The sequence below is a fragment of the Manis pentadactyla genome, chromosome 8, assembly GCF_030020395.1.
Source record: "Manis pentadactyla isolate mManPen7 chromosome 8, mManPen7.hap1, whole genome shotgun sequence".
Taxonomy (NCBI): Eukaryota; Metazoa; Chordata; class Mammalia; order Pholidota; family Manidae; genus Manis; species Manis pentadactyla.
In genome coordinates this window covers 124,922,429-125,057,298 of record NC_080026.1, presented here as the reverse complement: position 1 = coordinate 125,057,298, position 134,870 = coordinate 124,922,429, and the positions used below count along the sequence as shown (strand labels likewise).

General features: G+C 38.8%; 2 protein-coding genes across 4 annotated transcripts; one reads left to right on the top strand and one right to left on the bottom strand.

Annotated features, from left to right (window-relative positions):
* Positions 1 to 13,253: 13,253 nt before the first annotated feature.
* Positions 13,254 to 72,946, bottom strand: TDRD1 (tudor domain containing 1). 2 transcript variants are annotated; one of them, XM_057506358.1, is made up of 27 exons: positions 72,875 to 72,946; positions 70,486 to 70,695; positions 62,738 to 63,068; positions 57,852 to 57,910; positions 41,955 to 42,102; positions 40,426 to 40,531; positions 39,645 to 39,708; positions 38,759 to 38,863; positions 38,360 to 38,542; positions 37,165 to 37,308; positions 36,451 to 36,622; positions 35,289 to 35,375; positions 33,665 to 33,832; positions 33,435 to 33,542; positions 32,349 to 32,519; positions 32,014 to 32,253; positions 31,490 to 31,627; positions 28,960 to 29,070; positions 28,075 to 28,245; positions 26,238 to 26,513; positions 25,579 to 25,698; positions 21,671 to 21,787; positions 18,513 to 18,680; positions 17,427 to 17,654; positions 16,754 to 16,800; positions 16,580 to 16,672; positions 13,254 to 14,392 (listed from the first exon to the last, which is right to left on the bottom strand). In XM_057506358.1, the coding sequence occupies exons 3-26, from the start codon at positions 63,033 to 63,035 to the stop codon at positions 16,586 to 16,588; spliced, it is 3,516 nt and encodes a 1,171-aa protein (XP_057362341.1). In that variant the 5' UTR covers positions 63,036 to 63,068; positions 70,486 to 70,695; positions 72,875 to 72,946; the 3' UTR covers positions 13,254 to 14,392; positions 16,580 to 16,585. The 2 variants fall into 2 exon arrangements, with proteins under 2 accessions (XP_057362341.1, XP_057362342.1); XM_057506359.1 differs by lacking the exon at positions 35,289 to 35,375.
* A 615-nt stretch (positions 72,947 to 73,561) lies between these two features.
* Positions 73,562 to 132,769, top strand: CCDC186 (coiled-coil domain containing 186). 2 transcript variants are annotated; one of them, XR_008999028.1, is made up of 17 exons: positions 73,562 to 74,007; positions 94,813 to 95,508; positions 99,618 to 99,744; positions 103,356 to 103,484; positions 108,146 to 108,358; positions 109,320 to 109,439; positions 115,147 to 115,251; positions 115,678 to 115,776; positions 115,944 to 116,030; positions 116,877 to 117,019; positions 119,774 to 120,029; positions 120,645 to 120,834; positions 122,003 to 122,083; positions 123,154 to 123,364; positions 124,392 to 124,611; positions 125,301 to 125,515; positions 132,226 to 132,769. XR_008999028.1 is itself a non-coding variant. In XM_036898626.2 (16 exons), the coding sequence occupies exons 2-16, from the start codon at positions 94,847 to 94,849 to the stop codon at positions 125,382 to 125,384; spliced, it is 2,727 nt and encodes a 908-aa protein (XP_036754521.2). In that variant the 5' UTR covers positions 73,562 to 74,007; positions 94,813 to 94,846; the 3' UTR covers positions 125,385 to 129,030. The 2 variants fall into 2 exon arrangements, 1 of the variants encoding a protein (XP_036754521.2); XM_036898626.2 differs by lacking the exon at positions 132,226 to 132,769 and having other exon boundaries at positions 125,301 to 129,030.
* The last annotated feature ends 2,101 nt before the right edge of the window (positions 132,770 to 134,870 follow it).

Sequence of the window (134,870 nt, the reverse complement as noted above, 5' to 3'; positions counted from 1 at the left end):
GCAGGACACTGCAAGACATTCTGATTCCTTTCTTTTCTCCCATATTTTCAGGAAGCTAGAACTTAGGAATGACAAGGTGGTAAGTAAAATGAAAGTTGATTTGCTTCATTATTCGTTCATGAGTCTATTTCTCAAGCACTGACTATGTGCCAAACGCAGTGGTAGGCGCCGTGATTACATAGTCATCAATGAAGAATATGCAGAATCTCTTGCTCATGGAGCTTACATCTGGTGCAGAAGATGGATACTAATTTTTAAAAATTCACACACAAGTAAACTTACATCTGTGTTAAGTGCTATGCAGCAGAGGTACCCAGGGCTACAGAAGATTTTAGTAGGGGGAATCTGACCTGATCTGGGGATCCTGGGGGAATTGTGCTGGGTGCTGAAGGATGAATAGGAGTTAACCAACTGGCAGTGTTGGGGCAAGGGATGATTCAGGCAGAGGGGCCACCATAACTGAGAACTCCTAGAGTGGGAGGACACAAGAGTGCTGGACAGGAATGGAAGGAGGTGGGCTGCACTTCAAAGGGTGGAGGGAGGGGGCACAGAGGGGACTGAAGGTGGCATGAAGTCAGATCAAGCAAGGCCTCTTAAGAGCAATGGGACACCACTTAAAAGTTTTAGGCAGGGGCTAGGGGTAGAGAGGAGCCCAGACATGATCAGATTTAAATTTTGAAAGGACTGCTATGTGCAGAATAGTCTGGAGTGGGACCAGGTGTTCCCAGGGAGACCATTCAGGAAGCTACTGCAATGGTCCAAGCACAAGATGATGGTGCTTAGATGAGGCAGCTGGCCATGGGTGGAAAGATGAAGATGCATTTGAGGGACCTTTAGAACTTAAAATCAACAGGATGTGAAGCAAACCAAACCTCTTAACATCTTACACCCTACCAAGAAAACTTACCTCCAAAAACAGGAAAATGCAGATGGCTTCCAACAACAGGGAAGAGGGCATGTTGATATAATTATAAGGCCAGGACAAGAAAGCAAGCATCAGCAATTAGCTCTGGGCGCTCCCTAATCACACTCCCAAACAGGATGACTTCTCAGCCTTTTCCAGGGCACGGATAAGACCTGCTGTAATAGCTACAGTAGCCAGGAAGAGACTCCAATTCCCAAAAGGCCATGGGAGACTTTACTCCAATGGCTTTGACTTTAAAGGACAGTAAAACATCTTTCCCACCCATCCTGCAACCCCCCAGCTCCTTCACAAACTGGGGGAAGGTGTGCCTGTCCAGAGGTAAGAGTCCTGGTCCTAGCTCAGCCAGGGCCCTGACTAGCCATGTGAACTTGGGTAAAATCTCTCCCTCTCAACGTCTGCATTTCTTATGAGGAGTCATGCTCAGACAGATTGAAGATCTGATTTCCAATATCCTCATGTTCTGAAACCTTCCAGTAAGATCACCAAGCCTGCACTTTCTAAATTAAACAGTAATGTGCCTGAGGAAGAAACTAAAGTTTGGCTTTAAGTTTTTACTGCCTAATAACGTTTGTGTATGGGTAAAATTCTGTTCCATGGGGTCTAATTTTTTATCAATTTATGAGGGCTATAGAGTGGAAGGCAGCGGCTTTTAATAAGAAACTATAGACTAACCTTGATCCTTTAAGGGCACACACATGAGGTATACTTCGCATTTTAGCTGTAAGGCCCAGAAAATGCATAATTATCTTTTCAATCACAAAGAATGAAATTTAGACTTTTATCCCAGTATAACTTATCAGGGAAAACCCTAAAAATATCTTAATAATGGGTTCTAGAAATTCCCATTTTTTGCCCTTTGGGATCCAGTACATTCAAGATCTCACCCTACAGTTTCTCTGCATTAAACTTACCCATTAAAAAAAAAGACCTGGAAAAGCAAGGCTACATGTGGGTCTTAATAAGTTTCCTTCCACTGAACAAATAATGCTGATACTCATTCAGGAGATAATTCTAAAAACCCAATATAGAGAAGGAGAAACACTGCACCCCTGGGCAGCGAGGGCAGTGGTCCATCACCGCATGCGGTGCACCAGGATGGGCATGCAGTGGGGAAACGCACGCCAGCCGGGTCCAGGCAATCAGAAAGTCCCTTGAACATCTTCCCTAAGTGCCACTCCCCTGCGTCTAAAAACATGGACAACAGGGCGGGAGCACCAAGTTTTCATTTATATACGTCTTCAGACCCACATCTTCCCTGGGGGGATGTCAGTTTATGTAGCAGCTCACCAAGGTCCCCTTAACTTGGACTACGATGAATTCTCTCAGTTGCCAGATGCACTATGCCACCTCTGCCAGGGTATTAAAAACACACCTCCCAGCTGCAGGAATAAAACAGAACTTGGCTCTGACTTCACAGGATTCGCTGAGCAACAGCTCCCTTGAAAGTCAAAGCTACCTAAGGAATGTAGATTTTTCTGCAGAAAAGTTTAAAATGACCCAACTCATGTTTACTTAAGAGCTATTGGCAGACCTTCCTTGGGATCACAGGAAATAGGAATAAACAGCGTGGGAGTTCTTTCCATAGGACAGAGCTTACTCCTTGGGCTTGAATTCTCCCTTCAGGGAGCAGGAACTGGGAACACCAGGGCCCAATAGGGGGGTGAAATTAAAGAGGAAACTCAGTGAAGGAGCCATGCAAACCTCAGAGATGATGGAAGAGGTCCCTGAGGCTCAGAAGGGAGGGGCCCAGACACTCACACAGCTCAGATCCCCGGCTCAGGGACCTTGCACCACCACTCAGCACTCTGTCCACACTGAGGCGGCGCACCCGACTGTGATGACCTGAGAGGCAGGAGCCACACCTGCCCCGTGGCGGCACAGAGCCTGCACCCTGACCCACAAGCCCCACTTCTCATCAATACCCTGGGACCCCGAGAGGGGCCTGGTTCCTCACCTACAAAATGAGGAAGCCGGACCAGATGCTTTTGGTTTTTAAACCCCCCTTTGATCCTCCCTCTATCGTGGACCCATGAGGGTCAGACCTTGCTCCACCGTATACTCAGCTTGTTGGACTTCAGAACGGTTGTGAAGCAAAGTCAGATGTCCCAACCAGCAGAGTCTTTGTGCTTCAAATGATTAAGAGGCTCATGTTGCCACCTAATCTAAGTGAAGACTGAAGGTTTAATACTGCAAGAGGAAGTCAAGAGCTTCCCAGACACATCAAAGGGAGAAAGGTGGACAGAAAGGATAGCTAGCTTCCAGCCTGGCACTTGCCAGCAAGAGACTTCCCTTTCCCCCAAGGGTGCATTTTCTCTCCTCTTATCCACTTACAGATATGGGTCACATCCCCAGCTGCTGCCCAGGAGCCAGGCAGGAGACAGGCGTGGGGATGAGGGGCAGCACAGATGTAAAGGTCTCCTGGTGCTGCCTAGTCCATAGGTTCAGGATAATCTCTGGGGTCACACCTTTTAACCAAGACTCTGACATTCAGGCCAGTTTTTTTTTTTTTTTTTAAATAAAACCAGGATTCTAGCAGCCTCCCAGGCTTCCACAAGGTGGACGTACAGAAGGATCCTGCCACATAGTAAGGCACCGAGTGAACGCTGTGCCCTCTGTCCGCTCTGAGGCAAACCTACGCAACCTCATCTTGCTCATTATGCGCCTCTGCTTGCCCAGGGGAATGTTTTCCGGAGTCTACTATGCTCCTGCTCACTAAAACAAAATTTATGTTGGCAATCTGCAAACTGATGCAAGAAGCCACACGCCTCCTCATAAATGTTTGGATTAGATGGTGCTGGCTCTGGGCCTTGATAGCACTCCCTCCTGTCCCCCAGCACAGCCCCTCCTGTCACACAGCCCACTCGGGAAAGAGGTCGCTGCTACATTTGTCTTGCCTGGCAGGTGGCAAATGCCTCAGGGACTCCAGATTCCACGTCTGTGTTGGAGCCCCAGCAACGTGCCCTGGCTGGGTACACAGTAGGTGAGGCACACACCGCTGGGTAAACTAAGCACCACAACGCCTACTAGAGATGGGCTAGAGAGACGCTTCCCGAGGAACCTCTGTGCTCTCTGCACTCACTGCCTTTTTTATCCCAAGATAAATGAATGCGGTGTTGAGACTGGGGGCAGGGGGGTGGGTATTAATGGCACACTTTACTATCTATTCCCACCCAGTCATCTCAAATAGTTTATTCCCTCCACACACATCGCAAAACTTTTCTGTGACACTGATTCAACATTCTAAATACAACCCTATATCTAAAAGCATTTTAAGGATGGTGTGACTTCCACAGGCAAACTACTTATCTAGTGAGCATACACTGTGTGCCTGGCACCGGGGCCCATACTTAGCCTTCTCTCTCCAAACCCTCACAGCCAGCTAGTGAGAGTGTCACCCCTATTTTACAGATGAGCAAAGAGAGGCATATGGAAGCTGTTCTGCCCCCCCATCCCCGGTTACACAGACAACAAGTAGATCGGACCCCACTGTGGCCTCCCGGTGATCTGTTCAACTGTCACCTTCCTGATTCTGGGGGATCAGAATATAGGAAAAGAAACATAATAACAAATCTGCCGCCCCTGAATCTCGCCCTTTGGTCATCTTCCACAAGCTAATACCTGCCAGAAACTCCCACCCTGGAGCACATAATGTGAGGTTTCCAGAGCTCCCCGCATTCCTGTACAAAGTAGACAGGAGTGGTCTGCAAGCCAGGGGAAGCCCATTCGCTCCCAGATGTACCTTGTTGGGCCTTTTCCATTACAAAATGCCTCCTCACCACACTTGCTCCTTTCTGGTCTACTACTCACGCTACACCCACACATTATTCCTAGTTTCTGGGGCTCTCACATGTGGACTTGGATGCCTTTTACCTCCTCAATGTTCTCATCTGATTGTTGTGTTCAAACCCTGGTTCCACACAGCACTGGCAACATTTGGGACAGCAGGTGAGTGGCGTTGGCTGCCCAGCACCACAAGGCACTGCACTCTGCACCAGCCAGGGATTACCTTTCCCATGGTAGGGAAGAAACGGAGGCTGAAACAAGGCTACTTTTGAAAAAGAAGGGCCAGACTTGTGACAGCTGATAGCAACGCCCACCCTCTCCTCTTTGATCGGAAATGAAATGAGCACAGGGTGTAAAGGGAAACCACCTCCACCTCCTTACATAATACAGTTCCAATCCCAAGTATTAGATTAGCCCTTGGCAGCCCCCGCTCAATCAGCAGGATGGAAATCTGAGCCCTTGACAAGAATAGTCAACACTTGAACAGAAGATTTTGAAATCAGGTAAAAACGTCCAGCCAAGAAGCCACTGGTGTCTTTCATTCTAACAGTCATCTTCCTGTCTGTCTGGCAAAATACTAGGTTCAGGTCTTAGAGAGTTGAGGGATGTGGACGACATCCCTTGATGCTGGTCAGGGAAAAGTCATACTTCCCCTTAAAAGAACTGCAAAGTTTCAGAACCCAACAGTCTGACAACCAGAAGTCAGCACAGAGGGATGAACAATGTACTGTTTGGATTCCCTGGAGCGCTGGGGGAAAGAGGGTCAGATGAGCATAAAGCACAGGGCCTCCCACGCTTGGCACAGCTGCTTAAGAGAACACGTTTAGCTAGAGAAGATTTCGGTTTGATATTTTTGATTAAGTAATAAAGTGTTCGTTTTGATATTTGAAAATCCTTGAAGTTGTACAGGGCCCAGGTTCACTGCTGTGGGACTCTGGGAAGCATTGAGGTTTGGGAGAATACACACAGGACCGGAAGCCCAGAGATGGAATTCCAGACTAGTTCTGCTTCTAACTAGCTGGGTGGCTTTGCAGGAAACAATTTTCCCATCTCAGTTCACTTGTCTGTCAACTGGGATCCTATCAGTTTCACAAAATCATGCAGTGTTGTAAAGATCCAGTGACACAGTATGTGAACATCCCTTTTAATGGTAAAACACCTTCTAAATGTATGATGTTAAAAGATTACCATTGCATTTAATATATTAATTTCATAGCACTCATAACCCCATAGGGTAGACATGATCATTTCCACTTTTACATAAGAGGAAATGGTCTTGAAGAAGTTGGGGCCCAAGGTCAAAGAGCTAATGGTGTCAAGCCCAGGTCCTCTGGTGCAGGAAGCTCGGCTGCAACAAGAAGTGTGCAGCACACAGATGGAGTGGAAAGAGAACCAAATTGGACATGAGGAAACCTGGGCAGGAGCTTCTCAGGAAATGCGGTCTGTACCTCAGTCTTTCAGTTTCCTTCTCTCAAAAATGGGGGTGACATCACCCATCCTATCTACCTGGAAAAGCTGGCTGCCAGGATCACATGAGGCCACAGTGCAAAAGCGCCCTGGGAGAGGGCAAAGTTTCCCAAACAGAGAGCAGGGAAGTCCAGTTCAAGAGAAGGGACTCAGGATAAGGAAAGGAAGTGAGGGATGATGATAGCAAACAAATCTAGGAAGGCCCAGCAGGTAATTCTGTGGGTAAAAGAGGTAAAGGAAGCAGTCAGGAGCTGTTTGACGATTAAAAGTGTAAAGGAAGGGACTGCAAATGTATTCAGCTGTCCTAGGGAGTTGACTTGGGGTGATGCTGAAGCAGAGGCACTGCATAGGACAGACCCCCCTGAGCAGTGTCCTCAAGAGACCTCCAATAGCCTTATATTGATGGGAGGGATCTGTTGTTTTTTTTAATATGCTAGTGGGATAAAATACAAAATCAGCAATTCTGTTACAGTTCTCCTGATTAAAACATTCTTTTCCCACTGATCTGCAAAGTACAAAAGTTTGAGGACCACTGTTCTAAAACACCTCATAACATTGTGGACCCTTCCACTGATATAATTGTATGAAGTTTCATTTATTCAATAACAACTATTAAGCCCTGTCTCCAGCACTCTTCCAGGTGTTGGAGGTGCGATGAAATCCTCTGAGAGGTGAGCACACTGTAACAAAAGGCTTGTATGTTTTCACCAGTTTATCCCCTGTGTCATCACTTGCCAATTAAAGCTCATTAAACACCCGGGAGTCCGGGTTCCTGGCAGGCTCTCCCATATGCCCTGGGGAGCAGTCTTCCACCCTCTCTGGGTCTTAATTTCTTCATCTGTAAACCCAGGGGCATGTGACTGTGATTCATTCCAGGGGAGCTGAGCCTACTTAAGGGAAGGGAAATAGCTACTCCAGGCTCTGGACGGTAGACCAAAAACTGGATTTAAAGAAAAATAGGTCATTGATGGTCTTCGCTTAGACAGGTATAATGAAAGAATGAATCTCTTGCTCCCCTGTGCGACTTGCCTGGGGACATAGTCTAGGAAATTTTTATACCATCAAGAGATGGCTCTGAGCTGGGTTTCTACAAAAGAAGAGTGAGAGCCACATCCCACATGAAAAATGACTCTTGCGGTTTTGTACCCCATCAGCAACAAGAAGAGAAGGGGTGCAGGCTGCTGAAAGTCAGCAATTCACAAGTTAGCGCCCATGGCTTTGTCAAATGCAATGGTATGTATCTCTCCAACTTTTCTGACTTGCTACTTCTCTTTTCTGACTTTTTTCAACAAATGCACATTTCTGAATATAATGTCACAATGGAAGCCAAATAGACCTTGACTTTTTAACGCCTGAATGTATAAAACACTTAGAGATTCTAAGATTTTTATTTCACGAAAGGATCTCAATTTGAAAATTGCACAGATTCTAAATACTGAGTTCCAAGACACCAAACACACTGCATGGTGGCCCCACTGAAAGGCCCCTCCGGGCTGAAAAGCCAGTGACCCCACAAGGGCAACAAGGTGCCCACCATGTTTCTAAATCAGTGTCACCTGGAAAGTTTCAAAGGCGCAATTCTGAGACCCTTCCGTTCAACGTCCCAGCAAGTTGCCAAAGATGGAGCCCTGGGCAAAAGGGCAAGAAGCAGGTGGCCAAAGGTGGGGAGGGGGGGAAGGGCGGGAGGCGGATCCCACTATGTGGGAAACACGATGGAGGACAAATCCACTGGGTTTCCCAAGGCCCAAGGGTAACTCTCTTAGGGCAGCGGACCCCTCTCGGGCTCTGCCGGCAGATTGCATGCGGCTGCCTGGAAGCCACCTTGACACCTGCGCCAGTTCTATAAAAGGGGGAGGTGGGCTTGGGTATGTTCCCAAAGCCTTTATTCAAAAGGCGAATTCCCTTCTGGGGGCCGCCAGGTTAGGAGACTGCGAGTGGACCACGAAAGTCGGGTTTAATACGTTTCCTTCCTCGACCCACAGCCACTGAGCCCCCAGTCCTCTTACCTGTGGTCTGCGCCCTTCAGCTCCACCCTCCTGTGTTGGGGACCCGAGGAAGAAGCCACTCCTGAGCCCTCCGCACCCCTCCCCAGTCCCAGCCGGCTCGCCCGCGCCGAGAGCGTGGACCGGGAGAGACGTGCGCCAGGTGCGCTCCAGCGCGGGACGCCAACTTCCCCAAGAAGCGCACGGGTCTCGGGGCCGCGCTCGGGTGCAGCACAGACAATGCTGAGCAAAGCCCGCAGCCCTGAACAATGGCCCCACGGCCTCCGAACTCCGGAAAGGCGCGGCTGGGGGCGTCAAGCGTCCCCTCTCCTGGGAGCGCGGATAACTCACCAGCACCCCTTTTGAGGCCGCTAGTAGGGCCGGGGCGCGGAGGCAGCTCGGGGCTCTGACTCGGCCGGACGAGCGCGGCGAGGAGCGCAAGCGGGCAGCGGGCGCCAGGCTGCTCTGCGGGCCTGAGGGGCTGGGCGCTGGCCAGGGGGCGCTGCAGGCCCGCGGGAGGTACGCGCGAGGCGGGAGCCCCGCGGCTCACCCGTAGCCCCGCGGGCGGTGGCGGCGCGAGCCGCCCGCTGGGGTCGGAGGCGCTCGCCCACGGAGGTGCACCGGGCCCGCAATGGCTCTCGCGTTTTCAAGGGGTTGGCCGAGGTCGGCAAATAAACGAAGGTGCGTACTTGTGCGCTGGTTTCCGACCTCTGGGCCACGCAGCAGGGGGCGCTGTGCCATCCTCCGCCACCTCCGCGGGATTTATGCCCCGGTCCTTGAGGAAAAGTTTACTTTGGCGTCGTTTCCATTTGTCATGGCAACTGCCATTTGTTTACCTATTGTCCCATTACAGCGATGGGGCAGTAATACTCGGGCCTTGCTCAAGTGTTGACGATATTTGATTTTTTTAAAACTCCACAAAGCGAAATACCACAATGCCTGGTAAAATGCCTTGTGCAGACTAAGCACTCAGTGAACTTTGGCTATTTCGGCATCATCTCCAGTTTTCATACTTCATCAAGAAAGTGTCATTGCCAAACGTGTGCTCAATACAAAAAAAGAAAATGCCAGCAAGCAAGTTGAAAAATCACACCTATTCCACCACCTAGGGATAGTCACTGTTAACATGATAGTGTATGTTCTTCCAGTGTCGTTCTACGTACATAACAATTCATTCTTTTTAGTTCATCCCATACATACTGTAGCATAACCAGCTTTTCCATTTTTCTTGATCATCTTTTTAGCCACTACTTAATGTTCTTATGTACGTAACCTATCTACTAATTATTGAACATTAAATTAACTGTTAATCATGCAACTAGGTATTTGTGCTTTTGCCCCATTACTTCCTTGGAGTAAATTGGAAGAAGGTAAATTTGTAGACTACAGAATATATGCAATTTCAAGCTTTTGATACCCATTATCAAAGTGCCCTGCAGGAAGACTGACTTGGTTTCCTCTGTTCCCTGCCCCTCCCCCATTGTTCTTGTAAATATCAATCTGATAGATTAGTAACAATTTTCTTGTTTGTACACCTTTTCTAAAAAAAATTCTAAAAACATTGCATTTCCATCTGTGGCTCTCAGTTGGTTTCTAACCTTCTCAGCATTGATAGCTTCCAGTGACAATAGCCCCTGGCAAGGGAAACATTGCAGACTTCACTGAAGAGTCAAGAGGACTCATTTTTCACCTCATTTATTCCTCCCAGTAACATTTAGGAGCACCCTCATGTACAAGCAGAACTGCATAATAAGTAATACAGGAGCACCTATGCAGGGGAACTTCAGGTCTAATGTTTGGCTGGGAGGGGTGGTCTCTGCTCTAGATGGGCATTGTTCCATATGTAACGCCAGTCACAAGAGATGATTTTAAATGTTCTAGCAGCCACATTTGAAAGTAAAAAGAAACAGGTGAACATGATTTTTATATTAACCCAGTAGGTCTGAAATATCACCTCAATATGTAATCAATATATTTTTTACACTGTCTTTGAAATTTTACATTTTACATTTACAGCACATCTCAATTCATACTAGCCATGTTTTAAGTGTCCAAAAGCCACATGTAGTGAGTAGCCTGTGCCCCTCTAGACAGAGCAGGGATTTGAGAAGGGCAGACCAAGTCATGGTAAAAGTGGAGATGTCACAGATGACAGCCCTCTCCCTGACCTGTTAATAATTGGTTGTTGACATTTGCACCTTTGCCTCATCAGGTTTACCTTAGAGAAGCTAAATTTCAATTCTGCATGCTCTTGAGAGTTTAATGTCTTTAAGTGGAACTGTGTCACATTTTCTTTCCATGATTTAAGAAGTAAAATATAATTACTGGTGGAGCTACCCATTGCTTCAAGCTCCTACACATCAGAGAAGTATAATCAGTCTGTCCCAGATGCCTATCGAGTCTTTTCCTATATAGTGTGCATGCGGGGAGGCTGGAAAGGCAGGTGGCCCAGGATCTGGAGAGTGTGAGTGGGGGAATAGCAGGATGGTGGCTTTTTATAGAGTGAAGCTGGGCACAGCTGCTTGTATTATCCATGGTAACTCCTCCTTTGTGAAAATTAAAAGATAATGTCACCACGGACTATCGTCCCAAAGGGCTTGTGAGCCCCTTGCTTCCAAGGACTTGCCTTATTCATCTTTGCAGCCCAGTGCCTGGTAACTCTATATATAGTCAGTGCCCTTTTAAAATGTGAATTAACTAATAAATTGCCCAGTACAGCATGTCTCAGTAGTAAACACACAAGGCATGAAGACAACTTTGAGTCCCATGCAGCAAATGGAGACTTCAGCACCCAGTGATATGCACCAGGAGACATCAGCCAGTGTTGTGGAATGAGCATTGTTTTGGAGCTGAGATCTGGGGGCACCATCCAGCTATCCTACTACTGGCTTTGTGACAGAGAAAAGATGCTAAATTTTTGACTGCTGAGTTTCCTGACCTAAAAAGGTCACAAGATCAATGGGTATGATGGACCCCAAACCTAGGGAAGCTCAATTCAAATTCTTCCTAACCAGTCCCCCAAATGATGAAACCAAGGTGAAGGGCACATGAAAAGACCAGAGATGGATGCGTGATAAAGCCACACAAGTTGTGGATTTCCCCAGAACCCCCCGAGCAGCCACTAACCAGAACCCTCTTGTTGAGAAATGAAAGACAGTAATAATGCATATTAAATAGCAAAAAAAAATATTGTCACAGAGGAAATAGGGCCTGATTCTGAAGTGCTTGCTCCAAAGGTAGTAAGTTACATCTTGGCAAAAACTGGAACTAAGGACGAGAGAGAACCTGGTCATGAAGAGAAATAAATACTGGCATCGCAGTGCTGAGGAGCTTTCAGGTTTAGGGCAGGCACCAAAGGTCCAAAGGACAGAAGCACACATCTGCTTAAGACAGTGAGAATTGCAAGGTTTTGCTGGATTTGCTTTTGGGGAATGTGACGCTGTCCAGCTTAATCAAGTTAACACAAAAAGTCTACAAAGACTTGGGTAACGTGGTCATTCTATCAACATCCAGAACTATCAGCACTCTACTTCAAACTGCCAATACTCCCAAACTTCTATCTTTAGTTCTCACCCATGTATGTATGCTCTAACATCGGTATTCGTTGAATGCATTTTGAGAGGAACCTGGGTTTACCCTGGGAGAGGCAGGGCAGGCTTCAGTCTGATCTGTAATGAGCTTCGCTGTTCCTCTCCCTTCCCGGAGGCTCCTATCACAGGGGGTGGGCACCTTGTCAGAAGGTGGTCACCACAAGGCTTTCAAAAACAGCATCTCAAGGTAAAGGGAGAGCACAGAAAATGGCTGAGGCTGGGCAGGTAAAGCCTTAAGGGAAGCCAGCTTCATGCTACCTGCTACCACAGCGATTCAAGAACCTTTCTAGGATGTTAGTAGTGCCCACACCAGAACTCGAACATTCAGGGCAACGGAAAAGTGTTATTAGTGCTCATCTGAGGAGCCCTCTGCGTGTCTCACCCTGGGCAGGTGGGGAGTCTTCTACTGAATCTGATTCTGGGAACAAAATCATTCTGCAGATCTCAACTGCATGTTTGGGACCACTGGCTGCCCTCCAATTCCCTTTATTTGGAAAAACAAAGCCAACGAAAACCACCCTTGAGAATCTTAAGGCAGCACTGGTTGGGTGCACGCCTGGCTACAGAACCACCCACACCAGTCGTGGGCCGGTCACTCCTTGGCTAGCCCCCAAGAGCCCAATCCACGAATCCAGGCAGCTGTGCTGGTGCTGAGCCCACTGGTTACACTGCTTTGGGCTGGCAGCCTCCCAGTAGCGAGCTTCACCATTCCATTCCTCTCCTGGAATTTGGCTGCCTAGGGCTCTGCTGAGGGTCCTCACATGATGGTTTCTGGACCATTCACAGTTTAGCAAAAGAGCTCAAGTTCAGAATATTAAAATCATCCTGATTCACTATCTTGAGCTTTTAACATGAGCCCCAGCAAAAGAATTCTACCAAAAGTAAAAGGCCTCATCAATTACACCTTTACCCACCCTTCAAGGCCAACCCTTGTTCACTGCTTCATCTGTGATAGAAATCTTTCCTGGCAAAATGGACGATTTTCCTATTTACATGGCCTCTGCCAAGGAATAAACTGGTACTGTGGTCTCAGTTCTAATATGAGCTCTTACCTATGAACCAGATGTTTTGAGAACCTGAAGACTGGGATTGGCAGGTGTGATGGACCCCACATGGCCCTACTGAACAAACCTCAATTGTCAGGCACAGAGCTGGAGTTCAATAGGTGTTTTTTGAATAATTGTTACAGCAGGGAACTTCTTAAATCTACTAAGTTAAGACCTGGTGAGTATGGGAATACATCCGATCAATTCAGGAGACATTTAACCCACATCTCTGTATTTGTCTTTTCTGGGAAACAAGACAAATAGTTGAACAACTGAATTAATCTCCATTTAATTAAAACTGCATTCAAATTTCAAGTACCATATAAAACCTTGTAATCTGATAACTTTAAATTTGATTTTTCATTTTCTTTGGCTTGTTTTTCTAAGTTTCCTTAGTAAAATGGCTAATTTTGTGATTCCACAGTTTTCATTTTCACTTTGGTTGGAACTGAACAGTGATGAACAAGCTAAGCATTCAGTGCCATCAGTATGTACAAATAAGAAAAGGAAGTTGGTAACATGCTGGCCGTAAGAACACAAAGGAGATGTGGTTGAGAGGTGAAAGGATTTTATTGGGCAAAGCAGCATATATGTTTATCTATAGAAGCACATAAGTGAACTTTTTATATGAGAAAAAATCTAGCTGACACATTACCAGTAAAAAAACAACAAAAAACACACAACCCACCAAAAAAAACATTGGGCTGGTGTTACCATCATCTTAGTTTGTCACGGTCTGATACTTAAAGTATGGCACAATCCCCCAGCAGAAACTTACAGACTGGCAGGAGAGTCAGCTGGCCCACAATTCTGCACGTGAGTTTAGGAGAATTTAGTGTTACTCCATGTGCTTAAAAAAATAGACACTCATAGAGTTTCAATGTGAATTCTTATAAAACTGTATTTGTGCTTCAGAAAATTTTGGATTTGGAAGGGCATTATGGATGGCAGAGGCAGAAGAAAATAGTGCCTTCCTCAGTCAGGCTGGTTGACTGGCTGAGAGCCCAAGAACAGATTCCATGTCCAAAGGCCAAAGGAAAAGTCCTCTAATGGACAGAATGAAGCTGATGACCTTGGACTGGGCAGGAGAAGCAAAACAGAGCCCAAAACACCACCAAATCAAACAACTTTTATTACGTGGCAGAAGCAGGCAGATGTGACGGAAAGCAGGGCATGCTTTATTCTAAGGTATTCCAAGCACACAGAGAAGTCCAAACCATGAAACTCATGTATTCACCAACTAGATTTGTCCAGCAGTAACAAGAAGCCATATTTTCTTTAGTACCTGTAAGTCATTAAAAAGTGTGCATACATATATCAGCCGAAAATCCCCATGGATCCCCGGATCCCTTCCTGGTAATCCCATGACTTGATATGAATCTTCCAAGCAAACTTATTTATCTGGGAGAAAGAACTTACAGGAAAAAAATAAAACTACCCACCCTAATAGAAGGGTGGTAAGCAAGTGGAAATGGAAGCATAAAAGATCATTAAAGAAGAAATTTCCCAAAAACAGAAATACAAGATGCTGTACTTTGTCTCCTAAGTCTAGCCTTCATGGTTGCCTTTCTTGTAGGTGTTATCTCACAGAGACTGCTTCTGAAAAGAGAAAAATCAACTATTATTATGTCTTATATAAAGATTCAATCACTATGGTTCTTAATTTCTATCTCAAGTGCAAGTAAACCAAATGTTCACTTTTAACTGAAATTACACATTCAAGTCAGATCTATCAGTTAAAAATATTCACCACCACAATGCTATATGTTAATTATAACTGTACTCTTTGAATATAAAACATAGCTCTTAGTATTCTCCTTGAAATATAAAAAATATTTTGTATTAACTTGTGTGCTGAAAGTACTTATCACTTCTGATCAACAGAGTAGTTTTATGTTTTCACCACAGCACTCCTAGTTTTAGCAATTTCACAATTGTTAAACTTCTCCAGAGATGATGACACATTTCAATTTTAAACATGTTTTCTCTATCTCTAGGAAGAATAAAGGAATAACCAACTATATTTTCACTGCAATGACATATGCTTAAGCAACCATGTATGTGATTTTTCTAATAATACAACCCCTTAGTTTTATGCCCTTCAGAATTGGTCTACTCTGAAAAGATACTGTAACATAGAGCACATGGGACGTAAGCAGCAAGGGGCAGCTGTGAACTCAGTTTTGAGCAATAAGACATAGTTCCCAGTGTGCATGATTTTGTGCTGGCATTTTGCCACTCTGAGCCCCAGCTTCCTCATCCTTAAAGTGGAGTCTTTCTTCTCAAGGTTATTGTGAAGATTAAGTATGTGACTAGATGTAAATGTGCATTTTAAATAAGGGACTACCCAAAACAAAAGGTATTATACTGGATTCAAGTGTTGACAAAATACGTTATTTAATCCCACAGTGGGCCAAGAGTCAGTTCAACTACTATGCTTTAAAATCAAGTTTTTAAAAGTAATGTCTTCAATCTGTCTAGAAACAACAGGAAACACAGGTTTCATCTTGTGTTAGCTTTATCCTTACCGTCTATCAGTATCCTTAGGGAAAGAGCGCATCACACAGATAAAGACAAAAATCATACAGGTTGATCAAAAATATGATCAAGCTGACCAAAAATACGATTATGTTAAGCAAAAATATGATGATTTGGCACTAGGCCTAAATTCCACAAGTTCATGTCACTGCATGTTCCTTAATCTATGCAATTATAAAGTTATTGTTAAATTCAAGATTTTAAACTCAAGTACACAAAACAGCAGTCAGTATTAAAACTGAATGTATTGGAAAGGACTAAAAGTTGTAATTGCAACTTTTTAAGTCAGCATTTATTAAAAAGCAAAATTTGTAAAGGAAGTAAATCCCAAAAACCAAAACTGATTTTGCATTAATGATATTTGGCTTAGAACCTAGCTGTACTTTGTCAGAAATAGAAATAAAACAACTGTCCATTACCACAGGGAGGGTTATGTTTGAGCCCAGTAGGCCCCTACCTGAGAGCTACCATACCCACAGACACACACAGAGAAGTCTACCTCGTGAGCTATTTGCCAATGATCTGACAGACTGTGCTTTAGCCAGTAAGAGTATGTAATTAAGTAAATCAAAGATCATTTGCCTTGGGCTGAAATTATACCAACAATGTAAGGACAAATTTCATTGTGATCAGAAATTCTAACTGGTTATTCATCATGAAGTAATTTCTGAGGACTGCCTTAGAACAAAGCATCCTGGACAAAAAAGCAGAGGAATGGTTGACCATGCACCGAGATTATCTTTAACGACTAGAATCCCCAACACAGACAAATCCCCACCACAGTATGTTTTACTTTGAAATGAAATATACTGTCAGTGCAGCCCATTTTCCATTCTTGGCTCTTTAGAACCTCTTCACAGAAACTGCTAAACATTTTTATAGCAATGCCCACAAGTGCAAGTTAATTTCACATCTGATGCAGCGAATCTGAGGCAAAGCTTTAACCTCACAGCCATTTTTACAAGTCCTTCCACATACCAATAACATGAGCATGTTCAGAATTGAACAGCAAGGAAAGGTGGTTGCAACCTGAACACCCCGGGATGAGTCCCACTAGCAGAGTCAGAGGAAGACTACCAAATGAAACAGAAGGAGACTGCAAAAACATCACAACCAGATCATCAGGTCCCAAAATAAAGGGACAGCCTCAGAGCATGTTTCACTCCATGAGTTCTACCCTGACAACATGCACAGAGACTTGCTACTGACGGTGTTAAAGAAAAGGCAAAAACATCAAATTTAACTTACTTAACTCTACAACAATTTTTTCATTTCAATAAATTTATCTTGATTGGTTGGATTGCTTAAGAGGAAGAGAAGAATCTGTTCATGTTTTTCAATCTATGGGTGAGAAAGAAAGAGTATTATTTCACATCTAAAAATGTTGGGAGTATAATTTCACCTGAAGGAAATTTTACCCACTTTTTCCTGTAACTCTGTGCAGCAGCAATTCACCTTGCATGTCTTTCCTAAAAACAAATACAAAAAGCAGTAGATACATTATACTGTAAATAACAACAATAAAACAAAGCCCTTGGAGTCTTGACAGACAGACATTTGGCTCTCAAGCATGGGTTCCAACTGCAAAGGACTTGATTAACTTCTCCACTGGACTTTAACATGCTCTATCGCTGTGTCCTGAGTTTATCAAATCAATGCCCTCATCTCCAAGATTTTAGGTCTTTTGCCTGTCATATATGGGGTACCTCTCTTTGGTTGAGGGCAAGTCTGCCAAATAATCATCATATGAAATATCAGGAAGAGCCAATCTCAAAAATGAGTTCTCACTTCAGTCAAAATCAAAAGTAAATCGGAAGTAACTTTTAATGCTTGGCATTTCTAAAGCTCCTAGCACCAATCTATCAACAATGTTGCCGAGCCTGACCTCTAAGGGAAATCTAGATGGGGGTCCTGCTCCCACCCAGGCGGTTTCTCTGAGGTGGCAACATGAATCAGCACCCTGCCACTGGATTCCTGGAGGAGGAAGAGGGACTGTGCCAGCAGAGACCAAGGAAGATCATGGCACCCAGTTTGGCTACATATCTGTTCTTAAGTATACTTATATCTGATAATAATTAAACTTGAAAAACAATACCTGTATTTAAACCACTCTGGTTTTTAGATGTGACGCTTTTTGCCAGACCACACATCACCAGCTTCTCAGCTACACTGACAGTACCGTTCTCAGAATGTGTCTCAACCGACACTGTATGGACATTCTTGATAATTCCTTTTACACAAAGCATTACATTCCGATTCAACATAAGATTTTTTAGTAGCTCTATTACTAATAGAGAATTGCTTCCATTCAATTCCATTAGTCCTGGGGAAAAAAAGGTGAATATTAGAGTTAATCTTCAATTCCCTTAAAGATACAATTTAGATAAATTATCTAAGAATAGTAAGATAAAGGCTGACTTAGGTTATCTGGGTTTAAGGAGGCTTTGATATAGTACTGCTGTTGCATTAAAAACAAACTTATTCTGTAATTAATTCATTGATTCTATTACATGTAATGAGCACTAATCTAGATCTGAAGGGTACAAAACAGATGTCTGCCATGGACATATATCCTAACGCAAAGAAGCAAACAATAATACAGATAATTTTCCAGCTCTCTCGCTGAATCAAAACCAAAGCTGACCAAGAGGCAGGCAGTCTGTGTGCTCTTATCTGCTGGAACCTCTGGGTAAAGAAATCAGGAAAAAAGAGTAAACCGCTACTTTATCATTTTCATTCACTTTATTCAAATTCCAACTGAAGAGCTTTATATATGCAGCTACATATGCACACAGATTAAGGTAGCCAAAAATGGTGTCATCTGACTGGCTTCAATCTCTGAGGAGCAATGTGCCAGAGAAGAAAAGACCCTCAGGTAAGAGGTCACATGGACCCAGTTCACACCTTGGCCCTGCCACTTACTAGCTTTGCAACCCAGGGCAAAATAGAATCTAAACTTAGGCTCTGAAACTAATCTGTAAAACAAAGATGGACTAACTGAAAATAATTTTTGTGATAATGAAATAAAAGAAAACAGGATATAAAATTTCTTTGTAAACACTGCTAATATTTAGACATTTGGACAGTTACTTGAAATACCCATTTAATTCAGACTCAGAGCTATAAAACAAAGAAAAAATTGCACAGACAGCCCAATTGGAAAAGTGACTTAACTGCCTACCTTCGAGGGAACATTTAATAATTTGGAAAGGAAGCTGCAGATGGCTCGTGGAAATTGGCTGCACTCTGGAAAGAGGCAGATTTTCAATGTTTCCATAATCTGCATAGAGCACTTTCACATGAGCATCTGATATCCCCAGAACAATGGCACGATACCAGAAATCATCACCTGAAAATGTCACAGAATCTCAGGTAAGAAGTCACATTCCACAGCCCCTCCCTCCCTTAAGATGGTTATTCACAGTTAAGTTACATCTCTACCACTTAAAAACTCAAACCAAGATTTCTGGTTAGAGTCCAGATTAAATACTCTATTCCTTCCAGATCCTACTAAAAAGAAGAAATTATAAGATTAAAATGAGAAAGGTATAAAACCACAAAGATAGAGAACAAAAGAGAAGGCAGTAAAATTTTGGAAGCTGGAAAGCAGATGTGTGAATGGAAATGATTTAGCAGAGCTCAACCATAGCTGGCAGCAGGGAAGCAAAGAGCATCTCACTTTGCACCTCAAATCCCCAAATCCCAAGGCTTAATTATTGGTGCTACCCACTCAAACATTAAGAGTAAAGATGGAGCTGAAAATGAGGACTGGGTAAAGGAAGCAGAATTATTTCTCAAGCCATCTGAAAAGACATTAGTTTATAAACATTTAAACACAATACTTATTTTTAAAGTTGCTAAAGAGAATGATCAGTTTTATATTAGTAAGTGTTAATAAAGCTTAGAATGCCCTCCCGCTTTCCAGGCAATTGCACCTACCCAAGGGCAGACAACTAGAGGCTCCTTCTCCAGAGGGTGAAGCAGGCCAGACTATGGACGACTAGGAACACAAAGGCAGAGCAGAGGAGGAAGTTTACCAGAAACACTGTCGGGCAAGCTGCACACTCCAGGCAGGAGACCGCCATCCCAGCCCTCCCACATGAAGGCGCTTCAAGATTCCAGGATGAGGAGTCCCCAGCAAGATGACGGAGCCGGACCACCCTACACTGAGGCCACCAGGGGAACCAGCTCTGTCCACACACAAAGGAACTTTCAGTTAACTTCTTAAGGCCCCACCTAGGTGAACAGCAAAGGAGCACCAGACATTTGAAGAAAGCCTTCAACATGAAAGAGAAGACCAAAACAAATATAACTTAAGGAAGCAGAGAGAAAAAAATGACAACTGCAAGAATGATATTAACATTCTCAGAGAAATGACCTTCCATCCTTGGACCAAGAACAGCACTGAGAACACACTCTTAACAAGAAAGCTCTTGAAAACTAAAAATGTGGTATCTGAAATGAGATACTCAAAACTGAGGAAATCTCTTTAAAAACTGAACAAGAAAGATGAAGGAGAAAAGAGGAAATTTAAAAAGCAGAGAAGACTTCAAGCCCAGCATTACAATACTTGGAGTTCCTAAAAGAACAGAAAATGAAAGAAGGGAATAAAAAAATCCAGGAAAATTTCTTGAAACTGAAGCTTATGAATTTCTGGATTAGTGCCTACCCTAAGGTCCATCTTTACTCTTACGTTTGAATGGGTAGCACCAATTATTAAGCCTTGGGATTTGGGGATTTGATGTGCAAACTGAGGTGCTCCTTTGCTTCCCCACCACCTACCCAAGCACAATGGTGAAAAGAAAACCAACATTAAGTCACATCATAAATTTCAAAACATGAGACAAAGAGATTACTCAAAGTTCACAAGGAAAAAAAAGTATGTACAAAGTTTGGAGAATCCAAACAATATCTATTTCTTGACCAGCAACACCAATGACTAAAAGACAACAGACGTAATGCCTTCAGAATTAAGGGAGAGATGATTTCCAACCTGGAATTCTATGTGGAGGCAAGCCATCAATTTACTACAAGGGTAGAATAAAGACTTTTTTAAACATAGGAGGTAACAAAGAATTTATGTACCTTACATGCACCTCTTTTCAGCTTCTGGAGAATGGGGATATACCCAAATATTTAGAGCATATTCGAAGTGAAGGGATCCAGAAAACTAGTGAGATGAGGGAAAGGAGAAATCTAGACTAGGGTGAGGTGGGAGAAAAATCCAAGAAACAAAGGGAGGTGGAGTGGAAACCCTTCCCAGCATGATGGTGAAGGACAGATTCTAGCATGACAGAGCAGGTCATTCAGACAAGCAGTCTAGACAGAAGCAGGTCAGAAGGCTGAAGATGCCTCCAATATGCTACAGGTTGATAAATACATGAAGTGTTCACTGAGAGGAGCCACACTACTGTAGAGAACTGGAGAGAATTAGTGAAGATATGGAGAACAAACACTACCAACAACAAAAAAGGCTGCAGAAGAGAGATGTGCAGAACAGTATCTTACTGGGGTATGCTGTGAATGGTGTTTATGCAGTCCTAACAAAAGTAACGAGAACATTTATCTAACTAAAAACTATGCCTTATTTCTATTGAGAAGAAAGGGTGGGAAAGTGTAGATTCATTTGTCATATGAAAGAAAAATAAAAATGTAATACATTTTCAAACTGTAAATCTAAATTTAAAAATGAACACTATTTGGGCACAGACCAAGCATTTTAAATTCATTGTTGGCAGGGGGATGATGAAACTGGCCCGCTCACAAACTTTGACACATATGGGCATTTCTTTCTCCAAGATGCCTCTCGAAGCAATAAGCTTTGAGAACTTACAAGGCAAACATACATTCAGTGATTCACAAATCCAAGCCCCCAAATTCATCCTAAAGTATTTATAGTTACCAAAATTTCTGCTCAATATACACTACAAGTGTTATTTATGTTAGCAAAAGAAATCTGTTAATGTGCAATGTTAAACAACAGGATAATGATTAAAGTACACCAATCTGATGAGTCTGAAATGAGATAAAATTCTAAGGCATTTTATTCCTTTTGTAGTATGTTCATAGAGTTCTTTAAATTATTTGCAAATATAAAGTATAATTAGAAGTTATTTAGAACTACTGACATATTTGTAGGTATCTACCTATATTCTTGTCTCAAAATAATTGACTATGGAACAAAAAAGCTGTGACCCCAACTTATTAAACCTGTCACCTTGCTTTTCTTAATTTCTCTAACCAAAAGAATTATGCATCTAAAGTATTAAAATCCACATATCTCATGTGAGAGAGGACAAAATATTTTCCTTTTTAATATTTTACCTAAAAGAATCTTACTTGTGTACTTGGCACAGCATGCGTCTCCAACTCTTGGTCTATACAACGATCGACTTTTCTGAGCATTGCAATATTCTAACAATTCAGATGTTAATATCCACAGTTTTTCCCTATTTGCTAAAATACATAAATAAAAAGCAATCTTTTGTGAAGAAATTGTCAGTGTTACTGTTTAAATGTACACAAAATAATAACAAACCTAATCACTCAAAAGAACCTGTGTTGATTAAAATGTACATTTATGTTTAAAAAATAAAAGCACTACTGGGAACTTTGTGCAGAAGGGATGCAATACTAGGAGAAAACAGGAGGAGTGGGCTTCTCTGGTAGGCTAACTTCTTGATGGGGTAGTTACACTACCGTGTTCCCTCAGGAAAACCCAAGAAAACCTATGAAGGCTGCATTTTTACAGCTGTTCATTGTACTTCTCACAGTATGTTATAGCTAATTACTTTCCACTATATGGATTAAAGAGGGTTCTTTGTAATACTGAAGTTTATTGGTATCACCACAGTTCTTGGTTTGACTACCTGAAATAAAAGTCCATTTATTCAATAATACCCATTCTCCTTAAAGTTTTCCAAAAAATAGAAGAGGAGGGAATACTCCCAAACTCATTCTATGAAGCCAACATCACCCTAATACCAAAACCAGGCAAAGACCCCACCAAAAAAGAAAACTACAGACCAATATCCCTGATGAACGTAGATGCAAAAATACTTAACAAAATATTAGCAAAAACCGAATTCAAAAATACATGAAAAGGATCATACACCATGACCAAGTGGGATTCATCCCAGGGATGCAAGGATGGTACACATTCGAAAATCCATCAACATCATCCACCACAGAAATGAAAAGAAGGACAAAAACCACATGATCATCTCCATAGATGCTGAAAAAGCATTTGACAAAATTCAACATCCATTCATGATAAAAACTCTCAGCAAAATGGGCATAGAGGGCAAGTACCTCAACATAATAAAGGCCATATATGATAAACCCACAGCCAACATCATACTGAACGGTGAGAAGCTGAAAGCTTTTCCTCTGAGATTGGGAACAAGACAAGGATGCCCACTCTCTCCACTGTTATTTAACATAGTACTGGAGGTCCTAGCCATGGCAATTAGACAAAACAAAGAAATACAAGGAATCCAGATTGGTAAAGAAGTTAAACTGTCACTATTTGCAGATGACATGATATTGTACATAAAAATCCCTAAAGACTCCACTGCAAAACTACTAGAACTAATATCGGAATTCAACAAAGTTGCAGGATACAAAATTAACACAGAAATCTGTGGCTTTCCTATACACTAACAATGAACTAATAGAAAGAGAAATCAGGAAAACAACTCCATTCACAATTGCATCAAAAAGAATAAAATACCTAGGAATAAACCTAACCAAGGAAGTGAAAGACCTATACCCTGAAAACTATAAGACACTCTTAAGAGAAATTAAAGAGGACACTAACAAATGGAAACTCATCCCATGCTCCTGGCTAGGAAGAATTAATATCGTCAAAATGGCCATCCTGCCCAAAGCAATATACAGATTTGGCACAATCCCTATCAAATTACCAACAGCATTCTTCAACAAACTGGAACAAACAGTTAAAAAATTCATATGGAAATACCAAAGACTCCGAACAGCCAAAGCAATCCTGAGAAGGAAGAATAAAGTGGGGGGATCTCGCTCCCCAACTTCAAGCTCTACTACAAAGCCACAGTAATCAGGACAATTTGGTACTGGCACAAGAACAGAGCCACAGACCAGTGGAACAGAACAGAGACTCCAAACATTAACCCAAACATATATGGTCAATTAATATATGATATGAGTCATGGACATACAATGGGGAAATGACAGTCTCTTCAACAGATGGTGCTGGCAAAACTGGACAGCTACATGTAAGAGAATGAAACTGGATCACTGTCTAACCCCATATACAAAAGTAAATTCAAAATGGATCAAAGACCTGAATGTAAGTCATGAAACTATAAAACTCTTAGAAAAATACATAGGCAAAAATCTCTTGGACATAAACATGAGTGACTTCTTCATGAACATATCTTCCCGGGCAAGGGAAGCATAAGCAAAAATGAACAAGTGGGACTGTATCAAGCTGAAAAGCTTCTGTACAGCAAAGGACACCATCAATAGAACAAAAAGGTACCCTATAGTATGGGAGAATATATTCATAAATGACAGATCCGATAAAGGGTTGACATCCAAAATATATAAAGAGCTCACACACCTCAACAAACAAAAAGCAAATAATCCAATTAAAAAATGGGCAGAGGAGCTGAACAGACAGTTTTCCAAAGAAGAAATTCAGATGGCCAACAGACACATGAAAAGATGCTCCACATCGCTAGTCATAAGAGAAATGCAAATTAAAACCACAATGAGATATCGCCTCACACCAGTAAGGATCGCCACCATCCAGAAGACAAACAACAACAAATGTTGGCAAGGTTGCAGAGAAAGGGGAACCCTCCTACACTGCTGGTGGGAATGTAAATTAGTTCAACAATTGTGGAAAGCAGTATGGAGGTTCCTCAAAAAGCTCAAAATAAAAACACCATTTCACCCAGGAATTCCACTTCTAGGAATTTACCCTAAGAATGCAACAGCCCAGTTTGAAAAAGACAGATGCACCCCTATGTTTATCACAGCGCTATTTACAATAGCCAAGAAATGGAAGCAACCTAAGTGCCCATCAGTAGATGAAAGGATAAAGAAGAGGTGGTACATATACACAATGGAATATTATTCAGCCATAAGAAGAAAACAAATCCTACCATTTGCAACAACATGGATGGAGCTAGAGGGTATTATGCTCAGTGAAATAAGCCAGGTGGAGAAAGACAAGTACCAAATGATTTCACTCGTAAGTGGAGTATAAGAGCAAAGAAAAACTGAGGAAGAAAAACAGCAGCGGAATCACAGAACCCAAGAATGGACTAATAGTTACCAAAGGGAAAAGGACTGGGGAAGATGGGTGGGAAGGGAGGGATAAGGGTGGGGAAAAAGAAAGGAGGCATTACAATTAGCATGTATAATATGTGGGGGGCACAGGGAGGGCTGTACAACACAGAGAAGATGAGTAGTGATATTCTACAGCATCTTACTATGCTGATGGACAGTGACTGTAACGGGGTTTGTGGGGGGGACTTGGTGAAGGGGGGGAGCCTAGTAAACATAATGTTCTTCATGTAATTGTAGATTAATGATAACAAAAACAAAACAAAACAAAAGTCCATTTATTCAACCTTATAGTACCTGCCAACTATTTTGAATAGCCACCACCCAACTTGTACTGACTCACCTTCTAACACTACAAGGATAAACACAAACACATTGAAGAGATTCCTTAATTGTAACCTTCCATGAAACAAAAAAGGAAAATTCAAGTCAACACTTTCACGCTACTCTTCTTCAGGATTAGGGACAGTGTAAAATATTCCTCTAAGTTTCTAAGATACACTAACACTATGATTATAGACTGATTACAAAGTACTCTTTTCAACATATCTAGAACAGTTTTGGTTCAAATTATCTCAAATGGCCTTAGAAAGTTAGCGTAGCAAATACAATATAGATTGTACACATTTTTAAACAAGAAATTATCTAGCATATAAGGACACTGTTTTCTTATAAAAAGCTGCAGGTTGAATAAGTGCTGAATGCAGGATGCAGGGCATTTGCGCTTCATGTTCACATTAGTGCTTTTGTAACTAAATTTGCTGTGTTATTATCATCACTTCCTTCTTAAGATGCTGGGTGAAACAAAAGTCATCAACCACTCTTCTTCCTCTCACTTCCTAAGTTCAGATGAGCACTTCTCTTATACAGTTAAAAAGACAAGCATAAATATGTTTCAAATTTTGGTTTCTTACCTGGCATCTCATCTGGTAGAGCATAAAACAAGTTTGGATTTATGATTTCTAATATGCTTGCATGGACGGTTTTGTTAACTGGCAATTCTCTCGTCCTCCACTGCTCAGCGAGAGAGATGACTGAAAACACACCCAACACAGGTCTCTCATGAAATAGATCAAATTTAGTATTCTTTCGCACCACTGTATTTACTCACTCAATAATTTATTCAACTGCTGATTATCAACATTCCCAAATTCTCAAAATGAAAATTGGTATTTTCACAAAATAATTTATTCAATTTGAAGGATTTTTGTGGACATTACAAAAAAGTTCAACTTGTAAAGGCGAAGCCTGGCTCCTGTAGTATTTCTGTAGTGTATTTCCATTTCTGTAGATTTAATTCTTAAACTTTACTCAAACTCTAGGAGATACATAGCTATATGATACAAGCTATAGGATGTAATTACTTATCGATAACTATAAGTACATTAAAAGTGAGTACAGTGTTTAATAAAACTATCATGTCTCAATAAATTACTTTGATAACCCAGTGTTTCCATAATGCATATTTCTACAGAAAACAAATGTGTCATTTTGGGCAGAAAAATGCTCATAGCCTTTAAAAGCAAAGAATAACATAAACTTAAATTACAAATAAATGTTTTAAAAATGTTACCTTGATGCCCTGGGGTGTCAATTTGAAGATCATGTTTATTAACAGGTCTGTTATTTACCAAGTCTTTACATGGAGAACTAGCTCTTAAAACCAGATGTTCATCAATCAGAACATCACTAATTATTCTGGGGTAGGAGGTAGAAAGATCAGTGAGCTCAACTCCCACTCCATTTTCAGTGATTTCAACCACTCGGGCTTGGAGTTTTATCCCTGTGACACACATCTGAAATCGTGCTATGGCTTCGTTAGTCCAGTGTTTGTTTCTAGGCTCTATTTCTGGCAAATAAGAACAGCATGAAAAAGAATTATGTGCCACAGTTACATTTTTGCTTCAACAGTATCTAAGACCTGCTCCTTGCCAAGTATATATACCACATTCAGGTCAGCAATTCTGAGTATCTTTTTTCAATATTTCATTACATTAGCTACATCCTCTATGCCTGAGTTACAGACATTGTATTTGCACATATACTACTAGGGTTTTAGGAGGCTCAAGATCTTTTCTGACTTTCCCCGTTAGTGTATTTTCACCTGTCATTTTTCCAAAAGGCAAAAATAGGATTATTTTTTCTTTTAGAAGTCATCCTTGTGTCCTATTACATACACAATGATGAGTCACCAGTTATACTGGCAAAAGGTGTCTATAACTACACACTTTCAGTTTTGTGGGCATTCTTCTAATTACAAGTTCAAAATGTCATTTTAAACTACTTAACCAAAAATTATTTTTATTCAATAATATTTGCTTATATCCTATTTTCCTAACAGTGATTCTCAAACTTGAGTGTGCATCTGAATTACCTAGAGGGCTCATTAAAACAGATTCCAGGGCCCCACCCTAGAGTTACCAATTTAGTAGTAGGTCTTCGGTGGGATGGAGAATCTGCACTTTTAACAAGTTCTCATGTTGACGCTTTCTGGTCTGGGGGTCACATTTTAAGTGCACTGACATAAATCATGGTAACTAAAAGCAATTATCTGAAACATACTTCGTGTAAAATAAATAGAAAACAGGCAAAATAAAAAATGAAAACCATGCATGCTTCCAGACACGGCCACTATTAATATTTTGGTATCCAACCTTCCAGTTTCTACATGCAAATGTAAACATGCACATGTACACTCATATTTCTTTTATAAAGAAACTTTAAAAATAATAGCTATTATGAGGAACACCAGGCACTGTTAAATGCTTTATATTTTTTCTTTTTTCTTTTTAATGACTCTTTGAGAAAGGTACTATTACTTCCCAGGTGAGGAAATGGAAGCACAGAAGAGTTTAAATACAGCTAGTAGGTAGCAGAGTTGGTTCCAAAGTCAACCCTAATTCTATCCCTGCATCTTCTGCAACTTGCTTTCTTCACTTAAATCAATTCTTCATAACACATACATAACTTCATTTTTTAACTACTGTGTAATAACAACGCTTAACTCAAACTTTGAGTTCCTGGTCCTGTTCTAAATATTCACTGAATCCTTGTAACACTATGAAATCGTATTACCAATAGCAATTAAACAGAACATCATTTAACCAGTCCTCTACGATTGGCTATTAAGGTTGTTTGGTTATTATTAACAGCAATGTAATGAATTTCCTTAGAGGTAAACTTTGTGAAATTCCAAGTCTGTTTCTTTGGGATAAATTATTATAAGTAACATTACTAAGGCAAAAGGTAGGAATATTTGAGGCTCTTAAGGTATCCTGCAAAATGTCTTCAAGAGAAGACACAGGTTTTCATACACATGAAATATTAAAGCTACAGATATTAATACTTGGAAGCTTATGTACCCTAAATATTAGAAGACAGTTGAGAAATTTTTTTACTCTGTATCATACCTATTAGCCAGCACTGTATCCCTTGAAATGGAAGTTCTAAAAGTTTTGATGGGATCATTTGGAGTTCATCCACAGTAACTTCTTCAATGTTTCCATAATCCACAAAATGTACTTTAAAATTTCCATTTGGTAAGATTTTCTTGACTAAAGCACGATACCAATTACCATCACCTAGATTTAACACAAAGTTGTAATGGAGAATATTTCCCTTCTGTTAGCATTTGAAACTTTTACCTTGAAAAAGATCCTTTGTTTAAAGTTAGCTAATAAATTTGCTCTCTTCTCCAAATAATGCCTGTTATGTTTCTTATTCAGAAATTCCCAGAATTCTCAAAATCCATTTTTAGAATATCTCTAAAATTTTTAACACAACACACTTTTACATCTGATCTAAATTAAAAACTTCACTCATACTCTATCCAATGAGCAGAATATGAAGGTAAGACTTAATACACTTGAATATATTTGACAGTCTGGAAGATTTATAATACTCTCTTGACAAATGACAAATTGTTTAATTTGTTGTTGTTAAAGTAACAAAAATACATAGAAAAACTTGTAAGGAAATTAAGTTCATCAAATGTATTTTCAAACAGAACAAACAATGAATCTGCAGTGACAGGTTTCCCATCATCGAACTTATTTTTAATATTATCAGAAATTCTGAAAAACGTTTAACAACGTTCAAGTAAGAAAGTATCATTTGGAAGTTCCTTGTTATGGACAGAAAAGAAAACATGACATCTTAAAGCATTCATGTAAAACTGATTTTTGAGAAATATTTACTTAACCATCAGGAAGAAAATATACATGAAAAAGTGAGGGTTGAATGTCAAGAAACAAAATGTTTTAATAAAAATCAAGATTGCACCAACTGTAACTTACCCGCAAAAAATGCACAGCAAGGCTGCCCTATTTCTGCCTTAAAATCATTAGGCAACTTCTGCTGGCAATATTCTGCTAGCAATTTGTTCAAATCATTGAGTTTCTTTAAAGCTGAAAACAATACACAGACAGCACTTAATATTTTTATTTAATGCAAATACAGATTTTCCCTTAAAGTTGGTATACCAAATGCTTTTCCCTTTTTACTACAAACAGTACAATTAAGTTAGTTAATGCCTTCAGTAAACCCCATACCAACAATTTTCTGGGCACAGTGACATGACTATGGCATTACTATCAATATACTAGAACATGAGCTTTGCATGGGGACAAGGAAGCAGTGCACAAGTCTGTACAGAAAGAAAGTTACATACAAGCTGTCCTGGAAGGAGATACGTAATGACAAAATGGGTGGTACAGTGTCAGCTAAGCAAATTCAGAGAAGTGAGTTCAGTGTGCCAGAAGTTTCACAGAGAAATTTGAAGTATGACACACTTGACAGAAAAGGAGAGGTTATTCCAGATGGAAGAAATGGCTCTGAGGAAAAGCACAATATTAAGCAGCAAAAAAACAAAAACAAAAACCCCACTTAGTAGCAGTTTGGTAAAGCAGAAGAATAGGAAGGTGTTACCAAGGAAGAAAACAAAACCAAAGATGTGCTGGGAAGATACAGACCATGGAGAGAGAGCTTTAAAATGTCAAGTAAAAGGGATCTGAACACTATAGAAGTTAAAGAAAAACAAATGTCTTTCAAGTATGTGGCAAAGGTCCATTCACAGAAATGGAAATTAAATTACAACAAGTTATAACTGTTGTCTTCCAGATTAGTTAAGATAAAAAAGAAGACACACTACTGGGAATGATGTGGGAATGGGCGCCCTCATACACTGTTGGCAGGAATTCCTCTGGCCAACCTCCTGATGGCTCTCAAAAGCACAAGCAGACTTATCCTTTTGACTTAATAACTAAGGTTTTAGGGATTTCTCTCAAGGATATACTCTCAGAATAAAATCACAGAATACAAGAATTGTTACCATAATAGAAGCTTGGAAACACTAATCATTTTAATTATCTACAACTAGGTTAATTAAATTAGGATAAATCCACACAGTGGAATGACATGTAACCATGAAAAAGAATGTAGACTCAATAGCAAATGTGGTATCCTGGATTGGACCCTGAAATAAAATAAAGACATTAAGTGGAAATAGAAAAGGACATGTAGTGAAATCCAAGTCTGGAGTTAGTTCATAGTAATGTACCATTACTGGGCTCTTAGTTCTAACAAATGTACCACAAATATGTAAGATTTTAACTACAGAGGAAGCTAAGTGAAGGGTATACAGGAACTGTCTGTACCATCTCTGCAACTTTTCTGCAAATCTGAAATTATTCCAAAATTAGAAGGGTATTTAAAAAAATAGAGAAAACACTAAGTGAGCTGATATCCGAGACACAATGGGAGAAAAAAGCAAAGTGCAAAAACTATTTACACTATTTCACCATTTATGCATACATAAAAAGGAATATATGCATTCATATAGCATGCACAGAGTACTTCTTCAAAAATATTTTGAAAATTGAGAGGAACTGGGAAACTTACTTTCTACTATATACTCTTTTGTAACTTTTGAATTTTGTACCATATGCTTGTACAATCACCTATGAAAATAATGGCATTCATTCATCTAATCTGAAAATACACATACCCTTTAATGTGGCAGCAATTTCATTCCTAAGTGCACAGTCAATGGAAATGCATGCACATATGTACTAGATTTGCATGAGAATTGTATGTTCATACCAACATCATTTTATAATAGCTCAGAACCAGAAACAACCTGAATGTGCAACTGTGGAAAGGACTAATACATTGCAGTACATCAATGCCGCAGAACACACTGCAGCAACAAAAACACTAGCTAGAGCTACTTGTAAAAATGATGGACCAGACCAATCTCACAAACAGTCAAACAGTATGAAAACAGCAACAAGGCACAGAAGAATATGCATACCATACGATTCCATTTATATAAAGTTCAAAGCCAGGACAAAACCATCTATGCTGTTAGAAAGTAGAACGGTATCTGCTTTTTAAAGAAGGTGTGGTGATAGGAGGAGACATAAAGGCAACTTCTGGGTTACAGGTATTAAACTTTACTTCCTGACCTAGGTATATGCTACCCATGTTTTGATTTTTGTGGTAACTTAGGCTGTTCTGTTATTTGTGCCCTTCTCCACATGTGTGTTATGCTTCAGTGGAATCAAGAATTAAATTTAATTTTCAAAAATGAATTTGAGACATTCTGTGAAATCTAAATTCGTTTAAACATAAAGATTGTTGAAAATAGGAATAATGGCTTAAATGGAATAAAAGGCAACCAAGTACAGCCAAATCCTTCTTTGAAGTACAAATACCCACTTGGCCCTTCCTGAAAGACACTACTTTTATCACTCAGTAAACTCATCCAAAGTTATTATCTATGGCAACATATTTGTAAAAAGGAATAAATGAGACAGGCCAGCTTACCATCCTCTCCCAGCACATGGCAGTAGAATTCTCCAGGACTGTACAACGTACAGACCACGACATCTACTGTTTGGTCAACAGCAAGCTTAACCCAGGTCCATGTCAATGGATTTAGTTTTGCTTCTGTAGCTAAGAGGACTGCGAAAATAAATGAACATTTTGCAAAACAAAAGGCCAGAGTGGGGGGGGGGTCACTAAGGAATGTGCTTTTTTGAAGAATTTCCAATGATTCTCCTAGTGACTTTATAGGAAAGTTGATTAGGGTTAAAATTAATCATTACTACCTACTGAACTCCAAATTCACATTTCTGTCTAATCTTCAGCTGCTAGTGACCCAGTATTATCTTTTTTTCCCCAGTTCTCAAATTCACTCATTTATACACACATGTATTTTTTTTTAAGTTTGATTTTAAAAGATTAAAGTAATTCAACATCAAATCTTTTTGAAAGGACAAGAACCCACACATTTCACAAATACCATCTGAACTCCAGCACTGATGTTAGCTGGTAGATATTTTACTTACCACTGGCTTCTTTTACGTCACTGGGTTTTTCCATCACACGCTCTTCACCCACAGCAAAGCCTGCGTCTATGAGAACTTTACTGACGCTGATGTTAGGCGTCACAGATATATCTCTAAGCTCCACCACGGAGCTGTTTTCCAACTTGTCTGCCACTTTCACTGTGATCATCTTGTTCTGTACAATTTTTTTCATCAGAAAATTAGCTTCTGGAGTCCAAATTCCTAATGATGGCTTTACTCCTAACAAAGAATTTTTAAAAGGTCATTAAAATATTTCTTATAACAAGCATTTACAAATTTAGCTCCTAATACCCACCAAGGTAAAAATTTCATACCTGCCAACACACACTTTACAGCTTGCATTGGCAATTCCAACAACTTCGGGGTTATAGGACAAAGTCTTGTCAAGCTAAGGATTTCAAAGTTTCCATAGTCTACATATCCAACCAGCACAGATTTTTCAGAAGCATAAGCCAAAATGGAGGCCCGGTACCACTGATCATCCTCTGAAAAAAGGCAAGAGTCTCAAATGAGTTTCTAATGTAGATATAAACAAAAACTTTTCCTCACAAATTTAGAGATAGTCATTTGTATCTCTACATTTTACTACAGTATAACACGCTTTAATGAAGAATGTATGCTTATTCAATGTTATTACTTTTGCTTACCAGACACTTTCAACTCCTAAAATATCACCTTTAATCACAACTTACCAGGCAACTCGTGTCGTATGCTGTCATTATTTACTTACATGCTTTGTCTCCCTAGTAGACGGTTAACTCCTTAGGACAGAGAACATGTCTTAGTCATGTGAATGAATCCACAAGATCTTGATCAATACACGAACCATTTGCTGAGCATCAAGCAGGGCTAACTTCAGACTTCCTCGCAGTGTAAGTCAACCAGACTCCACCAACCAAGCAATCAGTTACTGGGGGCCTACTTGTACCTCCCCTCCAGGGAGTCCGCTGGCCTCCCTTCAGAAGAGAATACCTGAACCCGGTCACCACCAGGGGAGCCCTGTGCTGCGACACAGGCTGTGCCAAGGTGGCTCTGGGCTTGCAGGCCTTCTCCCTCTTCCAGAGAAAACTGGTGAAGACGTGACCCTAGGAGGCAAACAGCCTGAGGGGGCTATTTGCATGCTGATGTAAACAGACTTATCTGTACCAGTCTCCAAAAACTAAAGGGCTGATAAAACAATGAAAACATCCTTTACCACCATCAGCCAACATCCAGAGGCCCTCCTCCCTTACATATTTTGGTTCAACTTAACTGGACATATTATTTTAAAAACTTGATTGGTGGGTGTACTTTAATACTCAAAACTCCAAATGCAGCCATCCAGTGCAAACTGAAGATTCTGTTTCATTTGTTTTTACTTAATTGTAAGTAAAAAATTCAGTAGTACTTTCATTCCTTACCCAAGAATTGAGCACAACAGATATCACCAACAGCTGGATAAAAATCGGAGCGTGGAGACACTTGACCGCAGTACTCACTAAGGGATGCCTGAAGTTCAGCGAGCTTATCTGTAAATACAGATCACATCTTAAATAAAGAAATACAAATCTATACATTATCTTCTTTTTTGCATGTCAAGTCTCTTGATTTATGATATCAAGATAAAATACTTCAAAAAAAATTTACTTACGTCCACTTTGTAGCTGCTGACAAAAGAAGTCTTCTGGAGTCTGAACGTGGGCAACCACACCACAAAACTCATCCCCTACATTCACGGTTAACACTTTGGGGATGAGGTCATTTCTATCTACAACAATTTGGTTTTCACCTGTTATTTTTCCAGCATCTTGAAGGTCACCTTATCGGGAAACAGAAAAATTAGCCATTTTGGTTTCGTTAACCCAATTTCTCAGTTTTTCGGACCCAATCTGCTCTTTCGACACCTGCAGGCCTTAACCCATGCTGTTCTTTTTTCCTGGGACTCACTCCAACCTGCCACTGGCCTTACTCTTTCCTGCTCAGTGTTGGTGTCGCTTTGAAAAGGCTTCTCTCCAAATATGGGCTGGCGCCCTACCACAGTGTTCCTGTCGCACGCTGCACTTCCCCCTACCACACTGTTTTACAATCTCTTCCGCAGGTGTCTGTACTGCCCACAGAACATTCTCCAAGAAGGCACCACTGTAATCCTTAGAGGGGTCAATACTGCTCAGTGGATTTTTGTTCCTTCCACGGTATTCCTTTGTAACATTTGTTATTACTGACAACTCCCTCCTGGAAGTCATTCCTTCCCATCCCTCCCATCACAGCTTCACTTGGTGTTGTAAGGCCCCAGGTTTATCTCCCTCACCATTTTACTTCACTCCACACTCTCCCTATGACACTTCCAACATTTACAGTTTCAACCATGACTACTATGAGAGCAGTACTGTTTGGTTTTCTTCCCTAGTTGGCAAAGAACTACTGAAAGCTTTTCAGCAAACCTGTCATACCAAGACCTCTGTTTTAGAGGCAGAACTGCAAGAACACAGGCAGGAGAAAAAAGATAAAATTAGAAGGTTGTTACAATAATCCACGAATGATAAGGATTCCTGAATTCGGGGTAAAAAGGTAGATTTTTTTTTTAAAAGAAAGAAAAAGATATATACAAAGGATATTTAGGAAGCATCAATAAAGATCTGGCAACCAATGGGAGGTGAGGGGTAAGCAGACTTAAGGATAAGTCACGTGTGTTACGGGACAGGATGCACCCATCACTGCACCATTGATGAGACAGTCGCCTCTGGGTGAAGTGAGCGACAGATGGTGGAGTATGTCTATACCCGAAGTAAATGGCAAAGGAGCAAAGGAGAAAACATTACAAAAAACCAACACGTAAGACTATGCAACAAGAAAGCAGAATGCTGACAGCAAAATTGTTTGGTCCTCATTAGACTAAATGAAAAACTATATACACATTTAACTTAGTAAAAAATTAAAGAAAGCCCATCTTACCATAACAGAATGTTATAGCCCTATTTATTATTGCTGGAATACCTGAATAAGGAAGAAAAACTAATTAAACTAAGGAAATGTTTGCTAAAAATCCCTCACCCTAAAGAATCATGACATTTAGTACTTGATAATCTCTGAGAATTATCATGCCAAGGATAATATGGAAGCCAGGGAAGGGAAAAACAGGCAAGGAAGTCTGAGACTGAAACAATATGCTGCCAAACAAAACTTACCATCTTTCTTACGTAAGGTTTATAGGATGATTATCATTTCCATTAAATATGACAGAGTCTATACTCTTCAGTATTAATCTGTATTCTCACCTGGATCTGCACTTTGCTTCTTAGAATCTTGTCCCTTGGATTTCAAGCCATATCCCATTTCTATGAGTACATGGTCTAACAGTTTTCCTAAAAGTATTAAGAAAATGTACCTCCACTGAGATGTTATACCAAATATTAAAGGAAAAGCATAAATATGAAACAAATGAGTCTTAACCACATAGAGATTTTAGATATTAATACACTGGCATATTTCTTACCGGTTCAGTTTCTATGTACAAAACAGAGTTTACTAATCCTCAGCTTTAAAAGTCAAGGCAAAATTCCCATTATCACATGAAAGAAAGTTTAATGAAAATATTTCACTTCGAAATTCCAAATAACATGGAAGATTTAGTTACCACCTCACTGAAATTCTTAAGAATGACCACTGTTTCTAAGAAAAATAAATTTAACACACAAAACTACTATTTTCTCAGGCATAAAGTAGGGGTGACACAAGGATTAGCCAGAATAGACATAAACCTCAAGTTTCCTAAAATAGAATCCAAAATCTCAAATCATGACATGAAACATGGCAAAGAAAAAAGATATTAGACTTAATTTCACAACAGGATTAACTGAATTTTCTACCAAGTCACAAATCGATCTCCTCTTAAAGCAGAAGACTAACACCCACCTTGCAAACTGAGAGGCAATTATAAGCAAGCTGTAAGAAGTGTAAGAAGTCACTTTTCAAACACATATAAAGCCAGAAGGGGAAACAGGATTCCTAAATGTTTTCATTGCCACAACTTAAACACTAAGTATTTATTGTCTCACTGCTAACCAATACAGTTCTGTGAAGGCTGTTCAAAGAAAAAACACTGACAAGGATGGAAAACTCATGAGTTTTTCTCAGTGAGTGAATAGAAACCAGGAATAGATACTACAACGGCTACAGTGAAAGGGTAACACTTAGTTCTCTCTGTACTAAACCCAGATCTAGCCTTTTTATCCACCCAATTCTAGGAATTTGTGCCATGTCTCGCTGACAAGCTGTCACTCCCAAGAGCAGGGCCGAAGCCATCCTTTCCACCATGATCTGAATGATTACAGACCGCAGCTTGCTTGGCCTCACTCCACGTTTCTATTTCTTCTCTAATAGGTAGAGACTAAATATCACATGTGCGCCGTTAAAAAGGTAGAAATATTCAGATCTTACCTGAACTTGGCAGCGTAACATCCACAGCAAAGGAAACCACTTCCTCTTCTGAGATGTCAACAATCTTTATAAAGCAGCAATGCTCCATTAACAGTGATTTAATAGTTTTGATACAATCATCACTCCAATTCCCCTCTGCTGGGATAACATTGGCCACAAAGCATTTTATGGCCTGCAAGATTTTATTAAGTTAATAAAAATATTGTTAGTTGAAAATGACTTTTTCCAATTAATTACATGAAGATATTTTAAAGACAATATATTCCATGATGAAAATTCATTAAAAAGCTTCAAATACTAACCAGAAAAACAATTTTACATGTAAGTGCCTGTCTCTCTCAGTACCCTATCCACAGTGCTTTTCCTTTGGGGACTTAAAGCTTGAGAAAAAGTAATAACTATCAGTCAGTTACACATACATTTTGGACGCTTCCAAATAACAAAATAAATGTAGAAATAATAATTTTAAAAAAGCATATTGGTAAGATGTCCCTAAAAATGCTGTTTCTCACCTGATGTAGTACATAACTAAAGAAGGCCTACTCAATGAAGCCAAGAAAGGCAAGAATATTTATTTACATAATAAATGATATACCAATAGGTGGTACTTCATAGTAACCACAGCAGAATAGAACAAGCAAATAGTGTGCCCACAACATTAAAAACAGATCCTTTGGGACACTATTAGGAATTTAGAAAGCAAAAGAGACTCACACAAGGAGGAAACAAGTCAATGTTTTTCTTCAGCTGATGAATCCTGTTTACTGGAATTATTTCTTCATTTCCATAATCAATGTATAAGACTTGTGCCTTCTTCTGTGGCATATCAACGTCTTGAATTTTCACTCTGTTCCAGGTCTGAAAGTGAAACATAATGGTGTTCTGCTTCAGAAGGGCATTCCACATTCTTAGGTTTAAAAACGCTCAGCCAGGGGAGGCTTAGAACCTCACCCCCGTTTTGAGAGAAATCTTCTGCATCCATGGATGTTTTATTGCCCTTGTCTAGCTTGGATTAATACTTAGTCTATAGGCACAGACCTGTTCATCTACATTTGCCCTCTTACAGCACTAAATTATGTTTTCTACCTTTATCTTGCATCTACCTACCACTTCAGCATTTTATTAAAAATAATAATAATAATAAGGGAGAAATGTGGGACTCACATATAAATCAAGTATAAAAATCAAACGAATAATCATATCTGACTTGATTGTTTATAGTTCATGATGCGTGATCAAAACCGAAAGTTTCTGTGATATGACTGCCCTTGCACTGTTCACCATGTAAGAACTTATTCACTATGTAAGACCTTGTTCACCATCTAAGAACTTGTTTGTTATGCTTCAGAAGATTGGAGACTGTTGAGATAGAGGCTTGGGGTTGATTAATGACTATGCATTGAGTCCCCTATACAGAATTTTATTGTTGTTAACAACCATTTGATCAATAAATATGAGAGATGCCCTCTCAAAAAAAAAACGCTCAGCCAACCTACAGAACATGTAAAGGTACGGCACTGCTCCGTTGTGAGGCATGCAGTTCACAGCTCTTTTTCTAAGAATCTAGCCAAGAAACCCCTAGATTTGTCTACTAAGGACAACTGAATACCACAACTATTCCCAGGCTATTCTAGCCAAGTAGACTCTATGACCACTAAGGCCTCATCTACACAAATAAACACGATCAGTCTGTAGCCGACAACTGAGGAGCCCATGAAGGAACTGGAGAGGGCTAGGGCAGGGAGCACATAACCGAGTCTACTAGAACACTGCCTGAGGGAGAGAAACAGGTGTGAGAGCAGAGTCTTGCTTTATGACATCCAAGGCATCATTATAAGCTCCTGTTCCTTTAACATGACCAAAGTAAATTACATAATCATATTAAATAATTCATTTAATTAGGGCTTACCTGGTCCACAGTGTACTTGGCAACACAAACTTCCCCCTTAACAGGAATGTAACCATCTTCATGCACCGTATTTGTATATATTTCCTTTAAGCTGGCAGAGAGCTGGTTCATGTATTCTAAAACTTCTGAAGAATGTAACTGCACATGAAAGTCATTTGGATGTTTGAATTCAGTAACTGTACCCTTTCAAAGATAGAAAAGATACAATACTTCACTGAGAACACAAGCCAATGTGAATTTCTCAAAGCTTTGTAACGAGATACAAAAACTGCTGTAGACAGTTTTTGCCATCTTTACCAATTTCATCAGTTATATTTTGTAGCTATCTTACAAACAAATTAAAAATAGGAAACAAGGTAATTAAAATCAACAGGAGTATGGAAATTAAACAACAAATACCTTTATTTTCATGGTTTTACTGAGCTGTAGACTTCTCAAATCAGAAAACATTATTTTATCAGTCCAAATAGCTACTTCTTTAGTAATTCCAAGTGGGGAGTCACTCTGGTTTGAAAAACACATAACTGAGTTACTTACAAGCATGTTTCAATGATACTGTGGCCACAATCTGCTAAATCTGAGGCCAAACTAGCTTGACTCTTAGGCTTGAATAAGAGAATGGAGAAATAGTGTACACCTTCTTCAAGAGTTACTAAAACCCACTGTCCACACACACTGTCACCACCCAAAAACCAGGACACGATAGTGTTGATAATGTTGACTTTATTTTTTAAAAAGGCAGTGGAGATTGGGGTGTAGTGTTTTAAGTTTTCCCTGGTTAACATTTTTATAGGAATTAGTATTTGAGTAAGTCAGGTTTTTTTGGAAAGTAGATGCTAGGACCAGCTAGAAAAGACTAAAAATTTGTAAATATGAGTTGGATACAACCAATGCATTAGCCCATGTAGTTATCTAAAGGGAAGGTATTAACAGAAAGAATGTTCCTTAGGTAGCAGGGCCCTATCAGAACCCAGTACACAAAGCTAGTCAACATGTACATCCAGGGACTACAAAGAAGGAACTCTCAGTCGTCCAAATGATTTTACATAGAGACACAGCCACCTCAAGTTCTTTTTGGAAAACAGCTGGGCATAAACAATTCTTGGCGACCCCCACTAGTCACCAAATTGATCACTAACTAGGGTGTACAACTTTGTTTTTAAATAAAATGCTGGTGAAATGTACAAATAAGTCAGAAGTACTTCAGTTAGCTTAAGTCTTCTCAATTCAATAACGGGGAGTCAATCAAAAATTACTCTAAAGGAAAAGAATAAGTATATCATACCTCACTTTTCACTTCCATGTTCTTCGTTTCAAAAGGTGATTTATTATCTTCAAGTTTGTGGAAACTGAAATAAAGCAACTGATTATATAATACTTATAGTATATAGCCAAATAATACTAGGGGCTACAATTATGTTAAATTCTTAGTCAACAAAATCCAGAAAGAGCAAAACAGCTTCTTCCAGAGAGAATCACAGTAGTACCAAGGTAAAATCACCCAATGCTGGTTATGCAATATCCACCATGTGCACAGGTGTGCTACTTCCAAAAGCCACCTACGTAGAGAGATGGGCACCATCTCCCAACCTCAGTTTTCTTATCTGTAAAATGTAGGTAATTGTTCTATTACCTAAACAGTTTTGAAGAGCAAATGAGGTTACACAGGTGAAACTATTTACAAACTGGTAAATACAATGCAAGTAACATTTATGAATTTTAAAATCACAATTCAAAACGCACTGTAAGAGCTCTACTTTGTTAAAATTCAGGAAAAGTATGTATGATTAAAAGTAAGGCATTTTTAAGCCCTAATTATTAAAAACAAACTCATTTAAGGTTCTAATTTTTAATATATACTATCTAGTTCATATTCATGAAAACTTCTAAGTTTGTAGAGCTGTTCAATTCAGATCTGTATACTCTGTAATATATACCTCAATATTTAAATAAGTAAAAAGTAACAAATTCTGCAGAGTTATGTCCAGCTTACCTCATTTGATCATTATGAGAGAAAAAAAATGTTTTTATACTCTCTAATGAATTAAAAAATCACATACACTTACTTTTTCTGAACAGGTTTGCACACAATGCTGTGTGCTGACCAGTCTTCTCTCTGGCATGCTCTGGAGCAATAGTATGTCTGCTTGCACTGGGAACACCTCAGTGGTCCTACAGAACACAACCCAGAACAGCATCAATGCCTTATTCCAGGTATTTGTTGCCAAAAGCAAGACATTTTCCAAGACCAGACACATCAAACACCATTCTCTTAGTCACACCAAGATTATTTGAAGAGGATTATGCTGTTTATGATTAGATGTTAAGATAAAACTTCCAAAGTTCCCTCAAAATGCATATAAAGAGGAGTACAAAGCAGAAAATGAGAGGGAGGACTGAAAACGTAACTGACTTCTGTAAAGTAGAGCCCAGAACACAAGAACAATCAAAGGAAATAGTAAATTTGTGATGCTGAGAACAGATTTGTGCACAGACTCTGACACGGCTTACCTTGTGCCTTTAAAAAATACTAAACAAAAATTAAGGGAATCACACCAAGAAAAACCAAATATTTGAAAATAAAGTATTACAAATATCCTACCAGAATCCAGGCAGAAAAAAAAAAGTTATCTAAAAAACACATAAATAAGAACAAAACCAGGCTGGCCCTAAACGCCTACTCTATAAATGTAATAGACCAAAAAAAAAAAAGCAGTAAGCACATGGAAAATGCTCGAGATCACTGGCAATGAGGGAAATACAAACTAAAACGACGGTGAGATGCCACTTCACAACATGAGAAGGGCTGAAACTAAAAAGACCGGCAACACCAAATGTTCACAAAGAAGGGGAAACAACTAGGACTCACTGCCAGTGGGAACGTAAAGCAGGACGACTCAGCAAAAGGGTTTGCTTGTTTCTTATAAAGTTAAACATACCTACCCTTTGATCCAACAATTCTACTCTGACGTATATTAGCCAAGAAAATGGAAACATAAGTTCACACACAGACTTGTGTAAAACTGCGTAGAGAGCTCTAATCTAATAGCCAACAAGTGAAACGTTCAACAACAAAAAAACCCCACATAAACTGTGACATAATCATATGATGAAATATCACTCAGCAAGAAACAAAAAATAATTAATGCACATGCAAGAACATAATCTCAAAAATATTATTCTAAATGAAAAAAACTTTACACACAACAGTCCATACTGTATGATTCCATCAATATGAAACACTGGAAAAATTAACTTATAGAAAAAGCAACAGTGGCTGCTTCTAAGGGAAATACTGACAGAAAAGGGACATAGGGAGTTTTCAGAGAAGATGGAAATACTCTTATTCTTTGACAGGGGTATCAGTTTGTGCATGTTGATGCATTTAAGTTTTACCTCATAATGACAACTATAAAAGTAAAGAACTAGTGAGAGTGACAAAATATGGATGAAGTAGCTCTTCAAGTTGAGACACAGGTATATGGTGGATATACACTATTCTGTTTATTCTTCATATGTTTTCAACTTTGTGTAATAAAAGTATTTTTCATATGTGTAGAATAATCCAACAGACATCTGAAAGCAATATGCTTACCAAAGAGCCCACAGTGATGGCAAGTCGTTGACTGAAGACGAGGTCGTAAGGAGTTGAAGAGCTCTGGATTATTTACGGACAAGAAATTCTCAACCACGTTCCTTTTTTTTTTTTTTGACTCTTCAGGAGGCTCATTACTGCTAGGCTCCTATTCAGAAAAAAGAGTAACTATATTAAAACTTGGTAATAATTTTTTCTTTTTTTAAGTACTAGACTTGGTATTTCTTTTTCTGGGAAGATAAAGTAGATGTGCTTTTCCCTATTGTTCCCTTTAAATACAACTAAAAACCTTGGTCTTATATGTAACACAAACATAAAGCAACTCTGAAAGAAGGCAGAAGCCAGGCTAGGAAACTTGGGGCACAGAGAAGGACATGGCAATGAGTTCCCTGAGTCTTCTTTTTCCCTCACATATCCCAGACAGGATGTTGGAGAAGTTGGCAAACCCAGAAACATCAAAAGGCACAAACAATAAAAGCCCCCAAGAAAAAGCCTGCTGTCTCTAGCAAAAAGATCAGGAAAGGCACAGACCAACAAGACAGAAAATTTTTATCAGTAACAGCTCTATTCCAGGCAAACATCACAAATAAAATTGCGGTCCCACCCACAAAGGTAGAGTGAAGAGCCTAGGCTTCTACCTTCACCAGGCTATAGGAGGTACCTTCACCCTCAGAGGCGCTATCAGTAAGGCCAGCAGAGTAGGGAGCTGGCACTTCATTGCTACAGAGTCTCCCTTTGGATAAATTTTATACCTAGTACAACCAATAAAGAAGACATGCAAAGAATGTACTCAAAACACTACAGGTAAGTCAAAACAGGCTTATAGAAAGTATTCAAGTAACTTACAAGAAGGCAGGAAAAAGAAAACAGAAAACAGAAAATTATCCCTAACTCCCAGTAATTATATTAAATGCAAATAGTCTAAATAAACCAATTCAGAAAACTCCCAGTAATTATATTAAATGCAAATAGTCTAAATAAACCAATTCAGACATACTGACAGAGTAGATATAAAACAATAACCAAGTACATGTGACTATAAGAAACTCCTTTCAGTGTAATAATACACACAGGCCAAAAGTAAGAAGATAGGAAGATAAACATCATGCAACCATTGCAAAAGAAATTCCGAATGGCCACATTAATATCAGATAAAGTGGGTTTCAGAGCAAAGAAAATTACCAGATGCTGAACAGGACATGATATGATGACAACAGGGTCAATCCAACAAGAAGACGTAATACTCCTAAATGTGTATGCATCAAACAACAGAGCTGAAAAATGTGTGAAGAAAAACCAAACTGAAAAGAGACAGAAAATATGTAATTATAGTTAACAGATTTTAATACCCCTTCTCAAAACTTAATTGAACTACACACAGAAAATCAGCCAGAATACGGAACTCAACATCACTATCAACCAACATGCTTACGATATTTATATACTATTCTACTCAACAACAGAAATCACATTCAAGGGCCTTCACACTTTAGAAAAGAGGAAAAGTCTCAAATCAGTAACCTAAGTCCCCATCTCAAGAAGCTAAAAAATAAGAAAACATGCCCAAAGCAAGCAGAAGGAAGGAAACAATAAAGATAAAAGCAGAAGTCAATGAAATTAAAAACCTGAAGGAAAAAAAATATCAATGAAACAAGCACCCAATTCCTTGAAAAGATCAAGAAAATTGACAAACCTCTAGCAAAACTTACAACGAGGACAATAAAGACAAATTACCAAAACCAAGAATGAAATCAAGGATATGTTACTACAGACCCTTAAGACAAAAATGATGATAATGATCAACAGAACAAAAAGGCAACCTACAGAATGGGAGAACATATTCATAAACAATTTATCCAGTAAGGGGTTAACATCTAAAATACATTAAGAACTCATAGGACTCAACATCAAAAAAACACAAATAACCTAATTAAAAATGGGCAGAGGACCTGAACATTTTTCTGAAGAAAACGTACAGATGGCCAACAGTCACAGGAAAAGATGCTCCACACTGCTAATCATCAGAGAAAAATGCAACACAAAACCACAATGAAATATCACCTCACACCAAGCCACAATGGCTACTATCCAAAGACAAGAAATAACAAGTGTTGGCAAGGATGTGGAGAAAAGGGAACATGCATACACTGTTGGTGGGAATGCAAACTGGTGAAGTCATTGTGGGAAGCAGGTATGGAGGTTCCTCAAAAAAATTAAAGATAGAAATACCATACCACCTAGTAATTTCACTTTTGGGAATTCACCCAAAGAAAACAAAATCCCTGACTCTAAAAGATATATGCACCCCTGGCATATGTTTACTGGCATATTATTTACAATAGGTAAAATAAGAAAGCAACCAAGGGTCTATCAATAGATGAATGGATAAAGAAGATGTGGTACATATACACAATGGAATTTTCATCCATAAAAAAGAAAGAAATCCTGCCATTTGTGACAAGATGGATGGAACAGAGGGTATTATACTAAATGATAAGGTGGAGAAAGACAAATATCATATGATTTCACTCACCTGTGGAATCTAAAAACAAAACAGAACAAAACTGCAGTAGACTCATAGCCACTGAGAAGTGACTGGTGGTTACACATGGGACAGGGGACAGGGGACAGGGTGGGTGGGTGTGGAGGGAGGGGGGGATAAAGGGGCACAAAAATTCCCAATCACTATACAAGTTGGTCACAGGGATGGTAGCATAGCATGGAGAATATAGCCAATGATTATGTAATATCTTCCTATGTTGGCAGATAGTAACTATACTAGCTGGGGTGAGAATGTAATAATGAATAGTGTGGGTAACTGCTGCACCACTGTTTTGTATACCTGAAACACATATAAGTCTGTGTATCAGTAATACTTCAATAAAAGAAAAAAAGATAATAATGGAATATTTCAACTCGGGGATCATACCAATGGATCCTCAAATTGATACACTTATAGATATGGACCAATTCCTCAAAAATCACAAATTATCACAGTATGAAATAATTTGAATAACCCTATAAATATTAAGGAAATTGAATCATAGTTTTTAAATTCCCAAAAAAGAAATCCCCAGACCCAGATGATTTTTTTACTGAATACTACCATCAAATGTTTAATACCAGATATAATTCAGCAATATATAAAAATTATTATTCATCATGACCAAACAAGGGTTTATTCCCCTGCGGGGATGCAAGTCTGGTTATTTTTTTAAACAATCAATCAATGTAATACGCCAAATTAACAGGGTAAAGGAAAAAAAACACTATATCAATGAAGAAAAAGCAGTTTAAAAAATTCAACACCTATTCATGATAAAAATTGTAAGAAAAGTAGGAATAGAGAAATTCATGAACTTGATAAATATCATGTACAAAATTCTATAGCTAACATAACTTAATAAATAGTCAAAGACTCAATGCTGTCCCAAGTTTAGAAACAAAGCAAAATGTCCAGTTATTACTCTTGTGCTATAAGTTCTAGCCAGTGCGGTAAGGCCAAGAAAATAAATTTTAAATAATATATTGAAAAAGAAGAAATAAAACTGTCTTTATTTGCAGATGACATAATTGTGTAGAAAATCCCAAAGAATCTACAAAAAAAAAATTTCTAGGGTAAGTGATTTCAGCAAGCTCACAGGCTAATCCAAGATAAACATGCAAAATCAACAAGCGCAGAGCAAACTTTACATACATTTTATATATTAACAGTGAATCTACATACATTAGCAATGAACATGAAGACACATGTAAGTGAAAAATACAGTAACACTTAACAATCACTCAAAAGAATTCTTAGGTGTAAATCTAACAAAACGTGCACAAGACTTGTAACCTGAAAACTACAAGGTGGGAAAAAATAAAAGATCTACAATAAACAGACTGTGTTCATGTACTGGAATATTCAAGAGCTAAAATACCAATGACCCTCAAATTGATTTACAGGATTTCACACAAATCCTATCAAAATCTCAGATTGCAGATATGGGCAAGATTACTCTAAAAATGTGCATTGGAAGGGGAAGAAATTAGACTAGCTAAAACAATTTTGAAAAAGAAAAACTGGGAGGAATCACTCTAAGACTTATTCAAATCTTTTATTCAGGACTATTCACTCTAATCCAACTTCAAAATTTATTATACAGCTCAAGTACTGTGTGGTATTGCTGGAGGCACAGAGCCATAGATTGAAAAAGAACAGAGAATTCAGATTAGACCCACACACATTAGTCCAACTAATTTCTGACGGATGTATAAAAGCAATTCAGTGGAAGAAAGAGCATTTTCAACAAATGGTGAAGCAAATGCACATCTCTAGGCAAAAAAAAAAATGTACTTCAAACTAAGTCCCATAACTTAAAGTTAACTCAAAAAGGACCAAAAATTTAAATGTAAAACTAAAACTTTTTGAGGGAAAAGATCAGATTTTTCTGGATCTAAAGTAGCAAAGAATTCTGAAGAGTTGACACAGAAAGCATATTCCATAAAAGGAAAAACAGACCAGGACTTCATTAAACTTCAAAATTTTGCTTTGTAAACATCCTGTTAAGATAATGAAAAGAGGAGGGAGGGGCGGAAGATGGTGGCATGAGTAGAGCAGCAGAAATCTCCTCCTAAAACCACATATATCTATGAAAATATAACAAAGACAACCCTTCCTAGAATAAAGACCAGAGGACACAGGACAATATCCAGACCACATCCACACCTGAGAGACCCCAGTGCCTCGCGAAGGGGGTAAGATACAAGCCCCGGCCCCGTGGGAGCCGAGCGCCCATCCCCCCAGTTCCCGGCGGGAGAAGAATAGGCAGAGCGGGAGGGAGACGGAGCCCAGGACTGCCGAACACCCAGCCCCAGCCATCCGGGCCAGAGCGCAGACACAGTACATGCCCAGGGGGCCCTGGATGCTAGGGAAACAGGGCAGCAAGAACAGTGAGCGGGCACCAGAGGCCGGGTGCCGGAGGACATAAGAAAAGCGCGCGACCATTTTTTTTTTTTTTTTTGCTGTTTTGTTCTGGCGAGCGCTTTTTGGAAGTCTTAAAGGGATAGGGCCCCCAATACTAGGGAAACAGGGCAGCAAGACCAGTGAGCAGATGCCTGAGGCTGGCGCCGGAGAATAAAGAAAAATGAGCAGCCACTTTTTTTTTTTTAATTAAAAAAAATTTTTTTTTTTAAATTTTTTTTTCTTTTATTTTTGTGGTCATTGTTTTGTTTTGGTGGGTGCTTTTTGGAAGTCTTAAAGGGGCAGGGCGGGTCACTTAATCCAGAGGTAGGGAATCCAGGGATCTCTGGGCACCCTAACCCCTGGGCTGCAGGGAGCAGGGAGGCCCCTTACGGAGATAAATAGCCTCCCAGCAGCTCCTGCTCCAACGCGACTCCACCACTTTGGAGCAGCTGCCCGAGCCAGGCCACGCCCACAGCAGCAGCGGAGATTAACTCCATAGCAGCCCGGCAGGAAGCAGAAACCCTGTCTGCGTGCAGCTGCCCAGCACAAGCCACTAGAGGTCGCTGTTCTCCCAGGAGAGGAGGGCCACAAACCAACAAGAAGGGAAGTCCTTCCAGCCGTCACTCGTCCCAGCTCTGCAAACTATTCCTATCACCATGAAAAGGCAAAGCTACAGGCACACAAACATCACAGAGACAACACCAGAGAAGGAGACACACCTAACCAGTCTTCCTGACAAAGAATTCAAAATAAGAATCATAAACATGCTGACAGAGATGCAGAGAAATACGCAAGAGAAATGGGATGAAGTCCGGAGAGAGATCACAGATGCCAGAAAGGAGATCACAGAAATGAAACAAACTCTGGAAGGGTTTATAAGCAGAATGGATAGGATGCAAGAGGCCATTGATGGAATTGAAACCAGAGAACAGGAACGCATAGAAGCTGACATAGAGAGATAAAAGGATCTCCAGGAATTAAACAATGTTAAGAGAACTGTGTGACCAATCCAAAAGGAACAATATCCGTATTATAGGGATTCCAGAAGAAGAGAGAGGAAAAAAGATGGAAAGTATCTTAGAAGAAATAATTGCTGAAAACTTCCCCAAACTGGGGGAGGAAATAATCAAACAGACCACGGAAATACACAAAACCCCAAACAGAAAGGATCCAAGGAGGACAACACCAAGACACATAATAATTAAAAATGGCAAAGATCAAGGACAAAGAAAGAGTTTTAAAGGAAGCTAGAGAGAAAAAGGTCACCTATAAAGGAAAACCCATCAAGCTAACATCAGACTTCTCGACAGAAACCCTACAGGCCAGAAGAGAATGGCATGATATATTTAATACAATGAAACAGAAGGGCCTTGAACCAAGGATACTGTATCCAGCACGACTATCATTCAAATATGACGGTGGGATTAAACAATTCCCAGACAAACAAAAGCTGAGGGAATTTGCTTCCCACAAACCACCTCAACAGAACATCTTACAGGGACTGCTCTAGATGGGAGCACTCCTAGAAAGACCACAGCACAAAACACCCAACATATGAAGAATCGAGGAGGAGGAATAAGAAGGGAGAGAAGAAAAGAATCTCCAGACAGGGTATATAACAGCTCAATAAGCGAGCTAAGTTAGGCATTAAGATACTAAACAGGCTAACCTTGAACCTTTGGTAACCACGAATTTAAAGCCTGCAATGGCAATAAGTACATATCTTTCAATAGTCACCCTAAATGTTAATGGGCTAAGCGCACCAATCAAAAGACATAGAGTAACAGAATGGATAAAAAAGCGAGATCCATTTATATGCTGCTTACAAGAAACTCACCTCAAACCCAAAGACATGTACAGACTAAAAGTCAAGGGATGGAAAAACATATTTCAAGCAAACAACAGCGAGAAGAAAGCAGGGGTTGCAGTACTAATATCAGACAAAATAAACTTGAAAACAAAGAAAGTAACAGGAGATAAAGAAGGACACTACATAATGATAAAGGGCTCAGTCCAACAAGAGGATATAACCATTCTAAATATATATGCACCCAACACAGGAGCACCAGCATATGTGAAACAAATACTAACAGAACTAAAGGGGGAAATAGACTGCAATGCATTCATTCTAGGAGACTTCAACACACCACTCACCCCAAAGGACAGATCCACTGGGCAGAAAATAAGTAAGGACACGGAAGCACTGAACAACACAGTAGAGCAGATGGACCTAATAGACATCTATAGAACTCTACATCCAAAAGCAGCGGGATATACATTCTTCTCAAGTGCACATGGAACATTCTCCAGAAAAGACCACATACTAGGCCACAAAAAGAGCCTCAGAAAATTCCAAAAGATTGAAATCCTACCAACCAACTTTTCAGACCACAAAGGCATAAAACTAGAAATAAACTGTACAAAGAAAGCAAAGAGGCTCACAAACACATGGAGGCTTAACAACACGCTCCTAAATAATCAATGGATCAATGACCAAATCAAAATGGAGATCCAGCAATATATGGAAACAAATAACAACAACAACACTAAGCCCCAGCTTCTGTGGGACGCAGCAAAAGCAGTCTTAAGAGGAAAGTATATAGCAAGCCAGGCATATTTAAAAAAGGAAGAACAATCCCAAATGAATGGTCTAATGTCACAATTATCGAAATTGGAAAAAGAAGAACAGATGAGGCCTAAGGTCAGCAGAAGGAGGGACATAATAAAGATCAGAGAAGAAATAAATAAAATTGAGAAGAATAAAACAATAGCAAAAATCAATGAAACCAAGAGCTGGTTCTTCGATAAAATAAACAAAATAGATAAGCCTCTAGCCAGACTTATTAAGAAGAAAAGAGAGTCAACACAAATCAACAGTATCAGAAATGAGAAAGGAAAAATCACGATGGACCCCACAGAAATACAAAGAATTATTAGAGAATACTATGAAAACCTATATACTAACAAGCTGGGAAACCTAGGAGAAATGGACAACTTCCTAGAAAAATACAACCTTCCACAACTGACCCAGAAAGAAACAGAAAATCTAGACAGACCAATTACCAGCAACAAAATTGAAGCGGTAATCAAAAAACTACCAAAGAACAAAACCCCTGGGCCAGATGGATTTACCTCAGAATTTGATCAGACATACAGGGAAGACATAATACCCATTTTCCTTAGAGTTTTCCAAAAAATAGAGGAGGAGCGGATACTCCCAAACTCATTCTATGAAGCCAACATCACCCTAATACCAAAACCAGGCAAAGACCCCACCAAAAAAGAAAACTACAGACCAATATCCCTGATGAACGTAGATGCAAAAATACTCAACAAAATATTAGCAAACCGAATTCAAAACTACATCAAAAGGATCATACACCATGACCAAGTGGGATTCATCCCAGAGATGCAAGGATGGTACAATATTCGAAAGTCCATCAACATCATCCACCACATCAACAAAAAGAAAGACAAAAACCACATGATCATCTCCATAGATGCTGAAAAAGCATTTGACAAAGTTCAATATCCATTCATGTTAAAAACTCTCAGCAAAATGGGAATAGAGGGCAAGTACCTCAACATAATAAAGGCCATCTATGATAAACCCACAGCCAACATTATATTGAACAGCGAGAAGCTGAAAGCATTTCCTCTGAGATCGGGAACTAGACAGGGATGCCCACTCTCCCCACTGTTATTTAACATAGTACTGGAGGTCCTAGCCACGGCAATCAGACAAAACAAAGAAATACAAGGAATCCAGATTGGTAAAGAAGAAGTTAAACTGTCACTATTTGCAGATTACATGATACTGTACATAAAAAACCCTAAAGACTCCACCCCAAAACTACTAGAACTGATATCGGAATACAGCAAAGTTGCAGGATACAAAATCAACACACAGAAATCTGTGGCTTTCCTATACACTAACAATGAACCAACAGAAAGAGAAATCAGGAAAACAACTCCATTCACAATTGCATCAAAAAAAATAAAATACCTAGGAATAAACCTAACCAAGGAAGTGAAAGACTTATACTCTGAAAACTACAAGTCACTCAAGAGAAATTAAAGGGGACACTAACAGATGGAAACTCATCCCATGCTCATGGTTAGGAAGAATTAATATCGTCAAAATGGCCATCCTGCCCAAAGCAATATACAGATTTGATGCAATCCCTATGAAACTACCAGCAACATTCTTCAATGAACTGGAACAAATAATTCAAAAATTCATATGGAAACACCAAAGACCCCGAATAGCCAAAGCAATCCTGAGAAAGAAGAATAAAGTAGGGGATATCTCACTCCCCAACTTCAAGCTCTACTATAAAGCCATAGTATAGGGGAGAGCCTAGTAAACAAAGTATTCATCATGTAAGTGTAGATTAATGATTAAAAAAAAAAAAAAAAAAGCAGTTCCTATGTGGTGACCTCTAATGAGTTCTACACAATGATATAAAGGGCATATAAAAGTGTAGGCAAAGGGTCTGTTTGTGTTTATACAGAGGATCAAAGCCTAATTGGGCTACCCCGAAAATGAACTAAGATACGATATGAAAAAGAACTTCCAACATCAGCACTCTCAGGAAGACTCATGACAGAAGATGATCAGCAAAAAAAAAAAAAACTCCAACAAAGATCCACGCACTGTCACAGGTGTAGATGCACTCATCCCACCAGTTCCTGGACTTGCCATGGGAATGAGGAAGGAGATATCTAAGCTGGCCTGTGCATACAGTAAAACAAAAATTGGACTGGATCTATACTGTTGGAACTCAACCAAGAATTAGGAGAAGTGCAAATTGTAGCACTCCAAAATCTTACAACCACAGACTATTTATCGTTAAAAGAACATACGGGATATGAACAGTCCCCAGGAATGGGTTGATCTAGTTTATCTGAATTCTCTCAGACTGTTTAAGTTCAGTCGGACAATATCCACCATATCATAGATAAGTTTTCACAAATGCCTAAGGTGCCTAACTGGTTTTCTTGGTTTCACTGGAGATGGCTGGTAATTACAGGTATGCTTTGGTTAGGTAACTATATTCCTATTATGTTAATGTGTGTGCACAATTTAATTAGTAGTTTAAAACCTATCCATGCTGAAGTTACTCTACAAGAAGATATGTCAAAGAAATAATCAATCTTCCCAGGTTTTCTTCTGCCTGCTACTTCTATAGCTTTTCTTCTTCCTACCTAATCACAACCTTTAAATAGAACTCGTGCCACATGTCGAATTTACCGAGTTTCATAATTCTTCCAAGAGGTAAAGACACCTCAAGACAAATGCTGGGCATAGAAGCCACAGGGCATAAATATGCAAAGAAGTAAAAAGCTAACCTTTTCAAACAATAAGGCTTCTCTCTCACTTACCAACTTCACATTTCCCTGTATGGCCCCGGAAGATGACTGGTTAGCCAGAGACAGGTAAGATTCCTCAAGGGAGGAACAACCTAAGACAGGCACAGTCACAGGGGGCCATCTGGTGAGAAAATGGGGAGCAGCAGAGGTGAGGCTTAGAACCTCCCCCCTCATGTTCTGAGAGAAATCTTCTGCATACATGGATGTTTATTGCCCTCGTCTAGCTCAGATTAACACATAGTCTACAGGCACACACCTGATCATCTACATTTGCTCTCTTACAACACTAAACTCTGTTTTCTACCTTTATCTCGTATCTACCTACCACTTCAGCATTTTATTTAAAAAAATAATAATAATAGAGAAATGTGGTATCCACATATAAATCAAGTTTAAAAATCAAATGAATAGTCATATTTGAACTGACTGTGTATAGTTCATAATGCATGAACAAAACCGAAAGCTTCTGTGATGACTGCCCTTGCACTGTTCACCATGTAACTTATTCACTATGTAAGAATTTGTACTCCATGTAAGAATTTGTTCGTTATGCATCAGAAGATTGGAGACTGACGAAAATTAGGCTTGGGGTGGATTAATGATTGTGCATTGAGTATTGACCCCCCTATACAGAAATTTATTGTGGTTAACACCTATTTGATCAATAAATATGAGAGATGCCCTCACAATATATATATATATATATATATATATATATATATATATATATATATATATATTTAAACACACTTCCAATTGTAAAATAAATAAGTAACCGGGATGTAATGTATAGCATAAGGAATATAGTCAAAATATTGTAACAACGTGGTATGGTGATACCTGGTACCTAGAATTATCATGTATATAAATGTTGAATCACTGTGTTGTACACCTGAAACTAATGTAATGCAATACTGTTGTCAACTACCCTTCAATAAAAAAAATAAATAAATAAATAAAATAATAAAAAAATAAAAAATAAAGCCATAGTAATCAAGACAATTTGGTACTGGCACAAGAGCAGAGCCACAGACCAATGAAACAGACTAGAGAATCCAGACATTAACCCAGACATATATGGTCAATTAATATTTGATAAAGGAGCCATGGACATACAATGGCGAAATGACAGTCTCTTCAACAGATGGTGCTGGCAAAACTGGACAGCTACATGTAGGAGAATGAAACTGGACCATTGTCTAACCCCATATACAAAAGTAAACTCAAAATGGATCAAAGACCTGAATGAAAGTCATGAAACCATTAAACTCTTGGAAGAAAACATAGGCAAAAACCTCTTAGACATAAACATGAGTGACCTCTTCTTGAACATATCTCCCTGGGCAAGGAAAACAACAGCAAAAATGAGTAAGTGGGACTATATTAAGCTGAAAAGCTTCTGAACAGCAAAAGACACCATCAATAGAACTAAAAGGAACCCTACAGTATGGAAGAATATATTTGACAATGACACATCCGATAAAGGCTTGACGTCCAGAATATATAAATAGCTCACATGCCTCAACAAACAAAAAACAAATAACCCAATTAAAATATGGGCAGAGGGAATGAACAGACAGTTCTCCAAAAAAGAAATACAGATGGCCAACAGACACATGAAAAGATGCTCCACATTGCTAATTATCAGAGAAATGCAAATTAAAACTACAATGAGGTATCACCTCACACCAGTAAGGAAAGCTGCCATCCAAAAGACAGAGAACAACAAATGTTGGCGAGGCTGTGGAGAAAGGGGAACCCTCCTACACTGCTGGTGGGAATGTAAGTTAGTTCAACCATTGTGGAAAGCAGTATGGAGGTACATCAAAATACTCAAAACAGACCTACCATTTGACCCAGGAATTGCACTCCTAGGAATTTACCCTAAGAATGCAGCAATCAAGTATGAGAAAGATCAGTGCACCCCTATGTTTATCACAGCACTATTTACAATAGCCAAGAATTGGAAGCAACCTAAATGTCCATCGATAGATGAATGGATAAAGAAGATGTGGTACATATACACAATGGAATACTACTCAGCCATAAGAAAAGGGCAAATCCAACCATTTGCAGCAACATGGATGGAGCTGGAGGGTATTATGCTCAGTGAAACAAGCCAAGCGGAGAAAGAGAAATACCAAATGATTTCACTTATCTGTGGAATATAAGAACAAAGGAAAAACTGAAGGAACAAAACAGCAGCAGAATCACAGAACTCAAGAATGGACTAACAGGTACCAAAGGGAAAGCGACTGGGTAGGATGGGTGGGTAGGGAGGGATAAGAGGGGGGGAGAAGTAGGGGGGTATTAAGATTAGCATGCATGGGGGGGTAGGAGGAAAGGGAGGGCTGTACAACACAGAGAAGGCAAGTAGGGATTCTACAACATTTTGCTATGCTGATGGACAGTGACTGTAAAGGGGTTTATAGGGGGGACCTGGTATAGGGGAGCGCCTAGTAAACATAATATTCGTCATGTAAGTGTAGATTAGTGATACCAAAAAAAAAAAAAAGGGCAGTTCCTGTGTGGTAACCTCCAATGAGTTCTACACAAGAGTATAAAGGGCATATAAAAGTGTAGGGAAAGGATCTGTTTGTGTTTATACAGAGGATCAAAGCCTAATTGGGCTACCCCGAAAATGAACTAAGATACGATATGAAAAAGAACTTCCAACATCAGCACTCTTGGGAAGACTCATGCCAGAAGATGATCATCAAAAAACCCCAACAAAGAAGATCCACGCACTGCTACAGCTGTAGACGCATTCATCCCACCAGCTCCTGGACTTGCCATGGGAATGAGGAAGGAGATATCTAAGCTGGCCTGTGCATACAGTAAAACAACAAATTTGACTGGATCTATACTGTTGGAACTCAATCAAGAATTAGGAGAAGTGCAAATTGTAGCACTCCAAAATCTTACAACTACAGACTATTTATTGTTAAAAGAACATAAGGGATGTGAACATTCCCCAGGAATGGGTTGTTTTAATTTGTCTGATTTCTCTCAGACTGTTCAAGTTCAGTCGGACAATATCCACCATATCATAGATAAGTTTTCACAAATGCCTAAGGTGCCTAACTGGTTTTCTTGGTTTCACTGGAGATGGCTGGTAATTACAGGTATGCTTTGGTTAGGTAACTATACTCGTATTATGTTAATGTGTGTGCACAATTTAAGTAGTAGCTTAAAACCTATACATGCTGAAGTTACTCTACAAGAAGATATGTCAAAGAAATAATCAATCTTCCCATGTTTTCTTCCGCCTGCTACTTCTATAGCTTTTCTTCTTCCTACCTAATCACAACCTTTAAATAGAACTCGTGCCACATGTCGAATTTACCGAGTTTCATAATTCTTCCAAGAGGTAAAGACACCTCAAGACAAATGCTGGGCATAGAAGCCACAGGGCATAAATATGCAAAGAAGTAAAAAGCTAACCTTTTCAAACAATAAGGCTTCCCTCTCACTTACCAACTTTACATTTCCCTGTATGGCCCCGGAAGATGACTGGTTAGCCAGAGACGGGTAAGATTCCTCAAGGGAGGAACAACCTAAGACAGGCACAGTCGCAGGGGGGTCATCAGGTGAGAAATTGGGGATCAACAGAGGTGAGGCTTAGAACCTCACCCCCCCGTTCTGAGAGAAATCTTCTGCATACGTGGATGTTTTATTGCCCTTGTCTAGCTTGGATTAACACATAGTCTACAGGCACATACTTGATCATCTACATTTGCTCTCTTACAACACTAAACTCTGTTTTCTACCTTTATCTCGTATCTACCTACCACTTCAGCATTTTATTAAAAATAATAATAATAAAGAGAGAAATGTGGTATCCACATATAAATCAAGTATAAAAATCAAATGAGTGTTCATATTTGAACTGTTTATAGTTCATAATGCATGAGCAAAACCGAAGGTTTCTGTGATGGCTGCCCTTGTACTGTTCACCATGTAAGACTTATTCACTATGTAAGAATTTGTTCTCCATGTAAGAACTTGTTTGTTATGCCTCAGAAGATTGGAGACTGACGAAAATTAGGCTTGGGGTTGATTAATGATTGTGCATTGAGCATTGACTCCCCTATACAGAATTTTATTGTTGTTAACAACCATTTGATCAATAAATATGAGAGATGCCCTCACAGAAAAAAAAAAAAAAGTATACACTTCCAATGGTAAAATAATAAGTAACCGGGATGTAATGAATATAGTCAAGATATTGTAACAGCTTGGTATGGTGATAGCTGGTACCTAGAATTGTCATGTATATAAATGTTGAATCACTATGTTGTACACCTGAAACTAATATAATGTAATACCATGTGTCAACTACCCTTCAATAAAAAAATAATTATCTACAAAAAAAAAAAAAAAAAAGATAATGAAAAGAACAAGCTACTGTCCGGGAGAAAGTATTTATGAATCATATATTTGACAAAGGACTAGTAAGGACTTGTAAGCTAAAAATTACATTAACTATTTCTTCAAATTGGGAATATATAAAGTTATCAAAACTCAGCAGTAAGAAAACAAACCATCCAATTTTCTAATTTAGAAAATGAAGACATGAAGAAATGTTGCACCAGAAAGGAAATACATATGGCAAATATGCACATGAAAAGCTGCTTTTCATTAGCCATTAAAGGAAGACAAATTACAACTGCACATCTATGATAATGGAGAAAATAAAAATACTAGCACGACCAAATGCTGGTGCAGATGTTGGATGCAGAGGGACTGGATCACTCATATATTCTTGGGGATAACATAAAATGATGCAGCCACTTTGGAAAACACTTTGGCATCTTAGAAAACTAAATAGGCAACTACTGTATGACCCAGAAATTGCACTCCTAGGCATTTATCCTAGAGTGGGTGGGTGCAACTTATGTTCACATAAAACCTTGCACATGAATTTTTATAGCAGTTTTAATTGTAACAGCCAAAAATTGGAGACAATTCAGATATACTTCAACGGGTGAATGGTTAAACAAGCTATGAAATACTAGCAATGGAAAGACTCTACCTATTGATACAACAAACTAGATGAATCTCCATTGGGTGAAAAAAATCCAATCCCAAAAGGTTACATACTATGTGACTCCATTTATGTAACAACCTTGAAATGACAAAACTGAAAATATGTATTAGATTAGTGGTTGCCAGGGTTTAAAGGGGGATGGGGCAGGAGAGAAGTGAAGTGGATATGGCCAGAAAAAGGCATAGAAGGGGTCCTTGGAGTGATGGAAATGTTCTGTATCTTGATTATCAATATTCTGATTATGATATTTTCCTATAGTTCTGCAGCATGTTACCACAGGGAGAAACTGGGTAAGTGCAACACAAGATCTCTGTTATTTCTTACAGTTGTATATCAATCTACAATTACCTAAAAGAAGTTGAATTATTTTTTTTAAAAGGTACTAGGTGAAGGAAATTGACCTTGAATAATACCTGCAGATTGAATAATTCTTTATTAATCCAATACAAATACATGCTTATAATCTTTTACCCAAACAAAAACACAAAATGAAAAAACAAAACAAAACAAACACTCTGTAACTTACACTATTTACTTCTTTGGGTGGTGAATTATTTCCAACATTTAATGGTGACACTGAGTTTCCTGGGGAGGAAAAACATAATGCCTAGTAAACGCCAAGTATTACTTTTCCTCCTGAAAATATACAATACTGTAACAAGGTAAAATTCAAATAAAGCTGTACCGTAACAGACTTAAAAATAAAAAAGCCACACTATAAATAAGCAACATCCTAGTAGTAATAAAAAATAAAGTTTGTCTGGAATTTCCTTCACTTCTCTCACTGTGAACTTTTCTCTAATCACTAAAGTCACACTTTTTAAACTCTGGAATCATTTACATGCTTAATTACTGACGACCCTCAAAGAGCTTTATTTATGTGGCTTATATCTATCAATATTTACTATTGTTAGTAATTAAAATTAAGTATTAGAAATTCTAATACTAGCATAAGAAATTAAAAGAATGTAAAAGTATTTTAAAATAGAACTACATTATCTATGCACATGTTTAAAAAAACTATTTTCAAAAGCAAAAAAATTGTAAAGAGTGGCATGGTTTTATATTTTTGCACATCTGTTTTATGTTTGGCTTAACCAATGATAATTGGACTTGCCTATCTGCTTTTGTATTCAATCTGTTGTGATGTGTTGCTTCGGTTGCAGTATACGAAGAAAATGAGGCCTCACACAGATATGTGGTTGCAAAAACCAGATGGCTTTTGCAGATTATTGTGGCTGTTTTCCTTTAATTATCACACTAAATAAACCCAAACTGGTATTTTAAGGGCTTGTTGTAATGTGAAATTTGAAACCGCATTAAACTTTTCATATTGTTACATTAGAATCCATTGATTTATCTTGCATTTTGAATGGTTTTAGCCACTGCATGGCTGTAACATCATGAATTGGGCATCTGAAAAAGACTGAGAAATTCTGGGTTATGCAGATCTCCCAAACATTGAGACTCTTCACTACACAACATCCAAAAAATAAATTAATCATTTGTTAATATCACCTTGCATCTCACCAGAAAAGTATTTTAAATACTGGGAAGCTGACAAGCTCAGGACATCAGATGTAAGTTTCCTGAAATCCTCATTTCTGCTTGAAAGCTTGAATTTTATCATTAGCAACTGTCTTGCCAATGGGTTTCAGCCAAAGGCAAGTTCGCTATGGATTCAGTGTGACCAAAGGAAATTGACAGCGAAACGTTCTTTGGGGTGAAAGGGTTATACCCAACTTTATTTCCAGGTGGCAGATCAGTCACTAAAATCCCATTCACTCAGACCTAGTCTGTATGCAGCAAGCCGGTCTCTGCCTCTGGGCCCCTCTGTCCGCACAGCTGTCCTCTGGGCCTCTGTCCTCAGTGCTGCCACCTCTCCAGCCTCTGCTCTGCTCTCCTGCAGCCTTTCAGCGCTGCCATGGTGTTGCACCCAGAGCACCAGGCAGAGCTCTTTTTATAGAGTAAACAGCCACGTAGTGCCCACAGGTGTGCAGTGAGCTAGTCAACCACAGCCAGGTGAGAATTCTGGCCACAGGAACTCTCATTTTATCCACTCTCCACCCCTCCAGGATTCTTTCCTCTCAATCTATGTGCCCTTAGTCCTCTGCAATGGTCCCTATGCAAGGAAGCTTGAACATTGTTCTCCAGCCTCTCCAGCAAAAAGTCTTGCAGACACAGGGGCCGGACTCATGGCTCTGTCTCTGACCTCTGCCTCTTTGGTCTTAATGGCTGGAACTGCTGCTCTGGTTTCAGCTGTTGCCATAGCTCCAGTAAGGTCCTGTTTGGCTTCCCATCTAATTTCCTTCCATCTATTCCTGCCCTTATCAAATCAACCCACATCTGGGTCCTCTTATCCCTCACGAGGCCCCTCAAATTCCTCCTGTAACAGGTCTTATTTCTTTCCGGGTTCTCATTGCTTCAGCTACTGTACGTGACACCTTGCATTTTGTAATCGCTGCCTCAAGGCAGGCTGCACTGTCAGGGAAGACAGCTTTCCCATCTCTGATCCCAACAGAACAATTCCATCCACCCCTCAGTCCCACAGCCACCGGCTCAGCCAGAGTATAGGGGCGGACCATAGAGTGCTCCAAGACCTGGGGAGGGGGCTGCTCCAATCCTTGGGGAACTTTCAGCTGCTGGGTCTATTTTCTTTATAACCCCTGGGCGTGCTTTCAGTACAGGAGGGGCCAGTGCCTCCGGCACCATCCCTGCATCCTTCCCCAGCTCCTCCATTTCTGGGGCTGATGGCACCTTTCTCTCCACTCCCCCAAGTGCCTCCTCTGCTACTGTGCCTCACAGCAATGCCAGCTCAGTCTTCAGAAGGTCTCTCACCTTCAGCTCAATGCTTCGCAGCTGATATTCTCGTGCCACCTCCGCCTGTACTTCCTTCAGGAGTGCGTCCTTTTCCTTGATGGCCTCTTCCTCCTTCAGAACACCTGGCAGCGCTGCCGTCTCATCTCCAATGGCACCTTGCTGCCAGCGCTCTCCGGCCGCATCCTCCTGCATCAAGGCCATCTCTGTCCTCAGGGAATCCACAAAGGTTTGCAGCTCGCATTCTGGTGCCGCTCCTCCCGCAGCAATACCACTTCCCTCCTCAGGGCATCCACAGAAGTCTGCAGTTCACGTTCTCGTGCCACCTCCTCCCACATCAAGGCCACTTCCCTCTTCAGGGAATCTACTGAAGTTTGCAGCTCACCTTCTCGCGCCGCCATTTCTTGGGTCTCCTCTGTAGACTTTTTTAATACTGTGAGAAGTGGCCAACCCACAGTCCCCACTGCCTCCCGGGCACCCTACTTCTCAAAGGATCTGCTTACTATATCAAGAGCCACCCCTACTGCCTCAGGTGTCACCTCCACTTGCCTCCAGTCCTGGGGTGGGCCCCAGTCCTCTGAGGGGGATAGCCACCTCAGACCACATACCCATTGGGGGACAATCCACTGTCTCCCTCTTCACAGGAGGAGCCCACTGAAGCACCCCTCCCATAAGAGCAGCGTGTCTTTTTCCTTGGTCAACACTGAACCCTGCCGACTTTCGCCAATTGTCTTGCCAATGGGTTTCGGCCCCAGGCAAGTTCGCTACGGGTTCAGTGTGACCAAAGAAAATTGACAGCAAAACATATCCTTTGGGGTGAAAGGGTTATACCCAACTTTATTTCCAGGTGGCAGGTCGGTCACTAAAACCCCATTCACTTAGAGCTAGTCTGTATGCAGCAAGCCAGTCTCTGCCTCGGGCCCCTCTGTCCGCACAGACGTGCCACAGAGTCATCCTCCAGGCCAACTTTATTTCCAGGTGGCAGGTCGGTCACTAAAACCCCATTCACTTAGAGCTAGTCTGTATGCAGCAAGCCAGTCTCTGCCTCGGGCCCCTCTGTCCGCACAGACGTGCCACAGAGTCATCCTCCAGGCCTCTCTGCACAGCCATCCCACAGAGCCATCCTCCGGGCCTCTCTGCACAGCCGTCCCACAGAGCCACCCTCCGGGCGTCTCTGCACAGCCGTCCCACAGAGCCACCCTCCGGGCCTCTCTGCACAGCCGTCCCACAGAGCCATCCTCCGGGCCTCTTTGCACAGCCGTCCCACAGAGCCATCCTCCAGGCCTCTCTGCAGTCGTCCCACACAGCCGTCCTCTGGGCCTCTGTCCTCAGTGCTGCCACCAATCCAGCCTCTGCTCTGCTCTCCTGCAGCCTTTCAGCCCTGCCACCATGTTGCGCCAGAGTACTGGGCGGAGCTTTTTATAGAGTCAACAGTCCTGTAGTGCCCACAGGTGTGCAGTGAGCTGGTCAACCACAGGCAGGTGAGAATCCTGGCCACAGGAACTCTCATTTTATCCACAGCAACAAAATTCTGTCAGCTCTCTTCCTTGAAATGACATGTTCACCTTGTTCATTTCTGAGAAAATGACTTGCTATATACTGAAGTCAGAATAACCATGGTTTGTAATTCTTTTCAAGCAAAGATGATGTTCCAAGGTAGTTTCCATTCAGCTAACTCAATCACACACGTGGCTTTTTGTACTTGAGTGTGCAGTGCATGTTGGGGTAATTTCCATTTTGTTACAAAATACTAAAAATACCGGTACCCCCAAGCTTATTTATTAATAATTTTTACCACCTCATCAAGGACATTCTTAAATAAAACTGGCATTTCTGGCTTTATTTTCCTGTCATACTACAAGTGCAGAGCAACAAAAATCTCAAGAGGCCAGCAGCCCAGGCTGTTGCCCTGCCAAAGATGAACTGAATAAGGCTTTAGAAGTTTACTCACCTTTGCTTTTGCACCATCGTGTAAAGTCAGCAGAGCGAAAAAGGCAAATAATGCTTTAATATTAGGAAGACAGTTTTGACCTCTTAGGTAATCCCCGAGGCCCAAGGGACAAGCTCTTGAGAACTACATCAACATAATATTAAAAGACCACATCTCACATATATTCTCAGAGGCTTAATTCTATCAGGGCCCAGTCTACTTTAAAAGCAAGTTTTTAGAATTAGGACTAAAGGAATTATTTTTTTTTAATCAAATGAAACAAACAAGTTAATGTCGTAGATGTAGCTTATGAGCTAGCACCTGTATAAAATTTGCATATTTTTATAACATGGCCAGTTTTTAGAACATCCATGAAAACCCAGGGTGTTCTTTTTCTACATTCCTACTATAGTTCTCTGAATGTGAGTGTGGGGGGTGGGGTGGGGGAGAGGCTCAGATGTACATATTCTATCCGCTGGAATTCTTTGTCATTAACCCAGCTAAAGGTCACTACCTGACATCTGGTTTTCCTTCTAAATTAATATTTAAATAGAAATACTGTAAGGTAGAGATTTGGTTGTTAAGAGCCCACCGGTGTGTGGTTATACATACTTGTGATAAGTCAAAGAAACCATTAGGTTCAAGAAGGTGAGTCTCTCACTCACCTGTAGGCAATGTCTTCCTGTCTCTTTTGGCTCCAACCCCTTCTCCACTGATTCCGTTAGGGTTTGAAGAAACTGAATTGTCTTCCTGATTAGCCGGATACTGTTTGGTCTGCTCACAAAGCAAAAAACTGTTCTTTTTATTTCCATTCTCTGGGCTTTTCAACCTGAAATTAGGGTGGTTAGGATGTCCTCCAGGACTTCTTAAAGAATCACGTGGTGGAAGCTTGCTTTTGTTTTTCTCAAAATTAAATGGCTCCGTCATTTTACAGGTAGATGCCTCCAAATTATTTCTTGACATCCTATTAAGTGGCAATTTAACATTCACAGAAGTCTGAGGAAAGAAATGTATTTAAAAGTCAACTTTTAATGACAAAAGTAGAAGCACTGCAGGCCAGGTGATTTCTATTTATATAACAACTCTCATGAATGATTCCAAAGCAGAGGTAACCGTGGTATCAAAGCCCAGCCTACAGTTACAAAAAAACAAGGACCCTCTATCAAAGTACAAACTCCAAGTTTAGCAGCATTCAACAACAGGGGAAAGACTAACTCAAGGGACATCAAAAGAATAATCTGAGTTTGACAGCATTAAAAAGCTTTTCAGACAACAGGAAAAGTTTTAAAAGAAGTATTTCCAACCTAGAGCATAAAACCTAACGGTGAATACAACAGACAATAGTATTTAAACTGCATCATCACCTACCACTCAAATCTCTCAGAATCCCTCTACCCTCTCCTACTTGATGCTCTGCATGTCTTTGAATACACTGAACCCCGTACCCAGAACACCTTCGCTCGGCCATCTGCCTGTTGAACTTTTTTTTCCTAAGTCACCCTTCAAAATTTGCCTCTGCTGACCCCCATTTAAGTCTCTTTTCCCAAGTCCTCTGCTTTGATAATCTCCAGCTGAGTTTCCATAAATTTTAACTTGTATTTACTATATTCAAGGACCTACCTGTGTGCACCTTTCTCTGGAAATAAAGTACACATATTGCTGAAAAGTGCCTCTTGGAAACCTTCATCCAGACATTAGGTTGGCTTGTTGTTTTCCTATTATTCTTATAGAATATCTTGTCCCGCCCAGGGGACGTTATAAAAAAGAAGACAAACAACTCTTCATTTTGAAGTAGTGACTTACAGCTTTGTCTGTAGACTGTAGGCAAAAGTTCTGCCTACTGTCCCTAAACTGCTTGCGCGCGCACGCACACGCACACGCATGCACACACACACACAGCCACAGCCAGCTGAAACTGGTATGTTTTTAATACAAGGGAAGTAGCAGAAAAATCCTCCTAAAGCTTCCATTTCATTTCTTGCTTTAAATTAGACTTACCTTAATCCAACAATATGGAGATGATGATGAAGTAGTAATAAAGAAATACAGGGGCACACTCAAAGGCAGGGACCTCTTAGGGGATCAGGTCCTGGGATAATGCCTAACAGAAGTCCTGCAGATGGGCAGCTCCGGTGGGAGCTCCTCAGCCTCCAGGGAAGGTACACCTCAATGAAAGGATCAGACTGAGAACTACAAGGCTGGATGCAGTAAGAAAACAGTGAAATTTCAACAGGAAACTAACTTCCAGGGGGAACTGGGTGGAGACTTTAATCATGAGTAACTCTAGACTCTGTAAGAAATATAAAGAACGTGCATTAAAATATTAGGGCAACTATCAGAATAATAGAAACATGTTTAACTTTCAAATCAAGAAGACATAAAATCTCAATCCAACAACAAAAACAATAAGCATGGTAAATAGAAAATTCAATTAGATGACAGAACCAAGCCCAAGTAATGTAAGTATCAATGATTTAGTCTCAATTAAAAAAGAAAAAGAGGCAAAAAAAAAAAAAAAAAAGTTCCAGGGACAAAAACATCCAGCTAGATAAGATGTATACACGAAAAGAACACATAAAACAAAATTATAGGATAAGGCTGAAAATAAAAAGAATAAAACATGCTATGTAACCAATATAAAGATGGAATGCTAATACAATTAGCACATAAAACAAAATTCAAGGTAGAAAATATCAGGACAAAGAAAGATATTTTACACTGATAAAAAAAACTCCAAGGAGAGAGAACAGCCAGAACCTTTGAATCACAATAATGTTGGTTTAAGAGAGGTAAAGTAAAAGCTAGAGGAGAAATTCAGGCCATGACAAGGACACATCTGCCTTAGACACTAGTCAGCAGACAGAAAAAAGCAGTAATAAATATTGTAATAACACAATAAACTTAATCTAAAAGGTACCAAAGCATTACATGCAAGAACATTCATTTTTCCAACTTCGAGCATATTACTGACCTATGTTCACTTCAACTAAAAAAAACCTGGTATCATAACAGGCCACATTCACTCACCACAGCACACAGATCCCCACCTCAGATTTTACTGCTCAGATAATTAGCCTGCAAGAGGCACACCACACCAGAAGGGAAGAATTTCGTTTTTGCTTTTTCCTTTTAGTTCAAAAGGAAAAAGGAGTTAAACATCACAAAGAAGTGACAACAAACATAGCTATAGGAACAATTAAAAACTTACAAAGAATAAAGAGGCCAGGAAGTCAGTATTCACAGAGAGATGACAGCTTCAAAACCTTTCAAAAACTGGGATAAATAGTATAAACACCCAGATATTGAAAAAGACACTGCAGTTGTCTGACCAAACACTGCCTTCTACCTCTGATTTGCCTGCTTGAGTTAGAGACACTATTGGCTATAAATCAGAGTTCTTCTGAGTGGAGCTTCTCAGAAAACTGTGTCCCTTCCTGATACCCATCTGACTAGCAGGGTCCTTCTTCCCCTTCTTCCTGCAACGTGGACCTGAAGCCTAAAGATATTATTACTCATGTTGCAATCAAGAAGCAATAAGCAAAGAGAAGAAAGCACACCCTATAGATGGTGACAAAAACGGAAAGAGCCTCGTGTCTCTGGTGGTATCCTAGGGTTGTCACACCAACCTTCCTCTGTCTGTGCACAGGCTGCTGACATCAGACAAACAAATCCATGGACTTTCTGTTATTTGTAGCCCAATCTATACAGACACCAAAAAGCACTGAACATGGTACATAAAGGATGACGATCAGTTGATGAATGTTGAAGGAAAATGTTCAATCTCAATTATAACTAAAAAAAGTCAAAATTAAGTAACAATGTATTATTTTCTGCATAGCATGGGTGCAATTAAAAAGGACACTCATACTGCAGGGAATTTAATATGCTCTTTCAGGGATATAATTTGGAGATAGATATCCTTTAGAAAATGTTCCTAGCCACTTACATGGTAACTACTTCTAGAAATCATCCCATTAAAATAATCCTAAACATCAAAAAATCCTAAACATTTAAAATACCCAAAAAAGGAAAAAATTGTTGTGATGCCTCTACTCTAGACAGAACATTATACCATTTAAAATTGTAGTACGCAAAAACGTTAAGATGTCTGCTAGAACAGCAAATGAAAAATCAGAAAAACACTATAATCAATATAACTGTAAAAAAAGAAAACCTCCATATAAAAAAGCTGAAATACATTAAATTTTAAGTAACAATGTGTGTTCTGGGATAGGCTGGTTGATAAGGGAATCTTTTCCTCTTTTTCATTTTCCAAATTATATTTGATGAACTACTTTTTAGAAAAAAGGCTTTTAAGTATTAAAATATCATTGCATAGTAAACTTTGTTCTAAAGGATCACAGTAATACTTAAATCACAAAACTAGGATATTGTCATCCTCTGAAGATACCAGTGGATATGCAGCATGTAACTTCTGAATAGCCTTTCCTTTGTCCCTGTGTAGTAAGGATGACCGTCAATCCAGTCAGTTCCTTACTACCCTGTATTAATTACCTACAGACAATTATGTCTGCCTTCTAGATTATTCTAAGTTGCTTGAATGCAGGAACCATGTCTTATTTTAAAAATTAACCAAAATCTGATTTCAGAGCATCTACCATTATTTGCACATGGTGAGGCATCCAAAAGATACTCACATGATAAAACTATGTATAATGTACTGCACTGTTTTCATGACAACCTGGATAGGGAAAATGAAACTCACTGTCTGAAATTACACCTGGCAGTCTTAAATGGAGAATTACATCATGCTATGAGGTTTACTGAAATTTAACAGCAAAGCTTTGTGTCTTACCATCACCTCTTCCCGAGTCCAAAAATTATATTTGACTTTAGGAACAACAGAATCAACCTTATTAGACATAATATACAAATTTAAGCAGCAAATAAAAAGGATTTAAGCTTTAAGGAAGTTCCACCTAGGGTGGAGTATTTAGGTTTAGAAGGACACCTCACTCACTTGCCTCACCCTACTCAGGAATTTTCATTACAATGCCCAGAGCAAAGACCTGTTCTAACTGGAAGCTTCTGACTCTTTTTAACTGGGGACAGCCAATTGTACTGCATTCTTTATAAAATGGTTCTCCTCCCAAATGACTGACTCCTGTTGCTGCCCTGTGACCAAAATCTTTCCAACATGAGATTCCTTCAGGTCCTTCACCAGCTGACATAACACCTTTCAGACTCCACACAATTCTGGACTTTCTCTAGGTCATCAGAAATTCTTGTATTGCTATGATTCTCTTAACTGAGCACAAGATTCCAGATGTGGACCTACAGTCCATCAACAGGAGGATCACTCTATCCCTGACTTTGAACACTACCTTCCACCTCTGCACTAACTTTTGCAGCAATAGTCCAGGTATACTGTGAGTACACACAAAACTTACAATCACCTGAAATCTTTTGAATTTAACTTCTTAGTAAAAAATTTGTAGTTATCATCCTATAAAATTGCCTTTCTCTTTTGATCCACAGTTTTGGATTTCTTTAACTACCACAATCTGGATACAGACAGGCTTTTAAGGCTAAACTGCAACATTAAAACACACGTAAGGATATGCACTTATCGCTACTTGGCTCCTTCCTCTGTCAATCACTGCACAATTTTAAATCTGGAGTGGAAGCTTGATGCTGTGCTTACCAACCCTGGGCTGCAGACTTCTGGTATACAGGTACAGAGGAGTGATGGGCACTGCCCTTCAACAGTCTTAATGCCTCATAGGCTGACCTCATCCAGTTTTAAAACAAGCAGTTTCCTCCACATACAATCCACTACTTTTTACATGCTTTTGGTGATAAAAATGTTATCTATAATCATCATCAAATCTACATTAATTAGTTAAGTGGTTTCTTAACACAAGAGGTTAACTGGAAGGTTCCCCAAATTTCCGTTAAAGGAATCACTGATACAATAAAAGAACAATGGAATGGAAAAGACTTGTATAGTTCCCCCACGCAAAAATAACATCAGGGTTTTGTATTGTCCTTTTGTTCTGAGCTTCATTGCTTTGACCCCAATTAAGATGTGAAGCTCCCTAAGGGGCAAACCCTTTATTTTACTCCCTTAGTATCCTGCTGTCCCTCCCCCCACCCCTGCAGCCAGGAGCATCCTAGGACACACTACTAACAGTAGCTCACGGTCCTCATCTTCCTTTCCTAGAGACTATAGCCTAGAGGCTAGAGTAAACCCACAAGGAGGTAATTCTTTAATACCAAAGTGCTGTCAGCAGATGCTTGTCTGTAATTTTCTAATATTTGCTTTTACCTTTTACCTTCCTAAGAATCCCATGCATTCAGAGACAATGGCTACTCAAAACAGTTTTAAAACTATGAAGTTCACTGGTTCGGCAAACAGGAGCCTTAAAGTCAGCCACAGGTAATCTGAGCAGTCTCATCTTCCCCATTTAGGTAAGCTATCTCAGGCAAATCACTTCATCTTTCTAGGATTCAATCCTATAAAACGTGGCCAGCATTAGCAACTTTCTCAACTCTCCAATATGAAGATTAAATTCGAGACTGTGTGTAAACTACCTAGTACAGTAGCTTACTAAGTACTTAGAAGACAGCTATGATTTTATTTACTTTTATACTGCTACAGGCGAAGAATCTCTCCCAGTCATGTGGAACTAGTTTGCACAAAGATGGAAATAATGATTAAAGTATTCCTATATCCTTTTTCCTAGAGATGAGGGAGACTTAAGATGTAGTAACTTGCCAAACTCCCAGGTCCAGCACCCTTACACAGCTGTCTGAAAATCCAGGTCAGATTCCTAAACCGTGCAATTTCTCATTCAGCACCTTGTTGGCTCAGTAAGGAAGTAGAAGGAGCTTTCCTAACTCCACAGGTCAACAGGGCAGGCATATTTACAGCAAGGGCGCGCGTGCCAAGAAAAGGGATTGGCACATAGCAGACACTTTAACCACTTGCTAAATGAACCAGGGCTGGCTTACCCCTATCTAAGCGAATGCCAGCGCACATATTCCCTTTCCAAAAATAGGAAGCAGGCGGTACGGAAAAAGTCTAAGTATCAGTGTTGTTTGCATTGCAGCCTTGAGTTAAACAAAGGCATTGAAACCACCATCCCATTTCTTTTAAAGACAAGGGTAAAGAGGTCCTTGAACGGGATGCAAAAGAACGTTCACATTGTACAGTCACGCCTGCAACTTCTAACTATATTCCAAAAATACTGCAGGAACCCTCTTTACCCACAGGCTCAGTTTCCACGCCCTTCGTGACCTCCAGCACAGGAAACCCTATACCTACACCTCCATCCCTAGACCAGCCCTTCCCTGCCAAGGTGTCCTGCACCCTTCCACCCTCTCATTTCCACTTCACTTCCCATGGCCCAGCTCAACGTCCGACCTCAACGCCCGACCTCAACGTCCAGCACCCAACATCCGGTGCCCAACGACCGAAGCCCTGTAACCCTCACGCAGTCCATGCTGCTCCTCCAGAGCCTCACAACCCTTACCTGGAAAGAGGCGAAAGGGCCACTGACCCCAACCGGTCTCTGAAACTTGGCCGTGATGGCGTCCTGCCGGTACCCCGGGAACTCCGCGGCCTAGTGGGACCACCTGCGTTCACCTCACCTCCAAAACCTAGCCTTGCCGCTCACGTCAGGCGGCGCCTGCGCAGTCCGCACCACGTGGGCCCCTCGACGCCCACGTGCACCTTCCCTCCTTTGTGCTGAGGAAGGCGGGCGGAAATCGCCTTCCGGGGCTGGCGGAAATCGCCTTCTGGTGCAGGCGGCGCGGTGTTTGTGCTCCAGGGGTGGTAACAGCTTGCTGGGGCTCCGGAAGTTCCCTTGCGGAAGCTTAAAAGTACCTACTATTCTACGCCTCCTAGAAAGGTGTGCCTGAAATCTTCCAGGACAAATTTTATGTGCAAAGACGCAGACCATGTCTCCATGAAAGACACATCAGATTCATGAAAGGTTTTTCTAATGATGCCACTGCCTCGGTCTGGTTTTGGATTCTAAGTATACATGCTCACTTGTTTTTCTTGACTGAGCACGTGATTATATGTTGGTGTTCAAAGAAAAAGTCTCTCTTTTCTTAGTTTTGTTAAACTAAGAACCTCTCTAGAAAAATGGTACCCCCCAATGTACTCATCACCCAGTCCCAGTATTATCAATTCAGTCCACCTTGTTCTCATCTGTACCCCACACTCTCCCCCATTGTTCTAAGCAAATTTCAATTTGCACTTTTTTCTCTTAAAATTTTAGAACAATTTCAGATTTACATAATAAATGGAAAAGACAGTACAGAGAAGTACCATAAAATACACCCAGTTTTCCCTATTATCGATGTTACATTAGGACTCATTAATTACAATTAGGGAAGCAATATTGATATATCGTTACTAAAATTCAGAGTTAATTTAGATCACTTTAGTTTTCTATCTGTGGTCCTTTTTCTGGGCCAGGATTCCATTCAGAATACTTGAACTTGTTATGCCACCTTAAGTTACAGTAGTTTTACAGACTTTCGTTGTTTTGGTGATCTTGGTAACTTCCAAGAATACTTGTCAGGCATTTTGTAGGATGCGCCACTGTTGGAATTTCTAACGTTTTTCTCCTAAGACTGCAGCAATGAGTTACTAGAAGGAAGACAACAGAGATAAAGTGCCAATTGTATTGCATCATATCAAATATACCCTATGAACATAATTTATGACAGTTTGTTTTCCACGATTACCTGGCTAGCATTTGTCAACTTTCTCTACTACAAAGTTACTCTTTTTTGCCATTTGTTTAATAGCTTATGCTTTGGAAAGAAGTCATTATGCGCAGTCTATCTACATCTAAGGAAGGGGAATTATGCTACCCCTCCTTAAGGGCAGATTTATTAGAGAAATTATTTGGAATTTTTTTGCATGGCAGATTTGTCTCTTCTCCATTTATGAATATGTTCAATCACATACACTCTGTATATCACTGTGGACACGTGGGTATTTATTTTATACTTTGGGTTTGTGAAAATTGTAAGGTGGGAAGCACCGGAGGGAGGGGTGAGCACGTAGGACACTGATGACGTGCCAAAGTCCCCGGCTGCTGCCCCCTCCCATCCTGAAAAATGTGCCTTAGGCTAGCCAATCCTCGGGCCTGTAAATCTAAGCTCTGCCTCCCCCTACCTTCTTTAAAAACTTGCTGCCTGCCCTGCTGAGCGCAACCTCTCCAGCCTGTCCTGGTGCAGACTGGTGAACCTTGCCCGGGATTGCGCTCAAATAAACTGCCTGGCCCTTTGTTGCCTCTCGTCGCCTGCTTATTTCGGTTAAAAATGTATCTTACACTTCCTTGCTCAAATTGTTCCAATTTTGGCCACAGAGAACTCTTGCAGCTCTTATGCTCTTTTGACACACTCCCATGGGTTATATCTATCTATCTGTTTTTTGGAGCACTTTATTTTCTGGGACATTGTGTCTTTTCATCCAGATATTTAAGTAGGTATCTGTAAGATTATAACTTAAAAAACACCGTCAAAATTTATCCTGTCTTTAAAAATAAAAATAGTTTCTTAATATAAAATTAGTATTTAGAACTCCCAGTCTCAAATGATTTTTAATAGCTGGTGTGTTCAAATCAGGTTCCAAACAACAACCCATATGTGCATTGAGTGATTTGTTTTTAAAAGATTTATTTTAATCATTTCCTGTTCTTGAAACTTACATGTTGCAATTGCTGCAGTTTTTCTCACATTTGATTTGGTTGATTGGGTACCATCCAACAATACTTCACAGGGTGTGGTTTGTTCCTCTGTTACATTACATCAGAAGAGACTTCCTTCTAGTTGCCTCTCCTTGAGACTAAAACTAGTGTAGCAAGTTAAAGTGTTGTCAGCCTCAGCCATTCACTCTAAAATTTCCCAACAGCTTTTCAGTGAATTATTCTAGACTCACTGATGATCATTACCCAAGCTTCATCATTTCATTAGGGTTTTTAAAATAGTAACAGTCTAGTATCTTTTCTTCTTCATTTATTACCTGAACTTCAACAAAGAAGAATTTTACTACATCAACTACTTGAATGGTTTGTTAGCTGGAAAGGAAGGATCCTTGATTCTTTGCTGTTGTTAGTTTCAGAACATGATTCCTTGGCATCCTCCAAAGGTGACCAATGATGGTTTAAAAAATCAATGTACTCATTTACTTTTAGCATAGTAGTTGCACCTCAATCAATTGCTGTTGTTACTATTTTTGAATGCTAAAATTGTCCTATCTTTGATCAGCAGGTGCTCCTTAAGTCTTTTCAACACAACTCCTATTATATCTGGATTTGTTTTTTTGCTTTCTGGTACCAATATGTCCTAGGCTTTCTTGTACATTTCCTGCCCCACACTTAGAAGCCCTTGTTCTCCAAAAGGAGCCCAGGTGACTTATACTGGGTAATTATATTTAGAGATGATAGTCTGGAAAATAGTGGAGTGCACTGGGTTTATCATTTTACTAAACCTTTCAGCAGACCTTTTTTTTAATGAAAAAAATTGCACCATCAATTCATATTACTACTAATTCAAATTTAGGATTGCAGAATTTTTACTTAATATCATTGAGTGTGTGCCATTTCTTTTGATACTGAAAATCTTGACTCCCAAAGACATAGTCATGTACTTTACATTTCAGAAATAAACAATATGAATGTTATTAAGGACAATACAAGTACGGAAAAAAGCTTAATGTTCCTTGGATTTTTTTTTTCCCCTTGAAATATCTCTTCCTAGGAATGTTTGGTCGATTTATTGTTTTAAAGTCAAATCATTTCTTTACCATCACACTTCACCTTGCAAAAGTTGTTTTAATGCAATATCTTCACTTGAGGGAAATTACATTTCCTGTTGGAAAAGAAAGAGGAATAGAGTTACATACTGTAATTTTTAAGTGATTTTTTTTTTTTTTTTTTTTGTCATCAGTATCAAAGAAGCTTAACAGAACAGGGACAAGTTTTACTTAACGAATTCTTGCATTGACTTGTCAGAACTGTTTTTTTGTCAGGACCCAGTTAGCAACTACGTTCAATACCCCTTTCTCCCCTCAATACACATTTTATAGCTAATTATTGAGCTGCTCAGGCCACGTCAAACCCCACGCTGCGTGCTGAGACAACCAGCCGGGAGAGGACACTTTCCGCGCTAAAGGCGCTCCCAGTCCGGTGCCAGAGACAAATACACCAACAGGTTATTATTGAACAATGGCACTAGGAGCCACGCTGTGCTCACGGACGCGAGGTTATGGAAACCCCCAGTCTCTACCAGGGATGAAATGTCAGACTCGCAAGTAGTCTGCAGCTGACTCCGCCCACATCAGGTGCAAGGTTTGCACATCAGAGCTGGGAAGTCACGATTTCGAATTCTTTTATTGCTTTATGCCCCTGACTAATACAAGGAAGGGCCAAAGGGAGAGGAGGGATTATATCCAATAAGACTGTCCTACAGAATTAAAGAACCCGTTTGGGTCAGGGAGTGGTGTGAGGGGCCGGACAGGGCAGTCGGCAGCAGAGACGGCGCGCCGCGTCTGCCTGGGCGTGGAAGCCCCGCGAGTTTGGGTGCCCCGCCGGGCGCTCTGGTAACAGGAGCCGGGGCTGCTCCCGCCCAGTCCACGGCCAGCACGGTACCCTGGCCCCAAGGTGCCTTTGCGTCACACCGCCCTCGCCGCGCGGATTGGCTCCTCCCGAGGGCCCCGCCCCCTCAGCTCTAGCGAGGCCGGCCTCAGCGTCGCCGCCATCTTTGTTGATGTGTCAGCTCCGCGGGGGTTTGGTGAGTCCCTGCCGGAGGGAGCGCGGTGCTGACCCCGTTCCCCACCACTGTCCTCTTCTCCACCTTCTGGTCCGCCGGACCCCGCTATGGATAAGTTAGTCCCTGAGTCGGAGCTTCGTCGGCCTCGGTAGGGGTGCGGCCTGAGGCTCGGAGAAGTGGGGTGAGTACAGAGGGGCACCAGGGCGGACCGGGGAGTGGCGGCGCGGCGGGGCTGCCCACCTCCCGCGCCGTCCTGCGGGTCCCGGGGTGGCTCCTGCTGGTTCCTCTCGTTGGGGTGAGGCGAGCGCTGGGGGCCGGAGTTCTGGATCTCCTCCTCTCGCTGCCTGCCCCCTTGGCCCCGGGCCGCGGGGATGGGGTGGCCGAGGGGCTGGCGAGGCTTGCGGGGGCCGCCCTTCCGGAGCGGGACGCGGGGTGCGGCGGATCGGACCGATTGCCTGGGCCCCCAGGGCTGACTGCCGCGAAGCCCCACCTGCTCGGCGGTCTTTCATAGGTTCAGTTGCCCATTTCTCTTTTCGTCTCCAAGTTGACCGTGTGTGTGTTTTATCTTTACTGTTGAGGCGACTTTCTACCCTCTTCGAAATACTTCTGTTGCTGTGATTTTTAAGTAACTTAGGAAACGATTCTTTGGGCTTGTGGTTAGTATTCTTGTTTTTTTTTGTTGTTGCCTTTCCTCCAGCGACATCAAGGCATTTGATAAACCGTGGCTGGTAAGGATATTTCAGATTTGTGTTTCTGTCAAGCTTGTAAAATGGTAAAGTCCTACATACTACCTAGTAGTAATCCGGAACAGTGTAGGTGTAGCTATTGCTCAACTCTTTACCATTTAATAACTTAGATAATATTCACATCTTGATTTTGTTCAGAGGCAAGAGGCCTGGATTTAGGAATCTGAACATCTGGATTAGAATCTGCCTGTTTGACTTACGTAATAGTCTTCTTGTTACCTATGGGAATTAGTAGAGTAAGTATATGTCGTTCCAGGTATAAAAATACACAGTTCCAGGTATTTGGCAGTTTTCTCCGTGTGTGTGAGATGTTCCCTTGATGCCCAGCTCTTATTTCTTCCAAAATGATAGGCTGAGAGTTTTTCTAAGGAAAATGTGCAGTAAACCAGGGAACAGTGTTTCAAGAGTTGTGGTGGTAGTCATTTATAAGAAAAGATCTGCTGTTTAGTGTTTAGGTATGCTAGTTGTGGGTTCAGCCTTCCCAACTAACTACACAGTCATATTTGCAGTGCTGAGCTTGTGGGAAAGATTGTTAAAGAGAGATTGAGCGTGAAACTTGAGCCATCTCCTGTGTACGTATAGTGTTCTCTGTACGCCTCTTTTCAGTTCTTTACCCGTCATTACTCAAGTAGAAAATACTGACGATTAGCCTAATTCTTTTTTCTTTTTCCTTCCTTTTTGTCTCTTTTCATGTTATTTAACATTCAGTGAAGGTATTGGGTAATTCATAAGTCGTACAGTATAAAGAATTAAACTCCTTTTTGTATTGTACTAGGCAAGCTTTTATAATTACTGAAGGATCTACCAGCAAATGTCTGACTTGTATTTATATTGTTTTTTCTCTTTTATTCCCTGGAAATGCATGGATTGTGTTTATATTCATTTTATTCTTTTTAAGTCCTTGTGTGATTCAGAATATCTGCATATAAACATACCAGTTTCTTTAAATAGTGGAGATTCCATAGAGTGTCAGAGTCCTAATTATTGCTAAGAGGTAAGGAGTGGTAGCACAGTAACCAGTCTTTAACCTTTTACTTCCTTCACCCATAAAGAGTTGTCCTTTGATGCTATACAATGACAGCATAGCTGATAATGATTGCTTAGCATATTTAATTTTTAAAAAATCTGTTTACACCTACATGTTGACATCATGCAGTAAAGTTAAAACATGTTGTGCAGTAGACTGACTCTGCAGGAAGAAATGATAGGTAGAAGCAGGCTTATTTAGAGATTTAGAAAAATCATCTTTACCTTTGAAGAAAGACTAGTAACCTGTCCTGGTGGTTTTCCAAGTTCATCTAACAGTTTCACGTTAAAGAAAAAACTTAACCTCAAGTCATTTTTTTTTTTTTCCAATAAAATTTAGGTTTTTCTTTTATCCCTTATGTCTAGATTTAAATAACTACAGCTGTTCTTTTAATTTCTCATAAACATGTCACAGGGCTTACAATATTGCAAATGTTATTTATTATGTTATATGCCCTAAATATTCATTTCAGGGCAACAATGAGAGCATACATCATCTAAATTTACAGATAATCCTCTAATCTTATCATTACTTTAAACTTTTTCTTTGAACTTTGTTTCTCAGCTATTGAGATTTTAAAAATCTATTTGGGCTAGGAAGTAAACAAGGAAAAATACTGAGTCGAAGCGTCAGTAGACACAAAGTAGAAATCAGACCCAGCAAAGTATTGATAAGATTATGAGTGTGTTTTCCTTCATTAAGACATGTGCACTGACAGTCTTCTATAGGGGTAATTATGTAGTAAGTGCTAATGAATAACTAAATTTTTTGAACAAACTACATAGTACCAAATTAACAAAGCCCAGGTCAAAGGTGGTTTCAAAATTTAAACATTTACCAGAAATCCTTAATGTAAGATAGACTTACAACTTTAATTTTTATTTTGCTATCATTAATCTACAATTACATGAAACAACTTTAATTTTTAAAAAAATCATTAGCCTTCCTTTTTGAAATGGAAACCATAGGTCAAATTCTTTTTTTTTTCTTCAGTTTCAGATCTGGGGGGAAAGTTAGCTGAAAATATTTTTCATGTTTTCTTAGACTCATTAAAGTTGAGATAGCTCTAATACAAGTAGTTTAAAAATATTTCTATAGTAATAACTTCTCTAAAACTTATTAGATATATAAAAATTGCATGGATCTAACATACCAAACTGATAATATGACATACAACTTGATAATGTGCTATATGGTCTGTCCACTTACCCTGTTTTTCCTGAAGTCTTGATGGACCATCATTTTTCATTCTCCTATTTATCCTGTCACAGGATTTGGTTCTGTTCTTGGGCAGGGAGGTGGGGACTCCTGCTGCATCTATTGCCCTGTCTTTTAACATCTGTTTTTATGATGTGATGCATATACTGTAAAAGTAACTCTTCCCTGAGTCTTGGGTGCAAAGCTAAACAAACCCCCAGCAGTCACTACCTTGGCCTCATCTAATAAGCTTTTTAAACTGGTGGACTAAAGGCAACTTGTAAAATCTAGTGATATTTCATATAAGGAAACTCAATATATTAAAGTTAATTTTACCCAAAAGGTAATTTCAGTGTGATTACTTTGCAAAATATTTCATTTTGACAGAACTAGATTTTTTTGATATAGCCAGCCCAGTTTTTAATCTTTTAAAAGTAGAGTTTGATTTGCATGAATTCACCATCTATGACCTTCATTCAGTGTCAGATATTTTCATCATGCGAAATAAGGTTTTCATATTTCTTACCCAGGTTCTTTTCTGTTCCGTTATTTTATTATATTTTTAAAAACTTTATCTGGGCAAGTGTTTGTATTTTAAAGTTATCAGGATTTATCAAAAGCTAGTTACTTGGGGGTTGTGATCAGATTATGTTGGACTATGGATGCTTTTTTAATTTAATTTATTGCTTCTGACTTTAATTGCCCTATCAGAACTTTGTTAAAACTGGCCAGGAAAAAAGTTACTCTCCTGTTTATGCTGCTTTCAAAGTTTGTTTGGAGAGTATGAAAAAGCCTTTTGATGTAACTTTTCCTTCAAAGGATAGTAAACCATTATACTGAAGAACAGTAGTGCTCTCACAGGTTCAGCATGCTTATCTTTTCTCTTTTATAAATGCTTATTACCTTAATGGATGTTTTTTGAGAAGTATACAGCTGGTATTATTTAATACTCAAATGGTACAGCTTGCAATTTAAAAATTTGTAGTTTATTTTTTAAATAATACTTACGCTGAACTGAGTCAAACTTTTCTCTTAGAGTTAAAACACTCATGCATACCTTACATAGCTTCTGATGAAACATTAATATACCTTCAAATTAAAATACTGTGAACACAAAGAGCAAAAGCTTTAGTATAGAGCTTTTTTTTAAAAAATTAAATTATCATTGATATACAATCATATGAAGGTTTTACATGAGCAACATTGTGGTTTCAACATTCACCCATATTATCACGTCCCCCCCAACCCCATTGCAATCACTGTCCTTCAGCGTTGTAAGATAGCATAGAGCTTTTACATATTGGTCCACTGCAGAATGTAAACTCCATAAGGGATTTGTGTTTTATTCTCTGCCATGTTCCCAATACATAGATAGAACAGTGCCTGCCCATAATGCATACTCAATATATACTTCATGAACAAATTAATACCTAGTTTGGAAATGTATTTCTGACTTAGTACTTTTGGGAGGCTTGCTTGGTAACCTGTTGACAAGTATCTGCAGATTGGATTCATTTGTATTTGCAGTTTCTTGAGTAAGCTTGAATTTTTTGTTTATACAGCTGATTTCTAGGAAAATAAGAAATAGTACTAAATGTTGTTAAAGACACTTCATTTGTGTGGCTTCTCTATGGAAATGATTTTGTGCAAGTATGAGTTCTTTCATTAAGAAATAAAATCCAAGGTGATTGATAGTTGTCTTTAAGGCAAATAAATGTTTCTTGAGCAGTTGCCTACAGCTGATGAGCTCCAGTAAGAGCGAAACCAGTTCTCACTCCACCGAAACAATTTTGAAAGTGTGAATTGGTCCTGTAGTACTGTGTCAGAAACAACTTGGAAAAAATGCTTGTATTAAGATGAATTTTGTGACTGCTAAGTTTTTAAATGCAGTATTTTCCCTTAATGAGCCAGAGTTGCTAAAAAGTCAAACTGTTACCTTTTTACTTCAGAAAATCTACAAATAAGTAACCTGTATTTGTAATCACTATATGTAGTGGGATTTGATTTGTACAAGCACTTAATTGAAACGCTTTTGTAAACAACTGTCTAGTTTTACACCCTCCCCCTTTATTCTACTCCTAGGCTATTCCATCCTCAGTAGTTTTGATAACATCCTCCCCTCCAAGAAAAAACTTGGACAGTAACCAAATTAGCCTAATCAGCATTGCCAACTGGAGGCCCACAAGAGGACTCAGCTGACTGTTTTTTTCCCCTGACTAATCAAGGAACTAATCAAGCTCATCATGGCACCCCACTGACCCCCACCATTCTTGTACAGTTATTTAATTTTCAGTGATGGCTTTGCCACGTATATACACATGAATCATTAACTCCTCTCCTTTTCCTTTTGCTTCCAGTCAGTGTTCATTTTGAGCATCAGAAAACAGATTTGTAAGCTAAGTTGTTATCAGATGCCAGTTTGTGTGAAGACTTTTTCAAAGGTTGTGGATGTATTATTGAGCAACAGCATAGAAGAAAGTACTTGTCTTTTGAACTTAAACTAAGCCTTTTTAAATTTACAGGATGATAATAACGTAAAACAGCCTAAGCTGAGGTAATTACAAAAACAAGGTTATTTTTTACCTAGAAAAATACTCAGAATGAGACAGATTTCTGTTGTTCTGCACTGTCTTGCACATTCCAAGTCTTCTTAAAACCTGGTTCTCCCCCATTAAATGCTGCTGACTCCCCCAAATCATTGTGTAAACTTAGTGAGTCCATCTTCATTGAGAAGCACTCAATATTTGTGGGAATGAGTGTAAATGTAGTAAAGAATGTATTTATTAGTTTTATTTATTTATTATTACCATTATATTTGAGATTTAAGAAGTTTGATTCAGTTCAGAGTGAGGTTTGTCCTTCTGCAAGTAGAGATCATTTAAAAGGTTGAAGATTGCCTATTCAGAAATGTCACAAGGAAGGCTTGTGACTATGTGCTTGATCAGGATAAATTCAGTATGTTTTCATTTACATGAGATTTTATTTTTGTACTTTTGATGATGAAAAATTGGAGGAAGATGTGGCTTTAGAATTGGACCTTTATAATTTGGCCCTGGATATATTGAAGGGAAGGATATTTCTAAGTGGGAACAAAGCCATGGAAATATTAGTGTGCAAATTGTTTGGAGGAGTGGAGGACTGGTTAGGGACGGTAGAGGATGGTGATGTGGTGAAATTTTAGGAATTTAGGAATGTGTTGAGAGATAAGATTGGAAAAATAGTACAGCTTGTTTACTGAGGAATTGAAATTTTGAGGTATGAACATGAAATGGCTTTATTTTTTCCTTAAGTACTCTCCAGTCATACTGTGTAAAACATCTGCCCCATCCCCTCCACTTCCCTTTGAAGTACAATTCCTTAATAATGTCTTGGTTTGATGTCATAAGTTTTCTGCCACTTTTAATTACTTAGAGAAAACTTACTCCAGAAATAAAGTCAGGTTTCAGTCATTAAAAAAAAAAAAAACACACAAGCCACAAAAACATTAATTGCACTCTCATTCTTCTCCCTGAAGAAAGGTTGAAGCTGTTAGGATGAAAGAAGAGACGTAATCTGGCTTTAGTATGTTTCCTACTTTTCTCCCTTTTGGAGTTAGGGGAAGAAGACCAGTCAGTGGAGGCAGAGGTCTCATTGTGTGAACCTCTGTAGATAGAAGAGGTAGATCTGGCCTCACTCTGGTTCATCTGGTTGCGTTTTGACAGTGGTCTCTGTGGAGGTGGTGTGTGTAGATTTTTTAGGGTCAGTGTTGTAGCTCCCTGGTCCCTTCTGCCATAGACCCACTTCACAGAGCAGCTCCTATTCTCCTTTGGCAGAGCCAAAGTGTTGCACAGCCCTCCCCTTTCCCCCACCCCCCACATGATACATGCTAATCATAATACCCCCTTTCTTCTTCCCTGCCCTTATCTCTCCCTACCCTCCCATTCTCCCCAGTCCCTTTCCCTTTGGTAACTGTTAGTCCCTTCTTGGGTTCTGTGATTCTGCTGCTGTTTTGTTCCTTCAGTTTTTCTTTGTTCTTATACTCCACAGATGAGTATACTCCACTTATACTCCATCTTCTTTATCCATTCATCTACTGATGGACACTTAGGTTGCTTCCATTTCTTGGCTATTGTAAATAGTGCTGCGATAAACATAGGGGTGCATCTGTCTTTTTCAAACTGGGCTCCTGCATTCTTAGGGTAAATTCCTAGAAGTGGAATTCCTGGGTCAAATGGTAAGTCTATTTTGAGGAACCTCCATACTGTAGTATACATATTTTGACCCCTTCTCTGGATTGGGTGACAGTTGCCGTGTGCTGTCTCATTACTTGCCCTCCCATTAACCTTGCTTCTTCACTTGGAGTTGCAGGAAGGAGCACAGGCGGTGGGAATGGAGTGAGACTGAGAAAACAACAGTTCAAGTGTTCCAGATATGAAGTGATCAGGCCTGGGTTGGGCTGTAGGTGGGAAATAGTAGCAGTAGAAAGGAGGGCATAATTGCAGGAGACATGAAGTTGGTTAAAAAATATGAGGGCAACAGAAAGGAAGGAATCAACTACGAAAGATACCATTGACAAAAGTAGAAAAAATTAGCTGGGGTACTCAATTATGGGAGCTATAATTATGAATTTAGATTAGCCTTTTTTGAGTTTGAGGTTATGGTGAAGCTTCCATAAGAAATGCCTATCATTAGGTGGAGGTTTTAATATAGAGAGACAGAGTGAAGGAAAACAGATGTTTCATTCTCTGTAACTCAGCATAGGACTGAAAAAAATGTGGAGATCAACTATGACTATTGCTTCAAGTTATCAAGGTGGATGAGTTCTGGAGGGAAGATAAAGTTGAGGACTGAACCTTGGGAAATATGAAAACTGGATGAGAAGATAATAACCAATATATGCTTAGTGCTTTTCTGTTGACAAAGCATGGCACATAACAAAGCACACAGACAATAGCCGTAAAGTTCTTGAATGATAGCTTCTTCTCACTATGCTGGAGACTTGTTCTCTTTTAAATAGATATATCTGCTATCTTACAATTTGTTCAGCTCTGAGTTAAACTTCAGTTGATAACAGCATTGACTACTTGTGTTTAAAACCATTTCGTTAGTTTTTAGACTGATTTCTAAATTAAGATTTCAGTCAGCAGCAATACATTCACAAGTTATATCTTAAGGTAACTTACTTTGGAGAAAGTAATTTAGGTGACAAATGCTCCTATTTGAGAATGATTTTACTTGGGCCTAGATTTTTGGAATAAAACATACTCATGAGGCCTTTTATTAACTTCCTGCATTAATTTTTTTTGGGGGGGTTCTTTATTTTATTTTATTTTTTTATTTTTTATTTTGTTATAATAAATCTACAATTACATGAATTATGTTTACTAGGCTCTCCCCTTCACCAAGGCCTCCCACAAACCCCATTACAGTCACTGTTCATCAGCGTAGTAAGATGTTGTAGAATCACTACTTGTCTTCTCTGTGTTGCACAGCCCTCCCCTTTCCCTCACCCCCCACATTATACATGCTAATCATAATACCCCCTTTCTTCTTCCCCACCCTTATCCCTCCCTACCCTCCCACTCTCCCCAGTCCCTTTCCCTTTGGTAACTGTTAGTCCCTTCTTGGGTTCTGTGATTCTGCTGCTGTTTTGTTCCTTCAGTTTTTCTTTGTTCTTATACTACACATATGAGTGAAATCATTTGGTATTTGTCTTTCTCCGCTTGGCTTATTTCACTGAGCATAATACCCTCTAGCTCCATCCACGTTGTTGCAAATTGTAGGATTTGTTTTCTTCTTATGCTGAATAATATGCCATTGTGTATATGTACCACCTTTTCTTTATCCATTCATCTACTGATGGACACTTAGCTTGCTTCCATTTCTTGGCTATTGTAAATAGTGCTGCGATAAACATAGGGGTGCGTCTGTCTTTTTCAAACTGGGCTGCTGCATTCTTAGGGTAAATTCCTAGAAGTGGAATTCCTGGGTCTAATGGTAAGTCTATTTTGAGCAACCTCCATACTGCTTTGCACAATGGTTGAACTAATTTACATTCCCACCAGCAGTGTAGGAGGGTTCCCCTTTCTCCACAACCTCGCCAACATTTGCTGTTGTTTGTCTTTTGGATGGTAACCATCCTTACTGGTGTGAGGTGATATCTCATTGTGGTTTTAATTTGCATTTCTCTTATGACTAGCGATGTGGAGCATCTTTTCATGTGTCTGTTGGCCATCTGAATTTCTTCTTTGGAGAACTGTCTATTCAGCTCCTCTGCCCATTTTTTAATTGGATTATTTGCTTTTTGTTTGTTGAAGTGTGTGAGCTCTTTATATATTTTGGATGTCAAGCCTTTATCGGATCTGTCATTTACGAATATATTCTCCCATAATGTAGGGTACCTTTTTGTTCTGTTGATGGTGTCCTTTGCTGTACAGAAGCTTTTCAGTTTGATGTAGTCCCACTTGTTCATTTTTGCTTTTTGTTTTCCTTGCCCGGGTAGATAAGTTCGTGAAGAAGTCGCTGATGTTTATGTCCAAGAGATTTTTGCCTGTGTTTTTTCCTAAGAGTTTTATGGTTTCATGACTTACATTCAGGTCTTTGATCCATTTCTAATTTATTTTTGTGTATGGGGTTAGACAGTGATCCAGTTTCATTCTCTTACATGTAGCTGTCCAGTTTTGCCAGCACCATCTGTTGAAGACACTGTCATTTCCCCATTGTATGTCCATGGCTCCTTTATCAAATATTAGTTGACCATATATGTTTGGGTTAATGTCTGGAGTCTCTAATCTGTTCCACTGGTCTGTGGCTCTGTTCTTGTGCCAGTACTAAATTGTCTTGATTACTATGGCTTTGTAGTAGAGCTTGAAGTTGGGGAGTGAGATCCCCCCCACTTTATTCTTCTTTCTCAGGATTGCTTTGGCTATTCGGGGTCTTTGGTGTTTCCATATGAATTTTTAAACTATTTGTTCCAGTTCGTTGAAGAATGTTGTTGGTAATTTGATAGGGATTGCATCAAATCTGTATATTGCTTTGGGCAGGATGGCCATTTTGACGATATTAATTCTTCCTAGCCAAGAGCATGGGATGAGTTTCCATTTGTTAGTGTCCTCTTTAATTTCTCTTAAGAGTGTCTTATAGTTTTCAGAGTATAGGTCTTTCACTTCCTTGGTTAAGTTTATTCCTAGGTATTTTATTCTTTTTGATGCGATTGTGAATGGAATTGTTTTCCTGGTTTCTCTTTCTATTGGTTCATTGTTAGTGTATAGGAAAGCCACAGATTTCTGTGTTAATTTTGTATCCTGCAACTTTGCTGTATTCCGGTATCAGTTCTAGTAGTTTTGGAGTGGAGTCTTTAGGGATTTTTATGTACAATATCATGTCATCTACAAATAATGACAGTTTAACTTCTTCTTTACCAATCTGGATTCCTTGTATTTCTTTGTTTTGTCTAATTGCCGTGGCTAGGACCTCCAGTACTATGTTAAATAACAGTGGGGAGAGTGGGCATCCGTCTTGGTCCCGATCTCAGAGGAAAAGCTTTTCAGCTTCTCACTGTTCAATATGATGTTAGCTGTGGGTTTTATCATATATGGCCTTTATTATGTTGAGGTACTTGCCCTCTATGCCCATTTTGTTGAGAGTTTTTATCATGAATGGATGTTGAATTTTGTCGAATGCTTTTTCAGCATCTATGGAGATGATCATGTGGTTTTTGTCCTTCTTTTTGTTGATGTGGTGAATGATGTTGATGGATTTGCAAATGTTGTACCATCCTTGCATCCCTGGGATGAATCCCACTTGGTCATGGTGTATGATCCTTTTGATATATTTTTGAATTCAGTTTGCTAATATTTTATTGAGTATTTTTGCATCTACGTTCATCAGGGACATTGTTCTATAATTTTCTTTTTTGGTGGGGTCTTTGCCTGTTTTTGGTATTAGGGTGATGTTGGCTTCATAGAATGAGTTTGGGAGTATTTCCTCCTCTTCTATTTTTTGGAAAACTTTAAGGAGAGTGGGTATTATGTCTTTCTTTATGTCTGATAAAATTCCGAGATAAATACATCTGGCCTGGGGGTTTTGTTCTTGGGTAGTTTTTTGATTACCGCTTCAATTTCTTTGCTCGTAATTGGTTTGCTTAACTTTTGTGTTTCTTCCTTGGTTAGTCTTGGAAGGTTGTAATTTTCTAGGAAGTTGTCCATTTCTTCTAGGTTTTCCAGCTTGTTAGCATATAGGTTTCATAGTAGTCTTTAATAATTCTTTGTATTTCTGTGGAGTCTGTCATGATTTTTCCATTCTCATTTCTGATTCTGTTGATGTGTGTTGATTCTCTTTTTCTCTTAATAAGTTTGGCTAAAGGCTTATCTATTTTGTTTATTTTCTCACAGAACCAGCTCTTGGTTTCATTGATTTTTGCTATTGTTTTATTCTTCTCAATTTTGTTTATTTCTTCTCTGATCTTTATTATGTCCCTCCTTCTGCTGACTTTAGGCCTCATTTGTTCTTCTTTTACCAGTTTCGATAATTGTGATGTTAGACTATTCATTTGGGATTGTTCTTCCTTCTTCAAGTGTGCCTGGATCGCTATATATTTTCCTCTTAAGACTGCTTTTGCTGCATCCCACAGAAATTGGGGCTTTGTGTTGTTGTTGTCATTTGTTTCCATATATTCCTTGATCTCTACTTTAATTTGTTCGTTGATCCATTGATTATTTAGGAGCATGTTGTTAAGCCTCCATGTGTTTGTGAGCCTTTTTGTTTTCTTTGTAGAATTTATTTCTAGTTTTATACCTTTGTGGTCTGAAAAGTTGGTTGGTAGGATTTCAATCTTTTGTAATTTACTGAGGCTCTTTTTGTCCCTAGTATGTGGTCTATTCTGGAGAATGTTTCATGTGCACTTGAGAAGAATGTGTATCCTGTTTGCTTTTGGATGTAGAGTTCTATAGATGTCTATTAGGTCCATCTGTTCTAGTGTGTTTTTCAGTGCCTCTGTGTCCTTACTTATTTTCTGTCCGGTGGATCTATCCTTTGGAGTGAGTGGTGTGTTGAAGTCTCCTAAAATGAATGCATTGCATTCTATTTCCTCCTTTAGTTCTGTTAGTATTTGTTTCACATATGCTGGTGCTCCTGTGTTGGGTGCATATGTATTTAGAATGGTTATATCCTCTTTTTGGACTGAACCCTTTATCATTATGTAATGTCCTTCTTTATCTCTTGTTACTTTCTTTGTTTTGAACTCTATTTTGTCTGATACTAGTATTGCAACACCTGCTTTTTTCTCCCTGTTGTTTGCATGAAATGTCTTTTTCCATCCCTTGACTTTTAGTCTGTGCATGTCTTTGGGTTTGAGGTGAGTGTCTTGTAAGCAGCATATAGATGGGTCTTGAAGGGCCCCCACCCATAAGATGGCGAACTTCCTGCTTCTCTTCCGGGTCCTCAGTTCCTGCCGGTGCCACCTGAAGCCCAATCACCCCTCGCCCCCCTAATCCCAGCACCTGGCCAATAGCCACCAGCCCCGTAGAAGTGACACCTCAATCAGCTCACACCCCTTCCTATATAACCCAGCACCTTTCCCTAATAAAGCGGAATTCTCCGGTGAATTGCTGCTGTGTGTCACTCCCTTCCTTTCATTGGTGCCAAAACCCGGGAGACGGGACACCCCAACTGGGCCCCATCTTCCCCCGACACCAGCAGCAGCTTGCCCCCATCCTCTTTTTCCGGCGCTGGCTCCTCACACTCACCACTCCTCTTTGGCCTCTGGGTAAGTTTTCCCCCGGAGTGAGCCGACTTCCCCGAGCTATCGCAGCGCCATTGACCGTGATCATCCGGCAAGGCCCTGACGCTCGGGGACGAGGAGGGAACTCTCCCCGCCTTAGGCCTTCACGGCTGCGGCGGACCCTCAGCCCCTCCTCCAACAGCCATAAATGAGGTGACTCCTTTGCGGATGAGAACGCTCCCTTCCCACCCCCCTTCCGTTCCTTCCGCCGAAAACTCCTAGTACTAGGTTCCTCGGACTCCGGCATCTGCCTTCTTAGAGAAGCCTGGGTGACGACCCACACTTCCTAAGAAACCGACTCGTATACGAGTTTCCGCAGACCCCCAAGGATCACCGGGGACGCCCTTTGTCTCCTTGCCGTCTGCTCCCAGTCCGAGGGTCTCCGTTCGTCTTCCCCTGTTTGTCTCCTTCTCTGTCCTTTAGCCATGGGAGCCTCCTCATCCCTCCCTGGAAGTTCACCTCTTGAATGCCTGCTCAAGCATCTAGCCACCCTCTCCCTGACGCCTGATATAAAACCAAAACTTCTCCGCAAATACTGCTCCCAAGATTGGCCGACACACCCCCTAGACAATAACAACCAATGGCCCGCAGGGGGAGCTCTTGATCCTAACATCACTCGCGATCTCTTTAACTACTGCCAGCGCCTGAGAAAATGGAAGGAGATTCCCTATACCGAAGCTTTCCCCCTCCTCCCCCCGCCTCCCCCCAAGTTCTCCTAGCCTGCAAGCCGTCTCCCCCGCAGAAGCCTCCCACCCACCCCCTTCCCCCTCCTCTCCTACAACAGCCCCTCCCCCTTCCTCCACCACCATCTCCTCCCCTACCTCACCCCCCCCTTGCAGTTCAAGCCTGAGCCTTTCAGCCCCCCTCCAACTAATTTCCAGGAGCCTCCTCTGTCTTTGCCCCCATCACCTGTTTCTCCCCCACAGACTGAGCCAGACCCTTCAGTCCCCCTCAGACTCGGTCCCAAGGGCCTCCCAAAATTATTGCCCCCCTCCGAGAAGTAGCAGGATCCGAAGGCATCGTGCACGTTCACAACCCTTTCTCCTTAGGAGATTTAGCCCAACTGGAGAAAACGCCTAGGTTCCTTTTCCACTGATCCCATGACATATATCAAGGAGTTTCAATGGACACTCCAGTCATACAGCCTCACACATGACATTTTCATGCTCCTGGGCAATACCCTCCTTCCTGAAGAGTGCAGACGAGTTTGGGACTTCACCCAAATGCACGCCACCAAAACCCACAGGACTGACCCCACCTATCCCCCTGGCCCCACTGCTGTCCCCGAACAAGACCCACACTGGGATTATAACACCGCTGTAGGTCTCTGCTCTTGAGATATTTTTGCCTCCTGCTTAATAACAGGTCTGAAAAAGGCAGCTCGTAGAGTAGTCAATTTTCAAAAGCTCCAAGACATAATTCAAAGGAGGGAGGAGACACCCTCTGAGTTCTTAGACAGACTCACTCAAGCCCTATTACAGTTACCAGCCTGGACCCAGAAACGCCTGACGGAAGACATGTCCTAATGACATACTTCCTGGCTCAAAGCTACCCCGACATTAAAGCTAAACTCAAAAAGTTAGAACAGGGCCCCGCTACCCCACAGACTGAGATCCTAACAGTGGCCTTTAAAGTCTTCCATAACCGGGATGAGGAGAAAGAACGCCGTAAACAAAAGGCTGATCAGGCCAATTTCCAAATGTTGGCCCAGCTGATAAAACCACAACCTGGGCGCTCCTCTACAAACAAGCCCCCTACAGGAGCTTGTTTCAAGTGTGGACAAGAAGGACATTAGTCAAGGGCTACCACCCCATGCCCCAGATGCCACAAAAAGGGCCACTGGGAGTCTGATTGCCCAGCCACCCGAAGGGGAGGCTGGACGAACAACCCCCATCCTAAGCCCGCCGTAGTGGGGCTGGCAGAAGAAGATTGATGGGGCCCGGGGGCCTCTCGCCCGACCATTTCCATCACCAAACAGGAGCCCAGGGTTACTTTAATAGTAGACGGTCGCCCCATCTCCTTCCTCCTAGATACAGGAGCCACCTTCTCAGTCTTGCGAGAATACCGGGGCCCTACCACGCCTGCCATTACTCCTATAGTCGGGGTAGGAGGTAAACAGATTTTCCCATTAAAACCCCCCCCTTTTATGCACAATCCAAGACAATCCCATACCTTTCTCCCACTCCTTCCTGGTTATGCCCCAGTGTCCCATCCCCTTACTAGGACGAGACATCCTTTCTCTCCTCCATGTTTCCATAACTATATCCACTCCCACAGCCCCCAGTACCCCCTTTCTGATGGCCCTCATAGCCGACGACCCCCCTCTACCCAATGAAAGCTCCCGTTCCGCCCTCATACACCCTGTAAATCCCAAAGTTTGGGACATTACAAGCCCCTCCATGGCTCTATGTCCTCCTGCCTCTATCAGATTACATAACCCCTCTCAGTATATCTGTCAGGCCCAATACCCCCTAACCACTTCAGCCCTCATAGGCCTCCAACCCATCATTCAAGATCTTTTAAACAAAAATTACCTCAGACCCACTCACTCCCCATTTAATACCCCCATATTAGCTGTTAAAAAAAACCAACAGATCTTTCCGCCTTGTCCAAGACCTTCACCTCGTCAACATGGCCATCGTCCCTATCCATCCCTTAGTCCCAAATCCATACACCCTTTTATCGCGGATCCCTGCCTCGGCCTCCCACTTCTCAGTCCTAGATCTCAAGGACACATTTTTTTTTTTTCTATCCCTCTGGACCCTTCCTCCCAAGATTTTTTACAGAAAACGGCTCCTCTCTGACCTGCCTGTTCCCAAAACCAAGACAGAAATCCTTTCCTTTCTAGGCCTGGCTGGGTATTTTAGAGCGTAGATCCCTAACTTCTCCCTGTTGGCAAGACCCCTATACGACCTCAGCAAGGGCCCCCCTGAAGAACCATTATCCTCCTCACCCCAACACTCCTTCATTAAGCTCCGTCGAGCCCTTGTGGAAGCCCCAGCTCTCTGTCTTCCTGATTTGTCGAAGCCCTTCTCATTATACATTCATGAGAGGTCCAGTCAAGCTCTAGGAGTCCTAGGCCAACATTATGGCCCATCCTTTGCCCCAGTAGCTTATCTTTCCAAGCAATTAGACCCCACAGTTCAGGGATGGGCCCCCTGCCTACGGGCATTAGCCGCTGGACAGCTCTTGCAGAAGGAAGCTCATAAACTGACATTCGGGGCGCCCCTTACCATTCTGTCCCCACATCAACTAAAGGATCTCTTAACCTACAAAAGTTTACAGACTCTCCCTCCCTCCAGACTCCTGACTTTACTGTCCTCTTTCCTCCAAAATCCCATTCACCCCCTTTGCCATCCATACCCGAATCATGACTTTTTCCTCCTTTACTGCTCCCTCGCTCTCTCTCACTTTTTTTCCTCATCCCTATTGTCTTCCCCGCCACCCCAGCCTCCTTTGTATGGCAATTCAAAGTCAGACAGACTTACACACAGCATCAAACAAAAATTACTGCCCTCATTGCCACATCAGACTGCCCTCTGAAAGGCTGCTCCGAGCCTTTATACCTCCACTTTCCTCCCTCCACCGAAGTGTTCACTAGCAGCTACCTTTATTCTCCCTACCTCTGCTTCCTCTATGACCAAAAACAAGCCTGTTGCAGGCGATGACCAGACACCTACGGGGATGTCCCTACTGGTCTTGCGCCATTCACTACATGAGTAACTCCCGGTACCCACAGTATTACTTCTCCAACCCATTCTCTTCAATACTAACAAACCCCTTCCTTACCTGGCTTTGGCCCATTGCAGGCCCTATAATAATCATTCTCCTCGCCTGTCTCTTCTTGCCTTGTAAAGTTTATCAAATCCCAAGTTGGTAAAATCTCTAATCAAACTTTCAACCAACTTTTACTCAGGAACTACCAGCTTTTAGCCACAGAAGATCCCTCACCCTCACGTAACCTCCTCACCACACGCTGAGATGGACCCCTCTCTCCGCTGGAAACTGTTTCTGGAAACAATGGCCGCAGATGCCTGGCTTCTGGCACCCGTATCTTCTTAGCACCATTCTGAAGAAGTCCACATCTACTCATCCTTACTGTGGGGAGTCCTATCAACCCTCTCCTCCCAGTCCTCAAGCCCTCACTCCCTTCTCCGCCCCCGTTCAGCAGGAAGCAGTCAGAGAGAAAGCAACGTCCACAACCCCATAGAGGAGAAAGAGGGGAATGAAGGGCCCCCACCCATAAGATGGCAAACTTCCTGCTTCTCTTCCGGGTCCTCGGTTCCCGCTGGCGCCACCTGAAGCCCAATCACCCCTTGGCCCCCTAATCCCAGCACCTTGCCAATAGCCACCAGCCCCGTAGAAGTGACACCTCAATCAGCTCATGCCCCTTCCTATATAACCCAGCACCTTTCCCTAATAAAGCGGAATTCTCCGGTGAATTGCTGCTGTGTGTCGCTCCCGTCTTGCTTTTTTATCCATTCTATTACTCTGTGTCTTTTGATTGGTGCATTCAGTCCATTTACATTAAGGGTGACTATTGAAAGATATGTACTTATTGCCATTGCAGGCTTTAAATTCGTGGTTACCAAAGGTTCAAAGTTAGTATCTTACTGTCTAACTTAACTCGCTTATTGAGCTGTTATAAACACTGTCTGGTGATTCTTTATTTCTCTCCCTTTTTATTCCTCCTCCTCCATTCCTTATATGTTGGTTGTTTTATTCTGTGCTCTTTTGTGTTTCCTTTAACTGCTTTTGTGGGTAGTTGATTTTATATTTTGCCTTTAGTTAGTATTTGGTTGGTCTCCTTTTTTTGCTGTGATTTTGTTTTCTCTGGTGACATCTATTTAGTCTTAGGAGTGCTCCCATCTAGAACAGTCCCTCTAAAATACCCTGTAGAGGTGGTTTGTGGGAGGCAAATACCCTCAACTTTTGCTTGTGTGAGAACTGTTTAATCCCTCCTTCATATTTAAATGATAATCATGCTGGATACAGTATTATTGGTTCAAGGCCCTTCTGTTTCATGGCATTAAATATATCATGCCATTCTCTTCTGGCCTGTAAGGTTTCTGTTGAGAAGTCTGATGATAGCCTGATGGGCTTTCCTTTATAGGTGACCTCTTTCCTCTCTCTAGCTGCCTTTAAAACTCTTTCCTTGTCCTTGATCTTTGCCATTTTAATTATTATGTGTTTTGGTGTTGTCCTCCTTGTGTCCCTTCTGTTGGGAGTTCTGTGTACTTCCGTGGTCTGATCAATTATTTCCTCCCCCAGTTTGGAGACGTTTTCAGCAATTATTTCTTCAAAGACACTTTCTATCCCTTTTTCTCTCTCTTCTTCTGGTACCCCTTTAATGCAGAATTTGTTCCTTTTGGATTGGTCACATAGTTCTCTTAATATTGTTTCATTCCTGGAGATCCTTTTATCTCTCTCTGTCAGCTTCTATGTGTTCCTGTTCTCTGGTTTCTATTCCATCAATGGCCTCTTGTATCTTATCCATTCTGCTTATAAATCCTTCCAGAGATTGTTTCATTTCTGTAATCTCCTTCCGGACATCATCCCTTAGCTCTTGTATATTTCTCAGTAGCTCCGTCAACATGGTTATGACCTTTATTTTGAATTCTTTTTCAGGAAGACTGGTTAGGTCTATCTCCTTCTCAGGGTTTGACTCTGTGATCTTGGTCTGTATCAGATTCTTTTGCCTTTTCATGGTGATAAAGATAGTTTGCGGAAATGGCGTGTGTGACGGCTGGGGGAACATCCCTTCTTGCTGGTTTGTGGCCTTCCTCTCCTGGGAGAACAGTGACCTCTAGCAGCTTGTGCTGGGAAGCTGAGCACAGACGGGGTTTCTGATTCTTGCTCGGCAACTATGGAGTTAAGCTCCGAGGTTGCTATGGGTGTGGCCTGCCTCAGGCTGCCCCTCCGATATGGCAGAGCTGCGTTGGAGGGGAAACGGCCAGGAGGCTGTTTATCTCTGTGAGGGGCCTCCGAGCTGCGCTGCCGCCCAGGGGGTTAGGGCTCCTGGAATTCCCCAGGCTTCCCAGCTGTTGGGCTAAGTGTCCTGGGACGCTTCCGTCCAGCTGTGGCATCCCTGTCCCTTTAAGACTTTCAAAAAGCACTCGCTTTTCTTTGTCCCAGGGGCGCCGGCTTCCAGGGACCTGCTCACAGGTCTTACTGTCCTGTTCCCCTAGTTTCCAGAACCCCACGCACGCACTGTGTGTCTTCGCTCCAGTGTGGATGGCTAAGGGTGGGTGTTTAGCAGTCCTGGGCTCCCTCTCCCTCCCTGCTCCGACTCCTCCTGCTGGGAGCTGGGGTGAGGGGCACTCGGGTCCCGCTGGGCCGCGGCTTGTATCTTACCCCCTTCGCGAGGCGCTGGCTTCTCGCCGGTGTGGATGTAGCATGGCTGTTGTCCTGTATCTTCTGGTCTCTCTTTTAGGAAGAGTTGTGTTTGTTGTATTTTCAAAAATATATATGGTTTTGGGAGGAGATTTCCGCTGCTTTACTCAAGCCGCCATCTTGGCTCTGCCTCCTGCATTAATTTTTATTGTCTAAACCAAGTCTTTAATACTACTGTGGGCCTTGTCAACATTTACATGTATGTGCAGCAAGCTAATAATGATAACTCCTGTTTGGATGTTTGGAAATATTTATGAGGATAGGTAATTTATAGTTACCTATAGATCAATGTCTATGTTAGTTAATGCCCCAAAGGGCAATCTAAACTATAAAAAACACAGTATTTAACAAATAAGCTGATCTTTCCTTTCTTACAGTTATTTTTCCCATTTTCTGCATTCCTAGAATAATGTTCCTCAAATACTATTTCCATATCACTCACTCATGTGCTTTAACTAAACAAATATTTGAGAACCTACTATATGCTAGAAAGTATAGTATAATCAAGTATACAAGTCTATCATGATTCATGTCCTTTTTACCAAAATTCACTCCTGCATATCTTCTGGGGATTCTGCTTGGCCATCTTCTCTTACCATTTTTTGCCATCCTCTGACCAACACCTCCATCACAGCCCAGTGTAAACATGTATCTTTCTATTACTCAAAAATTCTGTATTTCTGTTTTGTTTTCCATAAGTACACCTTCCATCTGGAATTATTTCTTTCCTAGTTTCTGTTAAAACTATTGCCCACTTTTTTTTTTTGAGGAACATTATGTTTACTAGACTCCCCCCTTCACCAAGTCCCCCCACATACCCCATTATTCACTCTCCATCTGCGGAGTAAGATGCTGTAAAATCACTACTTGTCTTCTCTGTTGCACAGCCCTCCCCCTGCCCCCCCATTATACATGCTAATCATATTGCCCACTTTTTGATCCAACCTTATGTGAGTCTGATAAGTCAGCTACTCAGTACATGCTTTGTTGATAACTGACCAAAGAGGTCAACAATTCTTTTTCATCAAGGTTCCTGGAATATTTTATATTTATCTGTCTCAGGATGATTTTTGAAGTGGAATAATTTTCAGAAAATAGCGAGAATGCTAACCCTTATAAAACAGCATAAAAGTTTATTCTAACATTGTTGAGTTAGTTTTGTAATGTTTTTTTATGACCTAGGTAGGCAGTGCATACGGGCTCCATTTGAGTTGCACTGAACATTGTTTATGTTTGGAAATCACCATGGTACTTCCTGGATCCCTGCCTGGGTGAAAAATGAATTCCTGTCAAGGATTCTTCATACTTCATACCCTGACTTAGTTCTGCTTTAGGTGTCTGGGCTGTAGATAGCTGTGTTTTGTTATGTTTAGTTTTCCTTCTCAGTAAATTTTTATTTGTTAATGTGCATTGTTTTATTATTATCTTGGTTTATAATTTCTCCTAGTGTTTTCATTGCTGTCTTACTTCCCTAATACTTGCTAACAGATTATTGAGATAGTCTTTTTCCCCTCATGGAACTGAAGGAACTGAAAGAATTCTAAACAATTCAGTTGAATTCTAACAATGTAATCTTCCAATTACTCATACTATTCCATACCCAACACCTAATGGGGGTGGGAATGCCAAACTGCAGCTGAAGTGAATGAAGTATGACTGAATTGAAGGAGAAGAGAGGAGACTTTGTAGCATCTTACTGGTTGTGGCCTATTTGGATTGCCTAGTGTATTCTTTTTACACTCAAAAAGAATTGTTAGTGTAAAATTTGTGGTCTCAATTATTCCATATCATGGAATATATGCAAATATATATGAAGTCTTTGTTTTAAAAAGCTGCTTTTTTTTGATGTTTTGACTTTCTTAGATGTAAAACGAAGATCAGAAACATATTTGAAGAAATGCAGAGTGAATTGGTGCCAATCAGCATGTCAGAGACAGAATACATAGCCTCAGTTTCCTCCGATAAAAATATTGGGAAAACATCTGAATTAAAGGAAGACTTATGCAACTCATTTTCTGGTGATGAAAGTAGCAGCTTAGAAAGAGAGTCCAAACTGTTGTCATTAAACTTTGATAAAACTTTATGTCAGCCTAATGAACACACTAATCAAACTGAAGGACAGGAAAATTATATTCCAGATGATGGTGGAGGTGAGGATTCTTGTGTTAAAACAAACATATGCCCAGAAAATTCTGAACAAATAGCTAATTTTTCTGGTGGAGATTTTACAAAGCAAGTTTCAAAAACAAATGAAACAGAACAGACAGTAACACAGATATTGGCGGAATTAAGATCATCTACATTTACAGAACCAACTAATCAAAAGACTTACTCAGAAAGTCCCTATGATACAGACTGCACCAAGAAACTTACTTCAAAAATAAAGAATGTTTCAGCATCAGAGAATTTGTTGGAAGAAATAGAATCTGAGCTTTTATCTACGGACTTTGTGGAAGAACAACAAGTACCAAATGGAATAAATAAGGGAGAACATGCATTAGTTATGTTTGAAAAGTGTGTGCAAGATAAGTATTTACAGCAGGAGCACACCATAAAGAAGTAAGTTTTTTATTCTTTCAGGTTTCTTCCCTCCCCACAGGGATTAAAGATTTAATTCTTTAAGGAAAGGTATCTTGTCCTCTTTTAATTCCACAAGAGCCATGCACTTAATCAAAAAACTGAATAACTGAGCAAATGTCAGTTTGTCTGGTTATTTAATATGTAAGTCTAAAGGTATAAATATTTTATTGTAAGTTCATTAAAGACCTAGAAATAATTATAAAGACAACTCAAAATTTTCAGTTTTGAAAGAATGTAGAACATAATATTGTCAACATTAAAAGAAATTCAAAAGGAAATGAGAAGTAATATTTTAAAATTTTTTCTTAAAATACCTATTATAAATTCATTGGTTTATAAAACTGAAATTTAGAGAAGAATTGGCTAATTATCATATTCCATCAGCATAGTAAGATGTTATTCAATAAATAACATAGTTAATTTTAGACTTGTCTTGGATTTATGGTGTTAATTTCTATTTTAACAGTAGTTTCATTTCTCTTCCCCTGATTATATCATCCTGTATTTTTATTCTAGATTTATGTATTTAAGTAATGCAAATGTTTGGGTATTTATAAACCTTAAAGGAAAATAAAACATGCTAACCTTCACCAAAATACAGGCTGATTCTCTCCTTTAAAAATACTTAAAAAAATTTTTTTTGAATGGGAAGTGTGTGTATAGAGAAAGGAGAAGATATCAACATACCAGAGGAGAGTAAGAGAAGAAAATACACCAAAATCCAAATATTGCTGGATATTTAACTGGCTTTTAATGATCTCCTTGCTTCTAGTCGTTATACTTCAGATTATCTTCCTTAATGGATTACTCTTCCCCAGAGACCAGCTCACCCTTCACTGTTTTACCCAGTGAACTTTCTCTTAAGCATCCAGAACCTTTCTTTTTTTCTATTTTTTATTTTTATTTTAAATTGTGATAAAATACACATAACAAATTTTACTATCATAACTATTTTTCAGTGTATAGTTCAGTAGAGTTACGTATATTCACATTATTATACAATCTCCTTAGCTGAATTTTGCAAATCTGAAACCCTATACCCATTAAACTACAACTCCCTATTACTCCCTACCCCTGACAACCCATATTCTACTTTCCATTTCTAAGAGTTTGAGTACTCTTGATACCTCATATAAATGAAATCATACAGTATTTATCTTTTTGTGACTGGCTTATTTCACTTAGCTGTGTCCTCAAGTTTCACCCACATGGTATCATCTGTTAGAATTGCCCTTGTTTTTAAGGCTAAATAATAATATTCCATTGGAATATGTTTTGTTCATTCATCTGTCAATGGACATTTGGGTTGCTTTCAACTTTTGGCAGTTGTAAATAATTTTGCTATGAACGTGATGTACAAGATGTACAAACTTCTCTTGATACTCCAAGGACCATCTTAATACTGCCCAAGACTGATGGCTGCTACTCCTACTCATGTGCTTACTGGAATGTTACTAGCATGGATAAACTACATGATTTTTTACTGAACCATCAGTGCTTCTGCCATTCTTGATTTTAGGATAACTTCATCATTTTCCTGCTAACCGTACCTATTCTTCTAGAACTTCCCTTTGAGTTCATCCCTTGATGCTTCTTCTTACTTTGCTTAGACTTGATTTTTACTGCTTTCATGCCTCTCTTGTAAAAAATAAATGTGCATTAAATAATAACAGCAGCAAACACATGCTGTTGATTATTTGCCTGGCATTTTATTAACTTATGGAATCCTCACAACAACCCGATGTGACATAAACTTTTTAATTTTGATATCGTTAATGTACAATTACTTGAACCACATTATGGTTGCTAGACTCCCCCTATTATCAAGTCCCCTCCACATACCCCATTACAGTCACATTCCATCAGCAGAGTAAGATCTATAGAATCATTACTTGTCTTCTCTGTATATACTGCCTTCCCCAGTGACATAAACTATTATTATTTCCATTTTACAGATGAGGTAACTGAAGCACAAAGAGATTAAGTAACTTGCTCAAGGTCACATGCTAGTAAATGGCAGTTAAAATCTGAGCCTGGTTAGTCCAAAGGATTTTTTGATGTGGTTATCTGAAATGAGCTAGTTACAGTTCATCTAAAAATATTAGGAGTAAAGCAGAAAACTAATTCTTTTTTGTTCCATCTGTAAGAAGAGTGGCAACATGGTAAACTGGGGTAAGTACAGTTGTCATAAAAAACCCAGAGTTATATAATTCCCACTGCCATTTGCAAGCTGTTTTGCAACCTCTCTGAATCAAGAATTTTTCTTCTTTATGAGGGGATAATACTTCCGGGATGGGATTATTTTGTGGGCATTAAAACATTATAAAAATGTTGGATATTATTTCAATCTAAGTTAATCTTGTCATATACATAATAATCTTAATTGCATATAAAATGCTTTGTGACTCAGGTTAGCTTTACAACTAATTTTGTTTTTCTCTTGCCTTCATTTAATTTTATATGAAGAAAACTACCTTTCAGTTCCTTTGGCTTAAATTTTCATGAATGCATATATTTCCATATGTGTTTGTTTATACATATAGTCCTCTATTTTCTAACATCAGTATCATTGTCCAAGGTCCCAACCAGAATTCTTAATTAAAAACAGTTATTTGTGTATAGGATGTGAATTTTGGATTTAAGAGTAACAGTTTGAGAGCTTGCTGCTCTTCACTGCTGCCTCCCTAAATTATTTACTCATGGACTATAGCCAGGATTCTTGTGTTTCAAGTAGCTTTCTGCAACAAACTGAGCATACGTTTTAATCATGTAAATAATCCAAGTTAAGCTATTGTGCCAAAAAAGGCTTGAATAAACTTGCATGCTACATTTCTCTCCTTCCCAAATATTTGCATGACTTCTTTACTTACTGCATTCTTGGGCTCCTCAAAGAGGCCCACCCTGACTACCTTATCTAAAATCACAGCTTGTCACTCACTTTCCTCTTGCCTCCTTTAGTTTTCTTAATAGGATTTAGTCACTACCTGACATTATATATCTGTTTGTTGTTTATTTTCATTTTCTCCCTTAGAATATAAGTTCCATGAGGTCGGGGACAGTTTGCTGATGTGCTCTCAACATGCAGAATAGTGTAGGAACATAGTAGATATCCCATAATCATTTGTTGAGTAAATGAGGGATCTTCAAAGTAGAAGATGGAAAGGCCTAGGCTACAGAATTAGACCAGGCTCCAAACCTCAGTTTAACCACTTATTAGCTGTAAGACCTGGAACAAGTTTTAGGCTTCAGTTTATGTTTTTTGTTTTAATTAATAAAATAGATTATGATAATTTCATAAATTTACTTTCATAGACTTGACTATTAAATAATACATTTAAAGATGAACTTAGTAAATAGTAATTGTCCAATAAATACTAAATAATAGCTATTGCTGTTAATAATCCTAAAATATTAGCTATAAATATCTTTATATTTCTGAGTATTTTGCAGGTAATTCTTAAGTTTTTATGTTTCTGTAGGGGCCTTAAAGTGAAATTTCTGCTTAAACTTCTATTATTTTACATTGACGATTCTTATAACTATTAGAATACCATTAAAATATTTTTGAAATCTAAAGCAAGATTTTTCATCATCAGCAGTATTGATGTTGTAGGGCAGATAATTCTTTGTTGGTGATGGGATGGTCCTGGTCAGAGTGGGATGTTTAGTAGTATCCTTAGCCTCCACCAAGAAGCAGCTATTTACAACCTCCACCCCAGTTGTGGCAGCAAAAAATGTCTCTAGACAAATGTCTGGAGGGGCAAAATTACCCCTGATTGAGAACACTGATCTGAAGGGGTTCAAGTGCTTAAGGGATGAAATGCATGATTGAGATGCCCAAGAACCTAAACTGAAAATAGTGTGGTTTTCCTATCTGATTGTATTTCACTTCATTTGAAATACACAAATTGCTATGAAAAAATTAATAGCCAGACTAGCCAGATAATGTTTTGTAAAGTATAATGTGTCATTTTGTACAAAAAGATTAATTAGGGATGTTGATTTATTAATCAAGTATCTCACCCTATTCTGTAGATTATATTCCACATCCATTTTTAATTTATTTATACTGCCCTCTTTATACTTAGGCTAATTAAAGAAAATAAGAAGCATCAGGAGCTCATATTAGACATTTGTTCAGAAAAAGACAATTTAAGAGAAGAACTAAAAAAAAGAACAGAAACAGAGAAGCAGCATATGAGCACAATTAAACAGGTAAAAATGAAAATCTTTAAAGACTATACTTCAATTTAAAAATACATTCCTGAAAATTTGTGTATAAATTGAAGTTCTGTAAGCTAAGTTGTATTTTAAATGCAGAAGACCGCTTGGTATGTAAAGCATTCTTTTTTGAGAAGTGGGAATTACAGACTGTTTTTTTCTTCTACCTAAATTTATATTTTTATGTGATATGTGTGACTGTATTCTGTATATAATAGAAATCTGAGAAAAGAAGATTTAATCTGGCAGTCAGGCTGTTTTTACCAATTAAGGGAAGAAGTAATATGTACATTCAAGTTTATATCTGGCTTTAGAATATTTTTAAGCTGATAGTTTAAGATGGTTCCATTCTCAGTTTTTCACTGTGAAGACTGGCTCTCTTACTGAGGTTTTATGTGGCTTCCCCAGCCTTGTTGTTCTGCTCTTTTTCTTCCCCTCTTTTCTTTTTTTTTTAAATGAACTCTGATACGTGGATAAACAACGTGAATATTCAGACTGGTAGCAAAACTAAGCTGCTCTTTATCTTTCTGAGCTGCTCTTTTCTTCTGTGGACATCATTAGAAGCATTCTAGCCTTAAAATTATTTCCTTTTGTCTCATTCTTCACAGAAAACTGTGTAATGAAAATGACAATAAACAACTGGTAATATAATAGAAAATTAAACCAAGTTTCACTTGCTTATGTCTTTGTAAACAGTGCACTATTACATAGTTGGAAGGTAACTGTATTTGCAAATTTTACATATTTAATCCTGATTTTTATGTGTCCTGGGGTCAATACATGTAAACCAAACTTAGAATTTTAAAGTGTGAGGGAGCCTTAATAATGGACTGAATCCATATTTTGGCAGGCAGGTCACTGCTAATAGCTAGAATCTTCTGAATAGATGGGAGAGAACCAGAAGTTTGATTCAGTTCAGAGTGAGGTTTGTCCTCCCTGCAAGTAGAGATCGTTTAAAAAGCTGAAGATTGCCTATTCAGAAATGTCACAAGGAAGGCTGTGACTGTGTGCTTGATCAGGATAAATGCATGTTTTCATTTACATGAGATTTTATTTTTGTACTTGTGATGATGAAAAATTGGAGGAAGATATGGCTTCAGAATTGGACCTTTATAATTTGGCTCTGGATATATTGAAGGGAAGGACATTTCTAGGTGGGTGTAAAACCATGGAACCACAAGCTTGTTGTAAAAGATAAAATTAGATTCATCTTTCTTTTACTAGCCATTATAGCTGTATTTTCTTAATGTTCTCTCCAGATCTGTACCACTCAATATGGCAGCCAGAAACCACATATGGCTATTGATTACTTGAACAGTGGCTAGTTCAAATTAAGAGATGCTATAAGTGTAAAATATTTAATTTTGAAGACTTAGAAAAAAAAATCTATTTTTCATGTTTATTACATGTTGAAATGATAATAGTTTAGATGTGTTAGGTTTAATATATTTATCCTCACCTATTTTATTTTTGCTTTTTAAAATGTGGCCACCAGATTTAAATTACACATGTGGCTTGTGTTTCCACTGGACAGAGCTGCTCTGGAGAATTATGTCATAAGGAAAATTAGTACACATGTTCCATAAGCTATTACTGAGGGTTTTTTTTTTTTAACATCTTTATTGAGATATAAGTCACATACCATACAATTCACTCATTTCAAGTGTATATTTCAGCAGTTAGTTTTTAGTTGTGCAGCCTTTACCACAATTTATTACCCACAAAAGAAACCCCCTGTCAGTAGTTACTCCTCATTTCCCTCCAACCCCTCAAATTGCAGGGTTGGTTTTCTAGTACTGTATTTTCCATTGATAGATAATTTGTCAATCTATATTCGTAAGAAACACTTGTAGCTTTCTTTTCTTGTGATGTCTTCACTTAGTTTTAGTGTCAGGGTTGTACTGACCTCACAGAATAAGCTGGGAAGTGTTTCTTCTTTTCAGGGGGTTTGTGAAGAATTGGTTTTGTAGAATTTACCTGTGTTGTTACCTAGGTCTGAATATTTTTTAGTGGGTAGTTTTGTGGTTTTATGAATTCAGTCTCTTTACTTATTATATAGGTCTATTCAGATTTTCTATATCTTGAGCCTGTTTTGGTGGTGGTTGTCTTTCTAAGAATTGTCTATTTCATCTAAATTCAGTTAAATCGTTCATAGTATTCATTCACAATTCCTTATTGCTGTAAGGTCACTATGTTCCTGTATCATTTCACTGGCTTCTTTTGGTCAAAGTAGCTAAAGGTTTGTCAATTTCATTGCTCTTTTCAAAGAACTATTTTCTTGATTTTTGTCTAATTTTGTTTCATTGATTTCTACTCTAGTATTCACGATTTCCTTCCACTTGCTGGCTTTAGGTTTAGTTTGTTCTCCTTTTTCCAGTGTCTTAAGGTGTTCCTTTTTTTAAATACAGGTGTTTATAGCTATAAATTTCTCTCTAAGCACTGCTTTTGATACATTCCCTAAGTTTTGGTATGTTGTGTCTTTATTTTCATTCATCACCTAGTATTTTTTTAATTTCCCTTGTGGTTTCTTCCATTGGTTATAGGTATTGTTTAATTTTCACATGTTTTTTAATTTCTCAAATTTCTTGCTGTTAATTTAGTTCTAATCATTCCATTATGGTTAGAGAATATACTTTATATGATTTCAATCTATTGACTTTATTGAGATTTGTTGTTTGACCTAGGATGTATTCTATCCTGGAGACTATTCCATGTGCACTTAATGAGAATGTTTATTATGCTGTCACTAGGTGGAGTATTGAATAGATGTGTTAGAGACAGTTTTATAGTTTTGTTCAAGTCTCCTATTTCCTTGTTAATCTTCTGTGTAGTTTTATTCATTACTGAAAGTGCTATATTAAAGTCTCCAACTGTTATTGTTGAATTGTCTATTGCCTCCTTAATTAGTATCAGTTTTTACTTCATATATTTTGGTGCTGTGTTATATAGAGTACATATGAACTTATAATTGTTATATCTTTTTGCTGGAGTGAGTCTTTAATCATTATAAAATGTACCTCTTTATCTTATTATAACATTTTTAGTTTATTTTGTCTGACATTAGTGTAGCCAGTCCTATTTTCTCATGATTGTTATTTGCATGATACATCTTTTTCCATCCCTTTACTTTCAGTTTATTTGTATCTTTGAATCTCAAGCACCTCTTATAGACACATATTGTTTTTTATTCCAGTCTGACAATCTCTGCCTTTTGATATGATAATCCACTCTCACTTAATATTATTATTGGCAGTGGATGTGTGCCTACCTTTTTTTGGTTTTCTATATATCTCAAGTCTATTTTGTTCTGTCCCTCTTTTCTGCCTCCTTTGTATTAAGCAAATATTTAACATTTAAATTTCTTTCATGATATTTTCACTGTATTTTTTCCTTAGTGATTGTTCTAGAGTGTACCATATACATCTTACCAGAATCTGCTTAAGATTTAACTTAATTCTAATGAGATTTAGAAACATTGTTAGAATTTACTTTTAATTTCTGTGGTTGAAGAAATTCTTTATGTTCATTTACATTGTATTTATTTGAGGTACTGGTGATCATTTTGATATACCTTAAAAATAATCTGGCAATAATTTTCCTTACAGTTAGAATCAAGAATAGAAGAACTTAGTAAAGAAGTTAAAGTTTCCAAAGATAAACTAGTAGCTCAAGACTTTGCAGCTAAAAATGCAATTCAGCAGTTACACAAAGAGATGGCCCATCGGATGGAACAGGTATTTTTCAAGTCATTAACTTTATACTCTAATGACTCTTTTGTGTTTTTTAAAGTAAACTAACCCTTTTAGACTATTTTGGTTATCAGTGATATATTAAGAATTGGTAATTTTATTTATATAAAAATATATTTTTTAAATGTTAATACAAACTACATGTTAATTAGAAAAAAAATTTAATAAAGGAAGTACAGTTGACCCTTGGACAACCTAGGGGTTTGGGGTAATAAACAGTTTCAAACTATGTAGCTGAAAATCCACATGCAGCTTTTGACTTCCCAAAAATTTAACTACTAATAGCCTACTATTGACTGGAAGCCTTACCAAAAACATAAGCAGTCAATTAACATGTATTTTGTATGTTATATGTAGTATTTTCTGTATTTGTAAAATGAAGTAAGCTAGAGAAAAGAAGATATTTTTTCAAATTGTCGTAAATCTTCAAAAAGTTTTCCAAAATATTTATTGAAAAAAATTTGTGTTTAAATGGACCCATGCAGTTCCACCCCATGTTGTTCAAGGGTCAGCTGTACATAGAATAAAAAATGCAAGTCCCCCTTCGTCTGTACTTCTCCTTTCTTGCCTTCAATCCCTTTGTATCCTATTCCTTGTTCCACAGCTAGTCCATTGATGTTTTGGTATCTATCTTACCACACGTGCTGATGTATATATAACATAAACTTTACCCTAGTTGATTGGAATCTTACTGTACATCTTTTTTTCCTACTTAATTCATTATCTTGGTAATCTTTTTTAGGTGGTATATATGGATTTCAGAAGAGGTCATTTTAATTAGTGCTTTTGTATTATTATTGCCTGAACTCCTTAGAGATGGGATCTTAGTTGTCTTACTTCTGTATCCACACAACCTAGCACAATGCCTGACTAAAGGTCTTCACAGTGAATTGAATCAGAAAGGGTAAACTGACTGCTTACACTGTGAGATAGATCCTGTGCTTTTTGCCCTGAAGCTACTATCATAGGAAGAACTTCAGGAAACATGATCCTCAACTGTTATTTCTGTGTTTCTTTACAATGTGGTGATCCTTCGCATTAGAAATACTATACAAACCTTCTGTAGTGATTGAAGGGAAATATAGAGGATAAGACCTTATGAAGTTGTTGGTTTTAGTAGATCCAAACCTAACTGATCATAAGTATTATTAATAAGCTTTTAAAAAATATATATTCTTTGGAGCTTATTATATTTTAATAAACAAAATTATATTTAAAAAGCAAAATAGTAGTTAGATATTCACAGTAACAGTTGAAACAGTAAAAAAATGCATCTTCTTCTAAACCTTCCTTTTCCCATATCCCCGTTTCCTAGAGGCAACCTTGATGCTGGTTTCCTGTATAACCTTCCCAAAATGTTTGTTTATAGACAAGCATGTTTATATTACCTTTCTTCCTACCCTCTTTTAATAAATGGTAACATAGCTGCACTCACTGCTCTGTAACTGTTTCCTCCCTTATTTTGAAGAATGTTGGTGAAGTTAATAATAGTAATTAATATACTGAGTTTTAGCTATGTGCCAAGTCACATTCAAAACACTTTACAACTTATTTAATCTTCACAATAATCCTAAGGCGGGTATTAAGTAGATCTTGGAGATTTTTCCATTTAATTATTTATAGATCTGTTTCATTCCTTTTTGCCCTTAACTTTTTCATTTGATAATTTTCAAGCTGCAGAAAAGGTGAAGGAATAGTGGAGTGATCGCTTGTTTACCTTTCACTTAGACTCACCAAACCTGGTAATTTTTATTTAGGAATAGATCCCAGCCTGAGTGTACACATGTTTATTATACACATACACACTCTCCTCAGTTTAATTTTCCAGCCTGTGATTTCTCCCTTTCTCAGACTAGATAGGTAGAATGAATTTAAACTTGAACTTACAAAAGGATAGAGTTATATTAGAAATTCTCAGGAACTTTATAACATACCCCTCCATCCCCCCATGGCCTAGAATTGGTAAATGTCCACAGGACATGGTTTCAGCTGTAGCATAACATCCTGAATTCATGCAACTTGTAGATTTTTTTTTTTTTGCCTCTGGGATTTCCCATCCTTTCTTAAGAGCTCAACTGTGCATTAAAAAAAATGTTGTATTTTATCTAAAATTTTTTTCTATTTTGAATGGGGAGGGGGTTATCTGCCATATTTCGAGAAGCAGAACTGCTTACGTTTTGTCTTAATTTAGCTGGCTGTTGTTCCCTATTGATCATCTTTTTCATGCTTCCTTTATTATCATTCAGGTCAATGACACACATCTTAAACAGGTCAAGTCCTAAGACTTACTGTCTCTTCTTCCTTTATCTGTGCCATAAATGGACTGACTCTATATAGAAGCTTAAATAGTAGTTACTGTATTACCTTGTTTAATACTCCCAATAGTCCTGTAAAATAGGTGCTGCTATTAGCTGTGTTTGGATCTATGATCAGAACTTTTTCAGCACCCAGGTTATTCCTTTGCAGCTGAACCACAGACAGGCTTTTTGCATAACAGGACGTTCTGTGTACGTTCAGTGCTGTAATCAAGAACCTCTTAATATTTTGCCTTATCTGTTAATAATTGTCTTTTTTTTCTCATTTTCTGCTTCTCATCTCAATTTCAGTGCACTTTCCATGCTCAGCTGCCACCAGTTATCTTACTAAAACACACATTTAGTAAAAGGTTCTGATATATAAAATCCTTTGGCTTCCATTGCCTATAGGATAAAATCTCAACTTATTAGCATGGCAAGAGAAGCCCTTCTTCCTTTTAAGAATTAGCCCTTTCTTCCTAATCTCTGTTTATTTCATAATACTTCCTCCCCACTCCAACACCAAATTTAACCTCTACAAAATGACTTGATAGCCTCTAAATGTATTGTAATATTTTATACTTCTAGGTGTTTGCATATGATAATCACCTTACCTTGAGTTCCTTTTCTTGACTAACCCCTTGTCTGTTGAGCCTTACTTAAGCTTCAACATCTAGCTCAAGTATACCATCTTTCACCCTTCATGCCAACTCTTCCAGGGAGATGTTAGTATTTTTGTTATTTCGAAGAAACTTGTACATTCATCCACCAAAAATTATTATTTTAATAAATTTTATTGTACTGGTTTGTATGTCATTCATACCGGGTAGTGAGCTCTTCCAGGAGGGAAGCCTTTACTTACTCCTCTTTGTATTCCCAAAAATTCATACATTATCTGAGCATTAAGTTACCATGAAATCAGATTTCTTTTAAAGTTGACGTGACCATTAATTGCCTTTTCCATATACAGTTATTCAGTTATCTAAAAATCTAACTAATTCTCCTAGCCAGGTTCAGCACAATTTTCTCAATGCCTCTCCACAAATGTATTGTCAAATCCTCAGTGATCTCTGAAATCCCTACTTAAGTGTTCCCCTTGAAAATTAACAGGCTACTTCAATGGGGAAAAAGTCCCAATTAGATGATCTTTAAAAATATTTTTATAAATATAGTGATCTGAATGCTTACAAGATTTGTTTTATCAGTTGTACCAGAAGCTAATGAAACTCTTGTCAAGTCACTTTGCATCAGAGCAGAGGAGCTTTTTCTACATTCTCTTAAAACTATACTTTCTTCAATTCAGTTACAGTATCAGTTGACACTTACCACTAGATGCCATTGAAAAATCCCCAGTTTAAGGTTCTGTCTTCTCTAAAATAAATGTGCTCCATCATTTTTAAGAACTATGAATTTACTTAACTGAAGGGTTAGTCATAGAAGTTTGTATTATATGAAATTTCAGAATATAGAGAACTTGCCTATACTAATAGAGAATTTTAAATGAGTCTATAGATGTCACACTTAATCCAATTAGGTATTTCTTATTAAGTGCTATATACTTTAGAAAGCTTTTCATATATAAGAAATCAAATGATCATTGATTAGCACATGGCACTTCCTTTTTGTGAGGTTGCTAAGGTTATAGATTTTAGAAATTGTCAGCCATACAAGTCAGGGTCCTGGCAGAAAACAAACTGGTGACTTAAGGAGAATAATAAAAAGACTCTTCTGAAAAGTATGGGCAAGGTTTAGGGAGCCCTACAAGGAAAATTGTAGGATCCTGAGACTGCTGGAGGAGTTAGTATCATTCTTTGGGCTAAAGGAATAGGGAGAGGAAGCAGAAAGTACAACCCAGAAAAGGCGGCTCCATTGAGAGGGCACCTCAGAGCAGTGGCCTTCAGCTAGCCTGTGGTGATCCTGGAGGAGGCAGATTGCACCCTGTGCCTTCCTTCCTGATCTTTGACTCATGCCTCCTGTTGGCTGAACCCAGCTGAAAGTATGAGGGCAAGGAGACTTGTTGGTGTGGTCCATGATGGTCACCTTCCTGCAGCACAGTGTGGAGTAGGAATGAGTGGAAAAGTGAATCTGAAGGAGTAAACAGAAAACAGCCCACCATGTCAGCCAAAGTAAAAGGAGTAGCAAAGGGTTAAAGCAAATATTAGTGATACTAATCTTTTTGTGTGTCATTTCTCTATAATTTTGAATTATTCCTTTCATTTAAAAATTCTGTGACCCACTTTCTTGGACTGTTGTGCAAAACCAAAAAATATATTGGTAGTAATTATAGGGAAATAATATTTCATTTTTATTTGAAAAAATACTTCTTGTTAAAGCTAGATTTTTTTTTCAAAGGCCAACAAGAAATGTGAAGAGGCACTCCAGGAAAAAGAAGTAATGGTAATGAAGTATGTAAGAGGTGAGAAGGAATCATTAGACCTTCGAAAGCAAAAAGAGATTCTTGAAAGAAAACTTAGAGATGCAAATAAAGAATCTGAGAAAAACACAATCAAAATTAAGCAGCTTTCTCAGGAGAAAGGACGCTTGCACCAGCTATATGAAACGAAGGTATAACTTGTACTATTGTACCTTATTTGAAATGTATTCTCTTTCTTTTTCCTTACTTAATCAAATAATCATAACATGGTTAAACCACTATTAAAAATAAAGTTGTTTTTATTAGTTTACCTTCAAAGAATATGAATGCTTTAGTAATTCCAGTGTCTTGTTACCTGTCTGCAAAAAGATTTTGCTGAGAAAAGATGACATAATGATACATGTTATTCATTAGATAATTTTTCTTGACAGATCTTTTTAAAAACTTTATTTAAAATCTATGTGTTGAAGAAATGAGTTTCTGCCTAAAAGGAAGATTTTATTTAAGGAACATATATTCACCAAAGTGTCAAAATGTGAATTTTTTGAGCTAGAAGTATAATTTATAGTGTTATTTTTAAATAGAAATATGATTTATAATCTTAATGTAATACTTATTCATCATAGAATACAATTTATATTTTTTTGCAGAAAACATGTTCTTAGATGCTGTCCAAGGACATTTAATTACTGAGTGATTCAGAGCCATTGCTGTTAACTAGCAGCCTCATGGCATGGTCTTGTTTCCAGTGGATTATCATTTCTTAGTGGTGAATGTTACTTTTTTATTAATTAACTTAAAGTTCAGCAGTGCTGTCATTCTCAGGAATTCTGGCAAAACCAATTTAATTTGTATTTCACCTTCGTGTGAGTCAGTTGAGAGGACTCATAATGGTATACTTGTTCTTACAACATATCTAGTTGGTTAAAATATAAATGTTAATCATCTTATATCTATTAATTGGATTTAGGATGTTATTGCCCTCATGATTTGAACTTTGAATTGGTTTTATGGCTTGTAAGCCAGCCATAATGTGGTAGCCTCAGAATTATTGTGTTATTGCACTGATAATTTTGAGGAGGTATAAAAGATACACAAATACTGGTTATTGATTATTTAAATGAAAAATATGACCTGGTGATATTATTTTAGGAAGCTGAAACTACTAGACTCATCAGAGAAATAGACAAATTAAAGGAAGATAACAACTCTCACATCATTAAAGTGAAATGGGCACAAAATAAATTAAAAGCAGAAATGGATTTACACAAGGTAAGTACTGTAATACAGTGAAAAAATTACTAGAATCAGTTTTAAAAGAAAATGCAGTAATAGTGACTGAGGGATAAAGCTTAATTTAGTGACTCCTGTAGGATAGGTTGGGCCTGAATATTTGTTGATTGTGAAAAGACTTAGATGAACATACTAAATTGGACAGAATGTTAAATTTTGTCATTCATTGTTTACACCCCAAATTGATTTTGTTCTTTAAGCATTTTTTATAGTACATTTTATGTTAATCATTGTCAGAAATTTAGGGAGAGGAGGAGAATGTAGATTATCAAAATTGAAAGTAAACTCTGGAAATTAAAAAAAATTATAGTGACACTAAATTTCTTAAATATAAATTCTTATTTAAATGTAAATATAATAAAGATTTTAAGAATGTTGATCTGTTGATGAATTGTGCTTACTGAGTATAATTTTGTTAAAAAATTAATGTAATGAAAAGTGATTAAGGCTGTTACCTGATGCCATAATTTTAAATACCAATTGAACCGATGTAAGAGGTAATAAAAATCTGATGATAGAATGTTAAGTAAAATAACAGCTCTGAAATATGATTTAAATAGGTGAGCAATGTTATTTATAATAATGCTGAGGTTTCCAAAAATAGGTTTAATTATGTTGTTTAAAACTGTAATCATGGGTTATCTCATTAAGTAATTCTAAGACAGAATTGTTAATAACTTTTGGATATTTGTATATAATGCTATCAAAAAACTGTAAGGAGAGTTGTCTATGTCGATAGTGGTCAAAGGTAGGCTAGAGAATGGTGGGTTTCTCTCAAGTTCTGAGCTAACTGCTGATCAGTGTGTGAGTGTTGGGAGTCTACAGAGGCAGAGAAAGAACTGCCAGAAACAAGTAGGGGCGACAGTCCTTAGAGCTCACATAGGGCTACAAACCATTTAAACATTTCCCTTTGCTTTGTGACACAGAATGAGGAATTAAAATTTCAAATCCTGAAGCATGATAATGATTTATAAGTACCTGAGTTGATTCAAAATCTGCACACAATGTCTGTCTTATGTCTTAAGATGTCGTATCTAATACCTGTAGCTCTTTCCTCATCCGTATTTCTAAGAGTCAGGTCCTAAAACTCATTAGAATACTAGCATTGAAGAATAAAAGACTAGTTAGGTCTTCTGTGAGCCAAATGTGTCCAAAGAATAGGTGATAACAGACAGTTAGTGGCAGTTTTCAGGTCAGATGAAACCAGATAGTCTGTAAGTAGGCTAGAGAAATTTTTTAAGGGTTATGAGATAGGGTTACATAGTGTAGATTGCTAGAAAATGAAAATAACAAGCATATCGACCCAGTGTGTGGAAATTGTAAATTTATGAGTTCTTTTAAGACATTTATTAATCAGCAAGCATGTTACTGTATCTTCCTCTGTGCACAACACTGGATTAAATAATATGGAGGATATAAAAGCCATAGAAGACAAAGTAGTTGCTTTCAAAGATTGTCTGGATTGGGATCCTGGTTATGTGTGTGTGTGTGTGCGCACACACATACTGGATGTGAGAGGAAGTCTCTGGATCAAAAGATGAGACAGTTACAGGCTAGGCAGTGTAGGCTACCTCTTACAATGTGAATAAGAGCCAGGAGGACTCTTAGCAAATTTTTCTCCAGGCACTCTTTCCAGTTTCTAGTTCCTGCCTACCAAGGACTTTGGTATTAATACTGGAGTGCTAGAGGTCTCTTTATTGACTGTGGTCATTAGCTTCCAATCAGACCTTGAGGATATATTCCAAGAACTTAGGTCTTAGACTAAGTAGACTGGACACCATGATGATCAATAGAATCCTCAGTAGGGTTGAACAGTAGGGTCGAACAATAGAAACGGTTTCTTTGTCCCCATCCCTTAACTCCCTCAGAGGTTAACCTGGAACTGTTTAACACCTAGCCTCTGAAACCAGAAGCCTTTTGAGTATAGTATTTCATGTACTTGTTTACCTGCCTGGTTGCTACCTGTTTATCTGGATAGCATATTTACTGAATATTATGGTCTTAGGTCCTAGAGATCTTTGTACTCACTTTAATATTTTTGGAGCAGTAAATTCAGCTAGCAACAAATGTGGCAGCAGATCTTTGTAGATCTGCTGGGTGTTTGAGTGTGCTGGGTGCCTGCCAGACATTTTTGCTTCCGAGACAACCAGAAAAGTGGAATCTTGGGCATCTGGGCACCATCTAGACCAGCAGGGCATGAGAGGCTGTAATGTACTGCAGACCTGATGTGTAACTAGGGGTTGGCGTGTTTGATAGTGTGTTCCATGGACAAGACTGCCACATACTACGCTTTTCTTCCAGGGTTATCATATTGTCAATGATAGCCTCATTCTTAACAGGTTTACCTTTAAGGCCCACTAGCAATTAGATGCTATGGCTCATTTTTAATTAGCTTTGCTATTATCGCACTTAGTAAAACTATATTCTACGTTCTGTTCTATAGTCTACACTTTATTCTATTCTGTAACTATATTGTGTTATGGGGTAAGAGTCCAGATTTAATCCTCCCACCTTAAACTAAAAGAAAAACAAAAACAAAATAAGTGAAATACAGCTTTTTAGACTTAGGACAACACAGGCAGCATAGGACAATGGTCCCTGAGAGAAGGGGAAAAGCAAGATGTAATACATGGAAAATTTCAAGGTTTAGCAAAAGGAAAGGAATCCAAACAGATCCCAGTCTCCCTGAATTGAGGAGACAGAGTGGAGAGCAGGGCAGAGTACCAGAGAAGAGAAAGATGCGGAGATCTGCAGTGTGTCCCCCTCAAGTCCTCATTGATCTCACTATGGATCAGTATATGTGTGTGAGAAAGCTACAGAGGTGGAGAAAGAACTACCGGAAAGGAGCAGGGGCAACAGTTCCTAGAGTCACATAGGACTAGGAACTGTTCATGTTCCCACCAGCTAAGAGAAAGCCCCCTTATACACAGAGCATTGAGTGGTCTTCAGAAGGGTGTTTCTTTAGCAGTGGGGACTAATTAGCCTTACTAAAGTCTGTTATGGACCTAACAAAGCTTTAAAGAAAGCTTCAAATCAAATTACTATGTTTCAAATAACTATGTCCTAGAAGAAAGCCCAAAAATATTTAAATGAGTACAAAATCTCCAAGACCTAAGAGCATAAAATTCACAGTGTCTAGTATTCAGTAAATAATTACCAGACATGCAAAAAAGCAGGAAAATATAGCCTGTAATGAGAAGAAAAGAACCAATCAATAGAAAAGCCAGAAATGATATAGCTGATAGAAGTAGTAGACAAGGATATTAAAAGTTATTATAAATCCACTCCATATATTCAAGAAGATGTATATTAAGAAGAGATATGGAACATATAAAAAAGGCCAAATTGATAATACTGTCTGAGATAAAAAAATATATTGGATGGGATTAACAGAAGATTAGGCATTATAGAAGGCAAGATTAGTGAACTTGAAAAACATATATAAAAACATAGGAGTAAAAAACCATATGCTAGTGACTCCCAGATTGATAACTTCCACTCAGAATTCCAGATTCATGTGTTCCAGTGACCTCCTGACATCTGACATATTGGATGATTTATAGGCATTTTAAACTGAACATGCCTAAACTTGAGTGGATAATGTGCCCTTTCCCTCCATTGCTTCCGCATCTTGATAAATGGCAATTCATCCTTTTAGTTACTTAGGCCAAAACCTGGATACACCCATGAATTCTCAGTCACCTGTCCAGCCTCTTAGCAAATCTTACCACTTTTTTCAAGTCTTCATCCATCTTTCAGTGGGTCTCAGTGAGACTTTCCCTGGCTATTCTCTCTCAGCTTTCAACATCTCCCCTATACTTTGTCACGTTCTTATTTTATCTTTACAGCTTAGCTTTTGTCACCATCTAATAAGACATTTTCACTTACATATTTTATTTATTGTCTGTTTTCACTGCTGGCATCATCAGCTTTATGAGAGTAGAGATTTTGTCTGTTTTCTTATATTATTTCTCCAGATTTTTTATTAGCTTTGCTATTCTTATATTATATTTCTCCAGAATATAGAATAGAGCCTGAGTACATAGTGGGTGCTCAGTGAATACTGAATGAATGACACATAGTACCTAAACCAAAACATATTTAATGTGATTCTCAGTGTTCTTTTATTCGGTGATTAAACTTTTTAATAAATATTTGGCATATACAAATATCTCAGTTGCTATTTTTTGAGTGAATAAAGTGAGTAACAACTATGTGCCAGGCTGAAAAAAAAAAAGGAAAAGTTTCTCTCTTTTCCTTTATTCCCCTATCTTTTTGAGTAAATATTTTTTAAAAAACAGTATTTGAAAGTCTCCAAATATTTATATTTTTAAAGTTTTACTGAGTCTTAATAAAAATCAAATTAATACCAAAAGGCTGGCAACTTAAAAGTATATATCTAGGTACTTCACTGTATGGTAGATTGAGCCACAAAATGACATAAAAGAATCAGTATATGAAGATAGATACAATTTAGTTCAAGAAATGAAAGACATTCCAAGTATAGGAGCAACAAGAAAAAAGGGAGATGAGTATTTGGTGTTTGGGAAGACCAACCTAACTAGAGCAGAAGGCTTATATTAATTAGATACTCATTCTTTAATTCCACAAACATTACTTGAACAATTAATGTGTTGCAAGTACTGAGCTAGATGTTGTCTAAAAGCTGTATCCCTTTGGGAGGGAATGTAAGCTGCATTACAGAGTATCAACTCTTGTAACCTAGAGATGCCCTGGATTCTCTCTGTCTGAAGACAGAATAGCAGTATCTACCTCTTCCTGAGGAGGAAATGATACCTGAACTGGCATTTGAAATGCCCAAACCATGGGACTGGAGGGGGTACTCTGGAGAATTTTGGAGAAAGAGTTGCAGGGAAGGGATGTATCTTGGAAAATCACCACAGGAAGTAGAAAGACATTTAAGAGTCAGAGAAGGCAACTACGAAGAGAGGAAAAACAGAAGTATATTGTCTTGTAGTGGAAACAGGAAGGATATTCAGAGTCAGGAGTAGTCAGAAGCAGGTAAGTAAAAAAGAGAAGATGTAATTGGATTCGATGAGGGAGTAGTCCCCGCAAACCTTTAGAATTGTTACTTGTAAGAGAGTGGTTAGGAACAGAACCCAATCGCAGCAGTTTATTAAAGAGTATGATAAAGGGCTCTGATAAACAGTCAGATGAAATACATAGGGCAAGGTCTGAGTGGGTTCCAAGCACAGGAGCATCTGTCCTTGTTGGGTCAGGGTGAGACACCCTCCCAGTATGGTTGTATTTGCCAACCTGGAAGCTCTCCAAACACCATACTTCTGGAATTTTATAAATGCTTCCTTATGTAGGCATGATCAGTCATTAACTTCATTTTCAGCCCTTCTCCCTTCTCAAGAGAATGGGAGGCAGGGCTGGAAATTCCAAACTTCTAATCATGACTTGGTCTTCCTGGTGACTACCCCTCATCCAGAAGCCCACGTAGAGTTGCCTCATTAGAAGGAAAGACTCCTATCACCCAGGAAATTATAAGATAGTCAGGAATTCTGTGTCTGGAACAGATGTTAAAGACCAATGTTAAAACAAACGCTCCCAATATTCTTATCACTTAGGAAATTACAAGGGTTTCAGGCACTCTGTGTTAGAAACCAGGGGTAGAGATCAATTTTTATTTCTATTATCTCATATATTTTTGTCAATGCAGGAAACCAAAGATAAACTCAAAGAAACAACAACAAAGTTAACTCAAGCAAAGGAAGAAGCAGATCAGATACGGAAAAACTGTCAGGATATGATAAAAACATATCAGGTATGCATAATTTTCAAATAGATTAGTAATAAATTACACCAAATACTCTTGTTGCATTAAATTTTTGTATCTGCTATATTTGAAGTGTGGAATGGATTTGGCAGGGCAGGTAAATAAAATACAGATTATTTCCTATGTAAATACTTGCAACTTAAATAGAGAAGTTTTTAACAAAGTAAAAATGCTACAAACTATCGCAATGAAAAGTATAAGGAAATGTGTAAGTTAAAAAAAAACACTGAATTATGTTACATATCTTGAGTATGCTACTCTTGTGCAAAATTGGCATATTTAAAATCTTTTAAGGCATATATAGATATATAAGCTATGTATTTCAAGTTAGTAAATTTAATTGCAAAAGGCTTCTTCACTTTTCAAAGTATAAAACTTTAAAAATTAAGTCGTACTTTGTTTCCTTTCCATTAGGAGTCAGAAGAAATTAAATCAAATGAGCTTGATGCCAAGCTTAGAGTCACAAAAGGGGAACTTGAAAAACAAATGCAAGAAAAATCTGACCAGCTAGAGGTGAGCAGCTTTACTCTTGTAGTCCTAAGACTGTGTAATAAATACAGGAGAGAAATAGTGAGTACGCTTGTCATCTGCTTATAAGGCTTTTTGGAAGGAACAGGCAATAAATATGAGATCTAGTTTGATATGTAATGATTTGTAGTTTCTTTTGAACTTTTTAAAAGATGCATCATGCCAAAATAAAGGAACTGGAAGATCTGAAGAGGACATTTAAGGAGGGCATGGATGAGCTACGAACGTTAAGAACAAAGGTAATTAGATCTTTTGTCATGACTCCAAAGGAAAGGTAGATACCTTTAATTTTGAACTCAATCTGAATTTTTTTTTTAATGCTGTGAAAGGATAGTTACATAGAAATGATCAAATAAAAGAACTCAGAAGATTATAATATCAATTCCCTGGCAACAAAATTGACTCTTGTTGAAATGAAAATATCTTCTGCTTCAGTCCCTTTGAAGTATTTGCCAAACATTCCTATTTCACACACATTTGGTCTGTCTATAACTTAGCCTTCCTTGGGCCTCTGTTCTAAGGCAGTCTTATCAGCAATTAATTAGAAAAATAGTTGGGCTTTAGAAATGTGAATGTAGAAAATAACAGAAAGACTTTGCATTTTTCTAACAATCTATTAAATCCTTTTCATTAATTAAAGGCCTTTCCAAGCCTTTAATATGAATGTGAAATATTATCAGTGTACATCATTGATTTATTTAGAAATAGGCCTTTAAGTAACTTTAAAGAATTTAAGTTCTATTAACTTGTAATCATGTAGTCATTTTCATAGTTTCTTTCATGTACCCTTCTATTTGTTCTTCATGCTAATTCTTGGACATAGTTAGGGAAGGTATATCCTCTTGTCAGGCGAGGAAAAAGAGATGCAGCAACAGTGAGGTGACGTGCTAAATCTCCTGTGACTAAATATGAGAAATCAGAGACTGAAACCCAGGACTGTTAACTTCCCATTGTATTTTCTTCTCTTAATTAATATTACTTCAGCATTCAGCTTGGATTATTAATATATCACTACTATCTGAAATAGTTAATAAGGAACAAGAAAATATTGTTTGTAGTTTAACTTGGTTATGATTATTTGATAGGTAAAGTGTCTAGAAGATGAACGATTAAGGACAGAAGATGAATTATCAAAATATAAGGAAATCATTAATCGCCAAAAAGCTGAAATTCAGAATTTACTGGACAAAGTGAAAATTGTAGATCAAATAGAGGAGCAGCATCAGAGGTATAAAATGCGCAAGTTCTGTTTGTGTTGATCCATGAACTTTTAAATTCTATCTCAGATTTCTATTTTTAAATGCAATTATTGCATTAAATGAGAATAATTTTACTAGGTAAAAAGTTTTTAATTCCTGTCTCCTTTTGAACTTTTTTGGATTATCTTTGACGTTCCTATCATGGCTTCTAAAAATCAAAGTTTATATTTGCTAAACATTGGCATGGCAATTTATAAGGCAGAATGGATTTTAGTTTCTTTATCCATTCCTTAACTTTCAAATTGTTACTTATGCACAGAACATTTTCTTCTAAAAGGTAGATAGGTCTATCTATATCTTTGCATATAGGTAGCTTGAGGTCAGGAGCTGGCGTTATTCCTTGGCTTTTTATAAAACCCATTAGGTAAAATCAACCTCTTACCTGGCAGTACCTGGATTCAGGTTGAATGCAAGTATCTTCTTTTTCATAACTTAACCAAGACCCAAGCTGCTGACTATTGCTTAAGAAATCTTCGCCATCATCCAGATTGAGGCTGCTGTAAAGTCATGGTTAACAGCCTCAACTGGGAATGTTAGTATACCTCCAATTCTGCATGTGTCCTTGGAGCCTTTTCCCTCCCTTCTTAGTATCTTCCAACCTTACTGCGTTCTTCATACTTCTGGTTTTTCCCCTCACATCCATATTCAGTCTTGACAGGTGATTACCTCTTGCTTTACAGAAAAAATGGGAGTGCTCAGGTAACAGTTCTCTCAACCTCTTGCTATCCTATGAACTTGCCTTCATCTGCAACAGTTCTTCTTTCTTTTATTATGGAAAAAACATTCCTGTTCCTCTCTGAATCTAATTGTTCTCCCTACTTATACTGTAGGTCCCATGTTCTTATGCCATTTCAGGGTCTTTCTTGATTATTCCTTCTTTATCCCCTTGTCTCTTAACCTCTCTCTTTCTACTGACTTTTTTCTTTTCTACATTTATTATATCATAAAAACATTAAAACTCCCATGACGTTTCCCTACCTTTCTCCTGTCCTTCACAACCAAACATCGTAGTATAATCATCTATACTCATCCTCCATTTCTTGACTTCCTTTGTTCTATTCCTATCTACTGCATTCTAGCTTCTACCCCAAGGTTCCTTTAAAAACTGCTAAACTTCTCCGTAAATCTAGTAGACTTCTCAGGCTCACCTTGCTTGAGTTCAGTATTAACGCCACTAAGCATATTACCTCTTAATACTCTGCTCCTTGGCTTTATTTCATCATGCTCTCCTGGTGTTCCTCCCCACTCTCCAGCCATTCCTTTTCTCAGTCTCCTTGGCAGTCTTCTTTTTGTCATAAAACTCTATTTTGTTCTTTCTTAATTAAAATCACCCATGGGTGAACATAACTGTTCTATAGTACGCTGCAAAACCTTCAAATCATTATCTTCAGTCCTTTTTGCTGAGTTCCAGACACAGAAGTATCTAAGAGCCCTCAGACTTTAATGTGTCCACAACGGAATCATTGATCCTGCCCACAGATAATGCTGCTCTGGTGTTCCGGAGATGATGAGTGTGGCATCCACATGATTTCCCGTCCCAGGAACCTGAGGGCCTTTGCTGGCTCTTCTTTCCCTGTCACACATCTAACCGGTCATAAAGTATTGTTGATGCTAACTAATGTCTTTGAAGTGTATTTACTTTTTATCCCCACTGCTGCTGCAATCATCCAAGCTATTAAATCTCTGATCCGGGAAACTGGCACAGCTTCTAAACTGGTTTTTTTTTTTTTTTTTTTTGCTTACGTACCTTTTAATCCATTTCCCACTTTGTGGTTACCATAATCATTTTGAAAAGGAAATCTCAAAACCTTTCATGATTTCCCATTGCCTCAAGAATTGCCTAGTGAGTTCAGATGCCTTAGCATGACTGGGAAGCTCCTTAGTGGCCTGACTTCTCCCTTGCACCTTCTCCCCATCTTTCCCTCTTGTGCTTCAGCAGTAGTTAACAAATGTTAGCAAGTTAACATTTAGTAGTTAACAAATCAACAAATGTTGATTGATTGTCTTCTACGTGCCCGGCTGCGTATGTGTGCTAAGGATGTCATGCAGTCCTTATCCTCATAAATACTGAACGTCTGTCAGTAACAAGAAGTCATTCTCTTGTTCCCTTCCCAGTGTCAGCACATACTGTTTCCTCTGCCTGGAACATCTTTTGTGCTCCCACTCACTTGTATTTTTCCCTTAGGAATTACTGAACTATGGCCCATGATCCAAATCCAGCCCACTGCCTCTTTTTGTAAATATCATTGTTTGTTTGTTTTTTGGAAATAACCACTCTCTTTCCTTCATGTGTTGTCCATGGCTGCTTTCACATTACAGTGGCTGTTGGACAGTTGCAACAAAGGCCATATGCCCTGGGCCTTTCACAAGGAAAGTTTGCTAACTCTTTAAGTTTTAGTTTAAGCATCACTTACACATTAGGTGACCTGCTCTGTGCTTTCACCATCACTGAAAATGTTTTATCACAATCATATAATTTCCCTACTTGACTGAAAGCTCTTTGAAAGCAGGGACCATGTTAGTCTTGCTCACTGGTCTTCCCACTCTTAGTTCCTAGCATAGATCAGGCATTCAGAAAACTCCAGATAAAAATTTGGATGAATGAATAAAAGTACCCTATAAAGCATTTCGTTTGACAAAAAGTCCCAAACCATTAATTTAATGTCCTTTAACTTTTTTAATAGTTTATTTATTTTTTCTTAAATATAAACTTTGTTTTTTAGAGGTAAACAAGAAATTGAAAATTTGAAGGAAGAAGTGGAAAGTCTTAATTCTTTGATTAATGACCTACAAAAAGACATCGAAGGCAGTAGGAAAAGAGAATCTGAGCTACTACTGTTTACAGAAAAGCTCACTAGTAAGAATGCACAACTTCAGTCTGAATCCAATTCTTTGCAGTCACAGTTTGATAAACTGTCTTGTAGTGAAAGTCAGTTACAAAGCCAGTGTGAGCAAATGAAACAGATGAATATTAATTTGGTAAGTATGAATGTACATTTACTTTTAAAGCAACATACAAGAAGCACATACTGAATTGCCCTAATAGCATAAACTTAGTGGTAGTTGATTTAAGCTCTTTTTTTTATTGGCACTGACCTTCTGGTAACTTCAAATGCTGTGAGAAATAGTTTTTCCTTTCAACTTATGTAATTTATAATAAATTTCTCCCTAAAATAGTTATGAAGAAGTATTTCATTTTTGAAAATGAGAGTTTTTGTCATTCTTAACTGAAATTACTATATATTTTTAAGTACTTTAAATTTCTATATTTTTATAGTTTAAAATGGTTTAATATTTCTAAGTTATGGGAGAGTCCTCAAGTCACTTGTAAAAATAATGTGAGACTTGTCCACAAATGCAAACCTGTATCACATATTGTTTTGCAATGTTTAGAATAATGTTGCAAATGCATTGATCCATCCCCCTGCATTACTATATGAGGGATTTGAAGTGCTCAGTAAACAAAACCTAGTAAGGTGTGATGATAGAAGAATCTACTATCAAGGACCTCATATTTTTAAGGTTTTAAACTGTGAGCAATAATGGAAACAAACAGATATTAAAACTAGTGTTTTTTTTATATGTAATATTAAGGGAAGTAGATTGTTGAAGGAGGAAGAACTGCGAAAAGATGAGGTCCAGACGCTGCAAGCTGCACTCACTTGTAGACAAACAGAAGTTAAAGCATTGAGTACCCAAGTTGAAGAATTAAAAGATGAATTAGTAACTCAAAGACGGAAACATGCCTCTAGTGTCAAGGATCTTACCAAACAACTTCAGCAAGGTATAAAATTCTCCTACACTTAGACCTTGAATATTGATTCTTCTAATCATTAAGGATTTATTTTTAAGCAAATATTTTTTATGTAAGTTTCTACTACAATAATGAAAGCCATGTTTTTTTAAAGTATTAATGTTCATAAAGCAATTGCTAAACTTCTTGTAGTTCCATGAATAGTCTGTAGCATCTTCTGTATTAAAGGACATTTATTGACAAAATCACAAAATGTAAGAATTTGGAAAGAAGTAGTGTCTAAACTTTTTTGATATATATAAAAACATATTATTCCTGTTTAGTGAAAAGGTTTTAAGCATTTGTTCTCAATTTATATATATGTTTATTAAACATGCTAGTCTATTCTGTGTACATTAGAAAACATGAAAAACAAATTTTAAAACATCAGGTTAAATATAAATATAAATAGAAGTTCTAATAATTTTCCCCTACACATGTCTGTGAGTTATTTTGCACAGCATCTAGGGTATCTGCACTCCACATGGTAGACTTCTAACTTACAGAGCACTGAAACCTTACCTTCCATCTTACAGGAAACTGAGACCAAGGAAGGTTATAAATCACTCAAACATAATGATTAACAGCTGGAACTGGAACCTAGATTTCTTTAATTTGAAAGTACAATTGTTGGGAGTCTGTGCTATGTGCATGGATACAAAGATGATAAGCATGTATTCTGACTTTCTATTCTCTTGCTCCCCACTGCTTTGTTTGTGTTAAAATAGGGTGACCTATAGTAATAAGATAAAAGAGACTTAGCATTTACTTAATATGAATGTATTTGGATATTTGCCATAAGAATTCAGTTTGTCTTTATAGATGCAATTGAATGGAAATTTTGGGGAAATTTCTGGTACTGTAGAGGTCTTAAAAATAAATCTTTTGGGATCCCAAAAGTTATGTTCAGTGTACCTAAGTGATCCCAGTATCATTTGTTATCATAATGTTGTTTCTCTACATTTTGTATATGACCTGTATATTTCTAGATGTCATTTTATATGAATGGTGCCTACAGCCACCCTCAAGTACATAATTCGAGAATTTTATCTTGTTTAAGCCATTTTGACCTAAGTGATTTTAGCAATTAAAATCAGTGATGGGAGCAAATAAATGGTCATGATAATTGTCATAAGTAATTTGCTTTTTTTTCCTATAGCACGAAGAAAATTAGATCAGGTTGAGAATGGAAGCTATGATAAAGAAGTCAGCAGCATGGGAAGTCGTTCTAGTTCATCAGGTAAACTTAATGGTTTTAGTTAATAGTGATTGATTACAAAGCAAAATGATAATTATCAAATATCAGTGTGTTTATCATTTTTGTAATGCCAGGAACCGTAAACATATCATCTACTCTGCAGACCAGTCATGTGAGGTAAGTGTTAGAATTTCCCTTTGGTAGGTGAAGAAACTATGATTCAGAGTGATTCGGTGGCTTACCCAGAATCCACAGTGACAGAGCTCTAGGACTCTAGAGTCCTTGCATGCCATTACACTGTACTGCTTCCCAGGAGTTGCACACATTAGGGGAGAAATGTCATCAACTGTTAATGGGAAAATTGTATAGTAGAAAGAACATTGGATTTGAAATTGCACATAGGTATTTAGATTCCAGCTCTTGTTATTTATTAGGGTATGACTTTGGATAAGATATATTATTTGTCTTAAATCTACAAAATAGGGTTGAAAAAAAATATCTTTGTAGGGTGAAGAGAAGAAATTCTTCTCAACTGATACTGGTAAAAATAATAGGTAACATTTACTTAGTGCTTACTATATGTACTCTTCTAAACACTTCATACATTAATTCCTTTAAATGATAAAAATCCTGTGAGGTAAATAATATTATTCCCATTTGAAGATGAAGTGATCAAGGCATGGAGGTTTGAATAACTTATCCAAAGTTACACAGCTAGAAAGTGGAAGAGTAGGATTTAAACAGGGAGACTGGCTTCAGAGCTTAACCCACTGGCTGTTTCTGTCTTCTCTCTCTGTCTCTGTGTCTGTGTCTGTGTCTGTGTCTGTGTCTGTGTCTCTGTCTCGGTTTAATTGTGGTCTCACTTCAGACTTGTTATTCTGACTGTTTCTTGAGTTTCTTGTCTCTCTATTGCCACTTCCTTTTCCTGAGAGACCTAAGAGACCCTTTTGGTACTTCTATTGTCACTGTGTTGAGAAACAAGAACTCAGGCCAGGTATGACTTGTGCCCAACTCTTTTAGATAGAGTATTTGAAAATACTAGAAGAAATAATATGAGATTAGAGATGACTCCAAACTAAGTACACTATCTAAACTGATTTTTTTGTCTTCAGGGTCCCTTAATGCTCGAAGCAGTGCTGAAGATCGATCACCAGAAAATACTGGGTCATCAGTACCTGTGGATAGCTTTCCAGAAGTAGACAAGACCATGTTGATTGAGAGGATAGTAAGGCTGCAAAAAGCACATGCCCGGAAAAATGAAAAGATAGAATTTATGGAGGATCACATCAAACAACTGGTGGAAGAAATTAGGAAAAAAACAAAGTATGTGTTACTGTGGTAGCATATTCTATGTTTGGAATACTGTTATTCATATGATGAAATTACTGTTTTTCAAAATCATATCAAGAGCCTATCTTTCAAAAAATAGTTCTTCATTTAGTCACTCAGTTCCCAGTCTTTTAATGATCACTTTCTCTGTTTTATGTTTGGGGAATACAGAGATGAAAGAAAACATAGGTCTTTCCTTTTAGGTGGTAGAGTTCAGTAGACATTTATTTTTTTAAGATAATAAAATAACTTTAGATATAAAAAAGATGGTGCTGTACTTATTTAGCTTTTTATTTTCACAATTGTGGTCTTAAGAGATGTGAGGTTGTCAGTTATCTTCCCTGCTGGGTAGCTCATAGTGGGCTGATTTATCTGTCACCTACTATGTGCCTGTGACTTAATATCTATCTCATTGATTTCTTACAACTACTCAAGGAGAGAGTGAGTTCTCTAATTTGGCAGATAACTTCACTAGGGCTCAGGTCAAATTACTAAATGTCCCAGAGTCACACTAATCCTAAAAATGACAGTGAGCTGGAGGTCCGGCCTCTCCAGGCTCCTCTCACAAAGACCGGATTCACTTAGTAAGAGCTTTTTATATATCACAGGTCTTTACCCATGACTCCTAAATTTTTATTTTGAAATAACTTTAGTTTTAGAGAAAAGTTCATCCATGACTCTTAAAAGAAAGAATAAAATAGTTCTAGGTTTAATATCAGGAAAATAGAAAATATTAACTGAAATCAGAGGAATAAAAAAATTGCTCATATTTTGATTACAGTAAAAAGAAATAGAAAAGCAGTGTTTATATGTCTTTAACTTAAATACCATGTTAGAACAAAAATGAGACTTAAGCCATCTGAATAAGGACAATTCCTTTATTTTCTAATATATTTCTGTTACTAACCTAATTGGTAGTTATTTTGTGCTAACTTTTATGTTTAGGATTAGTTTATTCTTGCAAATTCCAGTGTTTTTAATTCTGCAAGTTTATTACTGATTTTGTTATTTTATTTTGCAGAATAATTCAGAGTTACATTTTACGAGAAGAAGCAGGCACACTTTCTTCTGAGGCATCTGATTTTAACAAAGTCCATTTAAGCAGACGGGGTGGCATCATGGCATCTTTGTATACATCCCATCCAGCTGATGGTGGATTAACACTGGAACTCTCTTTGGAGATCAACCGAAAATTACAGGCTGTTTTGGAAGATACATTACTAAAAAATATTACTTTGAAGGTATTTGTATTTTCATTCACATACCAGCCAGTAAACATGGCAAAATGATGCTGCTTCCATAGTTTGAACTAGCAAGTAGATGGACTATTTCTATAATGCAAGGTATATACATGTATATAAGAGATCAAATCTTCCTCTTCCTGAAAAGTGCAGTTTTTTAAACTAGAAAGATAGAAATAGCAGAAAGACAGTTTAGCTATTGCATAGACACTAAGACACATTTATTTTGCAGTGAGTGGCCTTTGACATATATTATTATTAATTATAATTGGTTACTGAAACTTTTTTTTCAATTGAGGCATTTATTTTCTATTGTATTTTCCAGGTTTATTTTTTGCAGCTTATTTTTATTTTTTAATTTCATTTATTATTAATACTTATTTTTATTAACTGACCCTACTATTCTATTTGTGTTTGGGCTTTGATAGTTACAATGGATTCAAAAAATAATTTTTAAAATCTAATAAATGATTTTATGCACTAAAATTTCCTGTAGCTTCTGTAAAAAGATTATGACCGAAATGTACAGAGCTAATTTACTGAAAAACAGCTGTGTGCCTAGTTTATCTCACAAAACATTTAACCACTCTTTCAGTTTCAAAATTCAGGTAAAAATAATTCAAACTGAATCTTTATACTTATTATACTTAGTAGTTCTGTTTTCTTTTCCTGTTTTCTAATTGGTAAAGGAAAATCTGCAAACTCTTGGAACAGAAATAGAGCATCTTATTAAACACCAGCATGAACTAGAACAGAGGATGAAGGAAACCTAACAGCACGAAGCTCCTACTTGGTAAATGGAAGGCACCAAGGAGCAGGTGCCACAGCTTGGTGTCCTTGGAAACTTTTCCCTGCTTTGTGCGTCAGCCAGTAAAAACTTGTTTTGCTTCATCTGTATAAAAAAGTATCCTTTTACAATATGAAGCGTTGCTGTGTATACTGTAAGAGTGTAAGTCTTGATGAAATTTAGTTTTGTATGGTAACAGCCTGTCAGTGAATCAGAGCAACTTAACTCAATTTGCTAATAGTCATACGAAGTGCTGAACATTACTATAAGGGCTTTTGAAAACACCATCTCCAAATTTCTTCCCTTTAAAATATACAATGTCAAAAATGATTCAGCTTTTTAAATTTATGCATGAAAGAACAGGTGTTAATAATCATTCAGTAATGCTTGTTCTCCAACATGAAGAAATCTAAAGAAGTGATCAAAATTTTTGCTTTTGACATTCCAGTGTAACATTTGGTTGTATTTTTAGGATGCCATTGAGTCCTCAAATCTTTTAGTTTTAATGGAAGTAATAGGAAAGGTAGCTGTGCCTGGCGGCGACCAAGCATCCTGTACCTCCTGTCAGGTTTCCTCTCCTGTGCTAGGTACATCTTCTGAGATTCGAATTGTCTAATAGTTCAGTTTTTTAAATCTTTAGTTACATAAAATATGATTTACATTAACATGCTTATTTAGAAAATTTCTGTGGACTTCAGTTATATTTTAATATGTGGAATTGTTAGTCATTAGAACAGAGAGATGAATAATGAATTCTTTGAAACTGAAATTGCAAATGTTTTATTGACATGAAATATAAAGATAAATGCTTAAGATATTTATGAAGAACCAGTTCCCAAGAGAATCCACACTACGACTCTTGTTATCCATTCATTGAGCACTGTTCTTTACTTTGGTACAATTATATATTATAGTGGAAAGATCTTACAGTCCCCAAATGTGATGTTTTTCAGTATATTTATTTAAAGCAAAGTAATTACATGTCTGTAACCAATGGAATTTTAGAGGCAAATTTAAGTATCCTGATGAATTTTTACAATATTTACTTAAGATGTGCACTAAGTGTTGCCTACCATACTATCAGTACTTTTATGTCATTGAAATTTTTTCTCTCCTCTCATAATTTCTGTGAGGTTTATCACATTTCATTATATTCAGGTCATTTTTCTAATTAACCTTGGATTATATGTAGATGTAGCAAGCCTCATCTTTGTTCTGGAATTTTCATCCTTTTTTCTCCCGCTAAGAGAAGTAAGCTTTGGGGTGATGGATTAAAGGCCTTTAAATAATGATGTGGCTCTAAAAGTCAGGCTTATGTTGGCTGTGTCCCTTAAAAGTGTTTTAATTTTTGAAAAATCAACTTGACGTTGTTTAAAAAGGTCACTTAGTAAGGATTAGGTGATTGAATGAGGTGTCTTATTTTTCCTGTATTTGAGTTACATGTTGCCATCCAAAAAATCTTTTCACTTCAAAATGGAAATAAAAGTTCAAGAACATTTTATTTTTAAATTAGCTATAAAAAGTATTAGTTTTACCATAATGTGTCTTGTTCTTTTTGCCAATAATAATTTATCAAAATAGAGAAAATAAGAGGATAAGTGCAATCAAATCTTAATTATTTTCCCATTTATTTCTAGACATACTATTGATTCTTCTAAAGATCACTTAGAGTAGCCGACGTAACTACATGTTTATGGCTACTAGATTCATATATTGTAATATTAATTTTTTTCCTCCAAGACACAAAATGTATTAATGGAGACTAAACATTGATTAGATTCATAGTATCCTATGTCTATATGCTTTTTATAAAAATAAACTCATTTATTTCATATAAAAATGAAATACTCCAATATTAACATTTGTGCCACCATTCATTTGGAGAAATATAATGGTGAAACAGTTTTAGAAGAAAGCTATTAAAAACTATTTTGACTTACTGTTCCTTTTTTTTCCTGTAAATGTAAGAAACAGACACTTTTGAAGAAAATGCTTTATTTCTATTTTATTCTTCAGTTTCTGTGTACTGTATCCTTTTTTTTTTTTACTTTTGTACACAGAGTAGGACTGAGAAAAGTAATGTATGAAAATGTGCACAAACTGATTCACAAATAGCTCCTGAATAAGGTTTAAAGGGCCTTCCACTCTTACTTTATTTAATACCTGAGGAGAAGAATGGAGTGTCTGGAAAAGGAAAATGGTCTGGAAAAACCTGAGATCTGGAGGATAATTTGTTTTATTTTATAGGTTCATTATTGAACACATCAAAGTCTGTTTTGGTTACTTAGTACTATTTTGATTTATTTGAGCAGATATGATTTTGTGTGTATATATGTATAACACTTCACTAGGTTTTCATTTTAAAGTGAATACTTACTGTGACTTTTTTTCCATACTACTTCAAGGTTTAGCCTGTTAAGCATTAAAAATTAAAAGTGGTGGGTTTGGGCAGAAGATTGAGTTTTGAATGCTGTTGATTTTGGTTTTGTTTTTATTTTTTTAACTTTCTTCATAACTATTTAAAGCAGTTTATCTTGAAATTAAACTTCATCAGGCTACCAGTATGTTATTTTTCATTTAATAAACACATCTAAAAAAACCAATTCCCAAGCACCATATAAGGTATTGTGATTATATTGATGAACAGACCAGAAGAAGCAGTTCCTGTCCCCATAGGGCTTCTGGTCTAGTGCAAACAGCTGGGAGACAGCTCAGGCAGCTCTCTGAGCCTCTGCTGTGCACAGCCAGGCCCTGTGGGAAGAGTGTGCAAGTAGGTGTCCCAGAAATCTCCCTTTGGCCTGAAGCTTTGGGAAATGAATCCTTGCTGAGGTGCACTGTGAACAGACTGCTGTTTTCATGCTAGTTCTGCACATTTCCTAACTTTTATCACAGTTTGATGATTAATTATTCTTTAAGAGAAAAAAAAAATCCAAAGACCATAAAATGGCATTCAATTTTTGTCACTTTAGTAAATTATTAATGCCTACTGGATGCTTATAAAGTTGAATCTATTCATGTTGTATGTTTTCCAAACTTCGTTTTGAAGTTTATTTTCTAAAAAATTTTTACATGTATATTTAGACCAAGATTTACCAGTAGGAAAAAAAAAAATCACAAACCACTGATACTATAAATGTTATATATGCTATCCTAGTGAAAATACTTTTATTAATCATGTTGCTATCCAATATGGTTAATTTGCCTTATGAATGTTGACCCCAGTAGTCTCCTTTTCAGTAACCTTTAAAACAAAATTCTTTTTTTGACATGAAGATTGTTAATTTTTAACACCAGTTGGTGGCACTAGAAACTCTAAATTTTTCAAGGGTGAATAAGAGAAAATAACTGAAAGAGTATCCAAACATGAATTTTCTGAGAAATAAATGAAAAATAACTGTATATTAAAGATGTATTTTCTTCTGGAATGGAATTCTTTTTACAAATGCTTATGGCTGTCCATAGTGGCTACAACAATGTTCATATATATCTGTGTGTATGTGTGTATTGTACAGATAATCTTTAATTTGATTACACTGTCCATTTTATAAATATGTTTCTGTATAAAATGAAGCTTTTCAAGAGAATTCTATGTATATATTGTACTTATTAAATAGGTAATGCCTGTTTACTAAGTTGCATTTTAATGGCATCTTTATTTATTTATATACACCACTTGTGAAACAGACCGATTCTCCAGACTGTTGGCAAGGCTCGTTCAGATAGCTTGAACCTTCTTTTTTAAACAAGACTATGAATTTTTGCTTTGCTTACCAATTTCATTAGAACTCAGTGAACAATAGTAAGCAAATTAAATTTAATGTGAGGTTGTATTTTCAATTTTTGTTTAAATTATTGATAGTGAAATTGGGCCTTTTCCAAAAGACAGATTTTCACATACCTACGTAAAAGTTTCCATTGACTTAGTGAGCCAATAATATATCCAAATTTTCCACAAAATTATGGAACTTAACTTGCTCAAATAATCTGGCTTTAATAATAAGTATCTAATATTTTCAGTAAAAATATGTTGAAAATGGCATTCATTTCATGAAGTTAATGTGTGTGATAGATACTTCACATTCCAGGGTATTGTTTTGCCATTTCTCTAACAGTTCTGGTACATTTAAATTATGCCACATGCCTTAATGAGTTCACTGTTGGAAAGCATCCCCCGAAGATCCTTGGAATACATGTAAAATTAATAGGGTAGAGGAAGAGGAAGATTTCTGACATTCTTAATAGTCTGCTTCCAGTAGCCTGTGGATTTGTTTGCAAGCGAAAGGAATATATACAGGAGGAGGGTTAGGGAAAGAGATACTGGCTTGTGGTACAAAACCGGTCAGTGTGACCCACAGTCAGGAGATTGGATAGAAAGAGCATTGCGACAAACATACCCAAGCCTATTTTTCTTAATAACTTAATGAAGTCTGCTTCAGTCAATGGATGTAAAATAAGTACACACTTCTTCAGGATCAGCACCTTGGGAGTATGCCTCTGGCTGGCCAATGCTCATGCTGTTTTAATGATTTTCTTTGAGAACAGTGTGACCAAAATTGATGTTCCTGCCCCTGTAGAGAATTCCTATGTTAGATTTAAGAGACTTAATTCTTACTTTTTTAAAAGAAGCATACATTTAAGAAGTATTGTATTTCTGAAGAATTTTCAGCCTTTTATGTGTGTGTGATTGCCCAAAGGCAATACTTTTTACCAGCCAGGCTATCTACCCCTAATGGCACTCCAAAAAAGGGTAGGAAGTTACATTCAGGAGAAGACTCTGCCATTTAACCCAGTACAAAAGTAGTGCTTTGTTCAGTTCAGGATCCACCAAAATAAAAAACTTAGTTTGTTGATAGTCAACTTCTAGTTGCATTAACTCGAGAAATTAATACTAGAATGGCTTTCCACATCCGTCTCACTGTATAGGTTTGTGGTTAATAATTAAAGACCCAAGGACAGGAAGTAGAGTGTGTATCTGTTTTCAGCACCCTCCCACTTTGCTTGTCCCAAGAAATAGCAGTTTAATCTGCCACACTTCCTATTAGTTTTTAGGTTTTTTTGTTAAGAACTCTGACTAGGGAAGACACCTACCAAAGCCTACAACCCCTGCTTTCCTTGCTCTAGGTCTAAAACCATCGTCCTCTAAAACCAGATTGCCAGGAATCCATGGTAAAGAAGCATGGTGCTTTGGGCTTTGAATAGCTTCTGCCTGGATTTGTATTAATCTGGGGCAAGTGTGGAGGGATTGGAGGGAGACCCTGCTGGGGCTGGGGGCTTGCGAAGAAGAAGGGGGCCTGTTCCTGGCATCCTAATTGGAATTCAGAACCCACTTTCTCATAGAAATTGTGTTTAAATAGTTCTTAGGTCTAGTCAAATTCTATGGATAAAAAGGCTTTGAGTGCTTGCTTGAGATATTTATTACTATTTATTACCTCTTATCTTTACCTGTGGTTAAATGCCTTCTATGCTCCAAGGCACCAACTATTAAAAAAACTTGAAACAGGGGCCTGGAGGCATAGCTTTGTGGTGGAATGACGTTCCACTGTGCAAGTCTCAGGTGCCTTCTGAGAAATTGGATGACAGGATCTCACAAAGGTGTTCTGAAGTTTCAGTAGTCCAAGCCAGCAACTTGTATGTCAGAGCCCAAACTCTAAAGCACAAATGTAGCTGACAGTTTTTAAAGACCATACTCTACCTGCAGGTATGATGCAGTTCCATTTCAGCAACAGCTTTGGTATAGAGCAGAAAAAATCTTTTTGTTTAGGCTCTGTGGTGTCTTCAAAGCATTATGGATAAACTCAAGCATTGCTCGTGATTCAAATAATAGGTGTTTTGATAGAACTCAGGCTCTGCTTCCACTGAGACTGGGATCATCACGCGAACTAAGCAAGGTAGACACACTAAGTTTTCCATCCTTTTCTTGATTTTCTGCTTTTTTTGGATTAATGGAATATTTTGTGTGATTCAACTGTATCTCCACTATTGGCTTATGAGTTATGCCTCTTAAAATATTTAAGTGGTTGTCCTAGGGTTTACAAAATATCTCTGAACTGTGGAGGGCCTCGTGTTCGTGAGCCACCATTGTGCAGGGCCCATGCTAACGTCCTGGGATGGACCCACATGTGCTGCACATGCTGCTGAAGGGAGCACCTCTCCTGCATTTTCCTCTGCTGGTTGGAGATTTGGGTGCTGAGAAGCAAAGACTAACGGGCCCTTTGGAACCACAGATCTCAGAGATGGAAGTGCTTTCAGGAAAGAACATCTAGTCCCAGTGTGACCAGACTTTCAGGTTCTAACTGAAACTAGCAAAATTTCAAAAACATTTCAAAATGTCTGAGCTCATTGACTTTTATTTTACCAAGTGAGAATCAGAAAAAACTGCCATGTATTGCTATAATTTCACAAAAGGATGTTTTAACACTAAAAAAAAAAAAAAGGTTGACAATTTCAACTTCCCAGCTGAATACATCTAGCTCTATGAAACTCTCTATTTGTTCTCCCCTCTCTGCAGCCTGGTATTTGCAAACCACTCACCCATTCCAACCCCTCCTTAGGAGATAAGGAAAAACGCCGGTGGGAAGAAGTGATTTGCCTAGGTCACACCTAATCAGCTTTTTCCTTGCTGTGCGGGCAACTGATGACCCTGATAGGGCCTGAAATACAGCTACACCAGCATGTTCTACAGGTCCTTGGGACCGAATGAATTAGCCTCAGAAGCCCTAAGGAAACTGTGGGTATTAACTTATTGCCTCTTAGCTCCAAATGCCCTTTTCAGTATCTGCTCTGTGATAAGAGAATTCCCTTAACCCTTAACCATTTTTCCTTTAAAGTGAACATGGTGAGTAGAGGGCAATGGCGGCGCATGACAGGAGGAAGAGGCTTCTGGAAGTTCCTGGCAGAAGCTGGGTGTCAGCCTTGTTCACGTGAGGACAGCAGTGGAATGTGCCCCAGACATCCCTCTACAACCTCGCAGCATTGGTGATGACCCTTCTACGGCCTTCTGGGCCTGGAAACCGCCTTCTGGGTGTGGAAACCCAAGCATACAGTTACTTGTGGCACAGAGAGGAGCATGCAGAACAGCCACTGCACATCCAGACCACTGGTTGCCACCCACCTGCTCCCCTGTTGGCACTACGGCTGGAAGTCTAAGTACCGCTTGCCAAGCAACTCCAGGCCAGCTCCATCCTGGCCAAGCAGCCAACACTTCTGCTACCCAGTGGTCTGAACCACACCTTCTCCGTGAGGTCTGGACGCCTCCCAAGTCGGTGCGTCCTTGCGTGCCGTCCCTCAGCCCTAGGGTGCCTTACAGGACATCCTTGTATCTTATACCCTTTCCTCATAGTTAATAATGCTTTGCATTAAACTTTTGTTTAATCTAAATGGACCTGTGTTGTTTCTCCTAATTGGACCCAGGCTTCTCCTGAAGGGGAGAGTGAAGTACGTCATACAATACAACCTAACCTGAAAGGCAAAAAGGCAAAAGTTCTTCCTATTCTATTATTTAATACATTCACACAATATCATTATCTATTTATGCGCAAAGCACTATGGGAGATAAGTACTGTCCTGGGGACAAGGTGGGAAGGGACCAGTGCCCTAAGCTAGCCCTGAGGGAGGTGGGGGAGGACCAGACTCTCGCTGGACGAGACAGCATCGTTGGAGAAGGGTCTTCACCAGTAGGCACACACGGAACATGCGGAAGGGAAAGGAGAGGAGAAGGCCAGGTGATGAACCCCCCATGCCTTTTGCTCAGGGCAATTACAGGTGTCTCAGAGGTGGTAACAGGAAATGTGCAGAGGAAAGACCTAGTCATGCTGTTTGGCCATTACTTAATCTGGACTGTGGTCTCGGAACAAAAAGATGGAGTCAGTTTTGCCACTGCCAACCTTTATCATGTTCAGCAAGCCATGGTAAGACCCATAGGAGTGGAAGGGACCTTAGGAAGTTACCTAATAGCAGGCAGGCAGTGAACAGCCTTGAATGTCACAATAAACAGTTCTCATTTGCCAGAAAAGTTGCTTCAATAGAAAGAAGGCCTGGGTGCCATCCACACTGGTATACTGACTATATCTGATACTTACATTAAAAACAAAACTTAATTGAGGTAGACTAGTAACTTTGAGAACAGTGCATCTACTCTATGTACAGCTTAAAAAATCATCTTGAACTGAAAGCTGTGTGATCAACACCCAGTGCCCACTTTCTCCTGACTGGATCCTGACCTATCGCCTCACAGACCTTTGTCACGCTCTCAGTCATTACCTGTCCTTAGAGGAGGACAGTTATCCTGACTTCCAACAGCATCATTTATTGTACCTGATTTTTGATACTTGATATCAATGGGCTCATACAATATTTTTTGAGTCAACATTTTGTTTATAAGACTCATCAATATTGTTGGGTGTCATTGTAGGTCATTGATTCCCTCTGACATCTAGTATTTCATTGTGTGGATTTATCAATTTATCCACTCTGCTGATGGGCGTGGGAGACTGCCCAGTTTGGAGCTATGAATAAAGCTGCTAGAAGATTCTTGTGTGTTGCAAAGCAAATGGCGTATTTTTAGTGTACACACGCCTAACAGTAGAATCACTGGGTCCTAAGATAGGTACATGTTTAGCTTTAGTAGATACTATGAATTTTTCAAGGTGCCGGTAGCATTTGCATGCCCATTAGCTGAGTATAAGAGTTCCAGTTGTGTGTATCTCAGCAAACATTTTCCATGGACGCTGCTTTTTAAAGGGGACATAGAAATGTGCGGGCTTTTCCGAGTGGGTGACCAGGAGAATGAAGACTGAAAACCATGTACTTAAGAAATGATTGGAAAATATAAGGTCTTTTTTAGCCTGGGGAAAGGAAGACCCTGGCAGATATGAACACTGTCTCCAGAAAACTAAAGCGTTGCCAGGTAAAGAAGGATTAGACTCGTCTCTGGGGCCCCAGCCAGCAGCAGTAATCTTCCCAGGTCCAGAGATGCACCCAGGGCTCACGGAGGGTGGAGATACTGCAGAGCTGGATTCCAGGTTGGCCTGTCTTCCAAGCCTATGTCATGTCCTTTTTTTTTTTCAATGCTCATATATCAGTTGTACTTTTTTTCTTTAACAACTTGAGATATCTTTGACATACAAAAATTGTATATATTTAAGGTGTACAACTTGATGTCTTGATATAGATATAGATTGTAAAAAGATCACCACAGTCAAGTTAAACAACTCACCCATCACCTCGACATAGTGGCCCTGTGTGTGTGTGTGTACAGAGATTTAAGATCCAGCCTCTTAGAAAATTTCAAATATACAAGCCAGTATGGGTGACTATCATCACTATGTTGTGCATGGCAATTATCTTACCAGAATTCATTAATCCTGGATAACTGAAACTTCGTTCCCTTTGACCAACATCTCATTTCCCCCTTCCCTTCCCTTCTGCCCCTGGCAACCACCACTCGACTCTGCTTCTACAGGTTTGCACATAT

Bases quoted from the DNA above. Each gene is read 5' to 3' on its own strand.
- TDRD1 (XM_057506358.1), bottom strand. From the start codon at position 63,035: ATGTCAAGAAATAATTTGGAGGCATCTACCTGTAAAATGACGGAGCCA. The intron at 39,709-40,425 runs GTAAGTGTATGT...GCTTTATTTCAG, and splicing joins TGCAAACCTGTTCAGAAAAA to TTTCCACAAACTTGAAGATA. The intron at 32,254-32,348 runs GTATGAAATTTT...ATTCTTTGTTAG, and splicing joins TGTAAAGTGTGTGTTGGCAG to GAGTAAAGCCATCATTAGGA.
- CCDC186 (XM_036898626.2), top strand. From the start codon at position 94,847: ATGCAGAGTGAATTGGTGCCAATCAGCATGTCAGAGACAGAATACATA. The intron at 108,359-109,319 runs GTATAACTTGTA...ATATTATTTTAG, and splicing joins ACCAGCTATATGAAACGAAG to GAAGCTGAAACTACTAGACT. The intron at 117,020-119,773 runs GTATAAAATGCG...TTTGTTTTTTAG, and splicing joins ATAGAGGAGCAGCATCAGAG to AGGTAAACAAGAAATTGAAA.